The sequence below is a fragment of the Aythya fuligula genome, chromosome 12 (genome assembly GCF_009819795.1).
Source record: "Aythya fuligula isolate bAytFul2 chromosome 12, bAytFul2.pri, whole genome shotgun sequence".
Lineage (NCBI taxonomy): Eukaryota > Metazoa > Chordata > Aves > Anseriformes > Anatidae > Aythya > Aythya fuligula.
This window is the reverse complement of record NC_045570.1, coordinates 7,050,306-7,173,987: the sequence shown is the minus strand read 5'-3', so window position 1 is coordinate 7,173,987 and position 123,682 is coordinate 7,050,306. Positions and strand designations below refer to the sequence as shown.

Here is a 123,682-nt window from a genome sequence, read left to right as displayed (position 1 = left end):
TAGGAGGCTCCAATTATATAAGGTATCTTTATATTCAGTGGGTTCAAAATAAGTTCCTCTGACATGCAGTTTACATCAAAGTGCAGAGTCAGAGATTGCATGTTGGTGAAAACTGGAAGTAGCATGGAAGAAGCTGAGAGAAACAGAGCGCTGAGCTTCTGTAAGGTCATCTTCCCTTCCCGTCCCTGCTCTTGAATGCTTTTTTTGTTAGGAGATGAGAACATTGCTATTAAAATACAGCCAGGTTAAGCTGATACAAACTGCCTGTATACAGAAGCATATATACCTAAAAACTCCATGGCATAATTTTTTAATAATTAGGAACGCTGAAAAAAAAAAAAACGTACTGTAGAACAAATAAGGTACTTTTTGCTTGCTTTAGCCTTCACCTTCAGAAAACTAGCAAGCAAAAAAAACTTGCAATCAAAAGACTGTTTTACTTTCTGTGTGGACCTGTAATGTTACTCTCCTTGTGCAGCACCTTAGCCTTCATAGCACTAAAATGTTCTAATTTTTTTTCTCTCTAGACACTAAAATCCACAAGAGGGCACCAGGGCGCCTCATTTGGTGGTTCCCTGGGCTTGAAGAAATGCCACAGCAGTTACCCAGATTATTTGTAAATTGATGTTGAGTGGTAATTTCTCATGTTATTCATTTAAACGGAACATCTCTGAATTCTTGATGCACTGATAGGAAATGAAATGTGATAAATTAAAATATTTCAATTTAAACAATACATCCTCCTCCCCTGCCCCGTTTCTCATTTTCTCATCTGCGTCATCCATAATAATGTTTGCTTCTTCAGTAGTTCCCTTGGGACAGAAAAAACTGCCTCATGCTGTGCTCTAGAGTTCAAAAGTTCTCATTCTGTTCTGGAGTAATTATCCCCTTACATTGCTGCTGGCCCAGGTTTGCAGGCAGATCCTGCCAATACCAAGCCTGTTTTCCCCCTGGGAGAGGCACCACATCATCCTGGCTTTGCCATGTCAGACAGCAGCACTCAGAACTACGGTGCAGTCTAGCAGATGATGGATTTTTGAAGAAAATTTCCCTTAATGGTCACATGCTACGTTGCAAACTCTGGCAGCTCTTTGAAGAGAATGCCCCCCGCCTATGGGAAACCAGCAATAGTTGGCAACTTCTGTCCAAAGTTATCTCATTGCCCTGAAAACTATGAAGGCAGACCTCTCGCTGTTGGGAAAAGCGTCAGAGCATGTCTCCTTCTCCAGCAGGGGAAGAAGTTTGTCCCCCAGGCAGTTGCTGCCTGGCAGGCTTGGCACTCATTTCTTCTATCAGTTCCTGCAGCAAGCCTGTCCTGGTGCTTCAGGAAGGGCTGGAGAGCCAGCGTGCTTCCTGTGCATGACAGGGTGAAGTTGGGCTGAGAAACGTGTGCTAGGGTGAGCAACCAGGACAATTTCAGAAATAAGGGGAAGCTGGCTAATGCTGAGTGGTGATGAGAAGTGCCCCTAACTTACCTCTGCGTGGTGTGTCGGAGGCTCTCTCATTTCCCTATCCCATCCTGTAGAACACCCAAGGCAGTCAGTACCTGATGAGGTCTGAGGCACTACAGCTTGTAATGATTTCTACTATTCCCTGGCAATGCCAATAATATTGACAGCATTACTGAAAATAGGTGGCGGGATGTTTCCATTGCCCACAGAAATGGCATCGCTAACAGGTTAATAGCAAAGTCAGGCAGAGGTCTTGAACTTGTAGAGGTCTGACAGTGAGGCTATGATGCTGAAAGCGATGCAATAGGGAGAGGGAAAGATTATGCTGTAGAAATCTCCTGGGTTCATGGGATCCATTATTAAAGAATTGTACTATGTTACCAAAGAAAGTGTTTTTTACAGAACTGCTAGAAGAAGAAAATACCAGCTGGACCACCAATCTTCTAGGTGAAGGTAGTCAGAACCTATCACAGGGTATTCTGTGTTAGCTGCAAAAGAGAGATGAAAGCAACAAACTACCATTTTGATGCATAAATATTCAGTGCTTGGATAGTATTAATCTGTTTCCTTTCATCAAACCCAGGAGGTGCCTGTTGTTTCTGCTGTCAGATACACATGCAACCCTGTAAGTATTGCTCAGTGTTGCTCTTAGCTCAAATCTAGGGAATTTCATGAAAGGTTTTTAATTGCCATAACTTGCCACTGCTGCTGGAGGGAGCCTTGCCTGTTCTCTTCTTCTTGTTCTTCTGTCTTCTCCCTCTGCCTCTTTTTATGCATCCATCCAGCCACGTAGCAATGGGATGGGACCATGTCTGTGGGACCAGCAGTGATGTTCTGCACATTTAAACTTCTCGTTAAATTGCAGTGTTGGATGTGAGATGAAAGTTAATTGTCTGGCAAAGTCAGTCTTCATAAAATGATTCTTTTTAAGAAGTCCCACAGTAGACAATTCACCATATTTGTTCCCTGCCAGCTCCAAGCTGGGAGGTGTCCTCTTGCTGTAGTTTCTTCCACTGCCAATAAAATACTGCTGCTAGCAGAACACAGTATCGTCCATCCCCTCCAGATGTACAGTCAGCTCCGAGGTTCAAATAAAGTAAGGTACTGGAGGGATCTGAAGGATGGCTGTCGGTGTAGGGAACGTACTGCTACACAGCTGGCAGGCTTCTTTGTATTTTTGTAAGGGCTGGGCTGTCCTTGGCACTTCTGCAGGAGGTCAAGGTAGTGAATCTGAGTGAAGGCGAGTTCTTCCTTCCAACCAGACCACTGACGTTTCAAAAAGTGTTACCTTAGAAAAGCTCTTCCCTCTGGCAAACTGAAATGTAAGAGCTGAGGTGAGGCTCTCCCAACAAATACTTGTTGCCGTGTGACTTAATACAAGAGGATCCGTGTCTATTATACGGACTGCAGCTTACATCCAGCTGTTGTACATATCGTTTTCAACGCTAAGATGTGCAGACCCTCTCTGACAGCATAGTCCTCTCCCTTGTTTATCAATGAGCAAAACCATCAGCCAGCAGACCATGGGGTGCTTTGCAAAAGCTGCCTGCTTTGCATAGTGACATATATAGGATTTTCTTGTTATACATCTGAAACAATTCCCTAAGTGTAACAGTAAATTTCATTCTGCTTTTAAATGTATGGGTATGATTAAATACCTTGATCCGCTTTCCATTAGACTTAAAAAAAAATAATGAATACATTGCTGAGGTTTAAAAAAAATTGCCACAAAAACATTAACTATCTAAATGAGATATGTAAATTATCCCCATCAAAATAAGCTGGCTACAATCAGGAACAAATGTATTTTTAGTTGGTTCCTTTCATGTCCTTCACCAGCGTCCATACAAGCTGTTCCCACAATATAACTCTTTGTGGCTTATCTGCTCTTTTCTCTTTCAAGAACAAGTACAATTAGCTTCCTCAGAGGCCAGCTGTGCTGGAGTGAAGCATTGCGCTGTTTGTTGTTTATAGACTTTAAACTAGCACAACTCCTGCCTCGTCAGAATGGCTTCAGCTCTGGTTTTCATAAAAGTGTGCTTGGCTGGGCTCTCTTCTTTACCATTTGCTACAACTTGCTTGCATTTATGGAGATATTTCTCACCTCAGAAGAGTTTATTGAAGTGGTCAGCCATGCCAGCCAACTAAAATGAACAGACTGAAAATGAAAAGCAGATGAGCTTTACATTTTCTCCTGCCTCCACCCTGTCCCTTAGGTGGATTCAGTTCAGCTCTCATGCCCTGTTTTTAAACACACTTAAGCTAAAGCTGTGCAGCGTCCTGCAGTGACCACAGCTTAGCAGTAAAGTTGTCTCCAGAGTGCTGCATGGTTAATACAATGTATTTTTTTTCTTAGATTTTTAAAAACATCTCTTTTAAACAGGCATGTTTTACTCCTCGCGCCTGGGGACAGAACACACCCTTCATCTACTTTTTTCTGCCTGCTAGCTGTTATGTCAGTAATGAATGGAAACTGGCATAAAACGCACATAACTGAGGGAGCTCAGGCTCCGTAAAATCAGGCCGTACATCTTAAGAATGCATATTGTGCGCACAAAACATGGTCTTGAAAGTCAGTATGGCTACATCCTAATATGGCTAAATCTGGTTCTGATGTTAAACCACAACAGCATCTTCTGCTGCCTCGTGCAGTATTATTTCTGCCTTCCTGGATAGTCTGTACACTGGGAAGAGCCATTGGGAACTGCCGCTGGGAAAAACAGCAGCCCAGAATGACATCTTTGGAGAAAATGGGTTATTTCAGTGAGAGTTAGAGGTTGTCTTTATTTCTGAAGGCTCCTTGATCCCATGGATGTAAACTTATACGCAAAATCAGGGAGATGAATTCCAAGTTCAACCTCTGCTCTAAAGCACATGTCAATTTTTAATTTATATTAAAAAATGCTGCTGAAAACTGTGGAAGACAGAACTAATTACTTGAAATGTGTCTCAAGCTGTAAGGACTAGTACTTGCTGGGAAGGAGGTGGAAGGACAGGTGTGTGAAAGGAGAACATCAAATCATCAGTTCTAGGCTACATAACCTCCATGGTTTAATATCCCTGTGCATTATTCCTCAACCCCTGGCTTTAGCTTTTCCTTGATAACAGGAGTGGTCATTCTCCTGAAACCCTCATTGTGTATGAGTTCAGAACAAAAATGACAGTAGAAGCGACACAGATGCTCTTAACTATTATTTCTGACCTACGCAGCGACGGTAAGTCAAAGAAAACTCACTGGGAGGCTGAACATAGAAGCAGTCTTACTCCTGTGTTTGTTCACCTCTGTCAGCGAAGTCTGCAGAGAGGAAAAATCCTGTTAGAATTCACAGCATTTGTCTAATTGGACATCTGTGATTATGCCAAGAGTCTAGTAGAAGTATGTGTGGGGTGCCCTTTTTCACACTGCAATTCAGTGCTGCAGGCATTGCAAAATGAATAAATTTGTGTATGTGATTTTATAGCTAATAGAGCACAATATACCAGCATTTTATCAAGTTACATGTAGTGGTTCAATCCAGTTAAAGAGAGGTGGCTCTTAGTGCAAAGTCTGCGAGGAGGGAAAAGTTACTCCTGTAATCTCTTCAAAGTCTAACACGATTAAGAGCCTGACCCTTCTCACACCAGGCTTAAGTATCAAAATCTAATTAGAATCCAGTTACTAACCATATTTCCACAATGAAGCCTGGGTACTACAACTTGCCTGTCAGTATTTTTAGGGAAACTCGATGTCTTTCAATTGGGCAAAAAGTGGCAGACTTTCTAAGAAGCGGAGAAGGCAAATTAGAAAAACATTTTCTTTTTAGAGTCAATAGTCCCACAGATAAGAGGTTTAGAGGAAAACGTGTACATACTTGGCAAAGTTGATCTTCTCTTGATGCTGACATTTCTCTTCCTTTATGGGGTATCTCACAGATACCGAAAGAGGCCAAGAAATCGATCTCACCTTTGTAACTGAAGAATTAAACTTGCTTCAAACTCAAATGCCCAAGTTGTTTTAGACATTGCTATAATCAAACAAGCTTGTGTCTAACACTCATAAAGACACCCCCAGCCTGCTGCAGTAGGGTATCTGGCCTGTGACATCTGCAAATTCCTGGGAGACAGCAGAGCTCTCAGAAGTTGTGGAAGTCCTCAGGAAGAAAGCCTCAGATGTCATCGTGCTGGGGTTTAATTTGGGAGTTTTAAAGGAACTCTTGGTGTTCAGTTTGAAATCAGAAATTCCACCAAGTGCAATACTGTGGGTCTGAGGCGCCGGATTAAAATGGAATTTGGATGAACATGCTTCTGGCTCGGGAATCTCTACAGGTTACTCAAGTACCACAGAAAAAGCTAAAAAGAAACCTTAACTAGGCTCAGGCAGCTCTGCTAAGCCAAGAGAAGAGGCTAGAGCTTTTCTCATATGGAACTCCTCTTGCCAGCAGAATTACATTTGAGTTGCATTACTCGATTACTAGCACAAATGCACAATTCTACATACTGTTTGATTTAACACTGCAAAACAAACAGGAGAGCAATATAAAAATCCAAATTCTATTTCAGTCAGCAGGAATATGAGACATAAGCCAGGCTTAGCAGTGGGGAAAATCCCCATGCTTTTCAGTTGTTGCTGTTTTTTCTAATAAACGTTACAAATGGTGTGAATAGACACCACTTCTGTTACTGTCACTGGGAAAGTGACATCCTGCATGTCCTATCTCTGCAGGTATGACTTATCTTCAGCAGCTTTTAGATACTTCTGAGAGCCTACTGAATTCTGAGAGAATGTGGATGTGCTCAATATGCTGACTTCATGCTTCTCAGGACATGCAGTAGGAATAGGAGCTCTGGAAGTTTATGCAATTTCTTGTTCACAACTGGAATTATGTAATTTTATGTCGCTTATTCTTCCTCATTTTAAAATGTGGTATTTGTGTGCTCGCTGAAACCTCCATGCAGTTTCAAACTGAACATGTGCTTTCAGGAAGAAGCTTTTTTTCCCCAGAATTGGTACATTTCTAATGAAAGATCTTTTAAACAGAACTTGCCTCATGCTCAACATACTGCTGTGATCAAATGTGAACAGATGGATTCAGGATTGCCACTCCGTAACGTTGTTATGGGCCTGGATGCCCCAGTTTGACTTAATTACATTTAGCTCTCTGCCCAGCCAGCATGATGTTAAGAAAAGGATTCTATTCTGTAAGAGACAGATCCTCCTCTACTTCACATTTTCCCTTTTTGGGCCTTCAGTGTTTCCCCTCCAGTACCTCCTCCACATTGTGTGTACACACACTTTGAGACAAAGGCTTTTACAGTCTGGCCTTCAGGTTGCCCTTAGCATACTGCTTGGCTGTAGCTCCCAGCTACTCCGGATGTTTTGGACCATGAGGGTAACAAAACTCATCGCTAGGTTATTATCAGTGATCCAGAAACGAGTCCTGAGTACCCAGAGAGGGTACAGGGGGGCACCACAGGTAACGCAGAATTCCTTCTGCCAGAGGACAGCATCTATAACTGCAAACCAGCAGGAGCAAACACGCTGGTGCATCAAGCTATGGGAACCTGATGCTTTTACCTGTTTCTCAGACTAGAACACATATTATTGTAATCTGCCTGGTCTTCCTTTCACCTGTGTTAACAAAGAAACAAGAGAATGACCTGAAAAACACCTAAAATCACTACCTGCCTCCCTGGCCACAGATTGGTATTACTGAGCCTCACTCCCACGTGCAGGTGTGCTCACACCTTTTACATTAGCAATGTGGCCAGCAGTGACAGCCACTCGCATCTGCAGAGCTTCTAATGAGTATTAATAGCACCTGAGGGAGGAAGAGCCTCCTTTTCTCAAGGTTTTAGCTGTGTTTTTGGAGTTTCTGCCTTGTGTTAACTACAGTGTACCAGGTAGGGGCTTTTGTCTTGGTTAAAATGGAGTCTCATGTAGCTGTTTCTGCCCTGGTACTGAGATTCTTGGGAGCAGTATGCTAGCAGCATAGTAGCTCCATCTGCTTTCAGGTGGTGAGCATATTCTGCTGCTTTGTCTTTGGAAGTACTGGTTATGGTCTGGGGCTTGCAAAGAACTGTCTCCATTGCTGTTCCTTGAGAAAACAAACCCTACTTCTCACTGCGTTAACTTCTCTGGTGCTTGGAAGGCTTGTGGGTAGCGTGATTTGGGATTTGGATTAGCCTTTCTCTGGTAGGTAGCAGTCCTAATAATCTGCTGCAGTTACTTGTTATTTTGATTTGTTATTATTATCTTTGAGCCTTTTAACTTGTAAAACTGGTCACTTAATCTCAGTGCCAATGCACGTCTCCTGGGTAGTCTTGATTGTGAAGATACTAAGTCTTGAAAGCTTTGGTGAGATTTGCTGACTACTGTAAACAAAGTACCTGTTCTCTTTACCCTTCCCTTGCTCAGTGTTTGCAGCCTACTAATAAGACTGCTTTTGGGCAAGGAGATAGCATGTTGCTGACCAGCCCTCCTCAGCACCATCTCCCTAGGAGTTCAAGAGACTATGCACTCTTATGAGTCTTTCAGGGTAAATGAGATTTTTATCTTTATGTGAAGGGACTATCTTAGAGACAACTGATTAAATGTTGGAAGGACTTCTCTGATGCAGTGACGCTCTCTAGAGGATCAGTTCCTAAATCTTCTGAGGTTATGAGAACAGATATCTGCACTGTTTACTAGCAACAGTGTGCTAACAGAAAGCCTTTATTGTGGGCAGATTTTCCTTTCTGGAGTACATACTGGAGACAATGAATCTGACTAGTCAAGAATGCAGATATTATACGTAAACAAGGTGTAACTACTGAGCAGAAACACTGGCCTGCCACAGTGGTCTTGAAATGGTGCTATAGATAACCTGTATGAAATCCAAGGTTTGACTGTGCTGTTGTAGACAGCTCAGAAGAGAGAAGAAAGAAGCTCCTGTCTTCTCTCTCCCTGAGAGTATTGTACGTGGTCTTGTATAAAGTTACTTTGAAATAATCTGTTTCTAGAATTGGACCCCCTTTGACAACTTGCAGGCTATTACCTCTGATAACTGCCAAATGATCTGTCTGCTTTGCTTTCCCTTTTTCTCTGTACCAATAACAATACTACTTGTGTTGCATGGGGAGGCAGGATTCCTTTTGCTGTCACCTACTCTTCTCACGCAGCCAGAGCTTGTCTTCCTTTTGTTTATATGAGAGGACTTCAGCAAGACTCACACAGTAATTGCAGCTCATGAAAAAGCAGTCCCCAGCTAGAATCACCCTGCATTCCTGTGCCCTTCAATCAGGAGCTGTTGCAGTAGCCCTTTGCAGCTAGAAGTAAGCAGGAAGGGTTGCTAGTATATGGGGAAAGGCTCCTACCCAGCTTCGTTTTCCATTTTAAAAAAAAAAAAAAAAAAAAAAAAAGAAGCATGGGGAATGTCCTTTCTCTCAGCACGTCACAATGATCTTAGAGCTGTACACCTGTTCTGCAGTGCAGGCAGGGATATGCAGAGACAAATGGTGCATATGCAGAGCTTGTACTGAAGTATTCTTTGGTTGCCCTGCATAAAAGATTTGGCAAGCAAATAGCTAGCTGGTGGTTACAGCCTGGAGGAGCAGCTCCTCTTTGGCAACACGAGGCATGCAAGCTAGTTCAGAGCGGCATGAAGGCTGTCACAGATCCGTGAGCTACCAGCAGTGGTGCCCCCTCCTGGCTGCTTCTGCTCTCCTTAAAGAAAAAGCCTTACCTGCAGCATGGACTTCTGTCCGTGGCAGTTAATTCTTCAGAGAACTTTAAGCGTGTCTGTGTTTTTTTCTTTCTTCCCTAGAAGGACACCTGCAGGACAAAGTGTTGTGTATGAGTGAAGTAAATCTAGACATCTCTCTGCAGTCCGATTAATAGGAAAAAATAATTTTATAGCTGAACAGTAAGAGCAGTGAATTGAAAGTGGAGCTGGGATATTCCAAGCCAGCAGGATTATGTCTTCTTTACACTTGGTGGGGTAAAACTCCCACTCTTCCAAAATACATGTTTGTGATGCGTTTAGGAGCGTGAGTACCATAACAAGAGCTGGATGAGAGGCAAAACTCACAGTCCTGGAGCTGGTAGTACTTTGGTCTTGGGAAGAGTGAATGTCTGACACCTGTATGGTTAACAAGGTGGGGATATAATTACTAATGTCATTGAATTAAAGGTATTAAATCAAAGAGCTAAAGGAAGGTGGAAGACAAATTCTGCTCTCCCTTTTACAAAAGCAGCCTATCTTTTCAGTATCTTAGCCCAGCTGAGAGCTACAGAGCCTATTGTCAGTGGGCTACAGTCAGAATGTGACCAGCAGGGAACGTGCTTCTGCTGAGTGTGGATAACTCCCAATTCTGCTGCTGCCTACAACCTGGAACTAAATGATGGTTATGTAGGGTGTGGAGGGGAAAGCAGGGCTGCATTTCTGTGTAGTTGTGTAGTGTTTATTTTCATCTCATTACCTCTGTGTTGAGGGGTGAGGAGTGTTTTTTCCCAACAAAGGGAGGGATGGGATGAAGATTGTATTAACTGCAAGCTTGCAGTGAACGTGGATTTATAACCTCCTGTCTCTCACTTACGGAGCTTGCTTCTTTCCTAAGAAATCATGATGTAAGTCAGAAATGTGAAACTAGCCTGGCTTCTGGTAGAGCAGGAGGCAGCACTAAGCACCCTCATGTTTTGCTTGAGCACCAAGTTGCCTCCAGGAGGCTTGTAGGTTTGTTCTGAGTGCCTGTACTACACTTCCCTGTACAAAAGGATTCTTTACTGCATGACAGATTTCACCAATTCTCAGACTATGCTTGCTCCACCCTTTTCCTGAAGTATCCAAATATTCCCAGGAGTACTTTTTGTCAACCACAGTGACTTCTGTTCAGGCTTAGCCCATCTGTGATGTTCAGGTAACAGTACTATTACCTGTCCAGGATACACTGCTATACTAACCTCAGTGCTAATGAGATGATGGGAGAAGTAGGTAAGATAAAGCACTGTCCTTCCCTGCCTTTAGGAACTTTGTGCCCTACAGAACAGTGGAGAGTCCTGGGGGAGCACTAAAGGACAAAATCCAGAGCAGTGTCTGAAGAACTTCATGGAATGAGGCTTTCCATCAGCACATATGTATGTTTGCACATATGTATGTTTGTCCTTTTCTATATTAGTGTTACTAGCAAAATAAGCTATTTCTTGTCCTCGCAGGAGTCTTCATATTCCACTGGGATTACCTCGCAGCTCATGCCCTGAAATGGCAGAGATGCAGTCTCTGGGATTCTAGACTTGCAATGACCGACTCTCTTTAGCTGGGGAATAGCCTCAGTTCTCAGAGCACCAGAAATATGAAGTAAGTGGCTCATAAATTGAGTTTAGAGCAGCAAGCATATTGGTCTGCCCTGAAGTTAGTACGCTACAGCTGATGGTAGAACCAAATTAAATTTAATCATTCTGTGAGTGTGGAGAAAATAAGATGTGTTCCTTTAAAACTTGAGGTTTAACTTGCAAAAACCTTGTGTCTTTTCTTTTTTTCCTATCTCAGTCATTAACTGAGATATGAGGTCTTGCTCAGGAACACTTTCCCAGCCTTCTAATCTCTAACCTAGATTTATTCTTGGTTTATAGCCACTTGATCTCATAACAAAATTGCCCTTTAGCTTAAACAACTCTTCGCCCTCACTAGTGTTTTTGTTCCTGTTAATATTTGCAGATGACAAGAGAACCATTGTTTAGCTTTAATTCGACTGTTTTTCCTAGGCTGGCAAAGGAAGAGAGAAGAGAGTACAAGAACTCTGTAGAAGAGAGTTCATGGTGTGCATCAGCTTAAGAAGAGATAAAAATACTGGTAAAAATGCAAAGACTGACTTTACCCACATCTTAGCAACAATTTGCGAAGTTGACCTGGTGTTTGGCACTAACACTTGACCTAGCACTTCAGTATGGAAAAGCAGTAAGGAATATCCATCTGATCATGGTGCTGGTGAGCCTTCTCAGCAGCGTGCGTTGTCCATTTTTCTCTGCGATTCTGTCTTGGTCTTGCAGTTGCTGCTGTTCTGCTGAGATTTATGAAAGAGGTTTGATGAGCCATAAGGGAATTACAAAGGATTTAAGATGAAGCTTCTGGAATTGAATGTTCCTTCTGCCATTCAGTGGTTATAGGAACAACAGGGGTATGCATTCCTCCATTCCTGGTGAGATAGCAATGACCACCTAAAAGTAGGGAGCCTGCAGGTTATCTTTCTGCCTATCTGATGGGACTAGAGCAATCTGCCCAGCCTGCTGACAGGCTTCAGCTGGCAACTTTTACTTAAGGATGTGCTATCTCATTTATCTAGCTGAGTTTTTCATGCCTTATTGTGTTGCCAGGATCACAAGAAATAGCTGCTGTGTCACTGAAGATTTACTGTACATAGCTGTTCTGCAGGGACACTAAAATGGAGAACTGGAAATAACTTTTCTTTCCTACAATAGACTCTATCATTCGACAGTGTAGTAACCAGCAGTCCTTTGCTTGACTAACCTCCAAACACTTATTTCATAATCTATTCCCATGTTAGACTCTGTGCAACACAAAGGAAGTAAAAGGTGGTGAGCTCTGGCTAAATACTCAAGTTCTAGCCTGTCTTAAACAACTCTACAACAACAAGCATGCCTCGATTGCTTTTCCAACACTGGGCAAACTGTACAGACTTGCTTGTTTCTTGTGAATGTGATTGAGAGTGTAACTGCACTAACTTAAATCATTCAGCTGAAAGTCTAGACACAAACAGAAGGCATCTATTTCAGAAGACTCAAGCTTTTCAACATGCTGCACAGCCTATAAGAAAAGGATGAACTATATTATATATCTGCTATAACTTGGCATTACTTTCTCTCACAATCTATTTCCTCATGTTGCAGTGAGCTAAGGAGAGTTATTTTTTTTCTAACCCCTGATACATAATAGGTCTTATCAACTGAACATAAATTTTAAGCAACCTCAGAACAGCTTAATAATTACACTTACTGTATGAAACTTTCTAGCACTCAGAAAACTTCACAATATAGATTAATAAAAATGGTAAGCCATGCGCTCTTGAATGAGGGTGCATAACTACAGACCACAACCAAAGCTTCTGCTCCTTACTCTTTAGACAAGGCATTTCATATTGAGGCAGGCGAGAGCAAACTTTTCTCTAGTTTATGAACAGACAACAAGCTGTCAGGGTAGATGCCACTCAGAAAGTGAGCTCAGCGAGTGAGGTTTTATTTTCTTTAACTGAATTGGAAGTATTGCCTGCTCAAGCTATACTCAATGTTTACATCCCTGTGAAAAGGATTATTCATGTGCACCATGGAAATGGTGCTCTCGGAGCATGGAACTAGGCCTATGTTCTCATAGCTTGTGTGTAGGCACAGTTCTGGTGGCTGCAGGCTTTCCTAAAGGTTTGTGTAAAGAGAAATCATATTAGAAGGTACTGGTGTAAGAGTGAATATAAAGTTAATTTCTCTTGCAACACTTATTCTTTGAGGCCAAGACTTGTAATATTGTAGCACAAAATATACTTTGAGACAAGACAATGCAAGCAGCAAGTGTGAAGGCCACCTTAATTTGAATTGTTTGCATAGAAAGGCATAAGTAATTTTCCAGTTTTCTAAATAATGGATTATGCTTTACTGATTGCTTGATTATGACTCAATTAGTAAAAACATTTTTCTGAAAAATTGTACTACTGGTGTTTTCCAGCATAAAATCATTTCAGAAATCTGATTAGTAAGGGGAAAACAGTCATTCTAGTTCTGCTGATGTTTGACCAGAAGCTTACCAAATTAGACAATTGGACTACTGTTACTGATGGATTTCCAGTACTAAGTGGCTATTTATCATCTTGCCCTCAGCACTAAATGCTACTGAGTGGACACTCTTACAGCTGAAACCCAAGGCACGCCTGCAAGCACTGAAGAGAAAGAAGTCACCCCTACAGTTCTTCAGTTTTTCTGTATGCTGACAAAAAGGCATCTGATTTAGGCGTGTTATTTTCCAGGTATTTAAATGGATGATGGTCATTGACTTTTAGTTATGTATGGCACCTAGTTAGACAGGAATGGTTAAGAAAACAACACTAGGACCTGGATTTGAACTTGTCATCCTCTTCTTTCATCCTGTCTCTTGCTCTTTACAGCTGGTGGGAGGGAGGACCCAGATGCTGTTTACACAAAGATCCGTTAAAACACTCAAAATTGAAGAACTGCAGTCTTTTAGTTGTCATGTGTGGGACCTTCCTCATCTAAGGCAGCTTCAGAGGATGGGGAAAAGCCTGTCACATGCCTCTGAACTGGCTAAAATTCACTTGTATACAAGTAAATTTCTGTCACTGTAAGTGAGGTCCTTGGAGGCTGTCCTTCCTTGGGTGTCTGCTGGGTGACTATCTTTCCATCAACTCTGACATTTAAATGAGCATTTAGCTTTCTGCTGATCTTACCTTAGCTCAGAGCTGATGCACAGGCCTTGTTATCCCAGCAGGGCAGTCCTGCAGGACACAAACACTTGGAGTCAACCTGCTGGGGTTAGTGGGGACTATAACAGGCATGCATCCATGGTGTGCTGCTGTGCCAGAGCAGTGGGGAGAAGCAAAATAGTACCGAATTCAACATTATTATTTTCACTTAACTATAGCATACCGCTTACAGGTACCTCAGTTCGGTCACGGCCCACTCCTGGGGTGGGGGAGCTGGTTGAAGGGAGCCCGACCGCCTTCAGGGGCAGCCGCCTGAGGAGAAGCGAAATGGCGGCGGCCGCTGGGGCCGGGCGCTCCCCTCAGGAAAGGGCGCGAAGGCGGCAGCGCCGCGGGGCTCTCCTCAGAGGAGGCTGCCGAGATGGCGGAGCCCCAAACTTTCTCGCCGAGCCCTGCTCCTGCCCCGAAAATAAGCGGCCGGCTTTGGGTACTGGATGGCAGAGAGGGGCGGTGCGGGCTGGGGGCGCCTCAGGGCAGAGCGGGAGCCTGCCTGCGGCCCTGGGGGTCGGGAAACCGCGGGTGTGCTCCGGGAGGCTGCCAGGTCTGCCCCGCAGAGACAGAAAAAGGCACAGCCAAGTTCAAACTACGGTAAAATCACTTCAGCTTCAGGCGGCAGCACGCTTTTGCCTTCGTCCCTTCAGGACAAAAGAAATAGAGTTGATGCGTGACTGCACTACCTCATGAAGTTGCCACTCTTTCCTCTTTTAGTAGGTATAATTTCAGGTACAGCTGCTCACTGCAACTCCAGCTGTCTTGTGAGGTGCCATGCAGCTTGCCGTGGGCCCACCTGTGTGTTTGTTTCATCAAGTGTATGTTTTTCCTCAAAACTGCACCATGCTGCTGTGGTGGCCAAACCCTTCAGAAAGATTAAGGTGATGGCTTGAGCTCTGAACAAATATCTCGCCCAAAACTAGGGCCTCAGGTATATTTGTGTGCACAAAAGTGGTGAGCGCTTAGTACTGGAATCCAGGCTCCAAACTATAGCCCGGAGTGAGGGCCTACTGTTGGATTTGGTCACAAATTAGCCCTGGCTCAACTGCCCATCAAATTTAGCTGGATAACTCTGTGACTGTATAAAACTTTATTTGTATTTTTTAGGACTACTTCAATTATTTTCTGTTGCAATGAGCCAAGAGACGTTTTTTGAGACAGACTGAGTAGCTTTTTTTTTTTTTTTCTTATCCAACTCCTACCCACAGAAAAAGCCCCTTGTTTCTTTCTAATTAGCAAGTTATATATAGATGAGGTTACCTTTAATAGATGAGGAATTGGGATTAGGACCTGGGCTAAGAAACTGATCTGTTGCACTTGGAATTCATCTCCTGTTGTTTACAAGTGGCTACAGCCCAAATATCGCAGGGCAGTCTGTGCGGTCCTTGTCCCTTTGAAGCTTCTCCAAAGGGCAGGAACCAAGAGGCTTCTGTTCTGGATTGTGAAATCTGCAGTGGGAATTCATCCTTTTGCTGCTTTTTGAAGAATGAGAAAAAGAGCTTTGTTCTGATCTACTTAATAGGCAAAGATTAGTAAAACAGCTATCTTGGCCTAGTAATCCTCATGCATCAGCAAATCTCCCTGACGGCCTTGTCCCCAGTCTGATCTCTGAGGAAGCGCACAGCATTAATGGCAGCGGTCTGTATCTTTGCTCTAGATGTATAATTATAAAAGTTCAGTGAAAAGGTAAATGTTTTCTGGTGAACTCACCTAATTTCATGCTGGAGAACGATTGTAACAAAATCTATGTAATAAGACTTTTATGACAGCGTGCTGCTATATGAATCAGTCTACTGACTGACAAATGTCATGTTGATTTTATATTCCTTTTAAGTAATCTTTTCTCAAAACATAGCTGAAGCTTAGTTATGGGAGTCCTTTGTAGCAGATTAGCCTCTTTGCTTGGAGATGCCTATGCTCAAGAAGTGACCTAATCTGCTGTTCTTGTATGTTCGGATATCAAAAGGAAGTAGTATATAGGTTCTTTCACTGCTTGGCTTTATATAATCCTCAACACTTCTTTGTAGTAATAAAGGCCTTTCTATTTCTGTGTGGCAAATAGTACACCTTTCGGCAATGCTGTATCTACTGCAGAACATTCAAAACCTGTTGTGTATGTAATATATTAATCTTCTGTATTAAATGATGCAGTGGAGGGATCAGTGCATCTGAGCTGCTGCTCTTGCAGGTGGTATTGTACAAGAAAGCTTGCTGACAGCTCTTCAGACTTGCTCATGAGTTCCTGAAGTTTTTTTTAACCTGTTTTACTTAAGTTCTCGTCATTTAGAAAATATCATATTCTTTGGGGAGTTAGTGTTAATTGATGGTGTACTATCTGTGGAAGTTTTCTAAGTCCATCTGATTGAAGGTGGAACAAGGAAACTTAAAAAGGTGGGACACTGTGGTTATATAGCATTCCTAGTGGGCTGGTACTGCTCCTCCCCATTCATTTGAATTCATATAATGAGAACATTAACATGCTACGTAATTATGGTCAAAAGTTAAAAGTTACAATTGCAGAGTTGTATTGTTTCAATTTTTGTGATTACATGGGAAGTGTTGAACTTGCCTTTTTATGTAAGATGCTGTTTGCTAAAAATGACTTCTAAAGAGTTTTTAACTTTTTTTTTAGCTTTACTGCTGAGACCATGATAGAATTACCCCTGTTCCACGTTGTTCAAGCCTATGACCTGATGGAATCAGAACGTCTTAAAATGATCACGTCATCAAGGTAAGCTGAAAACATATACTTGGGGGGGTGTCATGCATGGAGGGATGGCAACACATGACACACCTGCAGCTGAGACTGCAGAAACAGTTTTAAGGGTGGCATAGTTCTCATGTATTTTTTTCTGAAAAGCTACATGCACCATATTGTTGGGAGAATGCCATTTGTTTTTGGATATACTTTTGGTCATGTTAAGTCGATGTTCATCATAGAATGGTTTATATGCTTTTAATGTAAGAAAGTACTGTTTTTGTTGCTCTGAGAATTGGTTGTATGGTAAGTAATTACTAAGTATGGAGACAGATTGCAACTGCCAAGCTGGTAACATGGTTTGAAACTAACCTGCTATGTCTTCCTAAATGGTCAGAAGGTACTTTGTCCTTGACTTTCTTTTCAAGAATGGCAATGTGTTGGTCAAGCATAGTGTTGACTCCTGCCTCACATCACATAAGGATTTTATTAGAAAAGTAGTAACTGTTACTAAGACTTTAACTTTCAAAATTTGGCATTTCATTATTTACTTTTCTGCTTGTTTCTCCAAAAGCTGTTTTTCTCCACTAACAGTATTAACCTTGGCTGCCAGTACTTTCCAAACTATAAGCTTACCTCAGGAGCTCTGTGTATAACAACTCTTCTGTCCGGTTTGTTTTATAAGCTAAGTTGTTTGCTGCTCCCTTCAATTTTGAAATATTTAGCAACACCTTTTCATGGATATGCCTTCAGTACAAAAACCAGTGGAGAGCAATATGTGAAAGAAATGGATGAAAGTGATTAGGAGATGAAACAGACTTTATGGTTGGACGTATGTGCTGTTTTACTAGAACTTGCTTAGAAAATGTGGCTATAGAACACAGTATTGATCTGTGAGTCATGCAGCAGGGCTAAGCAGTCTAGTAGAGAAAGCCCTGTGCTGGGTATTAGGCTAGAGGATTGGATTTCTGATCCTTCTACCAGAGTTGTGCTGTGGGTCCTGGAGGTCTGCGCTTAAACTTCTGTTCTTTCCATATGGCTGGAGGTGTTTTCATTACTGTTGTGAACCAATATCTTCTGTGCAAGCTTTCATTCAAATTAATCTGCCTCTTGGCTCTCCTGCTCCACACAAGGTAACTGGAGAAGCCATCAAGTATGCTAAGCTGACGATGACAAGTGCTGGGAAGTCAAAGCAAAATATTTTCTTTGAAATAAGCTTTTCTCTAGCTGGAAGTGGGAAGTTTCCTAGAATGTTCATTTGCAACCTTCAGTTGTTGACATACAAAAGCTGAACTACCTGGCTACAAGAAGAGTCTTGTGTCATGTTAGTTCTTCTGCAGCCTTCTAAAAAGGAAGTTACTGACATCACATGTAGAAGAAGGAAAAATGTAATGTACCTGGTTAAGTAATGCTTGTTTGGTGGCATGTTTTGGAAGTGGAACGACCTAGAAACGTATTGGCAGGTGGGTACTTCAATTGCAGTATTTTCCTGAAGAGATACCTAAAGAATAGGTGTGGCTTGAATGGACCCTCACTAGACGCAAGAAAGGAGAATACCATAACCTATTCTAACTTGAGAAGAAACTCTAGCAAGGCAGCCGGTAGCAGTTCCAACCAAAGTAAAATCAGAAAAACAGCAGCAGAAGACTGACCAATTTAAAGAAGTCAACATTTCTGATGCATTAAAAAGTTTTGAGGAAGACCTTTACCCCCAAATAGTCCCAAACTTAATTAAAACGCAGTTTTCTACCAAAAGCTCTGTCAGGGAACTAATTAGGGTTCCAAAAGATGCATACCCTCAAAGATGCATATGTAGTGCTTCTCAAATAGACATAAATGTAAGCAGACCGGAGTTGTAATGTTGTTGTAGTTGGGAATGTTTTGAATCCCTATAAGAGCTTGAGTTACTCATGTGCTATATAGACTGGAAGAAATAAAATGGAAATAAATTGAGGCTCCATTTCCGAAGACTGCAGAGACAATTTTAAAGTATGTTTCCACATTATCTAGCACTATTTTTTTATTTTTATTTTTTACCGTGGACATGGATTCAAATTTCTGCATTTCTAGATTTGCAACAAGGAAATGAGTCTGTAAGATGAGTGCCCTACTGCTGGGTAGTAGCTGCTGAGTTAGGTTTGGCTTCTTTAATTGTGCTGTTTTATAAAATTTACTTTGAAAGTTTTCATTTTGTGTTTGAATGCAGGAAAAAAATTGCAGAAACCACAATGCTTTTTGGTTTGTGGAATTCTTGTTTTCTGGCCAGACCTCACTAAACAGACATTAAAAGTTTTTAAAATACTCTTTTTCCTTTTTAACTATGTTCATTCCAGTGTTCAGTTTCTCTTCTAGACCGCATCCAGGCTTGGAGATCCATAGCTGTGACAATAAAAGAGGTTATTTTTCTTTTTTGTTCTCTTCCCACAACCACTGCCCCAGATGTTAGCTCGTGAAAATGCCTGCTCTCCTGAGGTTTTAAGTTGTTCAGAAAGCAGCCAAAAGTTCTAGCTTGTGTTAAGTCAGGTTTGGAACTTTGATGCTCACCTCTACAAATTAGAAAGTGAAGTGAATTTGCCATGGCAAGTTGTTTTTCCTCCATTTTTTTTTTAATTTTAATATTATTGGAGAATGTTGGAAGCAATCAAATCTTATTCCCTGTTACATAATGTGCTATTTACCAGTTTTGCTGTATACTGGACATTAGATTCATACTCTTTCAGCTTCAGTGAAAAAGTAGATAATACAGAAAACATGATTTTCCTCTCTTCAAATGACACGGAGATATTTCATTTGCTAAGATAAGTGTTGCATTGCCTCAAAATGTACTTATGAAGGTATCTTGGTATAGGATCTTTTGAAACTTCATAATGTCATGTAGGTATCTTACTGTCAGAAGCTGCAGATGTCTTCTTTTTTAAAGAACAGCTACTTCAAAATAAATTTGAAATGGTTGGAGTTGGGCTCCATGATTCTTGTGGGTCCCTTCCACTTCTGGATTTTCTACGATTCTCTAACGGTGCTTTCTTTGTCTAGAGAAAATGGATGTTTATTTCAGGTCATTGTGTTGGGACAAAGGAAATGAGCCACTTTAGTACAGTCTCATGGTGGTGTTTCATTTTATCTTGGTGTTCCATTGCTCAAAACCAAACCGATCTCTTTAATGCACTCGCTTATTGTTAAATGTAACTTTGTTTACATACAAGAAAAAGAATGAAATTAGGGAACATATTAGATGCTGCAGTTGAAAATAATGAGATTCCTCTTAAATCCTCTAGGCAGGAAACATCAATACAGGGATTAGGAGGTTGGACACTGCTGAAAAGCAAAGTTAGAATTCTTTATGGACACTCTGGTTTGGAGAGATATGCAGGACCAGAGCTGGCATATTTAAAAACAAACCCACTTCTTTCTCATCTGTTGGTGGCAATCTAGAGACTTTCTCTTCCCCTCAACTGTTTGCAGCTGAGTGTAAGTAAGGCAGTGGTGGGTTAGTTTTGATGAAATAAAATGCCTTAAAGAACAAGGTGCAACCGTGATGCAGAACCATTAATTGTGCTCCAGGATCTTAAGAAACGAGACTTCATCAGGCTTAGTTCCTTTGCTGAAGATATTTCTTGCTGGTTTATGATTGAGTTGATTAGTATTCTGTTCAGGAAAAATGAACCAGCCCAAAGTGAAAGCGTTAAGGCTGTGATAGCAGCTATCATCATTCGCGGATGAATGCTTTTGGCTTGCACTTGAGAAGTGAGTGGTGTCTGGGGCTGAAGCTGGCTCCCTCATTTGGCTGGCGTGTTGGTACCTCTCCTTGTCACTCCTCAGCAAGAGTCGGGTAAGCTGTCCTCTGTGCGGTGTTGTTGGACTGAAGGTTGAGCAAAGAGGTGAGGCAGAAAGGACAGTTAGACAAAAATGTAGAGCAAAATCAGGTGGGTGGGAGAAAAGGACAGAGTGGGACTGTTAACTAGCTGTATAGCCCAGTGTTAATTTTTGTAATTGCAGGGGTGATGGTGAGGCTCCAGGCTTAGTTCTAGAAGAACCTCTTTGGAGGGAATTTCTGCAAGTGATAGATTGGAAACTTTCATTTGGTACCCCCACGTTCTGTTTCACAGTGCACAGGTTGTAGTCCTTGAGTTGTCAGTGGGCCCTTCTGCTTAGCCAATGCTGATGTTAGTGTCTTTTAATATTTACTGTTGATATCTTTTTAATGGTATTGCAATAAAAACCTTTCACGCTTTGAATAATCAAGCTCAGAGTCAACCTCTACATGCCATTTGTTATGGCAGAACAATCCCTGATAAGCTCACCTCGAACATGAAGTTATATGGCTTCACAAATGAGCTGTGAGCTATCAAAAGCTTACATGAAGTAGTTTGTGTTATGCTGTGTTATCCTTGGTGCTTTAAAGTTATTTCCAGAGCGACCAGATTAATCAGAAGTATCACAGAAGTATCTTATGTTGGCTTGGACTGATTTTTTTCCACAAATTCCTGTTCTGTTGATGTGGTAACTCAAATAGTTTAGGAAACTAGCTTATGAAATGTTGCTGTGCCCCCACCCCCAGCATGCTGCGAGTTCCCACCACTGCCTTTTACCACTGCCTTCATTTTCCATTGAGGATATTTTTCTGGGAACACTCTTGAAGCCAGATCACTAACGTGATCAGGGTTAAACAAAAATGAAATCTTTGGAGGGCTGCAATTTGTGGAGGATGAGTGAGACAATGACCTGCAAGCCTGCTTTACAGAAATAACAAATCCTGGAATGTGGCCTAGATTCCCCACTGTGCTCTGAAGGAGATGCTTACAATATTGTGTTTTTTTCGTTTCTTCTAAGGCACTGAGTAAGATTGTCCTTATTCTGGCTGCAACTACAGTAAGAAGGCATGGCTACAAGCCTCAAAGGGTTTAACCCCTCAAATGGTTTAAATGAGAGGCTTAATTCTCAATTAATTTGTGGAACTCAGTGAAATAAGGTGTAGAAGTTGGTTTTGTTTAGAGCTAAAGGTTTATTTGAATTGTAATATGCTCAGGGATGCTAAATTAGGTGGATACAAGAAGACAGAAGTCTTGCAGCAGAAAGAATTGAGTTGATGATACAGGTTGGTGGGAAGGAACAAATCCCACAACTGCCCATATTTTCCTGTGACTCGCCATTGGTTAGGTTGCTGGGGTATCTTGAATTACATGTGCTGGCTGTTCTGCTACACTGAGATTTTTCACAGTAATAGCTTTCCTCTTCAGTATCTGCTGTTTGATGTTACTACGCAGCAGTTTGTTACACCGCTCACTGTGCTGGTCACCATTTCAATTGGAAGATATTTTCATTGATCAATGTGGGCACCTCTCACTTTCTCCACTCTTTCTCTCTGTATGTGGTATCAATAATTCCAGTGTTCCAATATAATTCCAGTAATTCCAATATAATTCTAATATTGTTTGTGATCTGCTACAGGGTTGGTAGCTCTTTGAAACATCTCCCAAACTTTAAATGCCCTTCTAACGTATTAAATATTCATCTGAAATTCACATTTAGACTTACAGAGGTGACAGTAACTTAGAAATGACATTACTGAAAGCAATAATTTGGGCAATTATTTACTCTCAACAGGGATATATTTTACTACTAAAAAATTTCAAATATTTGCTTCAAATGGTTGATGAATACTGGCTGCAGACTGAAGCATAGCTGCTATGGAAAATTCCAGGAAAAGGTGTAAAATGATGAGTGAAAAATGTCAAGGGTAATATTTGTTTAATGTGATTTCATTCATACGTTTATATCCAAAAATGTCTCTCTAGGTCATCTGAGAGTTGTGCTGTTGAGTCATGTTAGTCCTTTTCTTTTTCACATTTACTCCATTTTGTTTGTACTTCCCAAATCTATTTTATTTTTCTCATTTTCTTTTACCCTGCTGGTTTGTTCTTTCTTGGCTTTATTTTTAATTAGTTAAACATAAGTGGCCTTTGACATAGCAAAGATTATGAAAACAGTGGGACATTGGTTACTGCTTTGAAAAAGTAAGGCAAATATTTTTGTGTGTTTGTTCTCCTTTGTCTATTACCTCTCTCCTGGGGTTGTATTGTCAGTGAGTGAAGTAAAGCAGCCACTTGAAGGGGAGAAAGGGAATTTTCTTTAGAGGCTTTCTTAGTTTTCTGCGTATAATGGCTAGAGGTTCTAATAAATCTTAGCTCATTGCACTGTGCAAAGCTACAAATGCACAACAAGAGTCTCTGAAGTTTACAGCATGAAGCGTTATGACAGACCAGACCTGGCAGTGAGATGAAACACTTGAATTTTAAGCATGCATATCAACAACCAGAGATTTGGAGCCAGTATCTGATCATGTTTAAGGCTGCTTGAAAACTTGCTCTCTTATAATGCTGTCTAAATGGTAGCTAACCTTCTGGAAACCTCATCTTTTATCACCTTTCTACGGTCATGGAGTAGATGGTTGACAGGAGGCCAGAGCCTGTTTCCTAGCTTTGGTGCCAGCCCAGCCCTGCAAACTAGCTAATATACTCTTCCACTCACTTAAAACCTTGTCATGTGCATTACCAAAGGTGGTCAGACTGTGCTTGCTTGGTCTCGCTCGAGGTTTGTGTTGGATTTCATTTGAGACCAGAGGTAGAGGTGGTTTAATGACTGATTCTGTAGCCAATAGGTAATACAGATTCCTGAGAAACAAAGGCATGAGTACTGTTCACTTGCTTGACTTAATCCAAAAGTTTTTACTGAGATTCTGATAGTTAAGCAAAACTTAAGTTTTGTTGGAAGAACCATGCAAAAATAATCAAGAATCCTGTGTGTCTGCATGCTATGTGTAATGGAACTGGTTAACATCAGAGCGGTTTGAGGGCATTTCCAAACAGATCTGTCAAAGGATGGAAGATCTATACTTGTGTTGCCTTCCCACAGAGTGCTGCTTGGGAATTGCTCATTGTCACTTGTTGCAGGTGACAAGTATTAAGTGCCTTGTGACATGCCTAAAGGGATCTTTTGAATTCTGTTTCCTGAAACCTACAGGTCTGTTTCAGGGCGCCTTAAAGGACTAGTTCTCCTTTTCCCCAGCTGCAGGTCCCCTCAGGTGCTTAACTAAATGTATGACAAGCTCTTCTAACCCTTAAGAAAAAAACTTTAGAGCTTTAATGCAGCTGGCTGTCACTGGGTGCTCTGTGGGGCTGCACATCCATGGCAAAGGCACTTCTGAACTCCCAACCATTTGTTACTGAGCCTTCACTTGAGACCCAAGAGCTGTTGAGATGAACCCCTCTGAGAATGCTTTGAGGGCAAGTTTTTATTGTATTTTCCTCTATCTACCTCCCTTCACATATGAAAGTGGTTTGGGGATTGTTTTTATTTTTAGGATAAGCAAATATCCTTATTTTTGGCTAATATTATAGATAGCTTAAGCAGTCTTCTCCTTGGAGGCCTGTGCGTGTCCATTCCATGGAACACATGCAAGGCAAGCAGCTTGTGCAGAGCACTTCCCAGGTTTGGAGCCTTTATGACTACAAGGATTAATTTATGTAGTGTTTCTAAGCAGGGGGCTTTAGTGGTTGTTGATATTTCCCAAATCACTGAGGTGCACTTCACAAACATGATCAGTATTGTCCTGTTCATCCCGCTGCAATGAACTGAAGGAAAACAGGTGAAGTTTGGAATGAATCACTTTAGAAATATCACTGCCCTCTCACATTGCTGTTGGAGAGATTACTACCAGCTTGGCAGTAGCTGTGCCCACTTGTCGTTCTGCACTATAGAAACGATGCTGTCTAGACAGACAAAAGGTAAGTGATGCTGTAATAAATAGTACCTGATGGACTTTGCCTGAATTATGTCTGACTACCACAAAAGGGAAAAATAAATAAAATAATCGAGGTTTAGACATGCTTGAATTAAACTGTACATAATGCTTTCTTGAATGAACTAATGAAAATTTAAGCTTCATGCCTGTGGAATTTGATTTTAGAAAATGAACAGTGCCTTTATATTTAAAAGGGTTACTGCTGTAGTGTTGCAAATATAAAATAGTTGACATTTAAAATGTCAATAGTTTCAGCATTTACTGTAGAGTTCTGACATTTTAATAGTGACCACTGGAGCTTTTGTTTGTTTTAAATGCTTCGCTTAAATTCTTTTGGCAAATTATTGTCAGGCTGGGCATCTTTGAAAGGTGGCAGCATCTTCTGGGACTACAGCTACTGGGGAACCAGAGCCCCTGGTTTTGATGGTGACAGCCCTTCAAAGAAGGTCAGTCATAAAAATGAGCACTTGTTTCCTACTTCTGGCACTTGCATTTTGCTCATGGCAGGAAGAGAAATTCAAGAGGTGGAATGCTAATTTCTTAAAAATTGATGTGTATTGGAATTTTTAAGGATCAAAACTAGACTGGGCCTTGGCAAACCTTGTTCCTCCTAGAATTTGGAAGGTTGGGTGGCTTTTGCAAATCCCATCCCTCTGTGCCTTGGTTTCTAAGGTGTAAGAGGTTGGATGATGATGATGGTTTTTTAAAACAATCATACCGAGGTTAGTGTTAGGAAGTGGTTTCTGTGACATTTGTAGAGAATATAGCATCTTCAGCTCTTTTAGGACATGACAGTTGTGGTTTCCCTATAGAGGGCTAGGAATCTATGCTCAGTTATTCAGTGTTTTATGGCCACTAACGAAGGGCTTACAGAGAGCTTTTTTCTGCTTGAATGTTGACCATAAATGACATTGAACTAACACTTTTGCCAGGAAGATGCTGGAAAAAGCAGCATAGCAAAACAATTCATTCCATGGTATTCTCACTCCCTGCACACATACTTGCCTTACATACACTTCTAGTCCAGTTTCTGCAGTATAGATCTTACGAGCACCTGCGTGCCTATTTTAGCCCAAAGTAAAAAGCCCAGTAAAGGGATTTGTTCCACAAAGTTTCATACAATCTGCACCACGTGCACAGTAAAAGGAATCAAAATTCTCCCTTTTATATGGAGAATTGAAGCTAAGTTCAATTGAATGCCTTTTGGCTGAAGCAAAGTGCACTTGAAGCTTGCCAAAGTATACTTATTCTAGTGAAATTTGCTGTGTTTCAGCTCTGTCTGTAGGATGAGAAATTGCAGTCAATGCATAGTGTATGTGTATGTTAGTCATCTTATTCTTGGCTTTAATCATAAGCCACACCATAAGCTATTACTGCTAATTATAAAAACGTTGTGACCCTATACCATAGTGATGAACTGAAAACAGATTGCCTACTGCTGTTTTAATCCCAAAATTCAGCACTGCAGCTAAACAAAAGCTGAGATGTTGTCAGCTGTGAATCTTTTAAAAATATATTTACTTGGTTAAAATTCTTGATTATAAAAATAGTTGAAGAACCCAAATAGATTCTGTTTATAGTTTATATAAATGTAGTGGCTTATTTTTTTCTTAAAAGTATGTTTTTTTTTGGATGTGGTATGGAGATTTTCTGTTTTGTTACAATTCTAGAGTTTTTTTTTTTTCCAATGCTTTCTAAGGCTTTTGGAGTCTTTGTGGAAGTGATGCTGCCAAATACACTGATTTTCTTTCAGTAGAATGTATGGTGAGGAATTGCCAGCATCCATGCCTACAGAGAGGAGTCTGAAGTTCTTGAACTGTGCTCAGCTTGGATCTTAAAACATTTCAGCCTTCAGAATATTTCCCATGAAGTTAAAAGTTGAGATTTATTTTCTGTCTGAGATGAATGCTATTTAATAAAGGGCCCAGGTGAGCTATCTCCAATTCCATGAACTAAAGGATTAGAAATCCTTTATGTTCTCTGCCATACTATATATTGCACCAGACAATTGAATTGAAAGGTGTGTGAGGAAAAATGAGGTGAGGCAAGTGTTCTGGGTGCTCCAGAGGAGGCAGTTGAGAGAACCTGCATTGAGCAGTAGAGGAGTGTGGCAGGTGACTGACTTGGCCATCTGTGAGCCACTTCTCTGCATGAGATCGGTGGAAAGGATCAGAAGCAAATCCTGACAACAATCCTTTAATTCCTTTGCAAGAGAAGGGAGCTGAGTTGGTGTCCTCCCTCTTTTATACAGTGTGGTGCTGTGGTTTCTGTCTCTACAGCTTTTTAAGGGGCTATTTTAGATTTAGAGATCACAACGTTCTGGTGCCATGTCACAGTTCTTGCAGTTCTGTTTGAAATATTAAATAACTGACCATAGGATTATTGAAATGGGAGCTATGTATCTTTGCAGCAAATTCAACTAGTCTGTGCTTCTTGAAGGGAAAAGAGGAGGAAATAAAAGCTTGTGGCATGCCCTCTGTGCAGTCTGCAGAGAGGCTGGTGTGTGAGCAAGGGGCAGTGTGCATGTGCAGTGTCCTGGGAGGAAGGGCATTCAGGGCCATTTCTCAAAGGAAAAACTGTAGCTGTGCATCTGCTTCATGCTGTGTCTCCCTTCATACAGCTATTCCTCACCTTTCCAAACAGTCTGGAAGCCAGTACAGCAGTGCTGCATCGTAGATGTGGGTGTCTTGTGGTTATAAAGGGAACAAATAAGGTAAAAGATGGAGAAGAATAGCTCCTATGGCACACACTTATGCACACACTGATTAATTGTGCCATGTCAGTGGCCTTGAAACGCTGCTGGAGACGCTGTGGTGCCTGCAGGTTTTCCCAGCAGCTTTAGTCTCCGTGTGTCATGGAAAGATTAATGCTGCGAGACACATGACATAAGGCTATAAACTGACCTCACATGCCCCACGATGACTTTTGGAACTGGTAGATAAGGTTGTTCTCCAGCTTCTTTTTGTATTTAATGAGCTATTATCTTCCTGCGGGATCCTGTAAATAGTGCCATGATTTCTCAGTGATGCCTAGGGGCTAAAAAGATGGCCTTTTATGGTCATCTCTCGGATGTGGTGTGGTTTTCAGTAAGGAGTTAACGTTGGAAGGTTATTGTTGTAGCTCTAGTGCGTCACACATGCCTATTTACTTGTTTTGTCTTTGGTTGTAAGATCTAGAAATGGAGCAAAGACACTTGAAGCCAAGCTCCTGATGATGTTTACACCTCCATGATCTACTAGGACAGGAAGAACTAGTCACAAACCTTACTGTGTTTTTAAACTGCCCTAGAATGGCTTTCCCTAGCAAAACTATTTACAGTCTGTGGTTTAACAGATGACCATATAAATGACTTTTTTCAGAAGGGGGAACTACCAGTTACAGCTCTGGCTGCTATGTAGTACTCAGCAAGCTCTGTTTACGCAGACTCCTAAAACTGAAGCAAGTTTGAACACACTAGGACTGAATGTTGGAAAAACTTCCCATTTCAGGGTGCACTTCTGATGTTTAAACCCATATCTTCCTGCATTATTCATTCTTCTGACTTCAGTTTGGATAGAGTCAGCCTGAAGTAGCAACGTTTTTGCTTAGCTTTCTGTGCATTATAGCAATATTGCTTTGGTAATGGTAATTTCCATACTAAAATCAGAATATAAGAGCAAATAAAGCTTTCTTTATTCAAAAAGTATTACAAAAGATCTGAAGGATATGGATTGTCCATTTTTAATGTCTTTGCAAATCTTATGACAGCACTCAATCATATTTTGTTGTCATGCTTTATGGACATGGCTGTTCAGTTATTTTTCAGAATGAAATTCTATTTGTATTAGAGGTGCTATGGCAGCTTTTTTCTGTTAGCAACACAATAAAATAAATTTGTTTTATATCAACCGCTGCTTTAGTCATCTACCTTCAGAAGGCCTTCAAATGTTGGCAGAGGAGGTGGATTCTTTCAGCAGTGTCTGAGTTCTGAGAAACTTTGCTTGATGTCCTGTCACGGCTATTTTCTGCGAAGTATGTTGATGCTTGTCTGGTATTCTCTTAATGCTATTTGCCCTGGTAGTGAATAGATGTGCAGAAAGGAAAAGGAAGCAGACAATGACTTAGTTACATGCACGCTTTGATTCTCCCTTGCTTTCAAGGCTCAGCTATCCTGGCATAAAAATACCGAGGAGGGTGGCTTGCTTTCTAACACTGCAGCAGAAAAAAAAACAGAAGTGAGATGTGGTAGATCCATAGGTGTTCAGATTAGTCCCCGCTCTCCTATTTCATTGTTTATATGTTAATTTCCTAATGTGTATGAAAGACCAGGGTGTCCTACCATTATTCTCACCCAGCTGGTAAGTTGTGACCTGCCTGATGATAAATACTACTTTGTTCTGAAGTTGCGTGTTCCTTCTGTAATAAGTTTATCTAGAATCATGCAGGAAACTCCTCTTTGTGGCTTGGATATGATCAGCATATGCCTTACTAAAATGAGGACTCCTACTAGTCTGAATCAAACCTGTAGATTTTGAGCTGACGGTGAATTAGCTTTCTGCTTTTTGCTTTTGCTTCTCACTTGCATTATTAGAGGGAGTGGATTTTATTTTGAATAGAATGATCTTGATCTAGTCTTGTTTTCCTCAAGATGCTGGCTTTGTAGCCAAATAGTGTCAGAAATGCCAGGCAGAGGAAGGCTTCTGAAGAATCCACCAGGAGGGAAGGCATTGATAACACGAGAACACTCTGAAGCGTGAACAGAGATGTAGGCTATTGGCAAAGCTAACAAAGAACTTGTGAGGAACTGAAAGTTAGGAGTTAAAGCCTGTAACAGGCTGTATGAGTGCGTATATATATACATACGTATAAAATCATCTGCTGAATTGCAAGGAGTGATTAAAATGGCTTTTGTATAGAACTCATGAGTTCTAACAACTGTCCCTACTTTTTCCAGCAGCTCTGACAGTGAAGCATTCTGACACCTTTTGCTGAGGATTCTCATTTAGTCCAGGAGAGCTGCTACTCCAGTTTAAGTTAGGAGATAGCTTGGTATTGACCCAGTCCTCCTGGTCAGCAGCATGGTGGCAGATAAGCTTTGTCAGGAACTGAAAGCCTCAGTACAACTGAGAGGCAAATTCATCCCCGAGCTAACTCCATTGAAATCTGAGTTACGATAGCCCATAGGATTATTCAGTCCTGAATTATTCCCTATGTAACTAACGAGTTTTATTAAAGGCCTAGATTAATGGGATGTAGCTTTTGCATTTAAGGGTCTGTTACCTTCTAGTCTTCTGTCTTGTTTACTTTTACAGAAGCTGCCATCCTAGTCAACAGTTAAATTGTGTGCCTCTATGGCAACTTTCAATGAAAGAATGATTTATTTGTGCATGCATACGCATCTTGGACCTCATTTATAACTTAAGGGATATGTCTGAATTGCTGCAAGCATGATGGTTTATGGTTTTAAGTAAATAATTCTACTCCATTGGAAGCCTACTAAGGGAAAATACTAAGTGATTGAGAAGCAGCTATGATGTGCTAGAGGTCTGTTAGATTTGGGTGGGATATAAATTCATTGACCCTGTATGGAACTCCTCTAAATCCAGAGACTTCAAGCTTTGTGTGTTTTGTTCCTTTTTAATCTCTGAATCTGAGGCGTAGTTCTCAAGCTGGATCGATCACAGATGGAATTGCAGAAGATGAGCACCACTGGCTTTCAGAAAGTATTAGCTATTAGTCATAATAATTATTTCTTATTGGAAGTTGTGTAGTTATCAGCTTGTTCCACATGGAAAAAATATGGTGTACATCTGGATTTTTTCTAAGTTTTTCCTGGAGTGCTAAATGTGTATTTCATGTGTTTATACATTGGCATTTTACATTATGGATATATTGCATATAATATATACATATATTGTTTTATTATTATTAATATTACATATTATTATTTTATTTGCATTATAGTTAAGTAAAACCTACTTCTTAATATATTTAATTGCTTCTGAGTATGGTTTCATTAGACCTAATTCTGCTTTTTGGTTTTATTTCTGTAATTCTGGAGCTAGCTGGTGTTTCTGTGGTTGTGCTGAAGGTAGAGCTAGGCTCTATCTTGTAGGCTTACATCAGGAAAAAAATTAGATATTTGCAATCCAAGCTTGTTAATGATATGGAAAATAGTAATGTTTGTTGTTGCCTTTGGTAGTTTATATGGGAGGGAGAAGCAATATTACCCAAGTAGAGGGCTACAGCTGAAATGTGCAGTATGAACAGTCACAACTGTGTATATAGTATGTTAACCAGAAGAGCTGCATGGGTGTATTACTTCGACTGTTTTTCCTTTGGAGGGCTCACAGAACCTGTACAAGTAAGCTCAGCTCTGTGGTGGAATTTAATACCAACAGCATTCCCCTGATAGGGAAGGAGTAAGGCATGGCAGGGGTACCTGAACTTATGCTGTGGGTCTGAATGAGCCATCGGGTAATATTGTGGAGCTTGGTGATGTAGAGACGTGATATAAGATGTGCATTTAAAATTTCATAATCTTTATTCTTTCCTAACCCCAAATTTAGGTATGGGTGGGATAAGCTATAAAAGCAAAGTACTCCGTGCTTCCTGAGGCTCAGAAGTAATACTCTGTTTCTCAAGCGTTCCCCTCTGCCTTTACATACTGTCTAAATAGTTTCTGTACTAACCCCCACTAAGTCACACCAGGCTTGTTTATCATCACTGTCCCTAAGTTTTCTCTGGTGTTATCTTCATGAAAGCCAAGCAGTGACAAAAACGCTTTGGAGCCCTATGGTGCTAAGAAACCCTGAAAATGAGTCAGCCTTAAATAATTAGTAACAGACAACAATTGCTCTGTTTTCCAAATACGTGAAAACTCCTCGGAGTTGCTATGCGAGTTAATTTGACATGATTTAATTGCATGGTACTGGTCTGTGAGTCAGAAAATATATAGAGCGAGCTTTGTTTATGGTCATGTTATGTTCCAAAAGCATGTGTGTATCTGCTTGCCTCTAGGAAAAATACCAGCTTCTCTGGCAATGACTCGCTAAAGTTGGGAACCCTCCTCTGGTTCACTTGCAACTTTGAAAAACCCTGCTGCGTAGGAAATGACACGTGGCTGGCTTGAAGTTGGCAAGGCCTGGGGAAAGGGATGTAGGAGCTGAAGCAGAATTGCACAGCGTGAGCTATTTTTGTGTGCGTGCTTCTTAGGGACCTGTGCTCAGTGCTGGGAGACCCAAGTCGCGATGCTTGCGTATCTTGCACATCACACAGTGCTGTGTGTGTAGGGGTTGTAGGGCTCTGGGATCGCTGCTTCTGTCCTGGTCCAGGTCAGTTACACCCCACTTGTGATGGTGACCCATCTTACAGACACTGCCAGTGCTTCTTTTTGGGGCAGGAAAACCTTCCTTGCTACTTAACAGGCCTGCAAAGCTCAGCACAGCCCTTGGTAACGTGGTCGTCCTTACATCTGCACACAAGTCGTATTTATTCAGGAGGGAGTGGTCACTTGGGTTTACAGGTTGGAGCTTTTCTGGTGCTTTAGACGTTGGCCTGCCAGGTCACAGAAGTCTAGAATTCTTTGCCCATGTATAGCAGGAGCACCGTTTCCTCCTCTGTTTCTAAACCCTTTAAATATTTTAATCTGGTGACTTGGGAACGATTAATAATGCTTCGGTAATGTATTTTGATAGATATTTGACAAGAAAAGTACTATTTATAGGAGTTGTATTGCATACCCTGTAGTAAATAATATTTATAAATGACCAAGTTTTTTCTTAGTAGAGAACACAGTCTAACATGACTCAGATGGGGAAAGGAAAGCTCCCTTTTAGAATACTAATAATGCTCTTCCAAATTATTGGTTTTTAATTACTTGTTGCCAGAATTATGATGAACTTTTTTGTCTGCGTGGTACCACAACTACATGTCAACATCCTGATGCTTGTGCAAGTGCCAGAAGCCTTTTTTCTGGCAACTTATGTATGCTTTTTCTCTGGTTTGTGAGATCACAAGAGCCCAGTTGTTTTTTCTCAGAGAAAGGGCATTGTCCTGTCTCCTTCAGGGAATGAAGACAGGGTCCGTGATTCTTTAGGAATGTTTGGAGAACGTTTTCGTGCACTTATCTTCCAAGGCCTGTACAGAAGTTGACTGAAGGATGGAATAAATTACAGATGTTCCACTACCTCAACTGACAAGCTAGCAATGTAAGCTTGCTTACGTTAAAATACTGCAGAATACAGGCACACTTAGCCTGGAATTGTAGGAGCAACTGTGGTTCCAGACTAAGTGTTCAGAAATTCATTGTTGTGTTCTTGAATTGATTGCTCTTTCACATATTTGTGTAAAACCTGTTTTATAATTCAGAAGTCTTTTAAAAAACAAAACAAAACAAACAAACAAAAACAAAAAACAACCCACAACCAATCTACACACAACTAAGTCTAAAATCCAGTGGTGCCTGGAAGCAGTGCTTGCCTGCACATCCAGCTCTTTCATGGGGGATTGTACCGTGGTGTTAACAGGATGTTATTCCATATAAACTGTGAACCCATCGTACCCTAACTGAGGCTCATAATTAAAGGATCTTCGCTCCGTAGACACTTCTTGATGAAGAGCAAAGACACAGATTCCAGAGAGCAATTTTAGTCCTTTAAAGATCTGATTCTTTAATGGTCTTTGGTGATGCCTTTTTTTTCTGGTTGTGGAGGAAGACTAAATATGTGTTTACATTAGTATTTAAATTCAGGTCAGGACTGTGCTTTTAACACACACGGCCTCACATTTTGGCTTGCATGGAACAATCTTGGCGCAGTCTCCAGCACGTTACCTTCTGTGGTCATGCCTCCAGAAGGTCTTGATTACCATTTTCAGTAATATATTAGACATCTTTTTCCTATGGCTTTGAAGTAAAACATGACACAACAAAGAAAAGCTACATGGTCATCTAAGCTTGTTGGTTGCACAGCTTTGTGGTCATAAATTATTCTGTAAGAGCTTCATGTGTTACTGGCAGAATGGAATTCAGCCCCTCAGGAGCTGCTTTCGGGTTTTAAGCAAAACCTCTTCATGTTTGCAGGGACTTGTCACTTCAAAATTTCATGTTGCATTCCAATATATGGACATACAAGGCGTTCCCCTGTATTTCCTCTGTCCTCTGTTTTGTCTGTAAACACTTCCGAGGAGATTCAAGCTTGGTCATCCACCAAACAGCAGAATTCTCTGCAGATTTTTGGAGGCTTTTTGCAAGACAGATACGGGCTAGTTCACACAGTTCAGTCTGGGTATATTTCTGGGTGGCTATTTCATGCAAGTATTGCTGCTGTGGAAATTTTAGAAAATAATGAAAGTCCCTTCTCTAGGGATTACCCTAATTCTGGCCAGTGGATGAGCTTCTTGTTTATTGTAGCCAGGTCTAATATAAGAATTTGCGCTCGGAGTAAACATGCATCAATCTAGTTGCCACTGGGTAGGCACACACAGTACATAAACAAGAAATAAGAAGGAATCTGTAGCTCTGCATACTTGAGTTGTACTAGGGACAGGATTGGAATAGACTGTTCTGAGATACAGCGAAAGCTGGACCAGGAGCTGAGGCTGTGATGTGTTGTTGTTTTTTCTTTTCCAAAATTGCTTTGTGGAAATTCTCTGGTAATGAAGCTTTTTCTACATTGGCACGTGGCATTGCGTAACATCAGACAATTGTATTTTTTTTGTTGTATAAATATTTGCAAAATTTGTAATATAAATGATAGCTATATACATGTATAGCGTAGATGATATTTATATATAGAAGAAATAGTGCAGGAACTTCAGCTTCAGGAGTTACTTTGCATTTTGGTAGATCTCCTATCTACCTCAAGTTTTGGATGTTACTTAACATTTAACATTTAAAAATCACAGAGCATGTTTCTGAAAGCTTGTACAAGATTGAAAACATGAGTGTTTGCTCAAACTTTTTCCTGCTGGAAGATGCTTGGCAGTTTTTACACGGTTCAAAAACATTCAAATCAGATCAGATGTAAATTTTTAAGAATTGTAGCTTTTAGATCAGGAACCAGACAGATTAATGCTTTGTGAATTAGATTAGAGTTGAAATTGTCTGAATGTGTTTGATACCAGACAGCTAACAAAAATTTTTTTTCCTCCTGAATTGGATTAAACTGTTGTAGTCACAGCAATTATGTGGTGGTTTGTGGCCAGTTTACTGACTCTTATTTAAATAAATTTTAAGGAATTTTGTAAGTTTGACCTTTTGTAACATCAGATAGCAGCAGGAGCTTGGAAGGAAACCAACTGGCTAAAGAAATGTCAGATTTTCTCAAGCATATAATCATTATTGAAGATGGATTATATTAAAACTGCAGAAAATCTTTGAAAACTCCCAAAGTGTTTTTTTTTTTTTTTTTTTTTTTTTAATTTTTAGTGCTTAGTTCCTGACAATTTGCAGGGCTTCACTTACAACATGCAATAAAAAATTAAGAAATAGTGGGTGGTAACTGCTACTCTGAATACTTTGATGTACTCCTGATGCTTTTGTCCTAGCTAATAACTACTTACTCTGCTTGCATACTAAAACTGTTAAATAACATCCTGCAGAAAGAGAAAGGAAGGAAATTCATGGGAATGTCTGACAGTTTCTCTGGAACTCTTACTTCCATTTTAAGTCAAGTGACAAATACTTAAATCTCTGTATCTGCCTTAAGGATGGTCCAAACCCAGAGTGAGACTCCAGAGTTGTTTGAAACGTGTACAAATAGTGGAAAAATCAGTGAAGTGTAATAGTAATAAATTCTTGCTGATCTGTACAGGATCAAAATCCAGATGGAAAAGTTTCTTTTGTATTTGCAATTTAATAAAAAATTTAATTAGTCACAATTTCATTTTAAGCTCAGAAATGGGAATGTAGCATCAGTGAAGGAATGCAGGAGCTTGTCAATGAAATCACTTTTTCCATCTATTATCCGTGTTTACTCTGTATAATGTTTTTTCTGGTCTTAAAAGCCACCTTCTGTATGTCCCTAACAGATATATGTAAAATACATATAAAATGTTTTTTTTGCTGAAATTGCAGCAAAATGATGTGAAACAAAGCAGTAAACTGTCTCTTGCTTTGTATAAAATAAAATAAATGAAACAACTTCGGGAGGGTTAACTTAGTTCTCTTGACAAAAGCTTTAATTTATTGCCGAAGAATACAGCTTGTTTTTCAAAATAGCTAGCTCTTAAGCAGTTTTTGTTAAATTATAAGGCCCTCACTTGTTCAATCCTAATTTTAATTTTACGAAGTTTAAGGTTACAAACATGAAAATAATCCAAAAAATCTATCCTGGTGTACCTACAATACTTGTAGCTGGGTTGAAGATACTCCTGGAAATTAAGCTGGTATTTATTACTGAGCGGAGCTAATGAAAGCTGATGATAGCTAATGAAAAGCAGCCACATCTCCTTTGTAGCAGGCTATTTCTCAAATGCAGAGAGAAATGAAAGGTGTCCCCTTAAAACATGAACCAACTGTGTCCCAGTTCTGTGGGATGGTGCCTGAAAAGATGCTTCAGGACTTGAAGCAAAACATCTGTAAGAGGTGGTGGGGTGTCTCTGCAGTTTTGTCACACATGAGATTCCTGGGGAGGGGAACAGAATAGGGCCTGAAGTGGGTTCTCTGCCCAGAACTTGCCTGCTGTCCTGATTTGTGTTGTGAGTTGTGTCAGAGCCGATATATCTCCAATATAGCTCTGCACGGAAGGGGTGAATGGGAGCACAATTGGTTGATCTTTCCCTTTCTTCTCTTTCATCTGTTTCACTGTACCTTAGCTTTGTATGCAGTGACTTTTTGTGCTGCCTCTTTCTGGATGACAACAGCGTTGTGTACTTAAAGGGTAATGCCATCTGGGCTTTGGAAGCACTGAAAAGTCAGTGGAAAATGTGAACTACTGAACTGGTATATTGCAAGAACAAAAACAAGTCAGGAGTAGAAAGCAGCTCTTTCTGTTCTTAGATAACAGAATATTCTATATGCCTAGGAGGGACACTAATATTTCAGGTTTAACTTTTAAATAAATAGATTTAAAAAAGAAGAACAAAATAGTTCAAGGAATGTAGGGTCAGCTCACTAGATACATTCAATTATTTGCTCTGTCACGTACTTAATAAAAAGCAAAAGAGCAAAATAGTGGCTTAAAGATGGGGTTGGAACTTCCTAGGGTCCTTTCAAGCTAGAGTGAGGAGATGGGCTGCTGGCTTTTCTAGGGAGGTGACACCCAATGTGCACCCAAGCTTTTCTTGCAGTTCTTCTGGATGAAAAAAAGTTTGTTCTCATACAAAACTGGGAAATTGAAGTTCTCAGCCTTGTTACCATAACACTAGAAATGGGCCTAAGCCCACTGAAACCAGAAGCCAAATCTCATAACCACATAACAAAATCAGACCAGCTCTTTTTAATACTCAAGCTTTACAGTTCGCAAATGCAGACCCTTACCTGTGCTTTTGCAGATCATGGGATGCTTTACCAATATTATTATCAATATTTCAAATTACCAATATTTCAGATCCTGAGTTCCTCAAGCTTCTGGTGTATTTCCAGGGAGTTTCCTAGTCTAGAATCGCTTCACTGCCTTTTGCTTAATTATCACAACCTTTGAATGCTGTGATCTTTCTTTTGTCCTAGGTGAGCTTTAGTACTAATCTTACCTGTAGAAACAAAAAGCATTTTTCTGTGGTAGTTTAAACATCCTTCTCCAGTTACAACTGTCTCCTGGTCTCTTCTTACCTGGCGGCTGGTTACTTTTCTGTCAATGACTGCTCCCTTCCTGAACCAAATGAGCTACAAATGCTGTAAGTAGCTTGATGCATTTTGAGTAGAGATGATTAGGAAACCCACAGGCAGGTTGCACAGCCAGCAAACGGGAGATGGCAGGAGAGGCAGTAACCTGTACCATGGTGCAGTGCAGCTGGGGCAAGTATTGGTGTCAGCTAGCAGAACTGGTGCTGGTCAAGGTATGCCATGGCCTTCGCTAATGCTGTAGGTTCTTTAGAGGGCCGTCCTTTCCCTGTATAAACCACCCAGTAGCAGCCCTATGATGCCTCTGTCCCTTCAGAATTCTCATTATCGATGGTGGAAGCATTGTGACAGCAGAGCTGAGAACAGGCTGTGAAGTTAAACCAATGTACTCATTACAATCGGGTTTTATTAACTTTAAGGTTGGGAAAGCAGAAGCGTAGGGAATAGATGCTGTGAGTGACCTCTTAGCAGAACATGGAGGACTTAATGTTCAGCTCTGTGGGCCAAAGTTTTAATGAAGACAGGTGGCAGAAAAATCAATTGGTTCTAGGAACTGCACACCGGACAAGATCCATTACCTTGCAGTGCCTGTTTCACCTCAGGCTCAAACATTTTGGTCTGTGGCTCTTCGGTGTGTGTTCTAGAAAGGAGGAGGGAATGGTTTAGATACACACAGGTTTGGTTGCCAGCAAATCACCCAGATTTCCTTTAAGCTTTGAATTAAGTTTCTCCCTTCTTGGGAAGGGAGAAATTAGCTTTTGTTAAGTGCATACTGAATGGATTTCCCTATTTCATTGCTCACATTGAGAAGGAACATGAGCTTTCTGTATAACTCAGCTGTGTGCATGTGGAATATCCTGCGAGTCAGGTGTGCCTAGAGATCTGCCCCAGACCTCTCTTGGTTTCCTGATTCTTGCCCCATAAACAGTAGCTTTTTTGTACTAGGACTGACTTGTACACCATAGTTACTAGTCATAATGAGATCTTTGTTCTTATTTCAGATTTTTTGATTTCTCCCATATAAAAACAAAGCATCACTATTTCAAAGTATTTTTTAAAATTTTGGCTTACTCCCCACTTGCATTTGCCACTTGATGAAATGCCACCTGCCCTGGGAGGTTTGTGACCCTCACCCCTTGCTTGTGAGCTAGCCACCAGCACTGGAGAAAAAGGCTTGCTTTCCTATGGGCTGGATTTGTCACCTCCTTTCTTTAGGAGGAAGCTAATATTCTTTGCTGTATTCCAGTTCGTGGGGCCTGATGCGCATCCATCTGTAGCAGCTTTGCAAGAACCGTGGTTTTACTTCCATGTCAGCTGTCTGCCCACAGGGTGAAATGACAGGATGAATTTTTTTGGTTAAGCTCATTACTTAAAAGTTGATTTGAGGGATTAATGGTCATAATGATGTTCTAGAACCTCGTGACCTTGTAAAAGTTCCTAATTTCTGTTCCTTCTGTCCATCCATATATATGCGCATGTATGTGTTTATATGCACTGGGCAATGGGTACAATTGTCTTGGAAGACTGTCAGCATCTTCCACTGCATCTTGCTGACTCGAAACATCTTTTGCAAAAACTGTGCTTTTTTTTTTTGTGAATTTTCATCTTTCTGTCAAAACGAAAACCACCATTTGGGCAAAAAAGCATTGACTTTTAGATGGGGGAAAAAAAAATGCTTAAACTACTCATACCTAGGCAATCACTATTTAACTGTTGTGGCAAAGGATCAGAAGTAAAATAGCCAGAGAATTGTTGTCAGGTGTTTAGCCTCCTTAGCTGTAAAGTTTTGCTTGTTTAAAGATAGATGAGTTCATATTCTTAAGTGGCCTTTTGTTCATAAGCAACAGCTGCTCAGCTGCAAGCACTAATGAGAAAAGGAAGATGCTTGGCAAGGACAAAAATGACACATCTATCTGCAAATCAGTTCTTAAAATTATTAGCTATTATAATTGTTAATTATATGCAGATAAACAGTGAATGATAGGTGGTTTACACTGAGTTTGGTCAGCAGTAGGCAGCCTGTGAAGGTAAGCTGCTTCAAGCCTTCTGCAAGGTTGTGCCACCATGTGTAGGGTTTTGTTCTTTTTATTATTAAAACTTGCTTGATAATCCCATTCTGTGAGTAAGCTTAGGCTGTGTGATAGTATTTGGGGTATTGATGGCTGAGGCGGTATTAATGGCAAGTGACAGCAAATGGCTTGTGATGTTTCACAGAATTGTCTCTTTGGGTTACAATAGTAGAATCACTGCTTAATGGAGCATCATGTATCCTACAGTCAGAAGGGAGAGAAGAATTTTGACAGTACCAGCACAAAAGACCGTTAATATATCATTTTTATTATTGGTAGTGTTCTTATTGTATAGAATCCTACATTTGAATGATCTCCTTCTGTAATTTGTAAGGGTTCTTCAAACCATAAGATATCAAAGTAAAGTCTGGGTAGATACAAAACATTTAAGGCTGTGAGCAAGAAGACACTATAAAGATGGTTGAATTTAGTCCCATATTTTGTCCTATATCTTTTGAATCTTTGGGAGATGTCTTCTATGTCGAGTGATGGCATCTGAGCCTCTCTGCAGACAGTTTCAGCTTGGCAGCCCTCACTAAGGGGCTGTCAGAGAGAATTCATCCATTGCAGGGGATGGAGATTATAATAGAGACACCATTTTTTAGTTTGTGAAGTTTTTGCTTGTCTATGATTTTTTTCACTTTTCCAAATCAAAGAAATACGTGCTATTGATTCCAAAGCTTTCAATTTAGCAATTCAGTAGCTGTAACTGATGACTTTTCAGTCATGATGAATGTCAAAATACTGAAATTTCTTAAGATTTGCTTTCATATGAACTACAAATTGAAATGACAAGCACCTCTTCTTTGAAATGTAGTATTATTTCTTTGCTTGATATTACAGCTTTGATTTATTTATTTATTTTGCTTTCCCTGTATGCTTTATTTCTCCTTTAACTCTCTGGAAAGGTTTATGGAAAAGGTAACAAATCTCAAAATTAAAAAAAATATACAATTTGGTGGAGTAGATGTAGGTGAAGCTTTCAAAGAAAATAGAATTTCCACTCAAAGTTACAGACAGATTATCAGTAACCTAAACTGCACAGTTGCTCTACCAGAACAGGGTCAGGAGCAGCTCATGGTAATATTTGGGCTGAAAGCCAGCCTGTGGCACTGAGTCACAATGAATGATGTTCTGTAGATGGCTAGACTAACCACTTCAGCAAGAAAGTGAGATAAAAATAGGTCTGCTTGAATTAGAATAGGATTTGAAGCTAGATCCAATGAATTCTGCACTAAGCATCTGCCTATCAGTTGGCTGCAGGGAGGAAGGCTGCCTGTTCTTTGTGTTGTAAGTATGCACGTGCATGAAAAACTGAAACTAAGGAATATTCTAAAAGCACTAATGACTAACCTATTTTACTACCTTTCTGTGTTCACTTAAATAGGCTATTTTCATGTCCTTGATCTCCTACATTTTATTTTATGATATTTGGAAAAGTTAGTGAGAAGCTCCTTACTAACTTTCTGAAGGTGACAATTCTGTTCTTGTAATCTTTCTTACCAGGTTGCCTTAATGTTGCTTCTTAAGTGGCTGTGACAAGGTTGGTGTAGTTTGGATCCAACTGTAATCCTGTTATCTCATAACCTGTTGTTCAAGGATCAAAACAATATTTTTCCAGTTTGTATTTTATTAAATCCATGTATATACCTGCATATGAACTGTCATTCATGTCAGTGTCTACCTTCACTTCCATATGGAGATTACTTGTAGAGAGTTGTTTAACTGTAGATGCATGTCTACAATTACAGGAGCATTTGTTTACATGGGTAAATGCTTCTCATTTCCCTGTTTCTCATCTCTTGATGTTATCATCCCATGGGTTTTACTTATAATTCTCATATATTGTTTCAGATATACGTTTCTTTTTCATGTTGTATACTGCTGTTCTGTTGTTGTTTAGACTATATCCAAGTACATGCTTCCACTGATGCACTAATCTTATCCTCTGGATTGCATTATAACAGTGCCTTGCGTGCATGTCAGATCTGCTTTCAGTTGATTGCCAGATGCCATCCAGAAAACAAAATGTGGACAGCTCTGGACACATGTTCACAACTGTCGCTGCTTATCAAACCTACCTCAAGCAAGCTATCCCTTTGGAAATTAAATTTATGGAACTGCAGGGATCTCAACCTTGTTGGATTAAATATCTGGCACCTAGAAATGTGGAGTTACTGTTGAGCTTCTAACTCAACAGCATCACTGAATTCTGTGCGCAGAGTTCAGACTTTTTTTCCCATCTCACACACTCAGAAACAGCAGAAGGTAATTTCCTCTACCCTGTCTCCTTTGAGCCAAGCTGAGGTGTCAGTAAGATGAATAGTCGCATTTTTTTCAGAAGGTGGTCACTTTATAGCTTGGTGCTGCCTTTAAAGCATACTTTTTGATGGTGCTCAGACAAATCTGGGGGGGGGTGGGAAATCTTGAGGATTGGAAGTATATTACTTACCTTTAAAATTTGTTTCATATTTCATGTCCTTCCCTAGGAATATAATTGTTCAGTGCAGTATTGGTATTGGGTATGTCTGTGATTATTAAGGACAGGGCGTAATGAAGAACCTATAAGTCAGACTTTGCAAAGCACAGACTTGAGATGCCTGTTTCATTTCTGTTGCTCAGAAGTGAGGATTCTGCATTTCATCCATGAGGAAGAGTAGGGGACTTGTGGGTTCCAAAAATGCTGTCATCCAGGTGGAAATGCTTGGCACAGGCATGTGTCCAGAGCTGTAACTCCTCAAACTTGGAGCTCCAAACACATGTTGTGGTCCATTGTGGGTATCAAAGCCATGGTCTCTTTCCAACAGGTAAGTAAGACTTTAAATATCAAAAATAATTGAGAGGTACTGCTTGTACAACAGTACATGATGATTCAGTATTCATCTGACATACGGCACGTGTGTTCTCAACTCTGTGCTTAAAGATTTTGCTTTTCAAGGGATTTGTATACTTAACAGAAAATAGTTTTTGGATAAAAAAACATGTTAGTGTTGGGTATTCTTATGTATTTGCAAGGAAATGAAACTGCTGGTCTGAAACTTAATTGATCATTTGGCAAATAGGATTGTTGCTTTTTAGATTCTGATTGTTTTTGTTAAAACATCTGTTGCAGCATAATAGAGCTATTAGCTTTGTAAGCAGTCTTGCCATCAGATTATTGCACAAGGTTTATATATCCCCTGGGACCTCAGAATTGGTTGTTGCAGCTTCAGAGAACGGCTTGATGAAAAGCCACTCGTTGCTGGCATCTATATGATAAACTATTATTCATGGCCAAGAAAAGTGTATGACTTACTTGTTGAACAATGATCGAGTAGGTCATTGTAGTGAACGTGTAGATGGTGTGCGTCTTTCAGTAAGAGAATGATTTGTGTGGGTCATGAACGTCTGCGTAATCATCTTCTGGAAGTAACACAAGCAAGCTGTTACGAACCCGTCTTTAGACATGCTCCTTTCCCTTTGTGCTGTTCAAACAATATACAAAGCAGTGATGTGAACTGGATTTATTTTTTAGAGTCAAGTAGCAAGCCAGGTTCTTATGCAAGCTTCTCTATGCAAATCCATCTTTTTTAATGTCCAAATATTACCAAGACACACAAACTGGGTTGGAATTACTGAATTGAAGCATTGATGTTGTGACTGTTCCTTCCTTCTGACTTCAACTCAGTCATAGATCTCTTCTCTCTCCTGAAATAATTACACTGAGCTAAAAAGGAAACCTGTTTAAACATGTTACCGCTCCACTCTTAATCTTTGAAGCAGAAAAATTGGGAGCTAGTAGGCCAAATGGGGCCTGAATTCTACCTGCCTTATGTTCTCTGAGGCTCACCAATGTAGAGACAGAGGAGGTGTAAGCAGTTTCGAAGACTCTTGAGTGGTGTACAGGAATTGTTGCAGCAACTGGGCTTCTCCATTCTTTACAAACAGGCCTGGAGAACACAGTGATGGTCGTGTCAGTAATGCTGGATGCTGGGAAAATCCTGGTCTCCATCTGAGTTCACGGAATGAAGGCCCCACGTGAAGGTACTCTGAATCCTTCCCTGCTGTTCAGTTGCCCAGAATCAGTGAATTGCAGAAGTGACTTTACAGAAGTGGTTTAACTCTGAGTATTTGGTTTGATAGGAGTAGGACACCAAGTCATCATCAAATCATTTAATAATAAAAGGTAGTGTATGTGTTAGAGGAAAAAAGGAGCATGTAATGAAAGTCAACTTCATTACAAAATGTGTGAAGGAGCGTTTAAGTGCAGACATACGCAGTGTGGAAGATCTCAAGGGACTGCAACACTCCTCTGTGGTACTGGCAACGCAACCCCAACTGTGCATGCAATCACAAGGACCAAAACTCAAGCTTTGAGCAGGCTGGTGTCATGCTCCAAGCTGTGTGAACTGCCAGGGCACAGCTGAGCAAATATTTCTCAGAACTGTTCATGAATAACTGCTTGGACCAAAAATGTCAGTTGTAGTTTTGCTCTGTTTGCAAACCTTTATGTTCACGTTTGGTAATATTGTAGCAAATAGTTGCTTGCAGGAATGTCTCTAGAAGCAATAATAGAAGCAATAATTTTCATGTTAGAATTTTTGGAACCAAATACTTTTCGCGGGGGGGGGGGGGATAAAGCTGAAAACCAAATTCTGAGCATTAATCTCACAAACTCATAAGAACTGGAATTCTGTGTCAATTAGCTGAGACAACTGGAACTCCAGGCCAGTCTGTGAACAGTTTGTGATCGGGAGTTTAGGAGGAAAAAAGTCTTGTCTGACTGTACCCCGCTTGATTATTTTATGGCTATGGCAGAAAGGAGGGAAATCACAAAACACTTAAACTGAAATCAATTTATTGTACTATTAATGTAGGTGTCTTAAACTGTGTTTCATTTTTCTCAGTCTTAGTGACTACAAGTAATAAACCACCAGCATCGATATCTTCTGAAAATGTATGTGGTATCATGTACTTGGGTTAAAATTGATTTTTGTCCATGTAGTCTCTTTACTGAAAATGAAATCAATGGTTTGACCATAGATTTTTGCCTGAAATGATAGTGAACTTTACAATTCGATTTATTCTAAAGCAGAATAGGTGTTGCTGCTTTTGTTGGGTCTGTGCTGGATCAGAGCTTTCACTGCTGGCTGGCTAAATCTGAGCTGTTCATAAGGCCAGGAGGTTGGTTCCTTGTCTGCTTACTGTGAACTTGGAGCTGAACTTTGGGAGAACCATGCTTCAGAACGCTCATGTTAAACATAATTTTATATAGCTAGAATAATTTCAGTAATCAAAATTGGAATTGATCTGCTGCTCTGGCATACATCTCCATACACGTACAGCGTGCTGTTAGTCATGTGTTCTGAAGGAACATCTTGGGCACTGACCTGTTCTGCCACACCAAAGAGTTAATTTAGTAGCAAGAGCATTTTATCTTTATATAATAAAATCATTAAAGATAATTTTAGAGGAAATGGTTAGGCAATAAATTATGATAAAATAATGAAAGATCATCTTGATATAAGAAGAGAACTGGTAGTTGTGCTTAATGCCACTCATTCCCTAAATGCAATTTTAAGTCACTTTTTTGGGTGTTTTAGTGAGCTTTAATAACTGAGTGAAGAGTTCTTATGCAAAGCGTGTGCCGTTGCTCTGCTCTGAGGTCTTGCAAAAGTTTCCATAGCTGTGCTGTACTATCACTGTTTTTGTTGCTGAGGAAGCAGTGGGACTTTCCATTTTCAAAGAATTACTTCTGATTTATTGCTCTAATTATCCATTGGATTATGCAAGTGAGTGTTTCTAGTTCTTCCCCAAATATAGCAGTATATTTGTGGTTTAAGAAAAATAAAGCTGAATTGTTTCCTCTTCAAAGTCCTTAAACAAAAGATTATTAGTTGTAGCTATTACTTTTGAAAGGAAAAATTAGGTGCATTCTGACTTTTCCCCAGCCTCCAATATTCACTCCAAAGATAAAGCGCAGAAGCTTTAAGAAGAATTTTAAGTTAATTTAGGTTGTAAATATTCAGGTAAGAGGTCAAACTGAAATCTTGTGTTTAGCTGTAAGAAAAGCAGATGTTGAAGAATCAGAGATAGGAAAGCGTAGTATTGCTGTTCCTGGTGGTTTTTACCATTAGTGTCATTGGTACCTGATGTGCTGTTGCTTTCCTGTGTGGTGGAAAAGGCTATAATTTAGGTTCTTTTTTGAGCAAAATAGAGAAATAACTAGAAAAATTCATATTAATGTTATCCAAATGCAGACAAGAAACTTGTTTTCTATGGTACTTTGAAGAGGGGACAAAGTTTCTGTTATTTTAAGTGAGCCCTGCCTAATTTTATTTTCCAAAGTGTGCTAATGCTGAGTCAGACTTGCAAAAGGACTGAAATGAGGTCAAGATGGCAATGTGGTAAATGTGAGGGCGCAGGGTAGCCAAAAGTGGAAATATCATACACAGACTTGCTGAGCAGCAGAATTGGTTTAAAGAAAAAATTGTGAAGTACTTGTATATTAATGAAGCAACTTGGAAATATTTTAATACTAATTTTTGGTTTTAAATATTTTGCATCATTAACAATTGGTACAAATTCTGTTATTCCAAGTTCTCAGCTGTGTTAAATTTATTTTTTTTTTTTGCTTAAAGATAGAGGAATATAGACAATTGAAGGCTGTACCTTAACAACACTGATGTATTTAAAGTAGCTGAGGGGAATAGATGAGTCTCTGTACCTGACAGTTAGGAAATCTGTGTGTAGGTAATTCAGATTATTTAAGAGAAGGTTCCATTTGACTGCAAGAGTCGCATCAATTTGTGATGTTCCATGCAGGAAAATAAGCGAATTGTTTAAGTTGTAGCAACAGATCATCGTTATCCATTTTTTCCATGCCAGATGAGTAGCTTTTTCTTCCTGGCTGATCCATAAATTAAGAATAATGCTCTTATGGCTATTGCTAGTGATGGCAAGTTAATGGATGAACAGAAGGAAAAAGGGAAACTATGTAGCCTCAGGGAAATTACAGCTGTTGTGCTCTGCATTTAGACTGATTTGTGTTTTTTGAAGGCTTTTTTTTTTTCTTTACTTTCCAGTGTCTGGTTGTGAGACTTTGATTTGCCTTGCTGTACTTACGTTCCTGAAGGGAATTCACCTGTGGAAGTGAAACTACCCACAGGGCACTACCAGGCTGTGACCCACCTCCTGAAGGCTGAGAGCTGCACCGAGTTCCTGCTTTGGGTTGTAGGTGGCTGCCAGGCTGTACAGCCAGGCGCAGCCTTACTTGTGGAGGCCTTTGGTGCAGGGCTACGAAGTCTCCTGCTCCAGCCCTGCTGGCCTCCGAGGCCAACCTTCTGCCTCCACAGAGGCTGCTGCAGAACCGGTGCCCCGCAGCTGCTGGGAAGCTTGGGCTAGAGTTGTGCAAAGGGCATCTTGCCCATCACAGCGGGGAGGAGGACTGACAACGAGCAAAGTTCTCAGTTCAGCTTTTAATCGATTGCCAGAAGTAAATTCTTGGTACATAAGGTTTTCCTTTATACTCTTTTTTATGTGCATATTTCTCAGATTTTATTTAAATAATTTTATACACAATATTGGAATAATCTGTTACATTAATGCACAGCTTAAAACAGTTCTTATTTACACTGATCACAGACAGAAGAATGAGGACAAATACTTTACATTCACCATCTTTATCAGCATTTTAAGTATAGCTAACCGGCACACGTCACACACATCCATATCCATATTTATAAGAATTGTAGTTGTTTCTAATTACACATGGGCATGTAGGTGTCTCCCTTTCAAAAATAATAATAAAAAAAAAAATACTGAAATGCCATTTCCCCAGATAACCAAAGACATACAGGGAAAAAAAAAGAGGTGAACAGACCTGCAGATTGCACAGTTAATGGAATTGAGCGTGGAAATTTCATGGCTGTGTTTGGACACTTTTGGTCACTGGGGCACTTTGGAGAGTATTTTTACTAGTGGCAAGTTCTGAACTCCTATGTAAACTTATTCCTGAAAACTGCAATATGATCTCTTGCTTTGGAAGTAGACCTGTTGGACACTAATTTGGTTTAATGTCAAGTTGTCTAACAACACAAAATTGCAGCCAAAGGATGCTCTGTTTCTTTTACAATATAAATTAAAAAAACATTCGACTTGTTCATATGATATTAAGGCAGCAATGGAGAATATTGTGCTACAATGTGCATTAGCTGTAGATAATGTTTTATTCTCCTTGATTGCGTGTTTATATTTATACTCAAAGGCCAATGTGCTATGGAACTAAACTGGCTGACTACAAAATCCTATAATGGAGAATTAGGTCCTGTGTGATAACCTTGTGACAGCAAAGTTGAGTTTCTCGCCTTACAATATACACTTATATTCTATGAAAATTAAAAAGAACTGGTAAAAATATTAAAATATTTCTTATACAGAGATACCCTTATCTAAGGTAACGTCTAGTCACTGCTATAAAAAGGCATTACAAATTAAGGAAAACACTGGTGTAAACCAAGTAAACACTCACTATAAAGCTTTTATCTGTAAGGCAAATCTTGATCAGGCCTATTAGGAGATAGTTTCAAAATGTACTAGTTGGAGACTCTCCCTTTACAAGTGACACTATCCATACATAGCGCATGAAGGCTACGTCTTGCAGATGAGCTCACTGAGTGCACCGTAAGTCATTGCAAATGCAGGTCACCTGCAAGTTGGAGGGCTCTTGGTGACCACGAAACCATGACACCTTTAAGAGAGCTGGCTTAAGGCTTAGTGATTTTCTTAGTTCACTGAAATTATTCTGTACCCTCGTTAAGGAAACTAAGCAACTTTTGGTCAGCATGGCAGTAAAAGAAACACCTTTAGAAAGAAGGAGAGCAAAGCACCTGGGCTTGCTGTTGGTGCTGAGGCACGGGGAGGCCCGCTGGTGGTAATGGGGCCTTGACTTGAAGGCTGAACTTTTATGTGGGCCTGCCCTGCCCGTTTCTCCTTTTCCCTGACCCCATTCCTCCCCAAAAGCTAGCATCCAGGTATCTCCACGTCCCTCTAAGGAGGGCAGCTTCACCCAGTACTTGGGACTTCTGTTACTCAGAGTTCAATCTCTATGTGCTTCCACTAGATCAATCATACAGTGGTTAAAAGCTGTCTAAACGTACTGTGTTAGATGGTAAAGGAAAACTGATAAAATTCTGACACTAAATGCAGCTGGTTACATTCTTCTGCTGGCTGACATGTCCTCACCTGCCGTCTAGTTCTCTGCAGCAGTCAATATCCAATGCATGTAGATGCATCTCAATTAGTTGTCAGGCAGTGAACAGTACTGCTCTACCAATTACCTGCTAAGGATCTTGGGCCTAGGTAGATAGAACTTTTATTTAGAACAATGTGCAAGATATCTGAAATACTGTCTCTTAGGAAAAGCTTCTCTATGCATGGCATGGTGTGCAGGGCTTCTCATTCCCCAGGTAAGCTTAAGCAGGCAAAAACGAGCAATTGTACTTCTAATCACAGCTAAAGAACGCGTGTGTGCTTACTTGGTCATTGAGTGCTCTTGGGTGACAGCCAGCAAAAACTGTCCTTCAGGAGTATGAATTAGAGGGGAGCAGGTGCTTGGAGAATTGTTCCTGTTGAAGTCTGCGTTAAAAGGACTGAAATGGCTTAACAAAAAAGCTATTTTCCATAGCACAGAAATACTCAAAATGGACCCTTGAGCTACAACAATTTCCTTTATCTGATCCTCTCTGAAACTCAGTGATGCAAGGTCACCGAAGTAACAGGGCTTAACTGACTGCTTAACTTATGTCAAGTACTTTGAAAAAAAATAATTCTTGACTGCTTTGCAATGTCCTGTACGGGTGTAACCTTTTCCTAAAGGAAGCTAGCATGTGCTGGCTAGTCTTCTGACACAGAGCAAATACAAACAATTTCACACTGTTCTCATGTACCAACCACTATCAGTTTGGTAAAGGAAGGTCTGTAACAATTCCTGCATCCAAGCAGCTCACTAATTCAGTCCTGTATGGTGAGATCTGGCCAGCTTTGCTTAAACTAGTTCATGTGCTTGTATGTGAGCTCTCAGCTTGTATATAGATATGAACCTAGTAAGGTTACATCAAGATCCTGTTGGACTTCTGCAGTGTACTCCCAATTGTTTAGCTTCATCTAAGAACTTAGCTTGCCACTGCTTTGCTAGGTCAGGCCACAGTCCCCAACAGGAACATGGGTGTGAGTCTGAGGAAGGTAGGCTGAAAAAGCATTTTCTGTCTGAGGAAAGCTTCCAAAAGTTTTTGTAGAAGATCTGTCTACCACTGCTACAGCCAAGCTTGTTTGTCGAAGTTCCAGTCTGAAGCATCATGTTGGCCTTTACTGTAGGGAGATCAAGCTCTTGCACATTGGCTGACCCATGTCAGCCCTGAAAAAACTGTTGGAATTAACATTTTACTGCTCTGAGAGGCTCAGAACATGCACACAATTCCTGCAGGTAGAATAATACATGCTGTCACTTATTGAGCTATGATAACTGTGCTATGTCTGAGGACCTCAGGCCCGTTTTAAAAAGTTTTAACTGGGTGAAGCAAAGAATCTATTTTTAAGTCTTGCCTCTTTCAAGATCCTTGATCGAAGGTTTAAATCTGGGTCTTAGGAAAGAGATTAAGGCTTGCCAATGCCTTGTAAAGCTCAGTGAAATCAGTCCAGGACGTGAATGACAGCTACCTGCCCCCACAAAAGCAAATAACTGTTAATGATTGCTGTATGAATCACAAGAACTGTAAAATAGACATGGAAAGAAAAATAACTTTCTACGTGCCCTCCTCCTACAACCTAGCAGTATAAAATAAACTTGATTCATGTCAAAACAATAGAGTAGAGAGTGGATGTATACACAAGATGTTTGGGCTTGACGTTTTAGTAATAGCATTTAAAAGGCATTTTGCTGAGAAAAAATGGCCAATTATAGGGAACTTCCTCTGGGAAAATTACATACAACATACATTGCACGTGCAGTTAGGGGACGTGTACAACAGTAACAGCCACGTAATTTTCCTCCTACGATCTCTATTTAAAATACCATGTTTGATCCTGGATTTCCTTCACTAGGGTAAGATACGTTTCAAGTGTTGCCAGGGTGTGTGCCTTGGGACATGACAGAGCACAAGAAAGACCAACAGAAAAGGTTTGACTCAAACAGAGGCCAAACACTAAATGCATCTAGTGCTTTTTGGGCAGCTGCCCATGGAGGACCCTTAGTCTTTCCAGTAGAAATATAGATCTCTGGAGTTTTAGTAATGTAGCCATAGAACAATAACTGATGAACAATGTTCCTGCAGTGCGTACGGAGGGAGTACAAAGGAAAATGGAGAGCCTCTCTTTGGTGTTAGTTATCTTTCTGTGGCTTGATGAAACAACGTGGGTCACAGGCAGGTGGTCTTCAGTGACAGAGAAGAAGGTAGGGGTGGCCAGAAGGGAGATGCTAACGTACAACAGCTGCTTCCTTTATCAGATTAAAAAAAGGCTTTCAAGACCATGTTTTTCTAGAACTGTGAAATAAGCAACCTAATCACTTCACCTAATTTTCCCCACTGGCTTGCTACTGAAACAGCCAACTTAATTAGCAGGCTAATGATGCTGCATCTTGAATAAGTTTGCAACCAAATTTTTTTTGGTTTTGGAAGCGGGCTGTCTACTCCGTCAGCATATAGTTGTCATCGCAGGGGGGATCTGGGGGAGCACCAGTCCCCTGAGTGGCTCTGCTCCCCCAGTAGATGTGGGTGAGGGAAAGGGGGAGCTGCTTCTTGGCTGAAAATTCAAGACAGAGGAAGACTTGCAGGTTAGAAACCCCCTGGGTGATAAGATCCTGACTGGGTAATCTGTTTATCTGCAGTGGTCAAACAGAAGGGGGATGAGGATCCTGGTGGCATTTGTTATTTTCCATACTGAAAATGCATTAGGGAGCTTAAAGTGGGAGCCTAAAAGGAGCTGGGTGCCAGAGCTGTGGCTTTTTTATTACTGTCTATGCCATAACACTGGAAATAAAATCTTGTCTTCACAAGGGTTTTTATTACTTGAAAGGGCATTAATTTGAGTCTAATGGCATCATTTATCGTCCAGGAGGTATGAGGTAGTTGAGCATCTTATTCTGTGGAGAACTGAGGACACGTTCTCCATTTCTGGGACAGAAGTAAGTCATATTATTTTGTGGAGACTTCCTCTGGGCGACGTCTTGAACTTAAAGCCCAGCTGTGCAATCATGCATCATCTCTTTCATTAGGGCTATTCCTGGTAATAAGATTCCTGCTATCTCTGATTTGCCAATTGTCTTCTGTGTAGATTGCACGTTTTGTCTGTAAAACCTCAGAACAAGATGGTAAAAGTGCAGCGGAGTCCTGAGCTATAAATATTACACTAAACCTAAGAAGCTAAACAGTAACAAAAATAATGTTGTGGGTCTTTGCCTTGGGAGTTGGTATTTAAAATACAATCAAACCCTTATGTGCTGGGTAAAGCTGTTTCCACTCCCATGTTAAGATAGCTTTCTCCTTATTTCAGAGCGGAGTGGTGACGAAACACCTTTTCCTGCATGGGTTTTGCTACCCGGGTGGTGGTGGGGTGTTTCATAAGTGAATGTGGATGCAGGCTGCTAACATTTACAAACATGAGCAAACCAAGCAATATATAACGTGACAAGCAGTTAAAACTCCCCAGCAAAAAGCCCCTAGGAGTTTCAAAACTTGGTAATTATATCTATGCTAAGAAGCTTTTGAGCAGTGCCAAACCTGTGACTGAAGCAGCTGTATTATTGAAAAAAAAAAAAGCTTTATAACAATGAAAAGATTCTCCTGTAGTTATGGAAACAATAAAAATGGGATTAGCTATAAAGTTGGTGGGATTTTTTTGAAACACTCACCATATTGTCACCATTTGGACTTTTCTGTAATTACAGAACTAAAACAGTAACCTTTGAAACTACTTTACTATTGAAATATATTCAATAACAGGGTTTAAATGGCTATTGGCCATCAGCTGGACCAGAAGATATGACCGCCTTTATAATCAGAAGACTGTCCTTTGGGTTTAAAGCCCTATTTAAATAAAAACTACAGCTTTGTCACAGCGTCTTTTAAAGAAAATGGGACAATACTTGGTTTGTTCTGAAGTATTGATTCCACTGGAGGAAAAGGAAGAAAAAGGAAAGAAATTTTCTGGCAGTGCTCAGCAAAAATGGCCAACGTCACTTGGGACTTTTGAATTGGATTATGTAAAATGCGGGTGGGTGGGGGAGAACACAGGGAAAAGGAAACAATACAGTTGTTTTATGAATAAAAAGCCCCATCCTTGTAAGTGGTCTCTTTAAAAAGAAGCTCTACGTAAACTTAAAAAATGAGCTGAATTGAATATATAGAGGTAAAAAAGAAGAAAACAGAAGAAAAAAATCAGAGGTAAGGTCCAGAGGTAAACTCGAGGCTGGATTCTTAGCTCAGAAGCTACTGCTTCTGAGAATTACTTCTTATTGATCTAGTGATAAATACCTACAGGAAAAAACTCAAAGCTACCAGATCTAGTGATCACTGGGAAGATACTAGAGTGGTGTGTGACCACAGAGAGTAAGAACAGCACCCAAATGCAGAGTTTGTTCTGTATCTTGTAGCTTGCATAATGCTACCCAAGAGGAGAGCAGGAACAGGGTTAGGAAACTGAGTATGCCTAAAACATCCGTCTAATTCATTCAACACAATCTTACTATGTTTTGGTAGGTGAATCCAGGTGAGAGTATAATAGCACGCTTATGATAGCAGAATAAAACCAAAGTTTGGTATTTTGTTGCCTCTGGGAAAATTAAATAATTCTAAAAATAATTTTCTATATATTTTATATATTGTACATTCTTTATTTGGCATATAACAAAAAGATGAAAGTCTGACTATTGGTACGTGACTCTTTACAATTAACTGGACAAGTCTGTAGAGTATGGATCATGTGATAAAGCTATTTTAGTTGTTGGCAGAAGGGAATATGTTTTTGAGTAAGCACAGTGTGGTATAATCCGTATTCTGTATTTAGTAGCCACACCAGGAATTATGTTCCTGTTGCTTGTCAGCTTGTAGAATTAAATGGACAGAAAATGGCGCAGACATGTACAGTAAAGACAACCTTCTTCACCAAGAGAAGAAACTAATAACAAACCACTGAAAATGAAGCACTGTGTCTTCATTTCAGAAGGATGCAAACTCATATCCCAAAGGATAGTATGGCAAGAAAGCTAGTGACATTAATACATAGTTAAAGTTGCTCTTTCCTCATAACTGAGATGTACTTTTTCCTTAGATCTAAGAATGTTCAGGTGGTGTTGGTTTAAAGCAGGTCGTGGCATGAGTATCAGAAGTAATTATTACTGTCTGAAAAGTTTAATTCGCTTCTTCATGGTAAAAGAGCATTTAACATATGTTGATTGCTTTTTTTTTTTTTTTTTTTTTTTCTCTGCTCCCCCCCTCCTCCACTTCTGCTAATAGCAAAACTCACAAGTTTTGGTCATGTAGGGGTCTCATGGCACCAAAGGAGATAAGAAAAATTAAACGGAGTCTTTAAAGATCATTTGAAGCCAAGTGATAGAAGGGAGGCATTGAGAACAGAGAGCAGATGTCTTCCCTCAAAGAGTCAGGAGGTAAGCTCTGAGCCAGCCTGGTCCAAGCGTCATTGAGGGAGCTTTGAACTTGACTTTTCTGTATTCCCAGTTTAGCTTAATTTATTGGCTTTTTCCTCAACCTGTCGGTTGTCATATTGTTAGCCAGTGTTGAAGCTGTAAGGGAACAGAAGTAGTTTAATAACATTGAATTAGATGGTGGTGGTTAGAGAGATTTAAAGTAGATTGCTTGACAAATTCAGTTACAAAGAGGTCTCAGAACAACCGATAGATCACAACTAAATTTCATTGGATTCCAGTTAGCAGTGGGAAACACGCTGAATATAGAGGCTATTGATTCAGCCCTCAGCTTAGTTTTAATATCCAGAGCTGTGGAAACACACGTGAAGAAAACTTTTGTACCTGCTTGGTTATTTTGGTCAGTGTTTTGCTTACAACCTTAAAGAATAACAAAGCACTAACCACACTTTAGTGATAAGACCTATTTCTTGCTGCTTGCTGAAGGCACCAACAAATTAATATAATGTGCCCTGTGTTTAACACATTTTGAGGGGTCATTAGGGTTTTGCTTCAATATACGCCCTTATTTCTAATTTAAGTGGCGTCTGTTTTGCTTCTTTTTTGCCATTATGGATTTGAGTTCAGAAGACCAGTGCTATGTAGGAATTGCTGTGCATATCCCAGTCACACAGGAACATCTGACTCTGGAAAAAATTAAACTATTTCTTACAGCTGCAGCATTACAAATCTTTGGATAACCGAGGGCAGGAATAGGGGAATGAGAAGGCAGAAAGAGGTGCTTTGTTACTACAGAATCTTGGCCACATCACATAAACTGTGGTCATGGAACAGGAAGCTTGTTTCCTGCTTCCATTCTGCACCCCATAAATCTGCACTGGGATTATTTTATCTAAAATTAAAAAATATATATACTTCAAACAGTTTTTTTTTTTTTTTTTTCTTAGTATTTTTCAGAGTAAGCAAAAGGGAAACTTCTGTTTTCAATACCAATGTACAAACCAGCACTATAAAATCTGGGTCATGTTTTGAGGTGGTGCGCATAATTCTAGTTGCTTTCAACTTTGAAGGCAGAAAGTGGTCCAGCACGGACGCTGATAAGAGTAACAAGTTTCATATTTGCATCCTTTTTATCTTCTACAGAAAGGACTTTATTTCAATGAGCTCATTTTATTTGCTAAAAGGAAAGCAGCATTTGGAAAACTGTAGCTTATATTTCATGGCTGCTTAAGAAGTCTCCAACTGTGTTTCAGTCAACTGTAGGCCTGTGGGGAGAGCCTATTCCACACAGCCTAGCACAGGATTTCCTTATGGGTATTATGTCTAAGCTCCGACACCACATTTTTGGTTGCTGTTTACCCTGTCATACTTGAAATGTAGAAAATATGACTTCGGATTGCTGTTAACAACTGAGGGAGAGGATGTGACTTGTTTAAATGCACACGATAGCCTGGAAATACATTTATCTCTTGGTGAGATCTCACTGTGATTAGACATTATGACCTAGGATACCGGATTTAAGCGATGTACAGCATTGTCTGTTTTGCTTAGTCATTCCCTTACAGAGGTGGAAGGAAGGTGCCAAAGCCTTCCATCACAGTTAGCGCACATCGTCCTGAGCCTGCTGCATGTAGTACTGAGCCTCCTGTGTGGTGCCGTGCTGGCAGGAATAAAGAACCACAGCCCTGGGGGGATCCTCTCTGAGATCAGTGCAAACCTGCAGTTATTGCTGAAGGCAGGAAAGGGGTGGTATGAGTAGACAAAGCGTGGTGAAAGGAGTACAAACCTTAAACTGCCTGACATTTCCTTGGGCCACGAGTTGGTGTTCGTTTTCAGGTGTGATGCAGTAAGCTAGTCTCTAAACCAGAGAGGAAGAAGAGGAAAACATCAGACATACGAAGCGGGATTATGTCTGCAGTCCCCAGTCTACAACGGGGAAGTGTGAACTTTATTTAAAACAGTAACTTAAATCTTTAATATCACTGTTACGTGCCTTTACCTCGGTCACAGAGAGCAAGCTCCTTTTAAGCCCCTTGATATTAGCATTTAATATGAGAAGCGACAGTAGAAAGTTTATGCAAATACTGAGTCCAAATATTTAGCAAAAGCATATGGAAAAGAACACCACAAACAGGACTTATATCCCCTGAAAGTCACACTTCTGATGTTAGTGCTGAAATGGGGTTGGCTAGGCCCCATGGGAGAGGCAGGAGGTGCTGACTGTATTATCCCTGCTCATTTCCCTCATCTGCCCACCACTGTGCCATTTGGATCACACGCAGATTTTGGTTTACCAGGAACTTTCAACTAACCTAAGGACTTCACGTTAGACTAAGTGCATGCTCTGAGCCGTGATTTAGGGTATTACTTATGGTATTACGGTAGTCACTTGGGTGTAATATAATAGCTTTTGGCCGTATTTCTCATGAGGAGCCTGAAGAATTGCTATCTGCAAGAGCTGTAAAAATAAAAATTTATGAACACTACCAAATGAATGAAGGCTCTTTTTTCACTGTTTTTGGCTTCTGCATCCCGCTGTCAGTAAGCTTGTGCAAGCTGGCAAAAGCCTGTTGGGCTAGTATGAATTACGCAGTGGAATAATTAGAAATATTTATATTATATATATATTATAGAAATGATTAGAAAATAGAATTGTAAACACACAGAAATGGAAAGAACTGAAGGGCTAATAAAATAGCCAGTAATGAAACCTAGACATTATGTGTGACGTAAGTGAGATGCAGGGCAAGAGGGGTTCCCACTTTGGGGTGCCTTTCTGATGGGAACATTAAGAGGTGACTGTAGTGTTTCAGAAATAAGCCTTATCCCTTTGGGGCTGTCAGGGCCATGCAAGGGGGATGTGCCCTACCCAGATAAAGGGTGAGATGCTATTTTCTGCTGAATTCTCTGTGTAGTGGTGTTTTGGTGTTTAAGAGCCTCGATGTCCTGCTGCAGCACTGCATAACTCTAGCTATAGGAAAGGAAAGCCTTAGAGCTAGCTATAAGTCTGAGCTTTGACTGGGTCATAAAATGATGGCCCTGTGAGGGGACAAAGACAAAAACTGATGCTGTATTGCAGTGAAGAGTTCTACTTTCTAGCCTAGAGGGTTTAAGGCCATAGATAAGGATTTAAAATGACAGCAATGGTAAAATTGATATGATCAGTGAACCTGGGTCCTATGCCATGCTGAACTGATAAATTAAGAAAAGTATGGGGGAATGAATTGTAAAAAAAAATAAATGCATTTTTCACATGGAAATAGGGTTTCTTTTAAATGTATAATGCACGTAAACATAACTGAAGTTAAAAAAAACTATTAAGCTTTCATTGTCAAATTCTTTACTGTCATGAAAATCATTTGAATTAGTTTTTTTTTTTTTTTTTTTTTTAATTCGTTGCCTTCTTATTATACTACTGCTTTTAATAAGATGGTCACAAATTATTGCTCCTTGGAATTTTGCTTTATGCAGTGCATAGAGCATGTATTTTATGGGTAAAATGGGTTTATGTGGCGAAGGATGCTGCTACTTAGTACCCTGGCTCACTTACAGCAGTACAGAAGCAAGAGTCCAGATGATGAGACCATAGGCAGTGCCCATACTATAGGAATTAGGAGTGCTTCTTGATTTTCAGATCTATTTCGGCACTTTGGTCTCTCTTGAATATAAAGTTTCAAGCATTCTGGTCTTAGTGATGAATACAGTAGAAGGATCTGCACTGATTCTATCCTCAGCAAAAGGTTGGAGTAATTCCATAATAGATAAGGACGTGTTTGACAGAGGAATTCAAACACTGAGTGGCTGCTGTTAAAGATAAAATGCTGGGCTAAATGGAACCTATTGCTCTGACCCAGTGAAGCGTTCCTTCTGTCCTTGCTGGATACTCATTAAATGAACAAAGGCACTCCTGAACCCAGGGCTATGCTGGGGGCACATCCTGCCTCCCAGCACCTGGATGTAGCTTTTAGAGATGGGTGCAGTGCTACAACAGCAGATCTGAATTAACTTTGTACATAAGTCTGTAACGCTCTCCTGTAGAGTGATGAAGCATACTTGGGGCTTTGTTTAGGTAGTGCACCATGAAGACTGTCGGTTAAAGCTGAACATGAAGATACCATGGTTTGTATGTTTTTTGTTAAGGAGGACAAGATCTTAGAAATAAGATCAGTTGCATGCATCAAAAAACAGTTTATAAAATGATTATGGTGCTCTCTGGAAAGCTAATTTCTCTCTAGAAAGTAGAACAGGATGCAGTAATTCTGCCTCAAAACCCCAACCCATCAGCCAGTTGGATCCAAAAGGTCACTCACAAGTAATAAGTTTGGGGAGCAAGAGAAGCAAACTGCCAACTTCGATCCAGCCATTTCATTTCATAGCAACATTTCATGACATTTTATTAGCATTTCACTTACTTCTTTAAAGGTCCCACGCACATTCATAAATTTATAGATAATATAGGCAGGCACGAGTATCATGGAGGATAACGCTATTCCCCAGCCAATGCGATTTGCCCAGAGAGGGAAGGTGTAGTCATCGTAGGTCAGAGGTTTGAAATTTATAATGCTGACTATCACAACAAACTAGGGAAGAGAAAATAACACGCATCATTGTTTTGAGACATGAAGCTTGGCTGGAAAACAGATCTCGTGTGTTTGCTTAGGCAGCCACCCTAAGGAATATTTCAACCCAGCTTTACCATTTACCTTCATCCTATTCATAGTGTGCCTCATACTGCTTAAACTGTTGATGTTCTTGATGCATTTACCAGTATTAACAGCCGTCTCCTTTCAGCTACTCTGGCCATGGAGCACTTGATATTTTGGTGGGAAGTTCAGGTGGTTTTCTGCCACTGTCTCACTCAAACTAGTGTTAGAGATATTAAAAAAAAAAAAAAAAAAAAAAAAAAAAAAAAAAAGATTCTGCAGTTGAGAAAGACTTATTCAGGATCTTTGTTTCCCAGGGGCATTAGGCCTCCTTTCCTTAGGAGTTCTGTACCCATTTCCCCATGAGAAGCATGTTGTAAACTCCAGCACAATAGAGCTACTGAGTAAAGGTTGTGCTGCCTTGCGGCCTGAAAAATAAAGTTTTTTTTTTTTTTTTTTTTTTTTTTTACCTCCTGGTGCTACCCTATCTAGAACTGGAGGTAGGAAGGAAAGAGTAAGGTACCACCTTATTTGCTTCTTGCTATTTCCATATGGATTGCAGAATTCCATATTTGATTCTCTGGACCTGTATGTTCTGTTCCACGTAGCAATGCCAAATTGTAGTATTTTGAGTTTAGGATTTCAAAGGCTACGTGTGCAAGGAGAGTAATGGTGTGGGTTAAAGGAAATTGACAGTGTGAAGTCATCAGACAAATACTGTTTTCCTTCAGAGGTTATCTTGCCATGATGTACCCAGCAGCAGTTAGCATAGAGGAAAAGCTTCATGGGGATGTTTCCTAACACCAGATATCTGGATGACCCCAACTTGCCTTTCTTGTGGAGAGTTGTGTTTACTGCTAGGACCTGCTGTAATACAACACCCATCATAAATGAGGACTACCTCTGCTAGGTGAATACGGGATTGTTAAAGGAATAGTCATACTGAAGTCTGACAATTGCATAGCCTTTTCTGTATTATCCTAAACTCCATACATCACAAAATGATATCAGATTTTTATTCGTATAAAAGTATTGCTTTAAGAATGCACAGCTTTTATGCTATTAAGTCTTCTAAAATCATAGCAAGGTCCAATTTCCATATTATTCATCCTGACCTTTTGATTTACAAATAAGCATAGGAGAAGATCCCAATATAAAACTGTAGTCTTGTTCTGGATCTAACCTTTACACAAAGCAGTGCTCACTCTTTGGGATTTTTTCCCAAATGAAAAACACAAGTGCTTCACTACAGATCAGGCAGCTTACAAGGTACATTTAATACATGTTTGGTGTTTCACATAATTACTGGGTATAATTGCATGCTACTTACTCTAAGCTGTCATTCTACCATTTGGGCATCTTGGGGTCCTCCAATAAAAAATGAATTACTAGTGGGAGGTGTGTTCTAATAAATGTGTTACAAATGCAATGATTTTTAATCAAGTAATGCTCTTGAGGATGTTGTTGCAATTTCTGGGTTCAGAGACAAAGCACACAGGTAAAAGGTTATGTCTCAAGAGGTGGCATACATAGTATATGCTTTGAGAGAAAGGGACAAGGTAAATCTAGTAGTAAGTTCTAAAGTTCTAAGTAGTAACTTCTAAAATGCCTTCATGAACTGCTTGATATAATTAGCAGCCACATGGTGTTGAGCTGTTGGTATGATACTGGAAGAGTGAAAGACCTGCAGCAGCCAGAGATCAGGTTGGGAAGAAAAAAGTGTATACGGTTGTGTCTGTGGTACTATTGCAGTGATGGAACCAACACTTCACTTTCACATTGAAATTCTGGCTTTTTTTTTTTTTTTTTTGACTGATTTAAAAAAACAAACAAACAAAAACAGTACAATATGTAACGCATACTGATTCTTTTCAATTGCTTTTCACATTTTGTACTAAAGGGGAAAAAAATTGTTCCTGGGTAAATCATTGCATAAATGCTTCCAAGTCTTGGCAGAAACATCTGCTGGATGCTGTTGGATGTGGACCAGTCAGCCATCCTAGTATGCTGCTAATTCAGTGCGTGAAGGCAAAGTCTGTATTAGTTGTCTTCAAGAAAAATATCTGCAATCCTCAACAACCTGAGCATCTGGAAACACTGCCCAGTGCACGTCTTTGTGGAAACGCAGAGAGCTTTTATTTACAGTTTGATTTGGCAACTAGTACGATCAAGGTGAGTAAGCCTTGGAGCTGCAGATCAAATGCACAGTAACAAGCAGCAGATCCAGACTGCAGAGCAGTGGATTGAACGTGGTTTCTCTGTAACCACGGAACCCCAGCAGGAGTCTGCAGAACATCTAATTACTGGAATTAGGAAAGGTTGACCTGGGATTTGGTTGCTGTAATTAAGTGTGAATTTTTCTTTTAATGATTTATTCTAAATGAATAATTTTATGGCTCCAAGGTAAAGATCGAAGTCTTTAGATCAGTCTGCTGTTTACACAGGTACATGGGTACATGTAGTCTGTGTGTGATTTATTTTTTTTTCCGTTGTCAGGTCTAGGTAACAAAGATGTGTGCTTGTATAAGGCAGGTACATAATGATGATTTCATTAAGTAATTTTGAGTTCTGTGAGGAGTTGCATTCCAAATAACGTGTCTGATCTGACTTGATATAAAATGGTGACCTTTAGTTCATGAAGTCTTTCTTTGTTTTTCACTTTCATTAACCTATTTGTACAGTTTTAAGGCCTTCTAAATTAAACTTTCTTTGAATTACTGTATTATTCCTGTTTCAAAGATGAGGTTAGCCACAGTATATGGCAGTTTTTAAACTGAAATCCATATCAGTTAAAATGAGAATGGTGAGGGATGGTGAACCTGATGCATTCTGATACACTTTACATAATTTGATTTCCTATTGATAGCAAAGCTTTAGTAGTAAGGGAATTTCACCATTGATGAGTTCAGCTAAATCATAGACAGACTCGGCCTTTCTCTCCAGCACACTCTTATCCCTGGCTAGATTATTTTCCCAACAGAAAGATTTTTGTTTGATGCTTGGGAGGATGCTGGGAAGACGCTGCCTGAAACCATGCTTTGTGTTCCCTAACAAAAGCTTTCCTTTACATCTTGAAGAAGTGAAGGAACAGAAGATGATCTCTGCCACAATTAGCTGCTCCTTCACAACCAAAATATTTTATACAAAATCCCCCCTATGATATTGAAGGAGAAAAAGAATTAAATAGGAGTGCCTTCTAGTCATCCTGGCAACACTGGGCATAACAAAGACAACCTTGCTTGATACCTTGATACTTGATGGCATATTCTAGGAAAGGCATGCTAGAATTCTTTTGATGATGAAATAATTATCAGCACTTACCAATAGAAAAGCAGGGCTAACAAATTTCCAGCACAATCTCCAGTAGAGGCCTGGCTTGAAGCCCATCATTTGTTGGATATCTTCGCTGAATCTGTCCACACCTAGAAGGGATGTGGACATCAGACTGGCATAAATCTAAACTGATGAGATGCTGGCATATCCCAAAATATGTGGTCTTCTTTCAGAAAGACTTCCGAATCAGAAAAAATACAAGATAAAATTGATCTCCTTTCAATGAGTAGGTGCATCTTTGATATTGCTATATCCAAGAATTAAATACCTGTGAGCACATGATATCTATTGCAAATAGCTTTACCATTGGAAAGGGGCACTTAACAAATACAGAATCACAGAATCACATACCTAGCAATTAATTTGTAGGGGCACTGAAGAAATACCTAGCAATTAATTTGTAAACTGGATGTACAGTTCTTCTAATATTTGACTACTGTAACCTAACTACTCAGCAGCATTATGAGTATATTAAAGGAAGACCCAAACCCTTACTCACACAAACTCCTTCTGATAATGAGATAGATTCATATGATTCCTAAGTTTACAAAGGCGGCTGTATTTGTTTTGCTTGGCATGCTTCACTTGTCTTTCCACATTTCATTAATTACCACAGAACATTCATTGTATTTATGACAAGTGTCATTTCATCTTTCATCACTTATATAAGGAATGGGATAGGTGCTGCTTCTGCTCACTGTAAATATGTACAAAATAAACTAGCAACGTGCTGCTGGCCTGTTTTAGAGTATCCTCTGTGAGTTTGTGAGTAACGCTATGATCTAGAATTTTCTGAAATTGTTACCTCTATGCATGTAAATATTCAGTAATTTCATACAGCTTTTGTGGATACCCTAGAAGATAAATGATCTATTCGTGTGAGTACAAACCATGAGTAGTCAGAACTTCTACCTATTCCAGTAGTTAAGGCAGCAGAGGATACCAAGAAAATCATTAAATGAAGAGAGATCAAAAATTAGTCTTGCTCATTATGCCAGAAATGTATAATATGGATTTAGAAAAAGGGGTGACTTGTTTGCTTGCTTAGTATCAAGACCTTGATATTAGTAATCTACAATATTTCCATTGTATTTTCCATTCCCATTTGTATATTAAGCATGCAAGAAATAGTGTATGAGGCTTTCCTTGCCAGCAACACTATATAATGCTACTCCATTCAAATCACTAAAGTTAGCTACCTCTAGTGGGATTCACTGCACCACAGTGTAGAGAAATGGAGGTACCAGACAAAAAGTCTCAGCAACTTGAGCAGAGGGAAGAAGAGCTGTAAGTATCTGGTTCTCAGTCTTTAGTGTTTCTTGCATCTGTATGGTCTGAGACTTTTCACGTGTGTGTTGGCACTTAGTACCTCTGACAGTCTAAGCACTAACAGCTATAAATTGGAATGGTAAACAGAAATCTTACTTTGGACAAATACAATGCAAATAGCTGTGGTAGAAATCTCTTCCTGCAGGCAATACAGAAAGATGAGCTCCTGACTTTGCAGACTCCCATTCAGAAATGCTCTCTAGAGAGTGACTTCAGAACTGGAATAGCTCATTCAACACAGGCCAAAGCAAAAACCACAAATTTGCCACCCTAGGTTACTCACTGTTACAGAATGGGTATGTCCTGAGGAAGGAAGAAATGATATTTCACTCAGCCCCTCCTAACTCCGTATGGGTTTTACAGGTTTACATAAGTGTTCTGCACTCCATGTCTGAACACCTTAGCACTGCGTGAGTACAGCGGGCTTTCTGTGAGTGGCATTAGCCTCAACTGGCTACAGATTTTGAGTAATTTACAAAGGCATTTCCATGCTTTGCAGCAATGGATTTTATAATGGGGTGATTATTGCTGATATCAAAAAGTGGGAAAAATATCTTTTCAGAGTGGTCTTTTAAGAAGGAAACAGTCTCTAACTGCATGCCTTAAGGATACCGGCTCAGAGATAAGTACTTCTCTCTAGCTCCATCTGTCTGGGCAGACTGCTGGTTTGTAGTTGATAATTCTATTTAATGTTTTCAAGAAGGTTGATTTTATTCCTGAACCCAATAGGTAAACAGCAAAAAAGGCAGCTCTTTTGCAGCACGTTTGTTAGAGATGCTGTATAGTTTATCGGAATTGTTCCTCTTCATGTGGGTCCATTCAGTAGAGTTTATTTAATTTAAATAATTAGGACAGCTCAAGTTTGCCCTTTGCATGGAGCCAAGGAAATGTATTTACAAGGTCTGGACACTTGAATGTGAACTTTGATTCTGCTCCCTCTTCCCCCAGTATTACATACAGGTGAAGCAAAGTAGCCAAATTTAAGAAAGGATCTGTAAATGCTCTTTGAATTTAATCTGATTCTATTTGCTGTGTCTTCTGTGAACTTTAAAGTGACTGAATTTCAACTGCTGTGAATACGGAGAGTGAAATTTATCATTGTGCAGAAGGTCAAAGGACTAGATAACCTTTGAATAAAAGTTTTGTAGATGGCAGACACAGCTCAAACAGTGCTTTGTGTTCAATATCTACTGAAAATAAGGGATAAATAGTCCATGTTCTCAGACTGCTTTTTCAACAGCATGCTTTTTGGGTACTATACATCTTCAAATAACTATTCAAAGAATCAATGTGTGAAGTAGAATGTAGCTACAGCTATCTATGACAGTACTTGTAGGGCTTTTTTTTTTTTTCTTTTGCAGTTTTTGAAAGCATTAACAGTGTTCTTTTGTGATTCTGTAGGATAACATAGGCAACTCAGTAGAATAAACCTAAACGGTGTGATTCCTTCAGTCACAGGACAGAACTGGTACCACAAACCAAACTCCTGATTACTTGCTGGAGACATGGGGTCAAGTAGAGAAATAACTTCCTTGCCTTTTCACTGAAACACAAGATGGATGTATGTACAATTTGTGACCAGGCCCCATACTTAAATACACTAAAGAGAATTTAAGTGTAATTTCTGAGCTAATAAACTATGTAGCTGCCTGGGAATGTCTCCACTGCAGTTGCCTGCTAATCAGCGTAGAAAACTTGGCCCATTCTCCATGTACATAGTATCGGGGTGTCAAGGGAATTAATGTGAAAATTCAGATTAGGTGGAAGTTGTAAAGTAGATTTCACTATAAAAGCAAGTTATCCTCCTAACATTAGGACAGGATGTTTTCTTTCATCCTGGCAATGCAGAGATCTGAGTTCAGACAGAATTGGAGTACATGTTGACAGTACCTCCTGCACTCCCTGAGTGCTAGACCTCGAAGTCATTTGGCTATACAGGCTTAAGGACTGTGCATATTTGCAGAGGTGAAACTCTTCACTGGCCATAGCTGGAATATTTTAGGGGCATGTTTCCAGAAAGTAGTGTTATAGCTACAACGACCATTTGGAGCCTTAGAGGCATTTCCTGTATTTGGTGTTTTCCGCTCCTGTCTTGTTTAACTCTGTATGCCTATGTGATGTGTAGTATTCTTTCATAAGCTTGGATTATTATTTTTTACTTTGGAAAGTAAAGATTAATAATAATGCCCTGAATGCCATATATTTGATTTAAATGAATCCAAGAAATCAAGTGAACTATGCTGAAATAAAAAAAGCAGTAAGAAAAAGGGCTTTTGAATCAACTTAGCCTATTCTAAGCTAAATTCGCTTTCCGTGTAAATGGTGCTTTTGTCTCCTCATATTAGTAACTGTCCAGTTACAGAACTATAAGGGATAACACAGTTTGCATGCAAATGAAGGGTTGGTGTAACATTGCTTCATTGAACCATCCTATATTTTGGCCCATGGGAATTACAGTAAGTCACAGAATCATTGAATTGTTCGTGCTCGAGTAGTTCCTGAGAGGTCTCCAGTTCAACCTCCTGCACAAAGCAAGGCTAGCACAGTGTAGAACGGCTTTCTCATGGCTTTGTCTGGTTCTGACCAATCTGTTGCAGTGTGCAATTATCTTTACATAGAAAAAAAAATCTCAACTTGATCACTGTCTTCTCTTCTCCTACTGTGTACCTCAGTGAAAAGCCTGGCTCTTTCTTTGATAGCCTCTGGATTTGGGTCAGAGGGAGAGGTGTCTGGCTTCTCTTAAAATATGCATCAGAGGAATGGTGTCAGTGTAGCATAAAGACAAAATGGTGAGTCACAACCCAAATGGATCCATATGTTAAAACAAACTTGCTTCCCCTCCTCCCTTGCATGTTCAGGTTTCTTCTTTGCAAGAAGAAACTTCCCAGTAAGTGGGCATAAGCATAATTTGAACTAAATCTAAAACTGCCACGTTTTTGGTCTGTGCCAAAATGTCAATGCTTGCCTTCAGGCTGGCTTAATGTTCTGCTGGGTCATTAAGGCAGCTGGGGTCTATCAGGAAAAAGGTAGGCAAGACCATGCCAGATTGAATCAGTCAAAGCAGTATAAATAGCACCTGGGGCTGTAATAAGTTCTTCTTTATAAAGCAGCAGGTCATACTGTGTCAGTAGAAGCATCTGTCAGCTGCTTAAGACAATGAATAGATGGTTTCTTGATTATGGGCAGGCAGGAGGGAGAAGGGAAAGGATGATGAAGGGCAGTAGTTGGAGCACTTCAGGTCTGGCTAAGCTTGGTTTAGACTGAACTGCATCCAAAGCCTAGCTGTTGTAAAGCACAGTAAATCCTGTTTTAACAGGGGCAAATAATAACTTGCCTTCACTAACCAAAGAATACTTTCATGCCTCTGCTGCTAAGCTGAGCTAACTCTTTTGCATTCAGCTTTTACAGGGATTAAAAACCTCTGAAATCTAGTGCGTCTACATATTTTGAGAGCAGCATATGAGCTGCTTACTAATTCTGTCATCCAACATCAGCATGGAGATGTTTAAAGCTAAAAGCCTTTTCTTTAGTAGGCTGAACAGCTTTACACGTGAATGACATTCTTTCACCTCATGTGCTCATCACTAGCTTTTAATTGAGAGAATGACTAGAAGAATGTGGTGGCGTAGTACGGGTGGGTAAATTACTGACTGAGGGAGGTAAATGGCAGTAAGGATGATGATGGCTGAAACCTTCTGAATCATGTCAGCTGTAAGCATAATTTCTAAATAGGAAAGATAATGTCCTTTAGGGGTAAGACAACCTTATTGGGAATCAGGGCAGCTATTTCCATACAGACTTCAGTGGGTAAAAATAAATAATGCTGGCTACTGTGACTTTTGAACCCTAATAACAATGAAGAGTTGTGGCAAACCAGGAAGTATGACATGAGAACTAAGGGGAGATCAGGAGGAAAAATAACAGCTCAAGAAAGTTGATTAATCCAGCAGCCAGCAATTTCACATATCAAAGATAACTTGGACTGCTGCAGTGAGGTGACTTGTGTAAGATCTAAGATTTTCAGCCCTAGATGGGTGATTGAGCTAATCACGGGTTTGTGATTAATATTGCATTGCTGAACTGATTATCTCTTACCCATCCAAAAGATGAGGGGTTTTTCTGCATCACACTGCCAAAACATTTACAGTGCCTCTGACAGAGCTGACAGCAAACAGTCTTCTGAAAAGTAGTTTGTAGAACCAAGGGAACAAATTTAAAAGCAAGCCTTGCAAAAGGGAGCCTGAATGTGTATTTGGCTTTGAAAGTGGATAAGCTTAGCTGTTAATGGTAACTGGTGGTCAGAGATAAGTACTGAATTTGGGAAAATAATTTGGAAGCATGTATTCACAACTTACATTATCTGTGAAGGTGGCTGGAAACACGGTCAGTGAGGCTGCAAAGACAGCTGTGCTGACAGTTTGTCTTTTCAAGTTAGAAGGTTCCTTTTTGTTATTTGGAAAAAAAAAAAAAAAGCTACTCTTTTTGAAGTCCTTATAATTTCACAAATCTTGTCTGGAAAGAGATAACGGATAGCGTTGGCACACACAGATTCCAACCTAGTGCAGGAGATGAAGTGAATTATCCTAGAGCCAGCCATACTGAGGTTAAAGCCAGTTATCGCACCCTTTCTGTGGCATAAATCATTGATTTTTTTTTTTTTAACCATTTCTAGGATGTTGGATATTCCATGCCATGCTGTGAAAGAAACAATTTCTAAACTGCTGGTGTTTTTATAATTAAGTAGAATGTTGCCTCAGACCGAAGTGGCTAATGTGGGAATTATTACAAGTTTAAGACAAACGACCTTTGTTAGTATTGCCCTGGGGGCTTGGGGTTGGCCCTGGGGAAATTGTGGATAGCAGGAACAGGGGGAATCTGTATTTAATCTAATCTGCTTTGAAAGCATGAGATATAAGCATGCTACTGCAAGCCATGGTCTGCCTTAACAGATACAGAATACTGCCAGGAGAGGTTGCATTCTCACTTTGTTGTAGTAGCCTTCACAAGGTGATTTCCTTTGGATTTAGGTGGAGTTTCAAAATTTAGCCCACTGAACATCTGCATTCCCGTCCCTATTTGTAAATCAGGTGAAAATTGTTGCATAAAACCCATCCTATCATGCCTTCATGTATACAGTGCCGCACTAAATCCCCTTAAGACAATGTGGGAGCCTGCCACAAGCTCACTCTGAGTATCAAAGGCTCTGCAGGTGTGAAGGGAATTGCTTACCATAAAACCAGGAAACTCCAATTGCCTCCATTAAAACAGCAAACAGTATGGACGTCCCAGCTGCAAATGTGTCCAGCAGTGTGAGCACGTAAATTCCACCCTAGCGTGGGGGAGTTGAGAGATGCAACAGAAACAAGTTAGAAGTGGAGTCATGTCAGCAGTTCAGCATCAGGTTAACAGAAATCTGCTTCGCTTGAAATCGCTTTACCCAAGTCTTTTAATACGGAACCGGTGCTGCAGACACACGTTTGTACGTACACACAAAACAGTGGAACCAGGCTCTTCAGAAGGGTGGCAAATCTTTTTCACCTGCCCTAACTGAAAGAGGAAACAGAAACCTCCGTGTGATTAAGGAGCGCTCTCAGCACTCCGTATTTTCTGTGGCAATGGAAGGCTACAGAGGAATGGAGAAGCATGGTTTGTTTACTTGTTTCAAAATGAAACTGAATTAAGTGTTTCAAGCCACATTTTTGACATGTAAACAACAAAAATGTTTGCATTTGCAGCGCATTTCAGTTAAAATCCTTTTTTTCACAACCACACTCAATTTGCCTAGGCCTGTTCAGAAGGGGAGGGAACAAAGGAATTTTTTCTATGCTATTCCCAATGGGATAAATAGCATGTGTGCTGTTTAGGTGGTTTTAAGCTCTGCAGTTTTCTTTTTTCCCTGGTTTAAAACCATGGTTTTCCAAAACAGCTGTGCATATTTGCAAGATGGGAGAGACCACTGCTTAGGCTTTGTCTAGGTTTTTAATTCTGTGGGGACTTGTCTGGAAACTGAATGAACTTGGGTTGTTGTGTGAGAAAGAAAATGTTGTTTATCCAATGGCATTTCGGCCTGACCTCTTGTTTTTGTTCTACACCTGCTCTAAATGGATGCCTTCACTATCAAAACTTAGCGAAGCGAACAACAAGTATGCTTTTGTAAGAGACTTGTTTTGAAAATACAGCCTCAAGTTTTCAGAGCACAAAATCAATCAATTTAATGTGATGGTATCACAAGGGGCTTTCTTCGTAACTTGCGCACATTAGAAATGTTCTCCGGCCACGTGAACCCGGACATCTGGATGAGCGCGGGCAGTTCAGTGCATTCCAGCTGCCGGGGGGACTTCATTCCAAACAGGTGCCGTTATGTGAAAGCTGCAGCCAGGCTGCTGGCTGGAACCGCGTCAGCCTGCCTGAAGGCACTGGGATCGCACCCATCGGCACCTCGGTTCTTACCCACTGAGGTTGTTCTGATATTGCACTTAAAAATTTTTTTTTCCAATCAAAACTGAGGATGAAGAAGGGGCATGTTGAGGTCTTTAGGTAACAATGGAGATGGCGTGGCTTTAAAAGGACAAACTTGAAATGCACGTATTTTTAGTGTCTCCAATATTTTCCAGTTTGAGAAAATGAGGGTAAAATTATTGGGGTAGTCTTCTGGTGTACGTAGAGCTTTGTTATCTTAAATTAATGCCATTTCAGTAACCTCAATATGTCTGGAAACCATTTCTAGGGAGGGAGAGAGGTTTAGCACATCTATTTTCATTGCGGCTACCTCATGTTTTCCTTGTTCTCTGGCAGTTTTGATATCTTTGCTTACAGAAATTCTTGCTTTTTGGTAAAAATCAGAAGGTTCTCTTACTGCAGGACATCCAACCTAGTAGACTGTGGTTCTCATCCTTCAGTTAGTTGTCAAAAGCCTGGTGAGGCAAATCATTCAGGATGAAGAAATCTCAGGGTAGTGGTGGTGTGAAAAAACAGCTTACTAGATGTTCAGGGTAAGTTATGTGTCATTTTATGATGTTCAGAATAAGAAATCAGATCTAGGAACATTAAGAAACACATGGAGGGAGGAGATCATTTTTCTAAAGTCCCTTCGCTTGAAGCAAAGGCTTCTTATTTGCTTCACAAAGAAAATAGCCAGATGTCTGATGGACTGGTCATGCAAAATCCTTAGTTCCTCACAGAGGAATAAGTATTCAACATAATTCTGTTTAATATGACCTTTCCCCAACACTAAGAACACAAACAGTTCTTTGAAACAGAGGCTTGTAGGTTCAGATGGTAGCTAATAAACTTGTCCAAAAAGAGCAGAGAAGCATCGTGTAGGTAAGACTGAAAGTAACATTCTGACCATAAGGTTGTTTAAGAATTAAAATTTCTCTATAACCAAAAGAGCCACCTGAGCCCCTTGATATTTCCAGCTGATGAGGTTAACTGCATTTTAAAGGTATTTGTGATGGAAATTTTTGTTGTACTTACATTGGTAATGCAAAAAAGGGCAAGTAGGAAAGTGCCAAATGACACACCAAAGGTGAAGAGCTTTCTGTGCTGCTTCAGAATTTGGAAGTCGTCCGCCAAGCCAGTGATGACAGCCTCCATTCCGCCCATCTGAGGAAGGGAAGGCAGGAGTTCTCGTTAAACCGTGCTGACATATTTTACATACAGAGCAAAGGATATAGGCAGCTTGTGTAATTCATTCCCAACCACTGCATGGCTGCTGACATTTCAGCTGTACGTGTTCAGAGGTACAACTGATTGTCCCCTGGTACAGAACTGAGGCAGGGATTTGGCCATCTAGAGCCATGGTCGTTTCACTGCTGTATCCTCTGCTGCCTCACCAGGACAGAGAGATAGTAAGGCAGTATGTTGGGAAAGATAACATCCATTCATATAAAATCCGGGAAGAAGTCTTATCAGAAGTAATTTAACTCTCTAAGAGACTTTAGGTATAAAGAGAGACACCGTACTTCACACACACCCAGGGAAGATCTACTGAACAAAGATTCAGGTTAGCCATGGGTTAACCACCTCCAGTTTGATAGAAATCTTTACAGACCTGGAAGCCTCACTGCATAGCAAGCTTCATGTCGTTTTTCTGTTGACAGCATGAAAGAATTTTTGTTTCTTTGTAGAATTTGTTCCTGTGTAGAATTCAATTCTGAATATTAGCTTTGATTTGGTTTTGTTGTATTTTAATGTAGGAAATGCACTTTCCAAATTTCCATGGAAATTGCTGTATTATATATATATAGGTTACTATGAATTTTAATTTCTTTCTACTAATGAAAGCATTCTTCTCAACCAAAAAGTCATGGGGGAATGAATCCCAGTGTCCTGTCATGATAAGTTTGTTTGTAAATAAACTTGGTAATGCTTTTCATGATGCTGAAAGATCATAGCAAAACCTGGAGTGCTTGGTGCCATGTGAGAGTTAGTCTGTGCTGACATATTGTGTCTGTTTCCTATAACAATCTGATGAAATGAGCATTTCTGGTTCAAACAGCAGCAGAGTTTTCTCTATAGAATATGAATGATTCCACTCAAAGCCAAGTTGCTGGGGACGGTGGAGCACTTTTTATTAAAGGTAACTAATGCTCACAACCAAGGTCACAAATCGTAGCGTGGGCTTGTGCTTACTGTCCTCGGGGAGGGAATGGGGGGCACAATGGAGCGCTGTGCTGTTAAGCCCAGCCACTGCTTGCTGGGCTCAGATGTTGTTACTGTGTTGACACTTTAATGAGAGTGGAGAAGTTGAAGTGGAAAGAGATGGTCTGGATAATTTTGGCTGAGAACCAATTCTTTATGTGCCACTGTTTATTCCACTGGTTAATTCCCCGTGTCAAGCTAGATATATACTCCAAAAAGTGTTTGCAAACATTTCTTCCATTTCCTGTCCTTTTCATTGTTGCTTGCTGAAGCTTACATGATTGGATTTCTCTTTCCTTAAACATTTGGACAGCTACATTTTTGTATTGATGTCTGCATTTCTGTGCCTGTGCAGGTTTATGCACATGAATACAAGTGGTTGTATGTAATTCTTCATCTTTACTCTTGGGCTTATTTGATTTTTTAGGTTTAAAAAAATTAATTTTCCCTTCAGGGGCTTGATCAGTCAAGTGGGGGGAGAGTTGAGAAGACCACCCATAACAGATACTGCGTGACTCCAGTTATCTTAGGTAAATGATTAAAAAAAAAGAGCAAAGTATGAACAAGCAAATCCCTCCTCTTCCTTCTTTACTCAACCTGTTTGTTAGGAAGACACAGCTAACTTGGCCACAGGTTTTCAGCATCTAGTATTTTAATTATCTCCCCAAGAAACAGTTTTCTCCACTTGTAGGAAGAGTGTGTTCTGCAATCTAAATCCTCATCTTTGTCACCCAAATGTTTCTAAACATTGCTTGAATTTACTACTGTTGTGCAGGTAATAGTCTTGGATCTAAACTCTTATGTGCATTTTTCTCAATACTGCCCTGTTTCTACTGGTCATTCATGTCCTTCCACTGTGCTGAAGCTTTCCTTTCTTTCATGCTTGCTTATAGTTGAAAAATGTCCAAGCTACAAAACCAGCTGCAATCTTGCCTTAAACTTTTAAAGAGGAAAGGAGATTTTAGTGTGTAGGTTAAGATAAACTTCATTGAGCCTGAGCTGGAATTCTCAAATCCACACACTTGAGAAACATTTAGACCGGAATCTGACATTTACAACTCAGATCTCACTTTATAAGATCTCATTCAGCTATTTGCCAATGATTATCATGGATTTCTTCTGTAATCTCATCATAGTTTTGCTCTTTTCCATGCGAGTTCATTCTTTGCCTTTCTTGTCCTTGAAAATGAACTTGTCACTTCCAGCAGTAAATTCCTAGATCAGCTCTGCATGTTCAGAACTGCAGTGCTTTGTGCCTTAGACAGAACCCCCCACGCTATCAAAAATGATGAGTGTTCATTGTTGACTATTCTTCAAAGATCCTGTTTGTTTTTCCCCCAAATTAATAAACTTTTAAGCTAAATATAATGGGATGTCTTCACCTCTTTGGCAAGAGCAAAGCAGTGCAAGTGTTGTTATGGGACATTGGGATATTTTCTGTAGGGCTGAAGTTTCTGTGATCCTGAATGTCATGGTACAAACCAAGTCATCACACTAGAAATACCAGATGCACTCCTTTAGTGTTGAATAACAGCCAAAAAGCCAAGCTTAATACTGAGTTTAGCTGCAGAGAGAAGCACAGCACTGCTCATTCTTAATTGTTATGTCCTTATTGTGAAAACAGAGGTGTTTCAGTATTTCCCAGTCTTCATTTTGTATAGTTAGGAATTATATTGGAATATAATATCAAACGACTATGGAAATATTCTGATGCAATTATTAAATTAAATTTACAGGAAATTTTCTCTCACTATCTGTAGGAAAAAAGAAAAAAAGCCAGGCTATAATCAGACATTATCTTGAACAGATTAATGAATTTCAGCACATGTGAAAATCTCTTCTAAAAACCCCTCTACTGAGTGCTGTACTGCGGCTTGTGTTTTGCAAGCTGGGTCCGAAATCTTATCACAGGTTCCTAGTAGTAATTGCTCATAGCAGTGGTGTTGGGTCATACCTTGGAATAATAATAAAAGTTGATGAACAGCCCCTCCCTAAGGTCATAAAAAAGAAGAGGTGAGTAATTGTTTGCTGGCTTGTAAATTATTTGATCTCTTCCTAAACCTCTTAAATATTGTGAGTCTTTAATTAAATACACTGCAAGGAGTAACGCTGTTGGTATGTTGGCTGTGACTGAAAACAGATTCAGGGAGTGTACAGAATGTTTATTTGAAGTGCAACAAAACCCTTATTTAAGGCTGACACTTCTCCAGTTATATTTTGCAACACTCGAGGAAAAGTGTCAAAGTTAGAAAGAAAAAACTACTCACAGAACTGTCGATGCCAAGGGTAAGAAGCATGATGAAGAATACCACAGCCCAAAACGTAGATCCTGAAAGAGTTGAAATTGCCTCTGGATAGAGGATGAAGACTAAACCAGCTCCTAAAATAGAAAAGTAGAAGTAATACTGAAAGGTGTTTCACAGAAGTGTGTATTTTAATAAGATAGATTATGAGTAAGTTGACTCCTACATCAGTCCACATCACACTGAGTAGCTGTTAGAACAAAAATTGCATTATACCAAAACTACACCCAAAATACTTTAATAATGTACTCATGAAAGTTTTGCATATAAAATCTATAACATCCTTTTGCACTTTAAATAATCTTTTATGGTATTCATGATCTTTCTAGCTGTTTTTCAGTTATGTAGTAAAGAAAGATCCCTGTGGATAGGGACTTTGCTGTTTGGCAGTAGAATTCTTGGATGTGATAAGGGAGATACAGGAACTGAAAGCACAGGTCACCTGTTACCAGTGAAAGGACTACAGCTGGGCTCCCCAGGAGCATTCAAAACAGTTATCTATGGCACTGAAAAGCAACACGTCCCCAGGATACTAGGCAGTGGTAAACGCCTGTTTGCTGCAGAGGCTGAACTTGTGCAGGGCACGATGCTGGGGAATCTCGAGTCAGAAGAGCTGAGATGAATCAATATAATTTACAGTTCACATTTTAGCGGGGCCCTCTTACGTAGTTTGAGTTCCAAGGAATTTCATTCGGGTCACTTCCATGAAATTTTTAACAGTTGTTTGAAACAAATATAAGTATATTTGCAAGGAAATGATGAATGAAAAGGAGTAAAAGTAGTATAAAACTCGCTTCTTACCTTCAGTGGCTACATCCTCAATTTTAACTTTGTGCTCATGAGCCATGTAGCCCAATATGGAGAAAATTGCAAATCCTGAGATGAAGCTTGTGACACAGTTAATAGTACTAGTCAGCAAAGCATCCCTAGTGATGGAAAGAAGAACAGCCCGGTTAAAACAAGAGCATTATGGTGGGGATTGTTATAGTGATAGGAAGATTCTTGTGAAAATGCTATTTCTGCAGTTATCCTGATGATCAAAAGCTCGTATCAGCGTACCGCGTTAGGAAAGGACCTACTTCTGTTCACTGATTTGCTTTAAAACTAAATTCTGCTCAAAAAGAAGATGAACAAAATTATATGAAGGTATCAAGGAATGATGTCATCAACCTGGTACCCATAACATAGCAAAGAAGTGGCTTGTAGAGAAAGAGCCTCACTAAGGAGTATTTACACTAGTCAGGAGCAATTCACATGCGTAGGTGTTCAGGAATATTTTCAGATAGGTCCAGGAGTGGTTTTAGCAAGCTGCGCAGCCATTCACAGTAATGGCAGTGGATGACACATTAATCAGTACTGAGGTTCCTTCATCTATGAAGCTGGCTCAGCTTTTCAGAAAAAAAAAAATACTACTTTATCAGTCTCTACAAATGTTACTGTAAATGCACGTTTTACATAATACAACCTTTTAAGACAAATTGGCTTAAAGAGAGTAAGCATGTTTCCTTTCATCGTTTCTACTACCCAAAACCACAGGTGCCATATGCCAAACTTTACCCTCCTCTGGATACTGCCACAATCTGAAAACCCTGAAGAGTTTGCCTTACAGGGAGGGCAAGTCTTGTGAAGCAACACTGCACAAATACAGTAAACTAAGAACTAAATAATACCATTTCACATATAGTCTGTGGCGTTTTCTTGATTTCAAGTGTATTTTTTTCGTTTTGGAGCAAAATTACTGAGGATATAGACTGAGGAAACATTTATACAGGAAGCTGCTATATCAGGTTAATGCAAAATCTGCAGAAGACAATAAATGTTATTTTGGAAGATTGCTGGGGTTAGCATTCTAAGTTCTCAAACCCAGTAACATCACCTACTGTGAATAATCAGAGGCTCTGCAGTCATTCTGTGTTGAGTACAAAGTTCTCTCAAGTCAGTGGAAGGAAGTATTCAAGGATTTTGGCTTTTGATCCATTTAAAGCTGCTCAAATCTAAATGTTTTCTTGCATCTTTTCACTGGAACATTTTTGCTATCCATCAGTTCACAATGTATTTATACTACATTTACTTTCTGAATTTATATTTCATGGGAAATTAAAAAAAATAAATAAAAGTGTTTTCATTCCAAAGCGTTATGTTAACAAACCTTCTGGAAGTTGGAAGTTCTCAGAAGGTGCAGAGCGGCTGTGGTTGAATTTCCATGGCGGTGATTCAGCAAAACAGTTATAAACCAACTTGATTTAAAATACATTCCTAAATTGGAGCTCAACATAAAATATCAGAAGCGTAAGCCCAAAGCACAAAAACAGTTCTAAAAACTGGAATCCTTCTGCTTTTAGTTCCTGGACCAATAAGCTTTCATCCCATGTTCACTGTTGCTCTTAACGGTACTTTTGAAAGGCAAACACAAGCAGAGTTTACACAGCTGTCTAAAGTCTAAGCCTAATCCCATTCTGTTTTGCAGCGCAGCAGATATCTTGGCAGGTTCCTGTTGCCAAAATTTCAGTAAGACTGTTTCAAGTTTTGGTTGGTTGCTATGTCTACGCAAGACTGGCCATCATTAATAAGCGACCAAAGATAAAAAGATATTGCTTATTCCAGCTGCATTTATCGAGTAAAATAGCATCATTCTGAAGCAGTAATGAAAGCTTACGCTGTCTTACCTGTAGCAGTTGTTGTCAAACTTATTGTAACTGGCAAATGCAATTAAAACACCGAACCCGGCTCCTAAGGAGTAAAATATCTGAGTGGCTGCATCAATCCATACCTGCATAATGACACCAACATTGTCAGAGGGTCAGTTCAGTCCAAAAGATACAGCAGGGAAATGAGAGAATGGCACAAGGCAAAACTGGCTTTTGAAAATAAATGATCAGTACTCGTGGTTGTGGGAGTGTAAGCGCTGTGCAGCCCCCATGAAGTGTTGCATGGAGCACGCTTCTGGGCTGAAATCACTCAACAGGAACTGGGAAAGGCCAAAGTGGTGGACAGGCCTGCAGTGCATGTGTGCTGCTGCGTCTGGGGGGTATACCGATTGGATCTGGACTCCTGAGCAACTGTTGAGTGCTGAAATGATTACACGAGTTTTCTTCTGGCTGACAGAAATACACTTCCACTTGCTCTTTTTCCAAGTTAGTTTGGAATGCACAACCAAAAACCTAAAAATAGTTTGCAGGTCAGGAGTTACAGGACATTTTCTTTCCCATAAGAGAGCTTTCTTCATGGGACTGTAATTACACTTTATACGATTCTTTCTTGCTTCAGAAGCTGAAGCAGGACTTGCATGCTGTGAACAGAACCATTCGAGCTTTGTCACCTTCTTTCCCCCTTAGTTGGAGAAGGAGTTATTCCTGTGATAAACTTTGTTAAATGTCAGTTTAGACGCAGCTCAGTCATTTTAAGAATTGGCCACTAGGGAAAACTTCTTCAATGCTGTAACATTTTCTAAAGTGACTCTCCAGCCCAACATCCACTCACAATGTGCAGACAGCAGTCAGGAACGATGCCACGGTGCTGGTCTGCTGAATCAGAAGCCTGAAAATAGTCCTCCCTGGTTAATGAGGGTTTCATTTATTCAGTTGTTACACAGAAGTATTTATTTAAATAAACGTCTTCATTCTAAATTCCACAAGGGTAACAGTCAATGGTGTGAATAATCCTCAACTTTTCTTAAAATGGTATCTTCAGCTTTGGCAAAATCTCCCAAGTGCTTGAGGCTACAATAAGCATTGGATTTTATTGCCATCCATCTCTGTAAAATCAGACCCCAATGCATCAGCAGAGGCTCTAAGGGATCTTAGATCTAAGGGATCTAAGGTGCAAGCTCCACCTGCCTTGGAATGGTAATGCTAAGCTTTTCGTGTTTGGTCTACTCCAAAGAAAGGGAGTTTTAACCCATTTTAACATGATGTATGAAAGCATTTATACTGGTGATCTATTTTTCCTCAATGTAGATGCTTTCAACTCATGCTTGCTGAAGATTGAACTCTTTATTGAACTCAGGATTTGGAGAGAACTATTAGAGTTGACAATGATTTGAAAGATGAACTGAACAACAAGTTGTAGAGAATCTACTGTAAACCACTGGATAGGTGGATATGTTTTTTTCTCAAGCTTCTGTTCAAATAGAGTTTAGGATCACAGATTTTTTTTTACTAAATAGCAGTGCAATTCTGTAAACTGTGTTCCTTGTTCATTCCTCTTATACCCAGCTACATCCTTGTTTCCATACAAAAGTGGAGATCAAATAGGGCTTTACTCTCTGAAGTGTGTTTTATATGTATAAGAGTTCAGGAGGAATGTAAAACCTCCTATATTTTTTCTTTAAAAAACGAAACCCACGACCACCACCACCAAAACCCACAAAACTTATGTTGTGTTGCTAAAGTACACGATTTAAAAAAAAATAAAATTGCCTGAACTATAAATAAATGTGCGTTTCCATCACAGGGCATTTGTTTTTAGTTGCTCTCTAGCTCTTCTGTGTCTTGCCAATGGAGTTGTACTCATACTTCCCCTCTCTTACTATTCAAGCACTGTTAAGTATCTGCCTAAATTCTGTTGATTCAAGTAAGGGTTTAGCACCTGCTGCCTAGCAAGTGAGCTACATGGATGTTAAACTATCTGTTAAGTCTAAGATCCTGGACTGTGTCTGCTCAGTAAGAGCCTTGGCTCATAATTTGTTTCCTTATCAGCTCCTAGGAAGTTGAAGATAAAGAAAAAAAGAGCAGAAACCAGAAGTTCCATTAGAACTAAGATTAAATGCAAAGCATTCCCTTTGATGTAACAAAACACGATGGGAAATGGTCAGTGGGGCTGGCTCTTCTGCAGTTTACGTCCATATTCTCTGTTCTCTTCAGCTGAACATCTTCTGGTTAATACACAATCTAATATATTGTTAGATACTGTTTTTTATATGCATTAAAATGAAGAAACAAACATTTTACAGTTTGTTGTCAGCAATCCTTCTGGTTTTTTGAGTGGCTGTTTATACCATTATATCTTCTGTGTCTATTCTTTCTCACATATGTAGATTTAAAGAATTTCTGTGCTGTGTGGAGAGGAAACGTGTGCACCCCTAGATGTTACATAATCTTCAGAAGACTTGTTAAGGCGTGTGAAGGAGCCAGCGCCTTCCTTCTCCCTTCTTTGGAAGAGGGACCCTTTGTGGAAGAGTATCTCTGAAAACTGAGGTGCCTTAGGGCTTGTTCAGAGCTGTGCAGTACGTGCCCTTAGAAAATATGGGGGACCTTTCACATTGATCAGGATGCTCTAATGCCTTTTATGAGAGCATTAGCAGAGCCCACTGCAGGTCATCACTGTGACTTATGGCATTTTTTGGTTAGATTAATCATTTGGGAGAAAGAAATAAATCAGATTCAGGGACACTGACGTGGAACTGTAGGGGCTGAAGACAAAGATTAAACACGCAGCCATTGCAGCAGCAGGTGGCCCAGGTACTGAGCAGGAGGAAGGCTGACATGATAAGCAGGTTGAGAAACTTCTTATAATTGATCTTCTGACTTTTATTATTCTAGAGAAACAAAATAAAAATTAAAGTAATCTGAAAAATGTAGCCTTAGCAACAAATAGCTTCAGGGTCAGCCAAGTAGCAGCTGCAGAAACATTAAGCCAAGAACCAGCAGTGCACAGAAGTATCCTTCCAGAGGCAGCTCTGAGCATGGAGGCCTAGACTCCGAGCTGATACAAGCTGGCGCTGCTCCATGGACGTCCAGAACATGTGATGTTTTTTTCTGAGCAGCACTTAAAACATATAAGAAAAAGTTAAGCAGCTCCTTTGTTCATCCTCACGTCTTTGTATTTATTTATGTACGTGCGTAAATGTGAGCAACTGAGGTGGCTGCTGCTTTTATGGCAAAGGGGGATCACAGCCCAGTGTTTGAAGTGGGTTTTGCTGAACAATTAGAAAGATCCAGTTAGAATGTGCATATGAAACGTGTAGTGCAAGGATGTACAGACTAAAGAGGCATATCTGAAAGCTGCGAATTTTCACGAATGCATGTCATACTTGTAAAACTGTGTCCTTGCTTTTCAGTTTTGCATCTATTTGAATGGTCTGGAGACTTATCCACAAAGATACTACGAGTTGTTTATAAGACAGAGATGTTTTTGTAGTAGAACCATGGTACGATCTATCTCTACTAACCACATCACTGTTCTTTGTAGATCTGAAATGCTGCTGATTTTGTGAGTAATGCCTATACTCATAGGTCTTGCTTTACAAAGGATGAAATAACTCAATCCTTAGTTCCAGAGTACTCCACAAATTGGGTTGGTTTGGATGGATTTCATGAGAATATCTTGCAATGTTACATGACATGGTGAAATGTACACTGCCTTTGATAGGAAGGTAAGAGCACCATAGTGTTGAGATTGTCGTTCATATGAAGGACAATGATGAACGGAGACGGTCCTGGCTTAGTATGTTTACTACTGTGTTCATAGGCCTGGAATTTTGTTTACCAAGTAAATGTTTAGCTTAGTGATTTAAAAAGGATTTTTTTTGCTTGAGGTAACTCTGAGCCTTTGGAGAGCTGAATTTTTATGTGACTCAATTTCCATGTGCAAACAATACTGTAACTTACAGGGGGCACAGTCAAAGCATGGACTTTTTAAGGGACTGGCACACCTGACATTGCCCTCGTACAGTTTTTTTAGCAATCAGGATAATCTGGGTTCAAGCTGAGATACTCCTGTTATGGAGAGCGTTGGAAATCTGTGCTATCAGAGACAGCGGGCTAGTGCTTATGCAAAACTGTAAGTGTGGCTATATATCTTCAGCTAGCTCTAATAATTTCAGTTTTAATAACAAGGGTAACAGGTTTAACAATAACATGGAACGAAAGCAGAAGAGTACACTTACTGTGGCTTCTTTTAATCTTCTGAAATCTATGTGCAGGTATGCATTTATTCCGTTGTATGCACCGGGCAGGGTTATTCCGTGTATTAGCAAGACAAATAGTACAACATAAGGCAGAGTGGCTGTTATCCACACAACCTGCAGACAACAGAGATCCCAGAGGTTAATGAGCTGTTACAGAAGATTTAGGAATGAGTGAAAAATACAGCAGGGACTTCCTGGGTTTTGTCCATTCAGTTCTATGCAGTAGCTCTTTTTAGGATGCCTTGGGGGAAATACAACAAAAAGTATAACAAAGAGTCTATGTATCTGTATTTACAGCAGGAGATGGTTTTGACTAGCAGAAGACTTGGAGTGCTTATATGTTACCAGTGTGTGTTAGACTGCTCATTAGCTGTTCAGCCATCTATTAGTTTACCAAATAATGCAGTCATTGCCTGATGTTAGGTGCTACTTTCATGAAACTGTACACAGAGCTCTCAGCTATCTAACCCTAGAATTTCTGGTGAGGTGAGGTTTCTGAGGGATGTCAAAGAGTAATTTCAAATTCCTTTCTTTAGGTAATATTTTTTTTTCTGGTCACGGCATTTTATGTAATAAAGCATCTTAAACAAACAAAACATCCCATTAGCTACGAATAACAGAACACATTGGCTAGGAATTGGAGGCACGTTAGAAACGATGCAAAACATCTTTGTCTGCCCAAGTATTTTCTAGATGAGACCACCAATGCTGAATTGAGAATAACATGCTAATAACATTCCCAGTCAGAACATCATGCAACCAGAATTTGTAGATAAAATAAAGGCTGAATCTGGACTGTGTATTCACACTGTACATATACCAAGGCCTCTCACATGGTTTAGTTCCTGAGGATCCCTCAGATGCAGTGATTTAGTGTCTTGCTTCCTAAAATAAGGAGACTTCTTAAAGGAGACAAAGAATGTAGTTGAGATAGAAGGACAATGTTATCTCTACCTTTCCTGAAGTCTTCACGCCTTTCCACAGACTAAAGAAAAGAATGATTACCACCACCAAGAGGCAGAGGGAAAGTTGCCAGCGAGGCAAGCCAAGGTCATGGATTCCACGGCTTTCATGCAGGTGCAGAACTCCTCGCCTACATACCAGATACACAGAAACAAAGCGAAGTCACTGGGGGAAAAAGCTTTTATCTCTCGCATCCTGTGAGCAGTGCAAATAGCTGCTGCACTGTGTTAGTAGCTGCCCTACTGGCACTGCTAGCAGTTAGAGAAATCTCTTTTATGAAGCCAGGTGTTGTGCTGCCTTTATGTTATCACTGGCACATCAGTGTCTGCTTAGCACCATCGTTTTGGAAGTGTCACTCTCTTTTTTGTTCTGTTTTTTATTTTTATTTTTTCCTTGAGCACCAAACAGATGCCCAGAGGGGCTGCAGAAGAGATGCTCTCCACCCTTGGAAATTGGCCAGTAAAGGCCCTGAGCAGAGTAATTTCAGTTTTGAAGTTAACCTTGCTTTGGGTAAGGAGTTGTATTAGAAATCTCTTACGGATCCCTTTCAACCTAAATATTCTGTGATTCTAGATAAGCAGCAGCTGGCTTTCTGCACCTTGGGCAGTTCTGAAGTTACTTTCAATGTCTTGGATAGGCTGTTGTAAGGCTGCAAGTGGGAGAAGTGGTCAGATAGGAAAAGCAACAGTTGGTAAATCTAAAATTGGTATTAGTGCTCTGTGCTGTTTGCTGAGGTAATGGAACAACAGTAGAAGAAATTCTGTTGCTTACCAGGGCAGGCTAATTCTTTGGGGATCTATGAAGTGTGAAATGAAGTGTAGAAAGGAGTATTTCTCCAGAGGGCTGGTGACATCTACAAGAGATGTCAAAACACATTGAGTGCAACAGGCTGAGGGGTGTGAGTGGGATGTTAGAGTGGATCTCCCTTCAACTCCCTTCTATGCACTTGAAGGGTTTCTTGCTGCTTATTCAAATCTAATTCTGATAGGCATCTAGTTGAGGTTGGCTTGGGGGTGCAATCCCTAGTGTTTCAGTGCCCATTCAGAACAAATCATTGTGACCTTGGCTCCTCTCCTGTCTCTGTTACCTTTACTTGCCATGCACTGCTTGGGTAAAATAGACAGTTGTACTCTGTTGGCTGCTCTTAGCACTATGACGACACAAGTCAAAGACTCCCTTCTCAGCAGTGGACTCCGGTGTATTTTATGAAGATAATTACAGTTTGGAGAAACTGAAGTACGGAGTCACCCTGCATTACTGCAGACACGTAGAGAGTAAAGCCTGAGGAGTTCCCACCCCACTAGCTGTCCACGTACTTCAGAGTTAACTTAAGCAATTGTCTTACCAAGCCAGAGATGAGTCAAATAGAGCTGAATGAGCTCTAAGATAGAGCCAAACCTGTGTCAACTTAAGTGGGAAAAACGCAAAAATGTTTCTGTACTACTGAAACTGTAGAAACACACTAGGAAAATAAAGGCCTATTGGTACCATCCATCTAGTAATATGAAGTAGTTGTGTGTGATTCCTGTTTCATCCCTAAGGTATCAAGGTACGATCAGCTAAGAACTGTAACAGTTCTGGTTCTGTAGTTTTTGACATTTAATAAGGAATGCTGTATTCTTGGTCTGTTTCTATTATTTATCCCCAGTTGAATAAGAGATGCTTTTAGAAAGCATCCTCCTAAATTAGGCAGCTGATATGTTTCTGTTGCATTGTAAGGCTAATAACACGTGAGGCTTTAAAAGGGTAATGACCATGTGTCTGCGGCATCCAGTCAAAGAACCTTCCTGGTTAGAAGGTATGAGAGCAGTTTAACTCGTACAACACTGCAGCTGTCACCAACTGGTACCTGTGGAAACCGTAAAACAGTGAGAGAGCCAGGCTTTTTGGTATCTCACCCAGAAACCTGTATCTTTACATGTAAATAAGTAGGTGGACGTTGCTCAGCTTTTCCTTAGTATGAACAGAAGCTACCTGTGGTTCTACTAGCAGGGTGTATTTTCATGGGGGATGCAGAGGTGTAAATGGGTTCTGGGCACAGATGCCTGATTCCATTTTACATTTAACCAGGCTGGCAACAATATGTGAAGCTGGGAAAAGCTTCACAGACCTCACATAAGATCATTTGTCCAGAGTCTTCGGAGGGATTTGGCAATCTGCTACCACAGCCACACCGTTATCACTATTACAGTTGGAGGTTGTAAAGAAAGTCCTTTGGCTTACACTTTGTAGATGTACCCTCAGAAAAACTGAATCTGCACTTGCATACTTTGTGCCCATTTAGCTTTTTATTCTTCTTGCCCAAATATTTTTCTGGATTCGTAAAGAAGCCTGCTTCCTTCTGTTTGCTTTCCAAGAAGCAGCTAGCGCTCTGTCTTGCTGTTCGGAACACTTGCCAGAACTGCCATTTCCAGTGTGGGATTCCCAGGATTTTCAGGAGAATCTCCAAAATAAGAGGTCTGCTCCCGTAATCAGGGTAAGGGATCATAAAAAAAGAAGAGAAAAATACTTTCGTAACCAGTCAAAACAGCTGTGTAACTGAGCAGCTAAGCAAGGGAATCTTCATAAACAATTGCTGTGTCTGAGCTCTAATCCTGGCAGGTTTTGCTTCCTCTTCTTTTTTTTTTTTTTTTTTTTTTTTTTTTTTTTTTTTTTTTTACCCCTTGTGACCTCTGAAAGCTGCCTTTTTTGAGAATTGCTGGGAAGTAGTTCATGAGTGCTTACCCATTAGAGGCTACATTTGTGTTCCAGTTGCTCCATAAAGCAAAGAAGTCTGGTGCTGGACTGTGATTTGGGTTAAGGTGTGCTGACATCTGAAGAGACTGAGGAGAGAAGCAGCAAACTACTAGACTAAACCTTCTTGGCTTGAAGGATAGCTCTGTAATGTTCTTTGAAAAACAGTGGGGTTTTTTGTTTGTTTGTTTTTGAGGAGGACAAATTGGAAAAGAGCTTAGCATTCATCATGTTCATCAGTTACTGGATATCAGTGATGTTAGAGAAAATCCAGTCAGCAGCTCAGATATGCTACAGTTATTCTTGTTTCACGTCAAGTAGTACTTTATCTCAGGAGCAGCTGAAGCTGCTTTTGCCCTGTCTCTGCTAGGGCAGGTGGAGTGATAGATCCCTGGCAGGCTCCTTCGGATTGTACTCAGGCACTTCCCCTGTACTGGCCCCAAAGAGGACAGTGGCAGTGAGGGATACTGCAAGGTTCTCCATTCCTGAAGCTCTGAGCTCAAAACACCCGAGATTTCAGCCTTTTGGTATTACAGCAGAATGGTGCAAGGCGGCCAGTGTCCATTCCTGAACTGAGCTTGTCTTACTGCAGGATTGTGCCATTACCCAGTGCTGTAAAGATTCTTGTTTCGTAGAGAGTTTATCCACATCTGCTAACAAAATAAACTCGTAATTCACAGAATCTGTGAATTTAGAGTAATTCTGAATCAGAGAAAAAGCAAAAACAGAGGCAGTAAGGTACCTAGAATTAGTATTTTGCCTGCAGATTTTCATTGTTGAGAAGAAGAATGAAAGTAGATGAGACATATATGCAAAAAAGGACAAAAAATATTACAAGGGGGAAGGATGGAGAACAGCCACTAACAGATGAGCTGATGAAAACAGAACAGGGACGTACAGTGCTGAGCAAAAGAAAAGAGGAGCTAGTAAGAAACAAACTTTTTTTTTTTTTAAATTTTTAATCAGGCATTTGTGCATAGGAGCCTGATTTATGCTAAGACCACTTTCCCTGTAAGGCAGTGTAAATTACATTTGCAATGACTTTGAGACTGTACATCACTGTAAATATAGGTCCCAAGAGTCTGTCTGCCTATCTGCAAGAGGAGCATGAATGTGAAGGCATTTCAGATTGAAGCTGCATTCTGGCTTCTCTCTTTGGGAGATTTATTCTGGTCCTCTCTTGCCCAGTGCTCCCTGCTGGGAAGGCTCCCCAAGCCAGCTCACAGCTCTGGCACCAGTTCTTGCGTTCCTTTCACACCACGTTCAGCCAAAGGGAAGTAGTTCACCTCTGCTGAAATCAGCAAATGGCAGGTTGTTTGCTGGATCCCTGTCTTCTGTTTTGTCTTTGTGCAGAGCTTGGTTCCTCTTTAGTCTGGTGTCAGATGCCAGAGAGCCAACAGCTGTGGGGTATTCACATATAAACCCTACAAAAGGCAAATCATCAAGGAGGCAGCGGGCAGCTGCTCAGAGGGACTCGGTAACTGATGGAATCATAGCTACAATAATGTCTGACTAGGAGCAAACCACTTCTTCCCCATGTCTTGGTGTTCCCTTCTATAGAATGAGGATTATAACAATCCTTCATTTTGTCTCCACTCTCAGCAATTTAGAATTTATTCCATATGGAAATGGTGAATGTTAAGTATCGACAAGGAACCACACAAAGGAAAAAGAAATGCTAAGGGTCTTGATCTGAAAACTCCTCTGTGTTGTTCACTCCAAAACATGCAATCCATAGCCAGAAAACAGGGTAAGAGCTTTAGATGTTGCATTTTCCTACATTACTTTGTCAGATTGATTCTTTCTAAGGATTTTCTAAGGAGCCTTTTATGTAATTCATCCCTGGGGAGACTTCCATGACTGTTGTGGAAATTTAAAAGGTTTTATACAAACAGGTCAAGTTAAAGGTCTTGGAGTAAGCCTTCTTCTGATCCCAAATCAAATATAATTTTAGGTTTCAATACAAATATGATTGCACAATTCTATAGGGTCATTCTTTCTTTTTAAAGTTAATGTAAAAATTATTTGCATAAATTGGATGGGATCAATAGAAGTGTCATTCATCCAAACAAGTTCTAAATGTGTTGTATCAGATTTTAGCTGGAAAAACTTCACTGATTTATCAGTAAATCAGTAAGTTAAGTTACAGATTTACTTTACAGTCTGGCAAACTGAGATTCTTCCAACAGAAAACTTTGATTAGAAACGAAATCTTTTGGTTTTAGTGTTTGTAGACATCATTTCTGAGTGCAGGGTTGTCTCAGAAATGGCTGCTAGCCCACAATTTTAGATGAGAACATTTTGGACATGAACACCTGTGAATGCAAAATAAATGGGCTATAGCTTTCAAAAATAAAACGCAGGGAGTTGGCCAAGTACTTTTACAAGCTAGCAGTCACTTTTGAGGGATCAAACCCAAATGGCTTGCATAGAATAAATAGCAGAAAATTGGCTGAGCTATAAATAGATACAGTCCTGATCTCGTGAGCTCTGTTCTCTATTCCAGTAGGTAGGCTAGTTTTAATGATTTAAAACTTAATGCAAATTTATAGACTGAAGATTCCAGAAGGACTGACAGTGTATACGGTGTGCAATCTATAGAAATTAAAATACATACTCGATTTAGAAAGCAATTTGAGGCATGGTAATTGGCTCATTTAGAAGGCTCTCCTACATACATCTCTTGCATTTTATATATTTGTGCAACCATGGTTCAATCATCATTGCTGCCAGTTTCCTTCAGAGTATAAAATACAGGTTTTCCTTCTGTCTGTGGAAGGCTATTGGAAGCAGCCTTGGATGGCATTCTTCTTGCACAAAGTTAGCCAGGCTCTTGGTGTTACAACTTCAAGTACAGCACTGCTTAAGTTCAGCTGTACAGTTTCTGCTGCAGTTTGCATCCACAAGGCAGACATCTGCAGCTGTGTGGGGCTGAGCTTCTGCTACAACCTCAGCTGGCCTCAGCTGGCTTCATCCAGGTTGAACACGGGGTGTTTGCGGGCTGCACTTCTACAGTGCGGTGCAGGGAGAGCTGAATGGCTCCACGTGAAGTCAGCAAAGCCCAACAGGGTTAGCCTCAAGATATTTCAGCTCCCTCTTGTGTTGGAGAATGGAGCTTTATGGTGGACTTCAAGCTAGGTTTGGGGAATCACTTACAACAAATGATTTGCCAGTGGTACCCTCGTCGGCCCATTGTGATTCGAACTGAATGGAACTGTGATTCTTCTTGAATCACCATACTTCTGAAATTATAAATGGCCACCAGGACTAAACTTCTCATTCCCTGAGAATGTTTATCTCCACTCATTGAAGCCTTTACTCTGCCTAATTCTCCCATTAACCTAATGATAGCGACCTCCCCTGCTGTTTGTGCCACAGCTCAGCACATTGAAGTCCGCACAGTGCTCTGAAGAAGGGGTTTCCAAAACCTACCCATTATATTAAGATTTGCAGAAAGAATGGAAAGGCTTGAATTTTACCCCTTACTAGCTCCAGCAAGTGCAAAACTCCTGAAAAAAATGTTTGTTGTTTGAGGTTATAGGCAAAGCAGAGCACTCATGCTCCCCCAGCTGCCAGAGTCCCTAACTGGCAGGTTCAGCATTTCTGTTCCCCTACAGACAGCAAAATGTAGGATGCTGGAGGAGACACCTCTGCTGCCTTTGCCTTGAGCAACACACACGGGGATGGAAATATTCCACAGGCTCTGCCTCTGCTTGCCAGGATGTCAAATGCAAGGTAATCTAGGGGAGAGGTGCTGCAGCAGTGTCCTCAGCTGCCATTGCTCAGAGTCTGGTACCCCCACCAAGCTGTATCGGGTTCTCTGTGTGCAGATGAGCTGTTAGAAATCCTCCTACAAACTAGCACAAAGCAAGCCGGTTGCATGCAGCACAAAGTGCTGCTCCTGACGTTTGCAATATCTCAAGAAAACTCTCTGGAAATGTAAGTTGGCAAAGTTATTATTCCTCCAGTCTTCCGGACTTGTTGTAAAAAGGCTTGTTGTGGTTTAGGAATCATTTCCATAAAGCTGTCCAAAGCCTAAGAACATGTGTACACACTTACACGGATTGACTCCCATTGTTCTCACATTTCATTTCTTTTCTCTTTGTGTAAGTAAATGGTCAACAAATGGAGAAGATGTGAGCGTACATGAAAAGCAAATTTCAAAGCTGCACATGTAAATATTTTTGGAATAGCCTTTTTTTCATAAGCCTTTTTTTTGCATAAATACTTGCACCAGAAATTTCTGTATACTGAGTCAAAAAGAGAAAGATTGCTGAGTTACTTAGCTGAGTCCAAAAACATCTACAGCCAAAAAGCAAATACATGATGTGCAGGGATGCACGGGTGTTAGTCTCAGACTACGGACATATAAACGAGGCACTCAAACACCTCCTAAGTATACCTGTGAAATTAACTTAGTACTAATACACTAATATCTAAAGTAGTTTGTCCATTGCTGTTTTAGTGATGGGCTCATGTATTGCCTACGTGTAACTGATTCTAAGCCTGGTGAAATCAGAGGAGCTCTTCAGTTACGTTCAGGGGATTTTTGAGGGTGAATGCCCAGAGCCTGGCTAGAATTATCATTAGCCTTGGATTGCGTGATCTCAGAGAAAAAGTAAACAAATGACTGCTACCCAGAGATTAGAAACATCTGATGACTCTTTTCTTGCAATTAAGGTTCAAAAGATGAGTAAGCCTAGATGGCTGCAGAGGTTCTTACTTTCTCATTGCTTACCGAAGCTCTCAGACATGTCTATAGGGTGTGGGTGCTGCCTGAAAAACCTCCTAAAGGAGCTGACAGATGTAGTCAGAGGAGGTTTGGTGTCCTGGGAAGCAGTACGTCACTGAGAATTGCTGGTCAGGTTTAGCACAAGCTTGTCTTTCTTTACCAGACATCATTAGTAGGATACAGGGCTACCCACTGTCATTAGGTCTTCCTTGATTCAGTTCTTATTTTAAGCAGAATTGTTTATGTTTGCTCTTGAACTGGTGTTTTCTCTCATTTGGAGCAGTTGCCCCCCAGTTAATACAGGGAGATGTCTGCGTCTGCCACTGGAGCACTGAGTGACGGCTGGCCGGTGGTGGTGGTCCCTGGGAAGACTGGTGCCCCAAAGCACAAAGCTCAAGGTCTCTAAAAGTAACCTTTGCTGGACACAGTGCGGATCTTTGCAGGGATTCTTGGTTCACACGCTCCCCAGAAATTAATGTTTATAAATGATACGACTGCTGTGACTAAATGTCTGTTCCTTGTTCTTAGATAGCTTTTTTGCAATTACTCACATCTGGGCACATTTGTGAGTTCTGCTAATTTCCTTTACTGAGTCTGGCAGGAAAATTTCCCTATAAAAATGTTTTATTTCTTACGCAGGAGGAATGGATTACAGTGCTGAGAAAAAGTCCTGTCAGAGGAAAATAGCTGTAGCTCAATGCATTTGGTGATTACTTTAATATTTTGTTTAAGAAACTGTCCGGATTCATTCCTGCAACAGATGACGGGTTTTTAACAGGCACAGTGCCTCGTGAGCAGAATAGTGCTTTTGTTCCTCCAGATTGGCGTTGTTTGATTGCATACATGAAAGCAAGATGGTAACAAAATCTTCCTTGGCACAAGAATGGAGAACAAATATAAAGTATGCCAATATTCAGATCAAATACTTACACAGGAGAGATAAGGAACAGATAGAGGAATGGTTTTTTGAGTGATGGGCTTTCGGTTTTCCCAAAAATGTTTTTTTATGAATTACTTTAACATGTACTGAATGGATAGGATGTCTTTAGCGTTGTGTGTGTTTAGTTCCAAACCACGAAAGGGGGGAGTAATTAACGTGCATCTCAAAGAAACGTGGAATTGGCATTTCGGTCCTAGCTGGGTCTTTGTTATGACTGAGTGTTATGAGTAGAAGGGCACCAGGTTTTATCAGATTTTGGAGTTTTTGCTTTGCTAAGTTTGCAGTGTGCAAATACTTTGTAATTGATTTTAACGGTCCCTGATGAGGTATTGGAGAGGTCCTGTTGCATCCTGTGCTCCTGCTTGAAGCAACTGCCCACTGACGTCAATGGCATCTTGGCCTGGAGAGAGCCCAAGTGACTGAAACCAGACAGGGGAACGAAATGCTCTCTAGAAAGCATATGGGTAGAACCGCTTCGACCCGAATTATTGCCCAACTCGTACGGCTTGAAAACAAAATCCAGACGCATTTTCCAGAGTGCTTCTGTCATGCCTTGACACGGAAATTACAATTTGGAGTGGTTTCTTCCAAGTCTGAGGCTTAGAGGCTTCTCCCTGCTCTCCCTCCCTGCCAAACACGGGACAGCTGAGAGGTCTGGCCTCGCTCCTTAGCAAGTTTTCCCTTCTCTCCCTCAATACAAGCGGTGAGAATCAGCGTGTGCCTGTTGAACTTAGAGGTGCTTTTCTTGAAGCACTGGATGAAACGCTGTATCACAGCACTCCCACCTCTTCCTACAGTTTTTTCCTGCACCAGTGGAGGTAGAGAAGGAGAGACAGCCCTGGCAGCTGCGTGGTTTTAGGAAGTCATCTACTCTGTTTCTGCGGTCAGAACAGCTTTGTGTTGTGACGGACTCAAGTCCCAAAGAGAGAACAAGTCTCTGTTTCCCTGTAAGTGAAACCACACCAGCTGTCTGCGTGGGGCTTGTTTTGGAAGGACCTCCCACTGCAAAATAGATGGCTAGTGTTTCAGATCGCCCTGTTTACATCACTCTGCATATATTCCTGATGTAAGCACACAACCTAAAGAAACAGGTTCAAGCTGTGCCCCTTCCCATGAAGTCTTGAGGCTGAAGGTTTAAGTGCCTGAGCATCTAGCATCCTTAACAATTTTTCCATATCGATTCCCACAGGCTGTGGTGCATCCCTCTAAGACAGAGCAGCGTGCTCTTATTCTGCTGCTTGCTACAGCTGAAAACATACCCCTGAATGCTCCCAGCTGGGGGGTCTCCCATATACCTGGGTAATACCGAGAAAAGTAACAGACCAGTATTTTCACACCCATGGACAAAATCACTCCTTTTCTCTGCCATTTTCACTCTGGGCACCAGTGCTATTGCTGGTTTTGAGTCCTGTTTTGGTATTTCTGGCTATCGTGCTGTGTTGTGTGGGGGCAGAGGCCAGGCTTCCACAGGTATCCCACTGATGTTTCACGGGGCATAGTTTGTCATGATTTCCCTCTGGTATAAAAGGAGCTGTTCTGTTTCCTTGTTTCTCTATGTAGCTACTAAAAACTCAAATTCTGAAATCTGCCTTGTTAAATCTATTGCCCCCAAAGTAATTGTTTCTGCTCTTGCTTACATCCTACAAGACTGGATAGCAGGATGGACATTAAGAAAGTAAACACAATTCTATGATTTAGAAAGCAGTGTCTTCATGATGCTGTTATTTAAAACACAAACAAACAAAACCTCTTACACGTCCACAGTATTATTGAGGAAGGATCAGTTATTTATCTACTGCATCTAGAAATGGTGCAGCGTTCTGTAAGCCTGCTGTATTGATGCAAATTTAACATGTACATCATCGCTCCTACTTCCTGACCCTGTTGTGTGTAATATGAAGCTTTGCAATGGGAAGATTCTGCTCTCCCTTTTGTAAAAAGATGACGGGAGTGAGTGCAGTTATTTGATAGAAGAGATGAAACGCTGTTTTCTGAATTGGGCTGGCTTTCTCAGGGTCGATCTGAACACACAAACTTTGCGTGTTTGGGTCCACACCTGAGCTTTACAGCTGGACTTGATGAGCTAATCCAAATATTGGAAAAGTGAGCATAATGCCCCTTGTGATTCCCTGTTTTTACAGATGGGGAAGCAGATGTCATAGATTGCATTACTTGGGTGTTTATTCTCATTTTTGCTATGTAATCTAGTTGCTTATGAGTATGGGGCCTAGGGAATTAAGAACTGCCCCAAAATTCAGGGATCAAATCATAATGAAACATCAGACTCCCTTTTTATTTTAACCTTCTAAAAACTGCACCTTGAATCTATTTCATGGTAAGGAAAGAACCCTGATATTTCAAGTGTTGGTGCGGAGGCAGAATCCCAGACTGGGCTGTTCCCAGATCAGTGGAACTTAAAATGCTGGGCATAGTTTCCACCACCACCCCACCCAGTACAAACACAATATTGTCCCCCAAGCATGATGTGATAACTGAAAATGCAGAGAACCACTTTAAAGAGTAAATGAGCAAAGCAAGACAATGAGGATTGCATTTTGCTTTAAAAAAAGCTTAATCACAAGAAAACTGTAAAGAAAACCTTTTTTTTTAAAAAAAAAGCCATTCACATGAAAGTTCTCTAATAATAGTTACTTTTTTGAAGAATTTTTTATAATTCACTTCAAAGTCATGTTCTTTGTCCATACACAACACCGCCTCTTGCTCTAAGTGCTCTCTTTACATTTGGTTTATGAGCACATACATTGTCTTTGTAAGGGCAGTAGACTTTTTTTAGCAGTCATTATTTGTCCTTCTGGGGAGTTCCTTTAAACTCAAATCCCCTTATTAACTGTTTTCAAAGCACGTAATTTAGTTTACCCAAGGCCTGGCCAACAGGTTGTGTCCCGCTCCTGAGGACTGTGTTGTGTCCAGCAAAGAGCAAGCAGCCACAAGCGTTTCACAGTTCTGAACTCAGACCTTAAGTTCCCTGCTGAATCCCACGTTTATGGTAACAGCGGTGTCCCTTTGTTCCTGCAAGGCAGGGCTCATTGCTCAGCAGATGTGTGCCCTGATAGCCTTCCATTCCCCACACTGAAATAGTGATTATTGGGATTTATTCAACAGCTGATTCAGTTAGCCTGATGCCCACCCTCATTTCTTTCTCCTAACCAAATGCTGCCTTTCTCTGGGGACCCACAGTGCAGTTATTTATACACAGAATATTACTGTTTTACACTTATTCGTATACCTTTTTGCTTTTGATTTCGAATGTTTGATTTGAGCGTGTCTTTGCCTGTCTTGGCCCATATTGCAGAATGCTCTTTCACTCAGGATTTAGAAGAAGCCTGGCTTTTTCTAACTGTGGTGCTCTCCCGTCTGCTCAGTGCTGCATCTCACTTCATTGAACTGCCGAGGCAGCTGAGCAAACAGGTCTGCTCTGAGGTGTTTTGTAAGTGGAGAACCAGGCAAAGTCTATTGAATGAATCATTATTTTAAAGCCTGAGAGCCAGCTCCGTTTGGCACTCAGTGGTCTTCACAATATTGCTGTTTCCTTGCCCTGGCAAACTTGATTTGTGGTTCCTGTAGGAACCCCACACTGCTCAGTGGCCAATGCTGCATTTGTACCAGGGAAACTAAAGCTTGCAGAGGCAGGGGGCTTAATCACACAGGAATACAAATGAACATTACAGCTGCATTTTAACCTTAGTGGATTAGTTCTGATGCTTGTTTTAGAGGCTGGACGCTATCCTATTTTACCTTCCAGAGGAAACACACTGAGACACAGAATTTTAAATAAATAGTAAAGTCAAGTCAACACTTACTCATAAAATTCAGCAGCAGGAGTGAGCTTGTACTTTGAGTATTTGGTGCCATTGCCGAGCACTGATGCGTTGAAGAGTTTGGGATCTGTACAGTTTGGGCTGTTCCAGCTGTTGTCGCAGTTCGTCCAGGGGAGCTCAAATGTGAATGATGAAAATAGATAATACAGAGACCAAGCTATGATAACGTTGTAGTAGAAACCCACGTAAAGAGCTATGAGTATCACTGCGTAGCCTACACCTAAAGACAAAGGAGAAGTAGATTATACATTGCATTTTACATGCAACAGCACATGCAAACACAACTAGTGGAGTACTCACACACACATAGTTGCAAATTCATTGCAAGTTTTCAGACAAATAAAACATTTTTTTTTTTTGTCATTTACATACACGAGTCATTGACCTTAAACCAAATAATTACATGAACGAGGCTGGAAAATGAGCAGCCGTTAGGAAATCCAATTGTGTTTGCCAGAGAAAGAAATGAAGCAGCTCAATGTCAAAATTTGCTCTTGTACAACTCCGTTGCTGTTTTTCTTCCAATGCACAGAACTGCAAGCCCATGTTAGGAGTGAAACTTGCTTCATCTTCATAATGTCAGAGTCCTTGGCAACTTGCCTTGGAAAGTAAAGCTGAAGGCACGAGAGGTTTCCCTGTGCCTCATGCTCCTACCCCGAGCTAGTTTGGAACAGGCACCAATCCTTCTCCCGCCTCGTTCCCACTGTTAGTGTCCAGATTGGCGTCCGTCAGCTTGTGACTACGTTCAAAACATGCCCAGAACAGCCTCTGCTGTTCCACTGAGGGGCTCCAATGGGTTAGGAGCTTGCCAGTAAATCCTAGTGAATATCAGGCTTGGGGCTAAGCTGTGCATGGACCCTCAGATCAATTCATTGCCTCCCCAGGATTACAGAGTTGAAATAATCGCAAAATGTAACCCTAAACATGGGTTTAGGGTTAGTAAATGCTGGGTGGCACACTTGGTGAATCCCCCGTAAGCATTCTCCATTGGCTTTGAGCATCTGCTTTGTGTTTTTGCATGCTGTGAGGTGTGCTCGGAGCGCCTCTTAAGTGAAAGAATCCCAGAGAGTGCACGTTCTCCTCATAAAATGTGCATTTTAAAATAGTTTGGGAGGAAGTTTTGATACTAATGCTAGAACAGAATAAAAGTTTATTGCCAGATTTTTTGGGGAAGCTTGTTTTACCCTGGCTGAATGCGCTCTATTATTAAAGTGTGAGCAGCATTGATCCCTGAATCCTGTCCCAAAGTTATTTGTATTTGGTGTTACAGGTAGAGACTACATCTGCTTTATGGCTATCACCCCTGCAGTGTCAAGGCACCTAAGTGTAAACCTTTATTTTTGTTTTTCTCCATTTTAGATATGCAGAAATACTGCACTGGGGGCCTAACAGTTGGGTGTTATTAGGCTTTTGTGTTCCCTAATAGAACAAATAAACAGCACACACTGTCTATTAGTCCTCGGGCTGCAATTTGTGTAAGAAACAGATGCTGACCCTGAAAGGGTTCAGAGACTTCGATACACCAACTCTTTGGGAGTTTTTTAATAGATAAACCAGCTTGCTCATCCCTAATATTGGGAAAAGATGGCGTAAATAAAGATGAAACTGTATCTTAAAATCTTTGGTGGTTAAATGAAGCCAGTGGGGTAACACTCAAACTCTAGGGATAGATAACAATAGGGAAAAAAAATCAGCCAGGAGGGTAATTCTTAAATTTTAACACAAATGGTAAAATATGAAGTGTGAATATTGTATGTTGCACTGAAATTGGATGATCTCTGTTCAAGAAAGTATTGCTGAAATTCTTCCTGTTCAGGAGGACAATGATGGATATTTGATATCAAGATTCAAAAATACGGGATCAACTGTATCTTAAATGTCACTTCTTTGAAATCATAAGAATATTCAGGAATGAACTTTTATTTTAAAGTAGTGCTGCACCACCCACACTCTAAAATAGGCCTTGGAAAAACGCAGAGATGAAAACACTGCTGCAAAGGTTACAGGGTATATTTTTAATTGCATGCATTAGGAGAGCAGTAGTTGAGTCCTTAGAGTTCACAGCAATAATATTCATATTTAAAATTAGCACTACAGTGCTGTTCTTTTAGAGAAGGTGTTACAAATTTGCGTAGACTGTGCTTGCTTTTTGAATTAAACCAGAAAAAATACAAAAGCAGTAGAATTTAGCAGTAGAACATATTTGCAATTTATCAGATTTGACCAGAGCTTTTAACAGTACTGAGTTTATACTAGTGCTGAGATGCAGATAGGATTCAACACTTAAGGAGTCAAATACCTGATGCTATTCTATATCCTCTGAAGACCATTGAAAGCTCTCAGTGAGGTATGTTTAGTCTACCTTGAATACGTCCGCTTAAAAACACAGCCGGAATGTCAACAAGCCTACACGTGCAATGCACTTTATTCTCCTTTCTCTTCATCTTTTCAGTCCTGAAGTCAACAGACTGACTACTTCTGAGCACAGTGCTTTTCTTTTTCAAACACTTTGAGATTCTTGTGGTCTAATTTTTGTAGTTAGGTTTTCAAAATCCTTGTTGCTATCCAAAAGTATTAACCAACACCCCCAGGAGCTTTGAGCAAGGGGCTGCATGTTCCTGGGAGCTGGGATGAATTTTGGCTCCCATGAAGACATTACAGAAGGGTTAGGTAAACCTAGGTGAATTCATTTGTAAATTTACGGGCACATATTTTTTTTAGCTTGCCTATCTATCTTTTATTATATCTCTAATTTAATGTTTTGGGGTTTGACTGATATGAAAAAAAAATGCAGTTCTCCTGTTGTGCAGAGCTAGCCTCCTGGAAGAGAAAAGCTTTATTTTGAGGAAGAAGTCTAACATTTACTCAGTGTAACCTATATCCATGCACCGGATCGGCCAAGTTTGGATTGCCATTGTTAAGCTCTTCAGCTTTTGTCAGTCACGGGATGAACATGATCTGAATTTTAAGCTTCTAGGATCAGGCAAGCTTGAGTGGTTTCATTCGAGCTATTTCAGAGAGCTCCGTGTCAAAGATTTTGCTTACGATTTTACATATGATCTGGTAGAGGGGTAGCTCACGAGTTCTGCTGGTAAGCAATGCTTAAGAAAAATCTTGAGGCTCTTTAAAGGATACGTTTCATGTACAGAAAGCATATACGGCTTCTTTCACCCAGAGACATCCCTTTACCCCAGCTCGGTGCCCCCGGACACCTAGCCCCAGCTATTCCTTGCACAACAACTGCAGCTCGGCGCACAAGGCAGCACTGCGCAGCATCACTTCAGTGATGCTGGGGAGTTAATGCTAGAGGAAAGCACTTGGTAGCGATAATGCTCAGGTTTTAATAAATGCTTCTCATTGCTGGATTTGAAAACCAGTTTAAAAAAGCTATCATAATCATTGCCCTCATTTCATAGCCAGGAAAGCCAAGCTTCAGTGCCACAGGTCTAGTGGCCGAACTGAAGCCTTCACAGCTCCGTTTCAGTGTTTCAGCCTGCCTCGACTCGCGCTCTGGCAGAGAAAGCTCCACAAAATGAGCTGAACAGGGTCAGTGGCCGTGCGTCGTAGGGAGACAGCACAGGACTGACCTGGGTGGGATTTGATATTTCTAATCTTTGCACTGCCAGCCCTTCCCTCCCCCTAGGTAAAGCCATTTGCCCCCATCCCTGTTAGGCAGGGGAAAGGGGCACAGGGCTGAGCTGCTCCTCCTGCTCACTGTGCTCTTCAGCAATAACCTTGACAATGATTTCTCTGGCTTTTTCTCATTTTCTGCTCCACGTGTGATAACAAAAAGGCTCTTGACTCCAAGGGTTGGGGAAAGGTCAGCAAATATCAGGCTGTCTGGGGCGAGATGAGAGAGACCTTTCTGTTGCTGGTGCAGGCGTGCGGCACCCTGGCTCTGCCTTTCCCCTGAGCAGAGGAGCACGTATTGGGTGCCTTTCCCCTGGGCAGAGGGACACTTACCTTTGGGTGCCTTTCCCCCGAGCAGAGTGACACCTACCTTTGAACACCGGGCAGATTTTCCACACGGTGGCAGCTCCTTCTCGGTTGTACTGTCCCAGGGCTAATTCCATATAGAAGAGGGGCATCCCAGCAATGATTAGGAAGAGGATGTAGGGAATAAGGAAAGCACCTGGAAACAGAGTGATTAGACATTGTAGGCTGGATTTTGGGTATATTTTACTTTCTCTAAGTAAAGTTTTATCCATTGCTTGCTTCTAACTGGCTAAAGACAAAGCCACTGCTTTTGGGAGCTAGAAGGGAAATATCAGGAAAGCAGAACCCCTGTTCTCTTGTCCTTCTGTACGTTTTTTAAAGTCACAGAGGTAGCGTCCCTGAACAAAGCTGTACAGTGTGCCTCCTATTTCCCCCCAATTTTCCCTCTTCATTTTGACTACAAAGAGAAAAAAACTGCCCCTGAAAATGAGTCCTTAACTGAAGAAGTGATGCAGAACACACCTGCAGAGCTACAAGGGAAAGGGACAAGGAAAAAATCTGTTAAATTTCTTTTAGCACAGTATGTTGAAAAGGGACAGAATATGGAGGCCAGCAATGGAGAAGAAAATGCCATGCAAGCTCCACTAAGTGCAGTTTAAATCATGCTGTGTAAGCTGTCTGCTGGCACCTCTGGCTCGAAAATAAATCTCTGCTGGTCCACCATATGGAGCTTCTGTGGCATATTTGGGTTGGTGGTACAATAAATTCCCTTCTTTTTATGAAATGCATTAGACAACACACCTGTTCTCCAACCTAGTGAACACTTGTGCCAAGTGAAATGCAGAAGGATCACCTAATGCAGAAATTATCTGAGAATGTCTTAGCTGTTTCATACAATCCAAGTCACAGATAGAGGACTCCCCCAAAACGCAGGACTGTATATGATGATAGAAATTATCACAGTTGGTGTTGTGCTGATTAACTGGTTACTTGGTCAGTCCTTTGTCTTAAGGTTCTTCAAAACTGTAGTTTTATGCTTTATTACAGTTTACTTGGTTCTGAAGAGTTAAGTTCACGTATCATGTCTGTTTAAAATGACTGGATTGTTGTGATGAACGAGGAGCTGAAAGAATAGTTATTGTAAATGACTGGTTGGTCTCCTTGGGGTTACTTATTGAAAAGAAACTAGGTGTAAATCCTAGTTAAAATCGTTCAGCAAAAGAAACAAATCAAAAAAAGAGAAACGAAACAGCAGCAGCTGTCTTTCCCTTTCTCCTAGCAGCAAGTAGTAGGAGCCTGCGCAAACCTTTAAAGTGTGCTGTAGTGGTTTAGTAATTTGAAAACTTTCCTTGCAAAAGGAAATTAAGTTGCCCTGCTTCTAAACTTAGAGAAGGTATGCGTAGTCTATAAAAGCTAAGTTTGACTGTAGCTATCTACACGAGGCCAGTAAGCAGAATGAATGGCATTATAAAATTACTTCTGAACTTACTGCCATGCTGTCCAAACAGTTGGTGCTCCTCTACCTGTCAGCTCTGCTTTTCACAGATGTTCCTAGTGTGAGCTGCCCAGCGTGACTGTTCAGAGAGGGAATGTGGAGTACACGCTGGAGAATAAGAATGCAAAACCGAGCTCTGTTCCCTTCATACCACAAATCCACGTTCTAAAAGTAACGTCCTGTAACCTAATGGTAAAGACGAGTTCACCATTCAGTGAAGTTCGGGTATTTGAAAGCTGAAATCTTGCCATGAAACAGTGACGCAATGTATCACCAGAAATAAAGAGTGGCATAGAACTTGGCAAATGTAGTCAAAAAGCTGAAATAGATTGGTTGTATCATTTGAGGGGGGCAGGAACCTTCTTTTTTTTTGTGCTGTTTATAAGGAGCGTAGTGTGACTGCACCCTGCACCCACAGGAGCTGCTACAGTACAAACGATGCGTGCTTCAATAACATTTCAGTGTAACACATACGCCTTCTTCTATTATTGCACTGCTTGAACTGTTTAAATACTGTAGAGGAAAAAGTATTTGTTTTTCAACGTACTTGATACTCCGTTGTTCTGAGCTATGGTCAGTGTTGAAGCACTCAGCTAATTCAAGCTGGGAGAGCCCGTATTGTTTTTGTTAAATGCAATATCCAGAAAAACGATTTTAGGTGGGCTTACTTTGTAGGTCTTGTAAGTGACAGCCTTTTAAGTGCCTCCCTTGTCTTGCTTCAATAATATTACAGCGTGCAGAGCTGACTCACAAACCTAGCATGTTGCATTTGGGATGTATCAGAGTTGGTGCAGAGAGCAGCTTTAATATCGAGAGGCCGTGGAAAAAATGATGCCACCAATTGAATAGGGAAATTTGCGTATGAGATAATTGTGGAGATGTGTAGCGGACACGCATATGAAATGGTAGTTTAAAATATGTGTTCTCTCAGTATGACTAATAGCGTGATGAACTGTGAAGTGTACTGTACTTACGCATGCTTGCTTAAACATCGTATATTTGGCTCCAAATCATCCCGGGCTTTAGTTAAAGGAGGTTTTTCTTTTTGCCTTTCCTTCCCTCCCCCAGAAGGGATTACCAAGGTGTAGTGCAGTTTTCAGCATGGAGCAGTTGCACAGGTCGGTAGCTGGGGTTGTCCTTCAGGGGACTAGGATGGTGAGTGAAGTATTTTGAAATTGAGATAGATTAGAGATAAAAAGATTAGAGATAAAAAGCACCCCAAGTAAGGGTTCTTATTGACATAAGTCGACTCAAAAACGTTTCAGAGATTTCTGGACCTTTTTTGTTTAGCTGCTTCTCACTAGGTAACAAATACCAGAAGTCAGATATTTTGTCAATATCTTGATATTTGCTCTTCTCATTTGACTTCATCTACTGTTCTGAAAGGAGGCTTTGTACCACCCTGCATGCTTGTTTCTGGCATCCCGCAGGTGTTGCAGAGGCAGACCAATGTCCTGGTGGGTCTCCTGCTGTAGGTACACGGCTGTGAATTGGGGCATCAAACCAGACTTCTCCAAAGGAGTTAATGCCTGCCTGGGCTGTGAAGCCAAAGCACGTCAGGGTGACGTGATGCCAACCCCTGCCTGTGCCACTGGCCACGGGAACCGCTGCGCTCTGATCTCCGTGAGTCCAAGGCCGGGCAGGTTCGCATAGCCCAGAAGGCCGAGCTCCTGAGGGGTGCACGGTTTGGCTGACACTTCAGACAAGCTGAGTAGCTTGCCAAGAGCTGCCTACCTACCTCTGAGCTGGGGGAACAGAGCTGTGGGGCTGCTGCACTGGCAGCAAGGTGCTGATAGTGCTCGAGGGGATTGCACTCCTCCACGGTGTGATGGCACGGGGCTGAGCACACAGCTGCACCCCAGGAAGCAATACTGCTCTCAGCAATCCCTAAAGGGTCCTGGTTTCCCCTCCCAGCTAAAAATCTGGAGTAAGTGACATCTGTGGTACAGCTCTGGCATGAGAGCTGTATTTGACTTGCTACTGAGTCACGTGCAGCCCAAAAGCCACACATGGGCCTCTGAGTGCTGCACATCGCTACGTCTCTGTTAGCAGATGTCACGAGATCCATGTACTTCGTTCCCATAAGGTACCAGTGTATATATGGAGTTAGAAAACCATATGTCTCAGGCAAAACTAGATGAGATGAAACTCTCCACTTCTACAAAACCATCAGTGTAAAACTTCGTGTGGAAAGCTGCACAAGTTTGCTTTTTTTTTTTTTTTTTTAAAAAAAAATCTATTATATTTCATTAACAAATTACAAGACAGGCTTTGCATTCTTGAGTTCAGTGCCAAATGGACTTCTTCATTTGGATAGAACAGAACCCACCTGAAGAGTTTGTCTCCTCCCTCTGTTCTTTGCAACCTCCTTAAGGAGGGAGCACAGAGGAAGACAGCCCTAAATGCTCCCCTGTCCTACAAGGACTCATCTCACTCCCGAATACCAGAAAGGAAGCAGCACAAAATGATTTTTTTAAATCATTAGTAACTCAAACAGCTGCTGTTGTCCTAAAAGGACTTGCCGATGCCCATACAAGAAGGAGGCCGGGCCAGGGTTAGCTGAAACAATCTTGAACTATTCATGCCAGGCTGTTATTAGCCTTCTGCCTTTGTTACCATGGATATTTGAGTCAAAACGTTAACTGGCAGGGATGTCTGCTAAAACAACAAACTTTGGGCAAGTATCGCAGTATATTTTCAGATAGGAGAGTTGCCAGCATTTCTGCAAGAATAGAGTCTAAAAACAAAGATCTTCCAGTTGGTGAATTCAAATACAAGCTAATCTCTGTATCAACCCCGCTTGCTTTTTTCAACCTGTAAGTAAACAGAACTGGAACAACATCAGCCAACAGCTGACAGTGCAGTAAGCTTGCTTGGACAACATCAAGGTGGGTGGCAGCTAATCTGTGCAGCCTCTTGTGAATAAAATAGGAAGTCCCCAGTGCAGAGATCTCGAAATCTAGGTTGTACAAGACCACCAGAGATGGAAAAACAAGGTAACTGTAGGCATTTCTGAGCACACAAACATTACTTCTGGGTCTTGGGACCAGTTGCCAGCTGGCTAGCACAGCCGCAGAGAGCACCCCAGGGGAGGTCAGCGTGCAGCAGGCTGGGATTTGTCGCAGCTGAAGTCTGAGCCCTGGCGGGGGCTGCTGCTGCCTGCCCCTTTCTTCCCGGGGGTGGGCAGGCAGACCCAAGTGTTTACTGACCGGAGTAAAAGCAAAAGGGGTTTGCACAGCACAACAGAGAGAAGCCAGAGATGCGGAGGAGCATGACGTAACCCCTGTGTCAAAGCCAAGAATATGATTTTAACAGCAGCTGTATGATGATGTTGAGCCCTGCCAGTGGTAGATGATAGTAGTCAAAAATAACAATTTTCTGCAAAACAGATCGCATGGCATGCTATAAAAACTTCAGCAGCACTTTGCACATATAAAATCTTCAAGTATGCAACATTTTTATGGGAAGTATTTCTGCACCATAAAACCAGTGGAGCTATACCATGGTGAGTGGCATGTTTCTGTTGAAGCCCTTATATTTAGCTACTCCCTCTAACAAAAACCATTGCTATATCTGATCTTATTTATATTCCTGCTCTGTTTGGGCTCAGACCCTTCAGTTTTTCCATAATTCCAATTTTAATAGTGTTCCTTTCACTCAAAGAAAACGAAAACAAATAGTTTCCAGAAATGGTTCAATGCTGTTCACGGGCTGATGTCAACTGAAGCCTGCTTTTATTTATTTATTTATTTTTGTCTTGAGCTGTTAACCTGCTGCTGCCTTGAAAACACTTGAAGCAACTTGAAGTGCAGTCTATTTATAAGCTGGTCACTGGGATGTAACAGAAAGGGTTACCCGCACTATTCGATGCAAACCCAGTCATCTCTTTGGCTTCTGTTACAAGAGTAATGAGCTCAAGAAACCCATTAGTAGCTATTTTGAACAAATTAATGAGAGTTAAATATACCCAGCCACTCAGAGCAGCATGATTCATTCATAAATTACACCCAAGACCTTGGCTAAGGTCCTATTTACATAAATTAATGAAATGATCACATTTACAACAGGGTGTAGTTCAAAGATAATCACAGGGACGTATAAGAACAGACCCCTGGCCTGTGCTCTTGGATGGGAAGCGAAAGAATCAATAAAGAAACAAGATGGGGCTGGGACAGTGCAAGTCAGGCTGGTCCAGGGTGGCTCTGGGAGGGGATTTCTGCTGCTGACCTTCACTGCTGCTGGCTTGGGAAGAGGATTTGGCCATTGCCATCTGCCAGGAGTGTGACTGCAGGAGGTGCAAACATGGGGGTTTTGTTCCCAGGCTGGGCAGATGGTGCCGGTCAGGGGAGCTGCTGGGTCAGCCTGCAGATGCCCAGCTAGAGAGGGACACTACTTCGTAACAGACATGACTAGAAGCTTAAGAGGTGCTAAATCAAGAGACAAATTATCTGTCATTTTACTGGCTTTCCACTGCTGGCAGTTTTTCCTAACTTTGCAGTTATTAGGTGTGACACAAGGATATATTCACCTGCAACTGAATCATATCAACAAAACCACCCTTGTAAGGTGTAGGCTGTACTCGAGATGTAGAAAATCAAAGTGTTTGTCAAAATGTACTCTGATTTATCAGTAGCAGAACATCCTTGGCTAAGAGTATTTTTGACTGAAGACATCGGAAGCTATTTGCTGTGAGTTTATAGGTCAAGATCAGCAGGTTTTGCTTGATTCCTGCACTGGAAAATCCCTAATAACATAACCCCATGTGACAAGTTGTCCTTGAAACGTGCTGAATTTTCTGTAATGTGCAGAATACAGTCATGTGCAGGAGAGGAAATACTTCCTCAGCTTTACCTGTCTCTTTTAAGTGTAGGGAAGGCCTTGCTTGGTGCCAGGGAGGTTTTGGCAACTACTGTTTTACTTTGGTTCAGATACAGGCTTAGTCATGGTTTTTTCTCCCTCCTTGATGAACTTCTATGTTCATTTTTGTTTGTTTTGTTTCAGTGTGCTGTATACTGAAATGAATGTTTTCAGTATCCACGGATCCGATTTTGGTTCTGGAAGGGATTGTTAGGTACTTTGATCCAACTTTCTGAAAAACATAAGCCACCTTCATGCAGAGAAACGTACAGTTTTGACTGGAAGACACCAGGCAGATCCTTTTATTGCTTCACCTTTGGTGGTTAAAAAAAATAAAATAATATTTCTATCTTATATATGACATTTGATTCTACCTGTGCTTTCCCTGAGAAATTAAAACGCCCTGCATTACTTTGTTTTCATCCTGTGAAGGTGTGCAAGTGCTGCATCCAAGCATTGCAGCCTTCTCATTGTCTGAACAGACCGAGTAAACTAAGCTGATGAATTAATGTCATGGATTTTTTTGTTTTGCTTTTCTGTCTAAAATTCCCTCCTTACGTAGAGGTGTTTCTTGGTGTAGCAGGTTCGCGTATTGACAGGGTGAAGAGTTAGGTGGGCACCTGTACCCACGTTACCTCCCCACTTTCTGAGCTGCACATGTGCCAAATTACATCCCTGAGATGTGCCTCCTGCTTCCAGAGCCTGGGATGAAGCCGCTGGATTCCAGCCCCTCGGTTAGGCGCTGTTAGTCCTTGCTTTGGTCTTTCCAGTCTGGAGTCAAGACCCAGACAACAAATGCCCTTGTGGGAGCTGCTTGCTTTGGGGTACATTTTATGGGGTGTATAAAGGGAGACTCATCTCCTGCCTATGGCACCTGCACTGGGTGCCTGCTGGGAGGTGAAAGGACTTCTCCAGTGTGCTAGTTAGAGCCACGGTGATTAGAGCCATAGCAGTAGTTGATGTACACCGTGGGATGGGGTATCTTCAGTGTACTTTGCTCTACATGGGTAGCAGTACAGCGTGTGGTTCATAGCACAACCTCAAATGTGGGGTGTTCCTCTCAGGCTGCTTCTCTTTTGCAGGTTGCCTTTAGTCATCAAAATAAAAACCAGCCCCAGGTTAAGCACCCTCTGGAGGGGATGCAGTACCTGTTTTAGGCACCATGAGACTCCTAACTGTGCCAAGGTGAAACAAAATGCTTAAGACATCTTAAATCAGCTCTAGACAAGTGCCAGGCAGCTTTCGAGAGGATTAATGTGTGAATCAACAGGAGGTAAATGCTTCAAAATTCTGCTAGAGAAGAATCAAATATAAACATCTTGAGGTACGCTTAAAACTTGCTGTACCGCTTAGTGATTAATCCAATCTGAGGTTGTAAATCCAATTCGCTGGGGCACAATGACCAAAGCAAAGTGCTCTTTTCCTTCTCGGCTTCATTAGAGATTTATTTAGAATACTTTTTATTATTGTTAATACTTTCTGTGCTATCTCACCTTTTATGAACTCTTGCATAACAGAATCTGCTAAATTCTCCTTGTCAATAAAGCAGAGGTATAGCAGCGCTGTGCGTTCCTATCTCTAAGAAATCTAATCAATCCAAGCTTTACTCTCAGCCATTACAAACAAAGCCTTCAGGATCAATGCTCTTCCTCATGCCTCTAGAGGAAGCGGAATAACTTACTGTAAACTATTTATAATGCATATTGACACAGGGCTTGAAAGCAGAAGGCGAACGCAGTTCCATACAGTACAAAGTTGTTCTCTGTGTTGTATTTAAACCCACCTATGTTTTCTGTCAGCACTACTGGGAGGTGTTTATTTTACCTACAGTTTGCTGGTACATAGTTACTAGACATGCTGTATGCAGTGTAAAACTGTGTATTTCACACAGCCAGCCTTGAAATGACGCAGTGTGCTGTCTAGCCATAAATAATATTTCTTTGTTTGTAAGCTCTGTGCTGCATCACTATTTGTAAACCTTTATGGGGGTGTGATGCTTTGAATATTTGGGTATATTTACCATTACAGTGATGGATGCTACTGCATAATTGCCACGAGCAATGCAAGACCCCTGCCCTCTTACCAAAATTTTGGTTGCTATCAGATTGCGCTAACATTTCCGGAGGCCTAGATGAGGGTGGCTCCCTAGTGGCTGTGGTTTCGTTACTTGGTACCTGCTGTAAGCAGTGACAAACACAAGCTGTGTCACAACATTCTTTATGGGAAACCTCTCCATCTGGGGGAAAAACCAAAAAGCACACTGCATTTGGTCTCAGGCAATGCTGGTAATACTCCAGATGCAAGGCATGGCCAGCAAGCGGCCTCTCTGAGAATCTGGGCACTGCGGGCACAAAGCAAAGCTTTTCAGTAACATCACTGCAACAGGAGGATGGTAGGAACTGCTTCCCTAGATGTTCCCTTGCTCTGAAAGGGAACCACTACCAAACCACACTGCTACATCAGTCCTGCTGTACTGGCTAGCCACATCCTTCGTTTTCTGTCCCAGAACTCTCCCTCTTCTGTGGCCGTCAATCATACTAAAGTTTTTATTTAAGTTGGAAATGTAAGCTTTAGGGTGGTTCTCATTTAAGGGCCTATGCTCCTGACATAGGACCAAGCAGCAAAGTAAGTTTCCCCCTCAGGCCAAGCAGTGCAGTGGGCACTCCAACACTACCGTCCTGCGTGGGCCTGGCTGAAATGCTGGGGGAGAGGGCGAGCATGACCTTGAGACCCATCACAGCTCGCTGCCCAGGTGAAGCAGAGGCTTAGGAACAGTTTGAAGCAAAATCCTTCTTGTTTTGTCACTGCAGGCTGGGGGACAATCTTGTTCACCGGTTACACAGACCTCATGAGAGATCAGCGTGGCAGAGTTTGGTGGTTTGGATGGATCACAGCTCTATTTTTTTTCATGTTTCTAAACAGCTTTTGAACACGTAATACCCCACGATCGTAAAACAGAATTTAGGAGGGAAACTTGGTGATCTTGAAGATGTCCAAATATCTTAATTTTGAGTTAGAGACAGGGATTTTGTCAGCAGCTTCTATATGCACCGGTGAAGGGTCACGCTGCAATTTAAAGATAGCCTGGACACTTTTCTGTCACTTTGTTTTAGGGAAGAGCAGAGGGAGAGAGTAACCAATGCCAGTTCTATTCCTACAGCTGGTAATCAAAAAATTCCCAAACCATGCATTAGGCTACAGAATAGGTCAAAGTATCTTAAAATGTAAGGTCTTCTAGTCCAGTCCTTTTGTTTGCCTTCTGTCTATCAGAGTCTCATGCTTGCTTTGTGTTTTCCCAGCTCTTCTTCTCAGCTGCAAGAGCTAGAAAAAGATTCCTGCCTAATCATTTATCTCTATGAAACTGTGAGTAAAAAGCACTTCTTAAAATAGTGCATTTTTACTGCTGGAGCACTGTGCAGGAGAATGTCGAGGTCACAGTCTCAGTCTCAGAGTAAATTTGCTTTGTGTATTAATGACCATCATCTATGGAAGCCCTGACGTTCTGCATGCCTGCTGAAGTGCTGTACTGCTGCACTGAGCGCAGATCGGCTACTGGTCAGTGGAAGTCTCCTGTATCAGTTTAGTTGGAATAGTTTTTTATTGCTTTCCTCTGTTTTTCTTCTCACATAATTCTTAGTCTGGAAATTCTGTCTACTTAGGAGTCCTTAAGAGAGAGACGTCTGTTATTTGGGTTGAAATCCTGGCTCTGGTGACGTCAATGGAAAAAAACCACCCATTGACTTCAGCTGGGTCAGGATTTCTCCCTTGTGGTTTACAAATCTATTGATTTTAACTAAGGCTGGGGAACTATACGTAAATGAGAAACAAACTGCAGAAAAGGAGCAAATGATCAAACTCTTCCCCAAAACAAAATCCTGGAGTGTCTCTGGTCTCGCCAACACCTGCCTCATGATCTCATTGACACATCTGCATTTCTCTTTAGAGAGGAGACAAAAGCACTCCCCAGCATGAGCTAGTCCTCAGTGTTGTGATAAACCCAGTAAATAGGATGCCCGTGTGCGTATAGAATGGCTCCTTGGCCGGGGGCACGAACTTCTGAGCTTTCACTAGCATCAGCCTCGTTGGTTATCAGTGGACAGACAGTCCTGCATCCTGATAGCAGCTGTTTGAGTAGTCCTGACCTGTGATCTTGATGTTTTGATAAGTGTTTTTTAACGCTTGGCCTTAAACTTTGTAATATCATAGTTATTCCAATATACTGTTCTGTGCTTTCTGTTACTGCTATTGAAATACTTCTACCAAGAAGGCAAGGCACTGAGACCTGCTGGCAGGCGTGTTACATTAATACTAGAACAGAAAACCCAAACCAGCTCTTACTGCAGTGACAGCCTGTGTGGAGCCTGGTGGTTTTACAAAGCTAAATCGTGTGGGGGTACTGCAAAGAACAAACAGCCCCCTAAACTTGGAGAGATTGTTTTCTCCTGTAGCATTCCTGGGAGGGAATGGATAGTATCTCTGTTTTAATGTTGCATTCATTTCTCTCCTTCCTCCTTGGACTCTCCTTGCCATCTCCGTGGCTGTGCTGACAGGGCAACCCCTGGGTGTGCATCAGGCATCACTAAAAGCCACTCCTATTAACTGCGTGCTAAATGAAATGGATCAGGACATCCAAGAAGGATCTGCTTGGAGTGATCGTTGCTGGTACTGGGCAGCTCTGTATCTGAAAGTCACAAAGCACCCTGTTAGGTCCTCCGGTCATTTTCCTTCCTACAAATGCAGTAGGTTGCCTTCAGGTGAATTGGCAGGTTTGGATCTACTAAGGTCTGTAAGGGTCTACTGCTCCACCTTGTGGTCTGAAGAAAGTTTGTGTCATTGTGCTACGCAAAGTGAAAAAGTCCAGCCAGAAAAAGTCCAGCTTCTCTCTCTTTCTCTCTCTCTCTTTTTAAAATTAAACTGGAATTTGACATCAGTATGGTAGTTCCCTCAAGAAATGCAGATCTTAACGGGCTGACATCTCTGGTGTACTTAAGGACAGGCATTGCAAGAGGAGTTGGATTACAGAGGAGAGAAAGGGAGAAGGAGAAACAAAAGTTAAATCAGTGAGGAGTGCTACTTAGTATGCATAGTTCAGAAGGTGCAGAATAAATTATAAATAGCCCAAAATAAGATACCCAGCACTCGGCTGTGTATTTCAGTGCATATGCTGGGCCCTTGGTAACAGCTTGTTTGTACGGTCAGCGAGGCAGGCAGGCAGCCTGTCCTCCTGCCTGCTGCCCGCGGCCAGAAACCCGCTGCTCGCTTCCCACCCTTCTGCAGCCTTCAGCAGAGGCAGATGCCATGCAACAGCCCGGCCCTGATCCTTCCACAAACGCTGGTTCTCCAACTAGCACGAGCACTGTAGCAAGACGTGGCTTTTTGCTCGCTCTGTCACTAACTGCAGTGCTTGGAAATCACACTTTTTTTTCTCCAGCTCTGAAATAAAACTGTGAAAGAGCGATATGCTGCTGCTGGAATCACAACTCCTGTGTACTTCGGTGGGGTGGGACCAAGCCCTGCTCCTCTGCTGCTGTTTGCCAGGCCAGTGTGAGGCGCGTGTTCTAGGGAAGCACTTCATAGCCAAACAAACCAAGAAAGGCTCCATATTTGCGTAGTCTGGCAGCACCAGTCTGATAGCACTGGATCCTGTTTTGGATGCTTAAATTAGCATGTATTCTTAAACAATAGAGATAGTCAGATAATAGCAGCCAGTTAATGTCTACATTAATAGCCCAGCTTCTGCACTTAATTGTGCCTTTGGAAGTGAGTGATGGTGCTCATAAAGCCTTAAAGGGCAGGAGCACTGGAAAAATTACAATCTTCTATAAAAAGTGTTCCTGTATAATAAGGGCAGCTTGTTTTACTGCGTACCAGCAGTCAGGACGCTAGTCACAGAAAGCATTTATGGACTGGCAAGAGACAACTGCCTGCCCGCTCCTGTCTGAGTTGTGTTTATTAACGGGTTATCACGGAGTTCTGTGCTGGAAACTTGGGAGTGTGCTGTGGATGAATACGGGTGCAAAGAAACGTGTGGCTGGTGTAGCCAGGAGTCCCTGCTGACAGTTTCTGGTTTTGAATGGGAGATCCTAGTTCTCAACTCGGAGTCAGTGCTGTCACCTTTGTCATGCTTTAGAGGGAGATTGCAAAACTTGTTTAAATACAGAATAGGGGAAAGGAGAAGGAGGAGTGAGAGTAAAACAAAGGATACCCTTGAGAAGTAATTTAGAGTTTTGTTTTTCCTATGGTCATCATGAAGAACATGTCACAGTGCAAGGACCTTAACTGTTTCCTTTCCTTTCCAACTATCCCCTTTCCCCACCTTTATGAAATAAAAGTTTCAAAATCAGCAAGGCTTAAACAAAGTATGGTGAATCCCTACAGAAGCTGAGATGCTGAATTATACAACAGTTCTCTCTCTAGGACTTCCACGAAAACTGGGCTGGGCTGGGCACTTTTGGTGCTAGTTTCCCAACAGACCCAGATGTCCATCTTTAGGAAGTAGAGTTTTGAGTGGCAGGAGAGCCTTTCATAGGAAACTATTCTCAGCTGGGCACCAGTGCACAAGATGTACACAATTAGGATGAACTCCTGCCGTGCCATGTCCAAGACAACTCAGAGGCAGCAAAGGGGAAGATTAAGGAGTTGGAGGAGGGAATAATTGGTTGTCAAGATATGCGTAAAGCTGCTGACATGGATGCTTTGCCTCCAAACGTCCTGAGAAAGGGAAACCGAAGGTTTACAGTATGTGTGATTATCCCAGAAACTTTACATCATCTTCACTGAAACTGGATTGAGGCGGGGGAGTTGTTGTGAATGAACTTATTTCAACTTCAATAATAATAATAAAAATTTCTTGTCACATTTCAAGTTGAGAAGACAAGAGTTAGCTGCAAATTAATCACAACAGCTGTTTGTCAGTGTGAGATTCCCTGAAGCCCAGTACCACGGTTCTGTATATTCTGTATGATGGATACGTACAGTGCAGCTGGGAAATACAAAGAGTGAGGTAGGACTAAAAGATCTGGAGCTGCCTTACACCAAGACTCCATTTAAACTTGTCTCCTGCCTCCTGAATTACAGTATGTTAATATAAATATATCTCTAAGTATAGAGTGGTGCTTTATTATTTTATAACATCGCTGAGAGCAATTAGGTACAATGTAATCTAGTAATTGTAATATTTAAATGCTATGGAGCTCACAGTACAAATGTAATAGAGACGTACCCTACAGTTAACTTTAATCGGTTGGTGAACCTGGGACAAAGGCTTCAGAGCTGAGCACAGCTGAAGAGACTCCCCCTACACACAGCAGAACTGCAGGCATGGGCTATTTGATGTTGGTGCTCAGAACTGCTCCGATTTCCCTAAACTATTTGTTTCCATTTCAATTCACAGCAAGAGGTTCAGTAATTTGTGGACTGATTTTAATCATAATTTCCCTCGTAGCATATCTAAACACTTGCTAAAACTGTATGTTCCCTCTCATCTTACGTGTAAGTAGTTCTGTTAGCATCCTGTTGCATATTTCATACTTAAGTCTGGAAAGGAAAGTAATCTGCCTTGAAATAACTCTCTTTAGGCTGCTGTAGCTGCATTCACATTTTCACCGAACAGGTGACATTTTGGGTTCTTTGGTAAAGACGGGTTGTTGGCTGCTGCTCTCCTGATATGGCCTTGCTGTTTTCCTTTGCTTCTAGTGAAGTCAGTAAGGAGCTTAAAAAGATGTCAGTGAGAAACAGCCTAGGAACAGATGAAGCTTGGATGCCTGCTGTCTCAGCTTGATTGAGTATCCCTGGGCAAACTATAAGAAACTCGTGGATCTGTTAATAGGAACATTGAAAGCTTGCTAACGTGACTTAGAGAACTTGTTTTGGAAGGATACCTGTCCTGGCAGAATGGCTTTCCAGGGGTATTTCACAACTTCAGCTGCTTAGCATAATTGAGAAGGGCACCAGAAATGGAGGGGAAGAAAAAACCCTAAGCAGATTTTAGATTCCCAAACAACTGGACTAAGATAGCAGTTTGCTACTTGATGCCTTTTCTTCCTCTTAGTTCAGAGTAAAATAGTTCTGAGTGGTAATCAAAGTGTGTTCATTCCTCGTGGTGAGAAAAAGGCTTTGCTTTTGTCAGAAAACCAGCTCATTTGGGTCACACCAGCTTCTTGTATCGGCTTGGTCAGAAGGAGGAGCGAAGCTGGAACACCAGTTTGATCAGAGCATCTCTTAGGTCAGTTCTGAACGCTTGCCCTGCACTAACCACGGGATGGTCCTCATGTGGTCTGACCTCAAGCTAAATACAAGCAACCTGCTCTAGAACCTTTGTAAAATTGTCAAGCTAAGGGTTGTTAGAATTGCTCAGGGACAGAGAACTCCTGTTAAGCCAGGTATTTAGCTGGGGGTGCATACAGTGCACCAATTGTACGCTGGTTCACGGTATCTTACCCCAGAGCCAGAAACCACAATTTTAGAATTGATAAAAGATGTGGGTAAGAAATACTCAGTTTTTCCTTGTCAAGTGTTCATGATGCTTCATATGCAGTAGGTGTAAAATACAGTAGCTTGTAGCCCTGGGGAAATTACAGTTTTGAAGAATTATTTTGTAGAGCCAGCAAGCCTGATGGACAAGTGAGGGAGAAGAGGGAATTTCAGAGAAGCTGCTGGCATGTGAGCTATGGCGCTGGTGAGCCTCACTGAAGCCATGCTCTGTATGTACCAGCTGAGAAATGATTGTCATGGGGAAGAAAGAGGAGTGATGAAGTCATGTGCGAAAAGGAGAGAGCAACTGTGAGCTGGCCACTGAATGTGGGAGGAAGGGACTGTCACATGGCACAGCAGAGTTTGTCCCAAATGTCACACGAAGCCCTGCAGCACAAAGCTCTTAGCCACGGTATGGGGGTCAGTGTAATAGTTCAAGACCTGTCTGAGGTCCCTGGTTCGATGCGATAATGGGAATTGAAAACCCGAATTAGGAAACCAGAATCGCTCAATTTGCATCGATGCTTTGATTGATTAATGACTCATACTCTTGGCATAGTCCTTGCTGTGAGATTGCTTCAAAGTTCACTTATTACCATCATCAATGCTATTTTGTAATGTAAACAGTGGTATTACAAGGCAAAGGTCAGCCACCTTTGAAAGGTAAAGTGCCAGATTGTATTCTTTCTCAAATTAGTGATTAAATTTACTGGCAGACACTTGGTGTAAGGCAGGGAGCAGAGCCTGGTTGAAAAGCAAGGTGCTGCAGGTCAGCATCAGATCTTGCTTTTGGTCAAATGGTGCACTAGCCATACTTATTTATATATACATATAAAATCTGTACAGTAGGGGATATTTGGATTTGGTTGTATGCTGTCTGTGCTACCTGTGCTTGTGGATTGCTAAGTCCCGCACTAGAGCTTGTGGAAGTATGGATAAGCAACAGAGCGTTAGGATAAGTTGTAAGATACCTCTCTTCTGAAGTACATTGATTGCTGGTGAGCTGTTCTTTGAAGCAAACGATTTCTCCTAGAAATAATGTGGTCTAAAAACGTTTAAGAAAATAACATCTCAGAGGAGATTAAAAGTGTATATTATGACAGCTAGAGAACTGTTAAAATATTTATCTGCAGCTGTTTGTAAATTCATGAAAAGCTTAATCTGATTCTTATGATACAATAAGTCTCTGGTGACTAATCCGACAATTACATGCTTCCTAATGAGTAGTCTGAACATGACTGCAAATACTTTGGCTCACAAAAAGGACTATTTTATGTTGGTAAATTCTTTTTCCCTAAATTTCAGTGGGAAATATTATTTTTTTTATGACCATGAAGGAAAATGAAGAATGTTAATGCTAAGAGTATCTGGTACGGAATCGACAATAGCGTGGTTACCTAAGGCTGAGCATCATCCTCCCCCACAGGGAGCACATCAGTTAATCATACCAGGCATTACTCAACTTCACTTGGCATCAGTACCGTTTTAGATGTAATCCAAATTACCGAGATAAATCTTTCCCTAAACTGCCGCGAGTCTAATTTTAATGCTCTTCTTCTGTGCTTCAGCATCGCCTCGTACTGATCGGGGGAACACTCATGAGGTTGGACATGCTATAAAGGAGTTGTCTTGAGTGCATTTATGTTGTCCACTTACAAACAGATTCATAGAGCTAGGGAATCTTTTTTTTGTCGTTGTTACTGAAACCAACAAAAACCACACAAACCGCAAAGGGGCTGTTGCCAGAAATGACTTATAATGAGGGAAGAGCACTTGTGAGAACAGGCAGCAGAAACAGCCGTGGCTGCTGATTTCTCCAGCGACATGCCCTGCTGCTCTGAACTCTCAGGACTGGACTGCACAACAAGTCCTTGATCTGCCACAAAGGGTGCTTTTCCTTTGTCTTGTGAGGGGTGCTGGAATATGTGTCAGATGTGGTGTTTGGTCATCTGCCAAACTGACAAGGCAATGTTTGAGACTCTCCCCCCTTTCTGGAGTATCCCCTTATCTGCTTAATGAGAGCTTGCAGAAATTCACCTCCTGTACGGAGCCTCCCTGTCATTTTATAAGGTCTCTCAGGATACACAGTGGGCATATCCTGCTTCCAAGTAGTCCGTGAGGGCAAGGTCTCGTCCAGTTGGTTCATACAAAACTGTCCTGGAAGTTTCCTGTGGCTTCATGTTACAGTACAGCCACTGGATCTGTGCCTGCCCCGGTAAGGCAGGCAACTCCTATGGAAGGAGGTAGCTGATACAAAGGATAAACACTCTAGCTTCTTAAATCTTACTTAAGATTTGGGATTATTTTTCTTAATAGCTGAAGACTGTTTCCAAAAATCCCAGTCATTCACAGAAGGGTTACATTCTGCCATCTATCTTTGTGCACAAGTCCCATTGGGGTGTCCCAGCAGGCAACTCCCAAAACACAGATGTTTCTGGCTATTCATTCAGCGGTTACTGCTGCTGGATGCTTCCTACTCTCTAGCTTTTTGTTACTGGGAGCCACAAACAGTTGTTTTTGTTAAAATACAAATACATATTTATATATTTTTAACCATAACCAGCGTTGTCTCTGAAGTTATATACCATAAAAATGTCTATAAAGGTATCACTGGGCAGTGTATGCCTTGTGTCAGTAAAACTCAGTGAACTAATGGGAGTTTTGTTTGTGTGGGACTTCAGGATCTAACACAAAAGCCTCTGTCTCTAGTTTTTAGTCAGGAAACTTCCCTGGAGTTTACCAAAGAAAGAAACTTGAGGATTTGGCTAGTAAGACGTGGGTGTGTATATGCGTCTATCTCCTTGTAAAATTCAACTTTGAGGGAATGCAGTGTGTATTTATACCTTCCTTCTGAGGTCCTGCAAGTTCTCACGCTTGATTGAGAACCACCTATTTTTACAAGCATAGAAAGGCCCTTAGTGTGTGTGTGTCTGCTGGCATCCCTAATTAATCATAGCTGGTCTTAGGAACATAGCAGTCCACATGTCACTTTTTTCAGATGTAGAGGGAGATGCCCTTTTCTACCACTTCAGTGTCCTTAAACACTCGTATTTAATATTTAAAAGCAGTTGTAGAACCTCGGTGGGTGTAGATTTTGGAAGGATAACACTTTCTTTTTTTTTTTTTTTTTTTTTAATAGATAGCACCAGCTATGCTGAAAACAAAAGTGTTAAAATATCTTCGTGGTTTAGAACTTGTGGCATCACAAGATGCTTCCTTTTCACTGCCTTTTTTGTGTCAATCTGTCGAAGACACACAAGTTCGTACCCCATCCTCGACTAGCTTGAGTTGGCAAAGTTTACTATCAAAAGTACTAAGACGATGTAATTAAATTAATTAAATTTTCTCCATGTCTGGTAGTGCCTTTGTTTTTATGGCATGTAGTAAAGCACTTTTAAAGGCTGAATCTCCTACAGGAGTTTATGCTAAATGAAATTGATATATACCTACAGCATGGAGGCAGTGGATGGGAGACGTTCAAGGTAACATAGAGACAAGTCTTGTAAAGAGAGAAGGGAGTCAGTGACCCTGCCTGTATCTGCATTCCCTACTTCTCAGCTCAGGGTCTGGCCTGGAAATTGTCCTAATTAAATACTGAGGTGGTGGTGGCCATGGTCTATCAAATAGATAGGAAAAGGAAAAAACAATCTCAATATGATTAAACTTCATTAAGCCAAACACAAGCTAACTGTAAAAGTTAGTTTGTCCTTAAATAGCCGTAGCTAATGTGTCTTCATTCTGTCTTCCTGACCTCATTTGTTGCTGCTGACTTGTGACCATCAGGGTTATCCCACCTTTTATTTTATACTGAAAAAAGTCTTCTTAAGTGCTAGCAAAGGGTGTTGTTACGTTATCTGTGTGCTCAAGAATGACATTCTAGGTACTGATTGTGATGCTTCCTGCTGCTGTTTGTTCTCTGTTGATGAACAGATTAAATGAAAGCGTTTATAATCTGCACCAATAGCCAGTTCTCGGTCATTGTGTAGACTTTGATAGCACAGGGCCCCTCTACCTTTGCTAGTAAAGGGCCTGATTTCCCTTTGACAGTATGGAATAATGGGTGCAAAGGAGAAAGGTGCCTCTTGCAGGTGTGAAGTAGGTGGCTTGCTATCCACCTCCCTTCGGAAGTGTTGAGATTAAAGAGGCGAGTGGATATGGATATCCCAGTTTCTCTAGCTGAACTGACATAATGCATGGACAAAATGCAGACTGTCACCTCCTGTGCCTGAGCTAGCAGCAGATTACAAAGGAAGCAGGCTAGGACTGTGATTAAAAGTGACCCAGAATGATAGGAAGTCTGAGCACCGTGAGCGTCACTTCTATATAGGCACCATATCCGTGTCCCTAAACTTTGCAAGAGGGAGCTCAGAGGGGTGTGTGTGCACGGAGCTGTGTGAGGGATGCTCCTGCTCCACCTGTGCTTGACAGGGAAGCCTGCCGGCTTCTTGCTGCGTTGTGCTGCTGCACCGTGAGCTGCCGGAATTATTTTTGGACATAATGAACTAAGGAGAGGGTTTGTGTCGGTACTGACCGCCTGCAGCCTGTCTGGGTGGTGAGCAGAGATTTTCTGCCCCTCCTCAGAAGTTTGGAGGTCCCAGCTCAGCCCGAGTGCTGCAGCACCAGCCCCGTCTCGCACCCCGTTAAGTTGAGGACCGGCGTAACCCTGCTTGCCAGGGATTTTCCCATCCCACCCTCCTCTCTCCCTGGGCAGCAAGTCTCCCATGCTACAAGCATGAACCCTCAGCCTTTATCACCAGGCAACCACGCTCTCAAGCCCTACCCGGCCACCCTACAGCACCCGCTCGCCACCCGGCAGCTTCCATCCGCACCACGCAGGGCTCACCGGGGGCTCTCCATTTTGGGGGGCTCTGGGGGGCTCCTGCCCACCCCTGCTCCTGGCACCTGCCCTTCCCTGGGGCCCTGCCTGCAGGGGCTGAGGGGCTGCAGAAGCGCAGGGCCCCGAGCTGGGCTAATTCTGGGTATCCGGGGCCAGCTTTTTTTTGTGGCCGGCGGTGCCCAGGCGTGCAGGGGGTGAGGCTTTGTCGGCAACAAGTCCCCTGCCTACCCAAAGGAGGGGAAAGAGCCCCCGAAGTGCGCGCATCCCAATCCCCCATTGCAATCACCGTAGATCCACCTTTCCCTAGCCCGGCGCTAACTTTTCTAGATGCTGTTTTACACCGCTCAAGTTTTTTTTGTCTTTTTCTTTTTCTTTTTTTTTTTTTTTTTTTCTTTCCTACACGGCACTTTGCCACCGAAAAGCCCCGTGGACAGGGAGGGGAAGGCGAAGCCCCCGACCCGCCCGGCGCTGGGCTGGGGCTGGGGCAGGGGGGCTGCGGCTTTTGGGGTCGGGGCGCGGCGGGCGGCTTACCCCCTCCATTTTTGTAGCAGAGGTAGGGGAACCTCCAGACGTTGGCCAGGTCCACGGCGAAGCCGATGACGGAGAGGAGGAAATCGATCTTCTTGCCCCACGTCTCCCGCTCGGGGCCGCCGTAGCGGGGGGCGGCGGGCAGGATGGTGCTGGCCGTGTACTGCACCCCGTTGTGCTCCTTCACCAGCAGCAGCTCCACGTCCTTCCGCGGCCCCGGCCGCTCCGCCAAGGGGGCCACCACCGACACTTTGCGCTCGGGCTGGCTCTGTTTGTTCATCCTCGCCTGGAACGGGCACGGAGAGGAGGATCGGGGGGGGAAAAAAAAAAAAAAAAAAAAAAGGAAGGAGGGGGGGGAGAGCTCAGCCCGCTGGAGGCGGCTCCGCGCTTGCAGAGAGGCAGGAGCGAGGCCCGGCCGGCGGCAGAGCCGGAATAATAAGGGGCCGTGCAAATGGGGCGGGGGAGAAGGGGGGGACCGGGGCGGGGGAGAAGGGGGGGAACCGGGGAGCCCCCGGGGAGCGGCGGTGCCCGCGCCCTTCCGCCGCGGGGAGCGGCGCACCTGGGGCGGCTCTGCCCGGGCTCACTGCGCTCCTGTCCTGCCTCTGGCCGTGTCCTGCTGCTGGCCCCGTCCCCATCCCTATCCCTGTCCCCGTCCCCGCCGGCACTCATCCTGCCGGAGCCCTCGGGGCGCTCGGAGCGCTGCCTGCCCGTGCCGTGCAAGGCGCAGCCCCGGCAGGTGCCGCCCGGCTCTGCCTCATCCTCCCCTTCCTGCTCCGCTCCGGGAGGGAGCCTGCGCTCCCCTGCCTGCCTCGGGTTAAACGCTACAATTTGGCTTTGGGGGTCGCAACCCGGAGGGGCTGGACGCTGCTGCGCGTCCCGCGCCAGAGCTGGTGGATGCCCGGCGCTTGCTTTCTTTTTCTTTTCTTTCTTTCCTGGAAAGCAGCGGGCTGGTAGCGTTCAGCTGTCAGGTTGTGGTATCTGCAGGGCGTTAAGTATTTACTGCTGTTCCAAATGGGACCCGGCTCTTTTAGGTGCAAAATGAGCAAATAATTAGCTAGCAGATCAACAGTGCCTGGTGCCAAAAGCTGGCTAAATACAGCTGCAGAAGGAGGCTTTCGGGGCCCCTCCTGTTACAGCTGTGAGCAGAAACTGTCCCTTGGCTGCTCGCTAAGCAATGCAGTTTGAGCACAGAAGGCAGAACCAGGCAGCTCCCCACCAGCGGTGCCAAATAGCTTCTCTTCTGCCCGGCATCAGGGAGAACAGGTCAGCTTGCAGAAAAGTCCCTTAACAGCCTGATGATCTCGCTCTGCTGGGACTGAAACTCTGCTGTTATAACCCTAACGGGTGCAAAGGTGCTAGGCAGAGTTTGCAAGGAATCTCCTGTTCCCCTGCAGATTTGCAGTGTGAAGAAGAGTCTCAGCTGAGACTTAAGCTCCTAAATCAGCACCTTCCCCTCCTCTCCAGAGCACAGACTGTGAAGGTGCTACTGAGACAGCTATTGATAATTTGGGGATTTTCTGCCTTCACAACAAGCTCTTGGCGTTACTGGGTTTCTCATGCTCCTCAGCTGCAACTTGGTTCCCAAAGCCCTTGTCTGGAAAAACCATCTGAGCAGCGTCTAGACTGTTTCAGAGCAATTGCATGCTCAGAACACGTGGCTTCTGCTCTCCTTCCGTCATTCCACGGTTTCATGCGTCTCCAAATACACCACGGAAAGCCATTTTCTGTATCCCTTTGACACTTCAGGCCGTGCACGCTGCAAATACTTCTGCGCACGGTCATTGCACGGCGCTCTGTGAACACCCGGGGTTTGCCTGTGCCCATGTTTCTACCCCCATGCACTGCTGCCTGCTCCTCACAGCACCCCTCAGTCACCTCCCCTAAATGCACACACAAACACACCATTTCCAGGTGCATGTGGTGTCCTTGAGCGTGCCTGCGCTCCCCTGCCTTTCAGTGAGCTCGCATGGCAAACCAAGGATGGGCACTGTGCCTGGTCCCGGGAGAGCCCCTCTCCCTGCCCCGAGCCCCAAAGCCACCTTCCCGGGGGACTCACCAGGTAGCACTGGGGGTGTTTCTGTCCCATTCCCTGGCACCTACGGGCAGGGGCAGGTGACTGGAGGGGGATTCCTTCTTCCACCGCTCCGGGATTGCAGCCTCGCTGGGAGCTGAAGCTGTAGCCTATGCACTAAGGAGCTTTTTAAACCTGGTTCCCCTCTCTCCACGTGACTATCACTGTCTTAATCTGCACGGACTTCCTATGCTAGACAGCAGTGCTCACAGATTGCTTATGGAAAATAAGGCCTCGCTAAGGAACACCCTTTCCCCACAACGGTCTCAATTAGCCGAGCTTGATCATGTCGGTGGTGGGAGGAATCTAGAAAGCCCCAGCTTATTTCCGAAGAGAATTAAATCACTGTGCATATATATATATATATTTGCCTTTAGTTCTTGCATGGAAAGTGTGCACAATCTGGTTAATGTAATATCTGCTGCACCCTCAAGGTAAGAAAGTCCTCAATTGGATTTTATAAAAAAGTTGCTTAATCTTGAATCTGTCTGGATCTCGTTACGCCTAATGGAGCCTGACAGCGGGTAGAGTGGCAGGCGGGGAAGGGAATATTGTGTTTCGAAACCTCAATGGAGCCAGGCAAGATGGCAGGCCGTCAGTGCTGTCCCACAGTTGGCTGGGAGACAGGCAGTATCTTCAGAAACTCGTCCGGTGTTGCTGGGTTAGTCACCAACCACTCAAATTCACATCTATCGCTCTCTTTGCAAGGTACGGGAGAATCCCCTCTGTGCTATAGTAGCACGCTGGGATTGTCACTCTCATACCTTAGTGTCTACGAAGGAAAAAACCCCAAAGACCACCAGCTCAGCCCTGCACTAGCTGCTGGTGCGAAGGCTGGCTGTGCTCGCTGGCAGCAGGGCTTGTGTTCGCAGCCTTCAGCAGCACAGCACAGCCCTCTGCCACCCGGCCGACAGAACTGCAGGCGCTGGCTGCCCGGCGTCCTACAAAGCACCTGCGGAGGAGGGCCCTAGGGAACCGTGTCCAAGGGTGCAGAACCTGGTGCTTTTGGAAAAGGTCTTGCTTAGTGCTGATTCTGAGCTCCTGGTGGGAGAGCTCGGCACGTGAGCCAAGCAAAACAGTGACTGAAGGGATATGGCTGCGTGATAAAGGGAGGCAAATGTCACCAGAAAACGAACAGCAGAACAGCAGCATTCAACCAAAGTGCAAACAAAAAATGATAAATTTAGCTGGAAAAAGAGAAGAGTGCTAACTATCAGAGCAGGGAGTATGGTTGGAACTAAAGAGGGATGTTGCTGCTTTAGGATGTTGTTTTACAAACGAGGTTGTATGGTAAAGTTGCCTGTGAGAACTGGGCTTTGGGCTCCAAGGCCCAGGACAACGCTTCCTTGTAATTCAACACATATAAAAAGATTAAAAAGAGGCAGGGGATATATAAACCACCTCCTTAATTTCACATCCTGGTATATCCACAGAAGCTCTAAGCTCGTTTAGCCGTGGGGCTGACCAGCAGTGAAAGACTCCGTGTTTTTCACACGGACTGCAGAAGCTGAAGGCAGTTAGCTTTGGTCAGTCCGTGACAAAAGAAACTCGGGCACCAGGCAGTTGCTGTAGGAACTGGGAGCAAAGTAGACGACAGCCTTCTTACCCAATCAATGTTAAAGCAATTTCCTGGTGCTAGGAACATGGCAGTGGCAGGGGTGCCCATCTTTCTCGGTTAGCAGGGAAAGGACACCGTGTTGTACCAGACTGATGACATCTGATGACAGCAGATGTGTCAGCTCCAGCTCCTTGGGTTGTTAGGAGTGAGTTGGGCAGTTTTGCTTTATGGTATCTCTAAAACCACGTCGCTATTCCAAATGTAGCATTTACTTAGTATTTAAAGCTTTGGGTTGTGTTTAGGAGGCTGTTCTCACAGTATCTCTTCCCTAGAGCCGAAGAAACACATCTCCACGAGAGGGCCCGTTCAGGTTGGTCCAAGCCAGCAGTCTGACAGCCTGCCGTGCTACAAACCGCCTGCACGCTGCAACCAGGTACTACTAAAGCTCTCCATGATGTGTTGATATTCCATTCACACAAGAAAGCCAAGCTCTGTGGGAAGACAAGGCCTCTTCTCCCTATTTCTTACAATGGCAGTATTTGTTTCCTCCTGACCAAGCTGCTTGAGATTGGCACCACCACGCGCCTCCCAAGCTGCTTACCTGAGATCTGCTACCCATGGCATCAGGTTGCCTTCTTCAAGGGAGCACCAGGGTGACCTGAGCAAGGTACCCTGGGGCATCTTTTTCATTTTAGAAGTATTGGCTGGGTCCAGGTGGGGACTCTGTGGAGAAAACCCATGACAGGGGTCCAAAATCAGGTGGTCGGAGCCTCCACATAAAGTACGTGCATGTGTAGAGGATGATGGTGAGGAGTTTTGGGTTTAGCCCTCACAATTCAACACTGTATGGGCACACCATCTTCACCTGACTTCACTCCCTTTCCAGTTTACTAGCACTTACTTTCTTTTTCATATTATAAATCTGCTTTAGGGCTTTTCAAACCAGAATTAGTTGTCTCAGCTTCAAGGATGTTCTTTGTCGTTACCTGTTTTGAATCTCTAGGCTAGCTCTTGCTGCTGCTTTAACCTCTGCTTTACTCTGTCTTGGAGATGGTTGTGTCAGAGCAATTTGCAAAGCTGGGTGAAAGTGGGAGCGCTCCCAGCTTCATTCCAAGTTTAACATTTTATCCTGTTCACTTCCATCCCATTTCTGTATCTCAAGGATTTAAGAACATCCTTTTTTCCTGAGTGAGTCCCATTCTGTGTTTTAATATTGCCTGCCAACTTCATCATCTCCACATTTCATTAGCAAACACTAACTTTTATGTGTGCGTATTATAAATGCAAATATTTCGGGCTGTGTAACCTCATTCCAAGCTGATAATTATACTTACAGTACAACACTATTATTTCCTCTTTAGTTACTTCCTTTCCTGTCTTAACAATTCTTTTATTTATCCTATCTCCTCTGCTGAGGTTTACAATTACAAGTGTCACCGTAGCATCTGCTTTTCTGAGTTGATGAGAGATTAATATCTACCCCCTTTTCCCTGCCTTTATAAAGGCAGTTATCAGAATAAGATACCAGATTAATCTGCCTTCCCTTGGGAAGCTCATTTTGCTTGTCCAACTCTTCTGGTTTTATATGCCTGCGGATGTGAAGAGGGTTTTAACCGCTTAATTGTAGGAATAGCGGGAACTCCACGTGCACCTTCCTAATTTTTGGGAGATTATTGCATCTCCCTAAATCAAGGCT

General features: G+C 41.6%; 1 protein-coding gene across 1 annotated transcript; it reads right to left on the bottom strand.

The window, feature by feature from the left end:
* Positions 1 to 52,050: 52,050 nt before the first annotated feature.
* Positions 52,051 to 118,637, bottom strand: SLC6A2 (solute carrier family 6 member 2). Its single transcript, XM_032195755.1, has 14 exons — positions 118,361 to 118,637; positions 98,233 to 98,364; positions 94,215 to 94,452; positions 81,980 to 82,118; positions 81,005 to 81,139; positions 76,785 to 76,888; positions 74,920 to 75,044; positions 74,083 to 74,195; positions 70,649 to 70,777; positions 68,402 to 68,501; positions 61,832 to 61,932; positions 58,280 to 58,447; positions 55,654 to 55,725; positions 52,051 to 54,005 (listed from the first exon to the last, which is right to left on the bottom strand). The coding sequence occupies exons 1-14, from the start codon at positions 118,635 to 118,637 to the stop codon at positions 53,982 to 53,984; spliced, it is 1,857 nt and encodes a 618-aa protein (XP_032051646.1). The 3' UTR covers positions 52,051 to 53,981.
* Positions 118,638 to 123,682: the final 5,045 nt, after the last annotated feature.

What these genes read in the sequence shown, in the direction of transcription:
- SLC6A2 (XM_032195755.1), bottom strand. Translation starts at nt 118,637, where the DNA reads ATGAACAAACAGAGCCAGCCCGAGCGCAAAGTGTCGGTGGTGGCCCCC. An exon ending in CCCTTTTTTGCATTACCAAT is followed by an intron (nt 68,502 to 70,648) that starts GTAAGTACAACA and finishes CCCCCACGCTAG; the next exon opens with GGTGGAATTTACGTGCTCAC. An exon ending in TGGAGTTTCCTGGTTTTATG is followed by an intron (nt 61,933 to 68,401) that starts GTAAGCAATTCC and finishes CATCCCTTCTAG; the next exon opens with GTGTGGACAGATTCAGCGAA.